A 144179-nucleotide genomic window follows, 5' to 3' on the forward strand; every position below is an offset into this window, starting at 1 on the left:
TCCCCACTGGGGATAGAAACATACCATAGAAACATTCCCACTTTGTGTTGACCACATACCTGATTGCTGAAGTTAGGTTATTCAAAACCCAACTTGTAAAATACATTCAAACCTGTGCTATCTCACTGTTATTGAATGCAGTGAAATTACCATAAATGCATCTTACTTTTTTGGTGTCATTTTGATTTTCCCACGAACAACTGCAAAATACTGCATTACTGCAGAAACCCATGCTTAAATTATAGTAAATATTGTCAAATCTTGAGACTAAATTAGTTATCAAAAGCTTGCAAAACAACTTTTTCCCATCAAATCATAATTGAGTTTAACCGTGATAGCACCACAACAACCATGAAAGAATGAATATGCTAATGTTTTATTTTTGGAGTAAGAGTTTCAGCTGTGACTCTGTCCATAATTTCGTCGTACACGTACAATAACAATAAAGGGCTGTTCTTCCGTTCTTCAGTACTATTCTACACATATAACTTATTTGTATTATATAGCATTCTACAAAAGAACTAAAAACCAAACAAAAACAAAAACAAACTGTTGATGCAGTTTCTGTCACCTGGGGCCCGTTCTTCGTACCTCGCTAAGTAAGTTAGCTGGATTAGATTGTTGACGATTTCGCGTGATCTTGGATCGTTCGGTTCCCCGAAACTCATCCGGGACTTGCTGTCATAGCAACAGAGCCGTAAGCGTAAACCTGCTCGGGAGCAGGTTTACTTTATGTAAACAGGATTAGATCGCGGCCACGCAGGTATGTCCGCTTCATTTATACGAAAGCAACAGCGATATTCCACCACTGTTTCACCATAAATAAATAACAGCAATGTAACTAAAGATAATGCAGCACTTGATCCTTTTATTGATGTCACACAGATACATACAGGTCATTTCCTAAAAAAGGGAAATGTACTATTAACATTCTATTACATGTATGTGATTATTACAGATGTAATTCATATTTCAGAGTAGTAATTGCAAATTACTTCGTGTAATCAAGATGAGAGACCACGGCTATAAAAGTGAAGGTGGATTTGGGAAGTCTGTCGCAGTCATATCCTGTCCGTTTACGCGAGCAGCCCATTGCGGAAGGTGCAAGATTGATAAGGAGAGTCCTCAGAATCCAGCGTATATTGCGGGACAGACAGGATCCTTTAGCTCAGCGCGACAGTGTGCTCATAGAGAGATATCGATTTTCCCGTGAGGGTATTATTCACTTAACCAACTTGTTGACGAGGGGGTGCAGGACCACCACCTGTCTTTTTTTGCTCTGCCCTTTTCTTGGTTGCTGTTATGAACAAACTAACAGATTATTTCAGGGTCTCTTTCCAAGAGACGAAAAGCAATATAAGTGATAAATATTACCATTCTGTAGAATATTCGTATATTTCACTTTTACTTGTTCCCATGTTCTAGTGGGTCCTGTTGTGGCTCTAATGTGAAAGGGGATATAATATAACAATATAATATAATGTAATATAATATTGGATAATATAGTGTAATATAATAAATCTATGAATAAATAATAAAGTGACTGAATAGTGGTATTGTCATGCGCTTTGGGTGCCTTGAAAAGCGCTATATAAATCCACTCCATTATTATTGTTATTATTGAATTACTTACGAGTTTAATTTGTCAGCAACTTCCTGCCAGCCCTCTCTCCTTGCTTTTGCAGCCTTTGCAGTGTTCCCTTGCGTTTTAATTAAACTCTGAAACTCCTGAAATCCCTCAATCAAGAGTTCTTGCTCTGCTGCCGGAAAATACCGAGCGCGCCCCTTCGACATTTTCGCCGACCAATCAGCGGGTTGCCGATCAATGTTTCTACTATCGATGCGTAGCCCCTTTTACGACACCCAGTGATGTCACATTACTGCGTCCAGCTGTACTAATCGTCAACAACAGGTGTGTTCGGGGAACCGGATTAGCGAGCTCACGGTTAGCGCGGTGGTTTGGTCTTGGATGTGTCATTTGATCTTGGATGTAGTGAGCGACGTACGAAGAACGGGCCCCTGGGCCCTATTTCAGGAAGCCGGTTTAGAAAACTCAGAGTGAAAAACGATACTCAGGGTTGAGTAACCCCGAACTGTCCAACTCGGAATATTCGGTTTCAGAAAGGCTGATAACAATTAGTTCAGTCAACGCGGAGTTGCTTTAACCCCAAGTTAAGCACACGCACGAGGACACATAAAGCCCTGATTAGTGGAGCACAGATTAAGCGAGTCACCATGGAGACGGAGGGAAAGAAGGCGCGGTCAATGTATTTTACAGCGCTTGACGCCGAAATTCTGATGGCAGCATATGCCGATAACATGCAAATTCCGCGGAAAAAAAGTAACACAGCCACAGCTGCAAAAGAAAGGGAGCATGCATGGCAAAACAAAGCCGACAGAGTCAGTGCGTGAGTGTTAGTTTAAACATTGATCTAGGGATTTCCACCCATTTAACACGTTATTTTATTATATTTTATTTTATTTTTTATTTCATACATTTTATTTTGTGACGTGATGTGAGCACAGGTGCAACCCAACAGGCCCCAAACGTTCCTGGCAGCAAGTAAAAATGAAATATAAAAATATAGTCCAAACAGGTAAGGTGTAATTGTATTATGAGCCATAGTGCTTGGTCTGTTTGTCCCATGTAAATCAATTGCAGTTAGAGGCTACATTAATTTTCTTTCTGTAAGCACTTATTGAAATTATCTGAGCACATTACAAGTACATATTTGCTTACTCTGTATGCTCAAATGTGACCCGTTATAGCCAACAGAAAAAAAGCGGAGGCCCGAAAATCAGGTGGGGGTCCTCCACCACCACCACTCACAGAGGCTGAGCAGTTGGCCCTCAGCCAAAACAGTGGGCGCCCTGTGGCCGAAGGCATCTCTGCGGGGACATCCTCTGAGTCAATAACCCCGCAAGACACAAGTGCCTACATAGGGGGTAACTTCAAAATAATACATGATGTGCATACATCCTTTCTTCACAGTCACCTTTGCAGTGCTGCTCATTCATTTGATAAACTCTTCACCATAATGAATTTGTTTGTAGTGAAGTTATTTTCCTACTGATTTTGCCTTGCCTCAGGCTTGGTTGTCTTTGAGAGCATAATGACAATGAAGTGTAAGGTGATTGGTATGTTTGTTAATTGCCATTTGGTCCCTTGTAAGTTATAAGTGACCTGTATAAACCTCATATTCTATCAGTTGATGGTGGTGGTGTACTGCATCTGGTGCAGCCTCCTGTTGAGCCAGACCAACATGCAATTGTGAGTAATACTCCACAGATTATATGAGTTTACAGTAGAACAGCAATGTTGTTTATTTCTTTACTACAGGAAAATAATGAAGAAACATTGACAGCTGTTACAGAGGAGGAAGCAACAGAGACACTTTATGAGGTTTACATCTTTTAATACTTTGTGTACAGGAAACACAGGCGACCAATAAAGCCAGTTGAACAGAAAATCTGTTTATTCTTCTTTCAACATGTTGAGGTGATGGGTCAAAGGAAATGATTGTGACATATGGTGTCTCTGACTGCACTTCCATCTTGTATGTCCGTGGGAGGGTCAGGATGTTCATGGTTTGGATCACTGCTGATGTTTGGTTCAGAAGGACAGTGTTCTCCTCTAATTGTGGCAATGTTGTGAAGAATCACACATGCCACAATAATGTCACATGCCCTTTCTGGGGTGACCCTGAGTCTTTGCAGGCACTGGAACCGGGCCTTAAGCATTCCGATAGTCATTTCAATTCTGGCTCTTGTCCTGCAATTAGCCAGATTATATCGCTGCTGTGGGCCCGGTTCAGGGTCAGGGTAAGGGGTAAGCAAATAGGGTAAACATGGATACCCCCTATCACCAAGCAAGTAGCCAGTGAACTCTCCTAAGACAGAAGGATACACTTCAGTTCAAATGTCCCTGAAGCAATTGGTCTTTATATATTTTAAAGTATTCTCAACTCACCATGTCCAAATTTTGTGCTCAGTGTACATTCACGGAATATTTGTGAGTCATGGACAGAGCCTGGCCACTTGGCTTCCACATTTGTGATAATGTTGGCAGCATCACATATGATCTTCACAGTGCAGAGAACACAAATTAGCATCCATTACTATAATGAAATAATTTGTTAGTTTGAAATGCTACAGGGAACTATGTACCTGCACATTAATGCTGTGGAAAGACTTCCTGTTCACATAGTCTCCTTCATTTACTGAAGGAGCAATGATTGGAATGTGAGTGCCATCTATACAGCCAATCACGCCTGGGAACCCTGAAAATAAATGTAAAATTTAAGTAGTAGTCCAAGTATCACCACATCATATATTAAGTTTTGGTCATCCTGATACCTGCAATTTTGTGGCATCTCTCTTTGATAAATCTTGTGGGTCTATGACCGGGGAACACCACAGACGAGTACAGGAGACGTTTCAGTGCAACTGTAACATTCCTGACTGCCCGACAGACGGTAGCCTTGGAAACGTGCTCAGCGTCACCAATATTATACAGAAAGCTCCCGTTTGCAAAGAAACGGAGTGCAATACAAATAATATGCAATGAACTGAGAGGATGTCCGCGATGTGTCACATGCGTAATATATGGCCTGAGGATGTTATCCAAATAACTTATTGATTGTGCTGAGAAACGGTAACGTTCACACAGAAAATCATCAGGAAATGATAAAATGTCCAAACGCGCTCTAATCACTCTCTCCCGGTGGAGAGCTCTGCGGAGGATTTGGGCTTCACGATCTACTGGCTCTTCAAGGACGGGGCAGGCCATGTCTGACACTTCCTACTGTCAGGTTTCCGACAAAGGGGCGGAGACAGTCAGGGTTAGTTGTAGTAAACCTGCTAGGGGGCAGGTTAGCTTCACGGCGTGTGTCGTCATAGTGACTCACTCAGGCTTCAGCTGAACTCGCTTTGTGAAACCAAAAACCCAGAGTTTTCGTTAACTCAGGGTATACTTACTCAGTTTTTCCACTAAACCGGCTTCCTGAAATAGGGCCCTGGTGACAGAGGTCAGTAGAAATGATCGATTACTGTTGCCATCCTCTGAGCTGTATTTTCAGAGACGTGGTTACTAGTATGCTCTTATTTTGAAGGCAGCCTATTTTCCTGTAATTGTGCGCCTTGGCGTTCTTAATTGCCGGGACAGCCTCTGTTGACCCTCCGGATTTATCAGTTTCCATGTGACCGGGCTTTCATCCACACACACACACACACACACACACACACACACACACACACACACACACACACACACACACACACACACAGGCCCTCCAAGGAGAAAGTACTGGACCTTGCCAAGAAGACAAAGGAGAGCGAGAGAGAGCGAGCGTGTGTTTTCAGCGACAGAAAGAGGGGAGCGCAGATACTGGGGAGCTTTCTCGGATCATAAACACTTCAGGAGTTGCTCATATAAACATGCACTTACGAGGATTTTCTCTTTTACTGGCATACCTTCTCAACACCACGCTCGGCAGCGCATTGAGTCTCAACGACTATTATGAATACTACGAGCAGGAGCAGCTGGATGAGCCGGTGAGTGTGAAGCTGTTTGAAAGGAGCGCACGTCTCTGCTTACAGTAAAGTTTCAGCTGATGCAGTCACTGAGGACGTCCAGTGACTCAGAGATGGCGTTCCCACTGAATCACAGTATATTATCAACTTTGTTCACGCTGTGGATATTTAGGGATTAACGTGATCAGCTGAATATCTCATTCATTTTGCGTTCATGAAGGGATCAGGAATGAGGTGCAGGGTTCCCTATGTGACTCTGGTTCCTGTTGCTTAAGAATGCAGACAGTTGTCTTCACTGACATTTTGTTAGTTTAGAATAGACAGAACTCTACACAAGTGTCACTCATGCATGAAGATGTGTATCCGAACAATACAGCAATATCTAAAAAGTAAAATCGAGAGTGAATATAGAAAGAAAACCTTGTTGTTGCATTCTTTAACTGTGTTTTAAGCTAGGGTGGGAGTGGACTTCTAAAGACTATGAAATAATCCCGCTGTTGTCCAACTGAAAGTTAGTATGGATGAAAGATGGACTGGTGATCTCTCTCTGTCTTCTCTTGCCCCTGTTTTCTTAAAGATTCTGGGACCAAAAATCAGGAGAAAAGCAAGTTTATGATTTGCAGCCATTCAGACTTTGACTAGTTTAGTATTAGTATTTAAGAGACCTAGAATAAAGTGAAAGCTTAGAGGAGTCTATAATGTAAGTCTCACATGTAACTTTATTTACTGGTCTCTTAAAGGAAATAACTGCTCATCATAAGAGTTAACACCAATACTAACTATCCCAGCTGTTCACGCTGGTACAGCTGTTTTTCTGTTGACAACTATCTATATCCAACATAAACTTCTGCCAAATCCCAAACTCAGGGAGCAACCCACTGTGGTGACCTCTTGTGAGCAGCCAGAAGTAGCTTCTTCTCTTCTACGGTATGTGGGATATTGTTTGTTAGCCTAAAAGTTCACTTTTATTTTTAAATCAAGTTGAAGTCTTTGCATATTGCAGAGAATTTATTTGCACAAGTAACTGAATGGACAAGAATATTCAAGTTTTTTTGAAACACAAATGATCTCTTCATCTATTTGTGGGTGGGCTATGTTAATAATAATAATGGATACTTTATTGATCCCCATGGGGAAATTACTTGTTTTTCTCTGCATTTGACCCATCACTCAGTGAAGCAGTGGGCAGCCCACTAAGCAGGCGCCCGGGGAGCAGTGTGTAGGGACGGTACCTTGCTCAGGGGTACCTCAGGGTAGCCGTTAAATGGATTCGAACCGCCGACCTTCCGATCATGGGGCGACCACTTTACCTACTGAGCTATTCCTGCCCCGGGACAGTGGCAAACAGTAGTGAACCAGCGACAGGGACAAGGCTCATTGATTTCATGTGGGGGTGAAGGCTGGCTTGCGTGGGCCAGTCCAATTGATTTGACAAACTTCATGCTGGTTCTGATAGAAAGGTGTCAGAATACCCAGTGCATTGTAGTTTGTTGCGCATGGGACCGCACAGTGGCAGACCGGTCCCATGCTGACCTCTGTCCACAACCGAAAGCAACAGTGGAGGCAGTGTGATGTTTTGGGCTACGTTCAGCTGAGAAATCTTGGGTTTTGTGGCTGTTACTTTGAAATGTACCACCTACCTAAACATTGTTCCACACCATGGACACCCTTTCATGTAAACAGTATTTTCCGATGGCTATGGCCTCTTTCATCAGGATAGCGTGTCCTGCCACAAACCAAAAATTCCCCAGATTCCACAGATATCGATTGGATCCCATAGACATTTAATTGAGCATCCGTGGGATGTGCTGGAGAAACAAGTCCGATCAATGGGGGCCCCACCTGGCAGGAGTTCAATGATCTGTTGCTAACATCTTGGTCCCAGGTACCGCAGCACACCTTCAGACGTCTTGTGGAGTCCATACCTTAATGGGTCAGAGAGATTTTGCCAGCAAAACGGGGACCAACACAGTATTAGGCAGGTGGTCATAATGTGCGTGATCAGTGTATATAGTTCATTTCATCTTGATTCAACACTTTTTCCCCGCATCTCAGGTCAAGGAACACAGAAACACTTGATTTCAAGCATTGGTTCATGAACCAGCATCTTTTTTTTTTTACATAGAGGATCTTAACTGGCTTGTGTTAAATTGCTATTATAATAATAATGGATTGCATTTACAATTCCACTATTCATTCACTCTCACATTCACACACTGGTGGAGGCAGCTACAGGTGTAGCCACAGCTGCCCTGGGGCAGACTGACAGAAGCGAGGCTGCCATATCGCGCCATCGGCCCCTCTGACCATCACCACTAGGCGGCAGGTGAAGTGTCTTGTCCAAGGACACAACGATCGAAACTGTCCAAGCCGGGGCTCGAACCGGCAACTTTCCGATTATAAGACGAACTGCCAACTCTTGAGCCACGATCGCCCTTGATCATGCATACATACCTGTTGAGTGTTACAGCAATAGTTGGACTAATACACCACCAAAAAGCTGCCAGCAACACAGATTGAACTGAATGAACAGAGGAACTGGAGGAGAGGAAGGGAACATTTTTCAGGGCAGCAGGGGTGGGTAGCAGTAGGGATTAGGAAGAGGTATTTTCAAATTAGCCACAGAAAAGAGCCAATGGAGGCAGGTGTCACAGGGGTCAAGGGTGTTTGTGTGTGTGGGTCTGGGTGGGGGGCCTTTCACTGTGTCTGATGAGGGTGAGGTGGCAGAGATAAATGCTGAGCAGTGGCATGAAGTCATGTGATCTCAGGGTATTGTAAGCTGCAATGATGAGTTTCTCTTGTAGCTCTGGCTGTAACTCTGAGAAGTTTCACCAAGTCATCCCTGCTGTCAACCTTTTCAAGACAGACTGGCTTCTTGCGTTTTCTTTCCCTTGCTAGTTGCTGCTAAGCACCAAATTTAACATAATCTGATTTTTGATTGCTCAGACTTTAACTGAGCAATGTTGTCCAAGTAAATTACCCCAAGCTCTTCCTTTCTTCTGTTTCCTTGAGGCTGACAATGCTGCTCGGGTGGCAGTCCTTAAAGTCATTCAGCTGTTGTCAGTGAGGCAAACTCCAACTCCACAGTGCTGGACTGCAGCTGGCACTGCTATTTCTTATTATTTTCTGGAAACTTGCCATGGGTTACTTTAAGTTGAACCTTCACCAGATGGAGAACTAGTTCATGTTCACGTGCAACTTTGCAGTGCCCACTGAGCCTATAGAAGAAGGACTGCTGTTGTTTCCTACAGTTTTACACATTGCTTTGGAGCTCATCCATGGGATTTATATATTAAGCTATGAAGCGTAATGAATATTGGAGCCTCTATTGGAGCGCTCCCTACTAGGTATCTTTTCTTCTAAGACAGGGGTGTCAAACTCATTGTACACTGTGGGCCACATACAGCCCGATTTGATCTTAAGCAGACCAGACAAGTGAAACTCCTCTTATGTGAGTGTAAACAAATGGCCTATTTAACTGTTTTTCTACATGTTAAAGAAAAAGCTCTTAAAATTCTGGTAGGTCATTGCTCAAACTTTCAATTTTTTTGTTGATATTGTTCTTTTTTAGCTGTAGTCATAAAACAAACAGATTTCTGTTGTAGAAAGTGAAAAACATAAACTTTCCTGAGAGGTAGAGCCGTGAAGGAAGTGCAATTTTATCGCAGCAAGACAGCCAAAGTAAGATCTTTTTGCAGAATCTGTTTACCTGCTCTTTAATTGTTTGCTGTTTTTGCTGTTTGGTGGTCGTTGAAATGGCTTTATGAGCTTTTAGCTGAGATTCTGATGTTTCTGTGGATACCATACACATCTGTATTTTAAAAATCAGATCTGGCGGTACATCACGTCAAACTAGAAGTTCTCCCTCTTGCCCCTGCTACCGGGGGCATTAGGGTTCAAACAATCCAAATGCATTTTGGGAGATGTAGTTTATAGTCAGTGTGCGCTTTTAAACACCATATAGTAAACTTATTTTAAGACAATCATGCACATGCTCTCATGGGCCACATAAAATAACATGACGGGCCACATTTTGCTGGTGGGCCTTAAGTTTGACACGTGTTCTAATATGTGATCTAGAAGAAAAAACATGTTTAACTCCTTGCAAGGAATGTGCGTGTGTGCGTGTGCATGTGTGTGTGTGTGAGACATTATAATGCACACTTGTGTATCATCCTTCCCTGATTCATTTGACTTACTACATTTGGCTTGGTCTTGAAGGAAGGATTCCCAGTCAGCCTCTCCAGTGAATCTTGTTGTCATTTATCTTTACCAGTTTCCTGTTAGCTCCTCTTTGTTTTTACCTCTCCTCCACGTTTTCATTGGCCCACAAGATTTTAACTTTATTTTTTTTTTGCTTGATAGCTTTATATGTATATTTTTAGTTAAACCCTATCAACCTACTGATCACAAAAACAATTTCAGAATATAAATAGTGTTGCAGGGTAATAATAACACATTACACAAACCCACTCCTGGAATAACAGATGAACGTTTGTTTTTCGTTTGTTTTTTTTTTAACCACAAATTGAAATACTGCATGTGCTAGGGACTTTTAACAAACACATTAAAGGCCAAATTTGTTGTTACTGGCAGCATACTGGGCATTAATTTACAGCGTGCTAAATGTTAGCACATTGAAATGAGTTTTTACTGAGACTTTCAGTGGAACTACTCTCACTGTGTGGTTCTGGCTAGAAGGCATTCAGTTGCTTTTATATTAAGTAAGGGTGCAATTAAAGTTTAACTTGGTAGTCAACTAATCTGTCAATTATTTTTCTGACTGGTCAGTGAGGCGGTGATTAGGTCCGGAACGTGTTGACTTTCATTTTTTGGAGGTCATCTCCTTCCGCCGAGGCATACTCGTGGGCCCGGTGTGAACTGCAGTGACGCCAGCGACCAGCCTAAGCAACCAGACTGTCCAACACCTTTGTTCAGGGCTCATACTCCTGCAGCTGTTCAAACTGGTGGCAAACCACTGCAGCCTGCTCCTGCTGCATGTCAGCTCGGCCACCATCTGGGCCTGCGCCTCAGCTGGCTGATTGCAGGTCCACCACACTGCAGCTTGGGTTTTGGCACCAATGTGTCAATAAATTACCCATGCACACATGGGTCCTTTATTACATGTGGAGGTTTTTTTTATTTTTTTTATTTTTGAACAGTTTCTGCAGCAGCTGAGAAGACAGCTGGAAACCTGTTGCAGATGCTCAAATGGGGAGATGTGATCAGATGATAAAGGTCAACTATGTGTATTAGCCTCCCCTGACACCACACCCTGAACCCACTGCTCCACCCCTGCCACAGTGGACTTCAAAGGCCCTCTGATAAGAGGAGGCAGGCCAGAGACTGTTACAACTTTAACCACTCAAGTAGACAGTGGCACATTCAAAGACTCAGTGGATCCTACCAGAGGAACTGGCAAAAGCTCTTCGATTGTCTTGAGGTTTAGGTATTGTTACCATAAATCAGACAGAGTTTCAGTCAGTTGCCACCTCTGTTCCAACATCTTAGAATAGTTGCTGCTCTGCCTGGTAGAGGCTAGAGCTGTACTATAGCATATTGTCCACGATAATACTGATAAACTATTTTAAGTGTCATTGTGATATCATTGTTATAGCAACAATACGGGACAACCCCAGACATGTGTGACAGTCAGAGCCACAGGTTAACTTCCAGTGAAGATTTAATAATACAGGTAAGCAAAAAATCAGAGCCAAACTAAGATGCGGAGATTTTTAAGATACAGTAAAATGCTTTGTATTCATATGTACAATTAATCACGTCGTTAGAAGTTGAGCTACATTTGTGAAGAGATTTGTAATTCAAATCATTCTAACTGAAAAGGCTTTGACATGTGGGCACACTCATGCTTGTTTGCCTTTTTTGAATTCACATTAAATCTAAATCTGGTGGGTGTCTGAAGATCCTCTCCTTTATTTCTGTGTTTTGAAAGAAGGTGAAAGACCGCTGGTTTGGCAGCATTGCTAAGGTATAAGTCAGTCATCATCGAAGAGCTGACTATTATGAGCAGGGCCACAGATTGTGCGTAACTCTTGAAGTTGGAAAGATCAGTGTTTTCATAGATGTTGTAGTAATGTAGTTGTAAGTTTACATGAATGGCTATTCATACTGCCACTATGAATGCTGACAAGTTTGGCTAATATATCAATAAATAAAAAGATTTTTTTGTTAAATATTGAAAAAGTAACCACAGGATGAGCCCAGACAATGGCATTGTGGGTGTCAAAGTCATATGTTTGTGTTAGAGATGGGCCGATCCGATATTACGTATTGGTATCTGTCCGATACTGACCTAAATTACTGGATCTGATATAGGAGAGAAATAAAAAAATTTATCCGATCCATTAAATATCACTAAAGCACCTTAGAAAACTTGCGACATGGTGTAACTCAGCTCATAACCTTAGCACGTCGGAGCAGTATGCGTTAGTGATAGAGCGGCTGTGGCGTGTGAGACGTGTCTAATTGAGCATTTTGGAGCCTCGCTACCAAACTGGCATTTCATCTCAGAGAAAGTTATCCCATTATCCCAGAGAGAAGTAAAGCAAGTGTGTAAGTTCATCTCTGAATGTTTGTAAAGCATTCCAGCGTTAAGCTTAACAACTGATATATGGAGCGACTGCCTCTCTCTCTCTCCCTCTCCTGTTGCTACTTCAATCATGAAACTGATCACTGATCAGCTGATCGGCTTTTCATGACTCCGTCTCTTTTGTTTGTTTATTGCCCACTTTGTGCCTGAAAGAGGAAGCCAGCGGCTAAACAACAGCAGCACGTTTAAGCTTGATACGCTGTTGTTAGAAAGTAATATTAAATAAATTCTACACCAGGATCCTTTTCTACGTAGCTGATAGCTGGTAACTGTGCAGGGGCGGATCTAGCAAAGTTTTGCCAGGGGGGCAAAAGGGGGGCACAAAGAAATACTTTTCTTTCTTATTCTCATTTAAAATGTCGAGCTTTTAATAAATAATTATCTGAATCTTACACCCAAAGTTTTAATCTGATGTAAAATGTGTGTCCGTTACTGTATATAGTAACTATTAAGTCTAATATACCCTAGTCAGCTATAGTACTTTTTCCTTTGGGAACCATCTGTGCAGTCTGCAATTCTGCTGAAGAAAGATGTTGAATCTATGTAATTATTGTAGAAAAATAATTGATTTCTGTGCATTTTTATTTATTTATTTATTTATTAAATTTTTTTTACACGTGCATTAAATTAAAGTTGACTACGTCGATTAAGCATCACGAGGCGGGGGGTGGTTCCCTATTTTTTTTTTTTGCTGGGAGTTGGCAACCCTATTAGTTAGGTTGTTTAATATTTCTTTACTCTTTAAAATACCAGAATAGGGTGGAAGGTGTAGGGTTTAAGTTTATTAGCTCCGTATTAGGGCTGGGCGATATGGCCCAAAATTCATATCTCAATATTCTTTAGCTGGATGGTGATATACGATATATATCTCGATTTTTTTTTTAGCCATAAAGTAAGAACAAAAAGAGAGTTCTTATCAAAGCTGTGTCCCAGATCTCACACATCTCTGTAGTAACATACAGTGTAGATGTACATGAAAGATTACTCAGAAATAAATTATCAGCATTTATTAAAATAATGATCCATAAATAAAAAAAAATGTTGTTTTTGTGCATAACAAAAAGCTCACAATTGTGCAGTCGAAATGTAAACTAAAGACGCTGAGCATAATAACAAAGACTACTGTGAAACTGACAGCCTCGAGTGACGCCATCCAGCCCCAGGCACGGGGCGATCCGTGGTAACTCGTTAACGGTGATTCGCCGCATTATGGCATTAACGTCATTTTAACAAGATTAATGCTAACAGCACTAAAATGGTAACCTCCAAATGTTTTCTTTTTACCGACCAGCTAATCTTTGATAGCTGCCGTGTCCATCTTGTCGTTGCCTGCAGGTGAAGCGATGGGGGAGGGGGAGTTGTGTTCAGTGCAAGAGAGAGGCGAGGTGGAGAGTAACGTTGCGTACAGACAAAAGTGGACGAAAGAGATGCAAACTAGCTTGCTTGCTGAACTATGAAATATTTTGGGTGCAGTGTATTTTTTGCATACAGGTTTAACAGAATAGCTTTAGTGTTTGTTTGCTTTTTTGTGTTTTTTTTAACTTGAGTATGAACTTATACAAAATGCAGCAAGATAAAAAAAAAAACACTTTTATTGATTAAAAAATACACTATATCGGATTCATGTCAGTATCGGCAGATATCCAAATTTATGATATCGGTATTGGTATCGGACATAAAAAAAGTGGCATCGTCCCATCTCTAGTTTGTGTTAAAAGTGAAAAGGAGTGAGCTGAAAGATGCTGAAACACTGTAGAGCTGAGCTGAAAAGGAGATTGAGAAAAAAACATATTTTAGCTACCACCCCGCATTTGGCCTTATATTTGCTACTGGCACATGTTTGCACATGTTTGCCAGAGCATTTTTGGCATATGCTGTCAAATTTTTCCATGCTGTTCTTATCTTTCCTCTTTGAACAACTTTATTTTTCCGTTTCTTGGCCTGTTTTTGCCTCTTTAGACCTCAGATGTTGGCATGGTGGAGCTTTGAAAAGTCCACATCACAATAACGCCTGTTTTTAAATCTGATGTCTTCAATTAATAATGTTTATCTTCTGTCTCCTCATGTGCTCAAGAAACATTTTCTTTAATTATGTATTTTTGACCTTCTGTGTGGACAGTTGACCAATTGTTTGATGTCTATACTAGAGGTAATAAGTGGTAACTTATCGGTTGCAGTAAGTGAAAAAGAATTATTAAAGTTGACACATGGTTTAAAAATTGGTTTGTATAATGAAACGTGAACATTTCTGTTAATTAGGTAGAAGTATAAAACTTGAAATGAACACTAATGCACATCCTGCTATTTTCATTAGTATTTTCTTCACCAATAGACTGATGAGTGGAGGTTTTGAAATTTAAATTTTCCAACCAAAGTCTAAAGCTGTGTTAACATGCCAGTTTTTTACATAACAAAGTGGTCTTACTCAGGAGTGTCTTTAGAGTATGTTTCCTGCAGAGGTCATTACACAACATCTCATGCTTGCTTATATTACTACACTTGTTCATGCTGAGCACTAGATTTTCCATCTGACTGAACAGAAACAGTGCAAGTTGTGTTTCTGGTATTAATTTTCACTCCAGGAAATCTTGACAAATTGAGAATAGAAGTAGGGATGAAAAAGCAAGTCAAATATTGCTGTTTCTGTTATCTTTTAAATGAGTTTATGGTTTACACTGATCTGTAACATAGAAACTGTAAATGACCCTAAATTCTGAAATAGATGTGGTGAATTAACAGTGTATTTCCCTCACTCTCTCACTGAATCTGTCTCAGTATCATCCTGTATGTGGGTTTATGTTGGTCCATCACTTACTTCATCTTATAGGACTAAGGATAGATTTTAAGCTTTTATCTTGAACCAGTTACCACAAAGTTTCTCTTTCATCTCTTAGTTTCTGTCTAGCCTCTACCAATCTCCCCCCTACTGCTGTCTGTCTGTATCTCTCACTCATATTTCACAAACCCCTGGAGTCTGCAGAAGAATGTAGTGTGTAATTAACAACCATTTTGAAGGAATGTTTTGTGATTTATCCAGCTTAGGCTTACTACTCTGCCTCAGTACAGAGATATGTACCCTTTGGTTCCACGTACTGCCTGCTGAAAATATACATAACCTTACCACTGTGAAAAAATAAAATGACTGTGGTCGATTTAAAAAAACACCCAGAAGACATTGTAGTCAGATGTAGTCATAAACAATACTTTGAGATACTTAAACTTCTCCAATTAGGGTAAACCTCCTTTCCAATTCTACACCTAGAAAAGATCTTGGGGACTGGGGCCTCTGCCAGGCATTCCTAGAGTAGTGTCACTATATACTTAGGTGTGCCAGGTCTGTCCAGCATCCTCCCACACCACCTGATCCAACTCACCATGTCCCAATCACTAGTTTTGGTAGTCAGGGATGTTCGCCAGGGCCTCTGCTCAACAAACATTGCACCTGACCCCCTGTGGGTGGTGGGCCTTCAGGATGGGACCCATGTCCCTTTAGGGCTGTGCCCACCAGCACCACACGCTTACCCTTTGGCACCCTCTCCTGTCCTGGCTCCAGGGCGAGGCCCTGATAACTCTATCCTGGCAGCGTGAACAGTTCCGTCAATGCATACTCATAGGGGTATTTTGAATTAGTCTTTGTCTGGTCCCTCACCCAGGATCAGTTTGCCATGGGTGACCCTACCAGGGTGCAAAAGCCCCCCGACAACATAGCTCCTGGGAACCCTGGGGCACACAAACCCCTCCACCAAGGTTTTGATTCATGGAGGGAATACATTTTTTAAAAATTTATATAGCACCATATCACAACAGCTGAAATGTCAGTCCTATGTCACATAGAACAATGGTGTAAAAGAAGTAGGCATTATGCTAAACCAAATACTCTTAAGACACCCATTCTGTCCCGCCATATCACATAGTGACTCTAGGCAGCATTCAGGGACGTCACACTATCACATGCTATGACACACTGGGTCCATCTTTCATTATACTACATAGTACACTGAGCTAGTTACTAGGGCTGGGCGATATGACCCAAAATTCATATCTCGATATTTTTTAGCTGGATGGCGATATAAGATATATATCTCGATTTTTTTTTTAAGCCATAAAGTAAGAACAAAAAGAGAGTTCTTAGTCAAAGCTGTGTCCCAGATGTCACACAGGCACTTTTATTAACATACAGCACAGATGTACATGAAAAATTACTCAAAATTAAATTATGAGCATTCATTAAATAATAATGCTCCATAAATAAAAGAAAACAAGGTTGTTTTTGTGCTAAACAAAGAGCTCACAATTGTGCAGTCAAAATGTAAACTAAAAGACGCTGAGCGTAATAACAAAGACAGACAGATTTCACAGCTGCTCTGTTCCCAAGTTTTACTGTGTGACTGATAGCCTGGAGTTTGAAATCCGCTTCATAACCACGTCTCTTACAGGTGCCATTTATGGTCCTTATACACAGACAATACGGTAATATTACTTTGATGGACAGTACGTATCACTCCGCGAAGCTCCTCGGTAGCCGTAATGCGCCGACAATCTATCAAGCGGTGCAGCTCCGTAGCTTACCAAAGTCGTACTCAAACATTTTTGACAGATTGCTGAGCGCCGTGTACCACATAAAATCAGTTCGCGGCCATCAAGCACAACCAGAATTCATACATAAGGCGCGCTATCAACTTTTGAGAGAATGAAAGGATTTTAGGGTTAGCGCTGTTAGCTCGTTAGCATGTTTAGCTCGTTAGCACGTTGACGCCGTCCAGCCCCACGCATGGGGCGATGCGCAGTAACTCGTTAACGGAGATTTGCCGTGTCCGTCTTGTCGCTGCCTGCATGTGAAGCGATGGGGGAGGAGGGGGAGTTGTCTTCAGTGAAGGCGAGGCAGAGTAACGTTGCGTAGAGACAAAAGTGGACGAAAGAGAGGCAAACTTGCGGCTCCACAACTATAATTATAACGTAACATAGACTATATCGATATAAAGGATATTGTCACATCTTATATCTCGTATAAAAATATATCGATATGTTTTAAAAACTCGATATATCGCCCAGCTCTACTAGTTACCCCAAGCACAGTTCGCCTCTGTCAGTGCGCCCCAGGGCAGCTGTGGCTACAATGTAGCTTGCTATCGCCAGTGTGTGAATGTGTGTGTGAATGGGTGGATGACTGAATGTAGTGTAAAGCGCTTTGGGGTCCTATGGACTAGAAAAGCGCTATACAAATGCAGGCCATTTACCATTTACCATTTCTTAACCCATGCCAGCTAAGATAGGCAGTGAAAAAAGAAAAAAAAAGGGGTCCTAGATAGCATGCAAATTCATATCAAGGTTGTGAGACTGCCTCATAATGTGGATCTCTGTAAGCCTATGTTGTTCATCATGTTAGAAATCAATGCTAAAAGGGGAAGGGTATGCCAGTGTGGCCAAGGAGTATCCTTGAGTTAAAACATGACAAGAGATTTCTGTCAACTCTTAACAAAGTTGCATCTGCTCTTATATAACTATCATTAGCTTACAATTTTAAGTGTTTAAGGTATGTGCTAACTAAAAATAAAGACAAGATGATAGTTTATTACATTTTAATAAAATTTGCAGATTGTTTTGGTGAAGTTTAATAAACTCCTTGCTATCTAAAATATAACAGGACACCGGAGTATATTCTCGAGCATCTCACACTTCTGATAATCAGCTGTCTGCTTGATGTTTATTCAGCTGTGTAAAAACTATAACTTTAATCTCAGCCAAGCAGATTTACTCAGGAACAAATAAAATACTACAAAAAGCCAAACAGTAACATTTTTAAGTTATCTACGTGACTTATATATCATGTTTAACCTGAGTAGCGAAAGACGGCGGTGGGTTTAAAAACGATTTGCCAGGAGTCCGGTGTTCTCACGGCTCTACTGAGCTAGCTATCGAGCTAGTGGGTAACAGACGTCTCCAAAAACATCGGAGCGCTTTTGAAAATATGTGGTGTCTTGATAAACTGAGCAGATATTTGAGGCTTACACAGCTACATTCTCGCTTGAAAATATGTTAAACATTTATTTTGTGACCCAGAAAGAATAATAAGAGTAATATTAAAACTAACTAGCTGCCGCCATTGTTGGAAACTAAGCAGGGCTGCGCTATGAATTCTGGGACAGAGCTACTTCTTCTTCGGGGTTTAACGGCAGCTGGCATCCTTGTATATGCGGTGCTGCCATCTTCTGTTTCAGTCCATTATTACACTCTTAAATCCTGCTACTTATTCCTGCGTCTTTTGGGATCTTACAAAGCTTCAAATGACGCGTCGACTATTAAATCAGTCATCGACGATTTTGATAGTCGACGTAATCGTGGCTAATATTTACAGTGTTGGGGAGTAACGGAATACATGTACCGCCGTTACGTATTTAAAATACAAAATATGAGTAACTGTATTCCGTTACAGTTACAGTTTAAAAAGGTGGTATTCAGAATACAGTTACTTTGTTGAAATAAATGGATTACACTGCGGTACTTTCCCGTTTCATTTTGTCGCGGGTCAGGACTGTTTGGGTTTTGTTTGACAGCTACGTTCTGTTGTTCCAGGCGGCAGCGTTATGGTTGCCATGGTTACAGGGCGACGCTCTCTCTCTCTCTGCGACTGTGTGTTTCCTGGGTGAGAGAGCGCTTTTTTGTTGTTGTTGTGCTAAGCTAACAGGCAGAATGCTACAAGCATAGCTCTAAAGAATGTAGCATCATGGGCAGTGTAGTCCGTGCTGCAGGGAGAATGGACTGCCATACACGTTATGGGTCTGTGAGCGCGAGGAGGGAGAAAAAGGGGAGTGGAAAGATATGAGCTGTCATCGAGGAAAAACGGGAGCTGGAAGCATGTAAATATAATAATAACCACTGCAGCCAAGAAGAGTGCCTGACGAGCCCAGTTGTAAGTAAGCTATTAAGACTCGACTGTACACCGTGTTCGTGTTTTCCTCCGAAAACAATAAGCTCTGTTGGAGCAGCCTTTCAACGCCTGCCTCTGTCTTTCGCAAGAAAAGTTGACCCACACAACAAAGTAAAGCTATTTTTCGGCTACGAGCTGACAGGCACCCCGCCATATTAGTCAGAGGTCCCTTTACTACAGTTCGGAGTCACGGACCTTCAGTAATAGTAATAAATCACACAGCAATAGTACATTCACGTTGTTGTAAAAACCACGATAATATATTAAGTAATCCAAAGTATTCAGAATACGTTACTGTCATTGAGTAACGTAACGGAATACGTCACAGAATAAATTTTGGGGCATGTATTCTGTAATCTGTAATGGAATACATTTTAAAAGTAACCTTCCCAACACTGAATATTTAGGTATACACACTTCTATCAAGCAAGCAAGTTTTGATTGTAACCCTTTTCTTTAGTATTTACTTTTAGCACATATTAATTAAACATCTGAAAAATCCCATTAACACAACATAAAAAACATAATGTCACTAGACAATCATTGTAGACATGAAGATAATTATTATCGAATTAAATTGCTCATATTCTTCATACCAACAAACTATCCAGAGTAAATGTGTGCTCATTAACAATGTTGATCCTTCAGATGAAAGTTAACAGGTGTTAGTTATACAAAATATTTGTTAGATACTGCTTTTGGTGTTTCAATGGGATTTGGTGACATTAAGAAAAAAAAAAAACAACCCAAAAAACAGCCTTATCTTAAAGAATGCAGTCAGGGCATTTTCTAGTACTATATAACATGCTGCGTGCAACTCTCTGTGGCTATTTGAGTTTCATAGTACAGAAAGTGTACGAGTGTATGACATCTGACACAACTTGAACAATATCAGAATTGTGTGCTGGACATGGTTTAGTGAATAACTGTGAATAACTGTCTGGAACAACAGAAGTCTTTACTAACCGAATACCAGAGTAACTTCTCTGTGATCTCTGCATTATAAATATTATTATTCTTAGGTGATTTTCCCTGAAAAGTATCTGGAACTTGTTCTGTCAGTAAAAGTTCCAGCTTCAAGGTTTCTTGAGACTGCAAATTAGTAATTAATAAAGCAATGGCAGATAGACATAAAGCAATGGCAGCAGACACAATGCTACTGGACTTCGAAGATTAGGCATCACAAGAGATCTTAACAAACTGGAGTCGGAGACATCCACCTCCCCTATGAACAGCGTCGTCAGTTCAAGTTGAATGAGGCAAAACACAGTTTGCAGCTGTCAAACGCTTTTGGAGGCAGAGTTGTTCCAATGAAAAACAAGTTGGTCAATGGTAAGGCAATTTTATAGAAAACACACCGGCAGCAGCTTTTTCCTCCAAGTACAGGTTGATAGGCTGGTGCTGCATAAGCCGCTTGTTGCATTCCTCTGACTCACTTCCTCTAAGGCCATGTTCTCTGGGGGCAACCCATTCAGTTCTTAAAATGGTTTGACCTGATGATCCATGGTAGTTACAGTCTCTTCGTCTTCTATGCTTCCGCACGTTGTCATCCATTCTGATACACATAAAAACTAAGACAGGCCTTTGTCTGCCTGTGAGTACAGCTTTCAGAAGCTCAGCATTACATGTGTCACACATTGTTGCTGCTGTTTCACAGCTACTACCCGCTAAGAAAGCACCACATAAACTGCCACTCACCTGCTTTATTTCTACAGTCACTGGAAGGTTCACATAAAGCCCACGCTCCCTACTTTAATGACATTCAAATGCAAATGTAGTTAAAAGTAACACTGATGAGCTCTTTTTGACTGCCTGTGATATATTCAGATTTAACCTATACTTTACTAAAACTGTGGCTGCTGTGTTGTATTCTCTCTTTTCTTTTTTCAGCTAGAAAATCTTGAGCAGAAAAGCAGCATACTCAATCTGTAGCCACTGTGTGGGTTGATGAGTTTTGGAAAGCAGATGTTATCTGATTTATCTTTTTTCTTTTTTCTTTTTTTTAAATAGTGTGACAGACTTTTAAATGTGACATATTTTTTACGTTTGGGAAGAGAAATTACATGATTGTTAAAGTGAGATGTACTTTATCCCAGATTAGGGAAACTGTTCTGTTACAGCTGTTCAAGATAAATTAAACAATTAAATAATTAAATTAAACACAAAGAATAAATTTGAGAATTAAGCACACTTAAGAATAAATAGACAAATAGTGTAAATAAAAGCTTAAATGTATAAAAACACAATTTAAAATGGCTTACTAAATTAAAGTGAACAAACTTAAGTGTGTAAATTTAAGTCTAACTTGAAGTGATCCCCTGCTGAATATCAAAAAAGTGCAATAACATGTCTTAGTGTGCAGGGTGGGGAAAAAACTATTAAGATTTCAGTGTTGTGTGTGGTCAGGATTGTCCATGTTGGACAGAAATTTGTTCTGTGGCCTCCTTCTGTGAGCCAGCTTTCCTACCCAATTTATTTAGTCTGTTGATGTTACCAGCTCCCAAGCTGCTCCCTGGCACACCACAGCAAAGTACTTTGTGCTCAGGATTAGTGACTGAGAAAAGATCTTCATCTTTTTGCTGCACAAATTGAAGGATACTGGCTTCCTAGAGAAATAAAGCCTGCTTATCCCCTGTGTTTGTCCTCCTGTTGTCATTGAGGATGCCAAGTTACTCGTATTCCCATACCACATGAGAATCCTTTCTCAGAATAGACGCAGGCTGAAGTCAATCACCATCTCTCTGGTCTTATTTATATTGAGAATTTTCCCTTCCCAATCCACTCAACAAAAATCATACACTCAATGCTCTGTACCCCTCCTCCTGTCTGTGACTGATGCATCCAAGCCCTACAGAATCAGAGCATTTTTGTAAGTGGCATGACCCAGAGTTATACTAAAAGTCTGTGGCTTATAAGGTGAACAGGAATGGAGACAGCACAGTCCACACACTGCACAAGAGCAAATCAGAGCACTGCCAAGTCTCACGTACTACCTGACTTACGTAGTCAGTAATCCATAAGACAGTAGGGGAAAGTGGGGTGCCACCCACTATTTCTAGGGAACCAAAGAAGAAATTGGTCATGTGACCGCTCATTTTTGAAGAGTCAGCCACTTTACTCATCCTGCAAAGAAGAGAGCCTCTTTGAGAATTAAGCACACTTAAGTTCAAAAACTGATTTTTGCCTTTCAGAGTAAGGCAAGTGTGGCAGTGGCACAACTCACCCCAACTTATGAATATTTTAAACACATTTTAATGTAATAATATGAAAAGAAAAATAATGAAACTAAAAATAGATCAGAGTTTTAATTGGGAGGACAGGCAGGGCTTCCACTCCTTTAGAGCACATGGAGAGCAGTGAATGAGGTGGAGAAGGGGAAGTCCATTCATCAGGTGGCAAGGAAAATGAACATATTCAGGATGACATTAAAACGATACATGGAGAAGAAAAAGCTAGTTGGAAAAGAAATAAGACTAAAAAGAATATAGCCTCATTTCTTTTCCAACTAGCAGAACTAAAAGAACTGGACTTGCCAATCAAGTCTTTGACAAAAATATGAAGAAAGCGCTGGCAGATCATTTAAAAGCACTAGCAGCTTTTATGTGTTCTTTACTTTGTGCATTCTCAAAAGCCAGTTCACAGTATTTGAGTATGCACAAAGAAATGATATTTTGATCCAGCTGGCAGAGATATCAGAGGCAAAATCAGGTTGGGTTAAGTGTGCATTTAAGAAAAAGTAGTAGAGAACATTAATAATTATTTACCCAGGAAATGCTCATTATCAGTTATCAAAATGCAGATAGTTCACAGAGAAGCAAAATTGGGTACTTGGAGCGTAGAGCTTCAACTTTTCTAAATCTGAAAGTAATTGTGATTATCATTGTGAACTTTGCAGGCAAAACCAAATCCTACAACCGCGTTGGATTAGTTGAGAAGGTTGATGGTGCCGACACTGGTGCAAAGTTTTTAAGGTGAAGTAGTAATAGGTTTGTGAATGGAAAGCCCATTTTCACTTTCAAAGAAAGTGATGGAGTCATCCCAAGAGAAGATGTGCATAAAAAAAACAAAACAAAAAATAAACAAACATAGGTGGCTGTGGCTCAGGTGGTAGAGCAGATCAGCTACTGATTGGAAGGTTGGTGGTTCAATCGTTGGCTTCCCCGTTCTGCATGTCAAATATCCTTGAGCAAGATACTAACCCCAAGTTGCCCTCCGATACGTTCATCGTAGTGTGAATGCAGATTAGTTTGCACTTGTGTTTAGAAGTGGGTGTGAATGGGTGAGTGTGGCATGTTGTATACAGCGCTTTGAGTACTCTGGGAGAGTGGAAAAGCGCTATATAAGAATCGGTCCATTTACCATTTACAAACAAAAAATAACCACACCACAAAAACTTTGCAGTACACCCAGAAGGGAGCAGTGGGTAGCATCAACAAGTGGGATGCTATGGAGCTGGCCAGATGTGTGAAGAGAATTCCAGTTAATTTTGTCTTCATTTGAATTTCATTTTGTTCTGAACATGTGTTCATGTGGTGCTAGGCCTTGTTTAAGAAAATTGACTTTTGATGTGCTCACGTGACACAGTTGGCCTTTGATGTTGTAAAATAACTTTAAATAAACCTTAAGTAATTTTGTGTTGATTTTGTCTAACTTTTATATAGCTAGACAGTTTCTGAGATCAAAATCTACAGTTTTACTTTCATAATCAATGGCACAATTTACCCAAAGGTATTCTCTTTGGGTAAATTGTGCATATGCAAATCACCGTGTGAAAGAAAGAAAGCAGTCCTACATATTTATTAAATAATCACATTTTAGGACATGTTCTCATCAAAAATGACTCAAAGTGTTACAGGAGGCCAAGAAAGGCCATAAAATGATGATATTTACCAGAGGATGAGAAAATATAAACTGACTTTCTTTATTTTAAGTGAACTTTGCACTTTTTTGTTTAAGTAAATCATCAATTAGTTTCCATAGCTTGCTGTCCTTTGTTTTACTACATGCACATGTACTCAAGTCTATTTGGGATTGTTGAGTTGGAATATTTGACACAACTAAATGCATATACAAAAAGAAATTTTGTTATTTCATTTGGGATTTCTAATTGTACAGTTTTCAATTCTCTGAATTCTCTAAGTCTCATAATTACAAATATTACCTCAGGTCTCTGACACGCATGCAGGCCTCTGGCTTCTCAACTGATTCTTCTGTGTTTCTATTCGTATCAAAACTCCTGCTTTCTTCTGTTTCTGTTCCACAGGGTTCGGTGCTAGGACCAATTCTGTTTACATTGTACATGCTTCCCTTAGGCAGTATCATCAGAAGACATAGTATTCATTTTCACTGCTATGCAGATGACACCCAGCTCTATCTATCCATGAAGCCAGATAACACACACCAATTAGTTAAACTGCAGGAATATCTTGAAGACATAAAGACCTGGATGGCCGCTAACTTTCTGCTTCTTAATTCAGATCAAACTGAGGTTATTGAACAAGGCCCTGAAAATCTTAGAAATATGGTATCTAAGCAGATTCTTACTCTGGATGGCATTACCTTAGAATACTCACAGAGACTAGCAAGGGCGTATTTCTCCTGTATTGGCTCCATTGACTCCTTGTTGAGAACCAAAATTGAATTTAAAATCATTCTCATCACAAACAAGTCTCGAATAGTTTGGATTCAGAAGACAGAGACACTCTCTACTAGTTATTATCAGTTATTATCGTTAGGTATTATTAGTCTTTGGCTCTCTTCTACATTGTCTCCTTGTTCTGCCTTGGGATGACTTTTGCCATAAATTGGATCTTGTGAATGAACTCTTGTTGTGAATAAACTACACTGAAATGCATTTCGAGGTCATTAATTTGAAAAACTACAGCTTATTCATAAGACATGTGCGTACTAAACACAGTCAATCACACAAGTTCTTTTACTTATTTTTCCCAGGGTAGTTGGTTTGCTTAAAATCTTGGAAACTGCATTGAACTCTTGGTTCAGCTTTAGGTCAACAAAGTGGAGTGTGATACTTCAAGGACATCTGGTGTAACAGAAATTTGGAACTTTTAGAAAATTTGAAAAAGCTTGCTGGTAAAAGCTAAAGAGCCCCTATCTGTAACAAAAATCCGTGCTGTGAGCTGTTCACTTTGCTGGATAATTAACCTCAAGGATCCAGTCAGATATGAATGATTGTGTTTTGATATCTGTCTAAGAATGTATTCCACACTCGGGAAAATTACAGCAGTTTACTACATGCACATTTAGAAGTTAATAGGCTAACACAAGTAAAATGATCAATAGGGTGCTTTAATATAATGCCAACCATATTAAAATGTTTGGCTGAATATGGCAGTGTCTGTGTTAATTTTCCAAAGTAGTTTCTAACCATCAAATGTTTAAATCTTCTAGAAAAAGTAAATAGCAGGAAAGGCCAAAATGGTGGCTGATTTGATGTCAGTTCTATTGAGTTCCCAGTCAGCTTTGTGATTCCTGCTCTGAAGTCAGAGCAGGAAACTGTGCCCTTTATCAGGTGACAAACAAGTCTTATTTAGGAGTATTTTGTTCTCAATTGTTTTGGCTTCCAGTCCTGCAACCCTGAACTGGGTAAAAGTAGGAAAATAGATGGATGGATGGAATTCATGCGACAGCTGGGAAAAGTTTTTCCCACGTAAAGGGTCAGAGTGTGTGTGTGTGTCTGTTTGTGTGTGTGGAGAGGGTGGGTGGTTTGGGGATTTAGACAAAAACAAAACAATAGTCAGACATATGGAGACATAAACATTAGGAGAAAGGAAAAAAAATCTGTACGGAGAAACTCCAGTAAGTATATAGAGACATGTAAGATAACATTACTACATTTTTCTAGTAGGAAAGTGTGTGCTCCACTTTCTGCTGTGTGTTCCTTCTAATTATTAAATGACAACATGTATAAATGCATGCATGTCTGTGTGTACAGTGTTGCTTGCACAAAACAGTTGTATTGTTACTGTCAGTCTGATTCTTTACATTGTGATCATTCATAAATATTATTCTAAACACACACACACACACACATCAGAAAAATACCCCTCTTGCTCCTGTGGGCAGTCTATCCTTTAAGCTCAGGTCCTCTACCTGAGACTCTATTATATCTGTATATTATAGGTGGGAATCACCAGACACCTACCGTGTCCCACCTGGAGCAACAGGGGAGCTACACGTTGTGGAAGAGAGCTGGAGATTCATAATAATTAATAATTAAATGTAGAGTGGTGTAGGGCTGTTCGATATAATGATATATATCGGCTGACAATATAAAAAAGTCTATCGTTTCATTTTATGCTATCGTTTGTTTTGTGGTGCCGCAAAATAAACTGTTTATGGCAATATTTTTTCATCGTTTTGATGGTCACTGTAGTGGCTATATTAATTTCTTAAAGTTCTCTCTTTCTCTTATATTTAATATAACCACACTACAGACGGACAAGCGCCTGCTTTTATGCGTTGTCGTTAGCAACAACGACGGTAACACCATCGCGTGTCCGCTTGTTTATGTTCCACATAAACCTTTCACAATAAAGCTCAAGATCCTGTTGAGACTTTTCAAAATAAACTGAATCACGTGAAAGAGCAGATTAAATAATAAATACTCACAAGTAGTGGTAGATACAAAGCCCTGTACTGCCCTATAGATTACATTAGATTAGATAAAACTTTATTTATCCCTCGGGTGGGTTCCTCCGGGAAATTCAGTTTCCAGTAGCACAGCACCGACAGAAGTTGCAGAATGTGAGCAGAAATATACCATATATACACAAATATAAATACAGAGAATACAAAAGGGATAAATAGAATAAATAGGAATAAGAATACAAGGGAATGGCACATTTCAAGTATTGAAACTGTTGGATATGAACAAAAACTATTGCACAGTGAAAAGGCACTACAGCTTACTTGTTCCCCCCTCCTTTGTCCCTGTTTCCCCTCCAGCGAGGAGTTAAACAGTTTGATGGCTGGCATGTGGGACAAAGGACTTTTTAAGTCTACTGGTCCTTGACTTTGGGAGAAGCAACCTTTCACTGAACAGACTCCTCTGGTTGTTTATGGCTGTGTGCAGAGGATGCAGAGGATGCCTAGCATGGTCCATAATGTCCATATTGCACCTTAATTTGTTTTTATATAAGTGCCTGGAATGAGTCTTCAGTTGAATGTTTTTTAATAGGCAAAAAATATTTAAATAAGGAAATGGCGAGTCGAATTTTTGTCTTTTTTTTCTATTTTTGCTGATCCGAAAATTGATCCAATCAGTGACTTAAAACCGTGATATGATCTGAACCGTGAGATTTTTGATCTGTTGCACAACTAATACATATGTATGCATATGTATACATATGTACTGCATATATATGCATACATATGTACTGTGATTGCATGATCTCTACCTTATAATATAAAGAGCTTGCTGTTGTAATTTAAAGCTATATAAATGAAATTGAATTGAATGAAATATGTATGCAGTACAATGTGTCTAAGACATTGTAGAGGTGAATTTGTGAACCCTCATGTTTTCTGATTCCTATGATTCCCGTCAAATATGAGCCTGATTTTACATATTTGTTGTCATCGCATCAGCAAACTATTAAAATTAGGAATAAAACTCCTGGAAGCCCTGATAAGTATGCCCAATAATAAGGCTCGAGGTCCAGATGGCTTTCCTGCAGAATTCTACAAAGAATTCTGGACGATTCTAGCCCCAATTTCTTACAGAACGTTGCTGGAAATCAAAGAAAAGGGCAGACTTCCATCAAATATGCTTTCTGCAAACATTAATCTACTGCTAAAACCAGGCAAAGACCCTCAAGCTATCGTCCAATATCCCTTATAAATGTAGACCTTAAAATAATCTGCAAAGCTCTCTCAAAGAGACTGGAGAAAATAACCCCCCTCTTAATTCATCCTGACCAAACTGGTTTCATAAAAGGTAGGCACTCATCAACAAATACACGTAGACTACTTAATTTGATAGACTACTCATACAGTAAAAACATCGAAACTACAATATTTTCTTTAGATGCAGAAAAAGCGTTTGACAGAGTTACTGGACATTTCTATTTGCAACTTTACACAAATTTGGTTTTGGATCCTCTTTCATAAACTGGTTAAAAATATTATATAATTCCCCAACAGCTTGTGTCAAAACAAATGACCAGACATCCTCCAGCTTCTGTCTCCTGAGGGGCACCAGGCAGGGATGCCCACTCTCCCCTTCACTGTTTGCAATTTTTATTGAGCCACTAGAAGCAGCAATTAGACAGAATACAGTAATTAAGGGCATAAAATGCAAGAATGTGGAACATAAAATCAGCCTCACAAACCAATATCTCTGGGGTAATTGCATTGATAAACTCTTTTGCAAGAATATCAGATTACTCAATTAACTGGTCAAAATCTACAGTCCTTCCGATTAATTGCTCCCTCCATAATTCCTCTTCTACACCACTGCAATCGGGAAATATAAAATATTTAGGTATTAATGTTTCTCCCAAGCTTGCAGATCTAACTAAATTAAACCATATCCCGCTTTTAAAGAAAGTAGAAGGTGATCTGGCTAGATGGAAATGTCTACCCATATCACTCATGTGAAGGGTTGCCACTATAAAAATGATGGTCTTACCAAAAATAAATTATTTATTCTCAATGATCCCAACTAAACCACCACAAGATTGGTTCAGATCTCTAGATTCATGTATGTCCAAATTTCTTTGGAAAGATAAACCCCCACGTATAAGCTTAAAAACACTACAAAAGACCAAGGATAAAGGAGGATTAGAACTACCTAACTTTCAGCACTACTTCTTAGCCAACAGGCTTCAATTTATCTCAGGATGGTTAAAACATACCTTCTTAGACGAACCTTGACTAGATGTAGAACAAGCACTTTAATCTAAGAGATTTCAGACCTACCATTTATCAGCTCAAACATCCAACGACATGAATGGTTCAAAGCGTCAACATCAGCTCTTCTCTGGCAGCATGGTGGGAGTTTCTGAAATTGACGGAGTCTTCATTAATCCCATGCAAATGTACACCTATCTGGAACAACCCTAACATATTCCAAAACAATAATATGATAAACTTTCCAGATTAGAGTGGTAAAGGAATCAAATACTTAGAACATATATTAGAAGGAACAGAATTTATTCCATTTGACAGACTAGTTACACAATATGGGATCAAAAAGGAAAGATTTTTAGAATATCAACAAATTAAATCCATAGTAAAAAAGAAATTTAAATCCGGTCAAGCTGAACTACAAACACCATCAAGTGTGGTACAATTTCTTACTCTTAAAACCCCCAAATTACTATCCAGAATATACAGAATATTTTCTAAAACAGATAAATCAATACAGGGAGTGCAGAATTTTTAGGCAAATGAGTATTTTGTCCACATCATCCTCTTCATGCATGTTGTCTTACTCCAAGCTGTATAGGCTCGAAGGCCTACTAACAATTAAGCATATTAGGTGATGTGCATCTCTGTAATGAGAAGGGGTGTGGTCTAATGACATCAACACCCTATATCAGGTGTGCATAATTATTAGGTAACGTCTTTTCCTTTGGCAAAATGGGTCAAAAGAAGGACTTGACAGGCTCAGAAAAGTCAAAAATAGTGAGATATCTTGCAGAGGGATGCAGCAGTCTCAAAATTGCAAAGCTTCTGAAGCATGATCATCGAACAATCAAGCGTTTCATTCAAAATAGTCAACAGGGTCGCAAGAAGCATGTGGAAAAACCAAGACGCAAAATAACTGCCCATGAACTGAGAAAAGTCAAGCGTGCAGCTGCCAAGATGCCACTTGCCACCAGTTTGGCCATATTTCAGAGCTGCAACATCACTGGAGTGCCCAAAAGCACAAGGTGTGCAATACTCAGAGACATGGCCAAGGTAAGAAAGGCTGAAAGACGACCACCACTGAACAAGACACACAAGCTGAAACGTCAAGACTGGGCCAAGAAATATCTCAAGACTGGTTTTTCTAAGGTTTCATGGACTGATGAAATGAGAGTGAGTCTTGATGGGCCAGATGGATGGGCCCATGGCTGGATTGGTAAAGGGCAGAGAGTTCCAGTCCGACTCAGACGCCAGCAAGGTGGAGGTGGAGTACTGGTTTGGGCTGGTATCATCAAAGATGAGCTTGTGGAGCCTTTTCGGGTTGAGGATGGAGTCAAGCTCAACTCCCAGTCCTACTGCCAGTTTCTGGAAGACACCTTCTTCAAGCAGTGGTACAGGAAGAAGTCTGCATCCTTCAAGAAAAACATGATTTTCATGCAGGACAATGTTCCATCACACGCGTCCAAGTACTCCACAGCGTGGCTGGCAAGAAAGGGTATAAAAGAAGAAAAACTAATGACATGGCCTCCTTGTTCACCTGATCTGAACCCCATTGAGAACCTGTGGTCCATCATCAACTGTGAGATTTACAAGGAGGGAAAACAGTACACCTCTCTGAACAGTGTCTGGGAGGCTGTGGTTGCTGCTGCACGCAATGTTGATGGTGAACAGATCAAAACACTGACAGAATCCATGGATGGCAGGCTTTTGAGTGTCCTTGCAAAGAAAGGTGGCTATATTGGTCGCTGATTTGTTTTTGTTTTGTTTTTGAATGTCAGAAATGTATATTTGTGAATGTGGAGATGTTATATTGGTTTCACTGGTAAAAATAAATAATTGAAATGGGTATATATTTGTTTTTTGTTAAGTTGCCTAATAATTATGCACAGTAATAGTCACCTGCACACACAGATATCCCCCTAAAATAGCTAAAACTAAAAACAAACTAAGAACTACTTCCAAAAACATTCAGCTTTGATATTAATGAGTTTTTTTGGGTTCATTGAGAACATGGTTGTTGTTCAATAATAAAATTATTCCTCAAAAATACAACTTGCCTAATAATTCTGCACTCCCTGTATCACTTCCTATTGCAAAATGGGAAGCGGATTTATCAGTTAACTTAGACCAAAACTTCTGGTCTCAGATACGCTTAAAAACCTTTCATTTATTTAGAAATCCCAGTCTTAAAATAATTCAATACAAAATACTACATAGAGTACACTATACAGGTCATCGGATGTTCAAGATGGGCTTTACGTCTACCAACAACTGCTCACACTGTCAAACCAATACACCGGACAATTATATCCACGCTCTTTGGTTCTGTCCACCAGTTCAGACGTTTTGGCGCGAGATATGTGAAGACTTATCAAAGTGTCTGAAGTGTAACGTTCCAACTTCCCCTTTAGTGTGTTTGTTGGGCAGCTTAGATTATGTCACTACAGAAAAAAATATAGCCCATATGGTTTTCAGTGCCCTATGCATAGCCAAGAAAACAGTCCTCGTGAACTGGAAAAATAAAAATAATCTTAATTCTAACCAATATAGAAATTATCTAATAGATTACATTAGTCTTGATACAGCCTCTACCACCACATCAGATCAATTGCTCTGGGCTCCTTTGATCAGCTCCATCACCTATTGGGGTAGGGGGTCATAGTTTGGTCCCACCTTCACTGTTGTGATTGGTGTGAGGGTGAGGACAGGCTTGGGGTGTCGGGGGATTCCCCAGAAGCGTCTTCCTTGGAGGGCTCAACCCGGGGTTGTGGTCATGGCCTGTTAAGGGCTCTGTTGGCTCTTAGGTGATGGTTTCCTCGTGGCTGCGTGCAGCGGGGCTAGGGGATGGTCTGTGCTGACGGACGTGGGTTACTGACCTGGGAGCCTGGCTGTCCCTGGGTGGGTCCGGGGCAGGTGGGGGGTTCTGGGGATGCTCCGTCTCCGGGCTGGGGCCCTGGCTGGGCCTCGGGGGCTTAGGAGCTTGGATCCTGGTTGGTGTGTCGCCGGGGTTGTGGGCGGGTGGGTGTATGGGGGCTCAGCCCTGGTGCAGGATGCCACCGGTGCATCGAGCCACCTGGTGGGCTCTTCAACTAGTGGGGGAGGCTGTTACATCTTGCAGGAGGTCTCCTCTCTCCAGGAACTGACTCTGCAGGTGGAGAGAGATATAGGAGAGGTGGAGGAAGAACTCAGCCTGGGTGTCTATGGTCTTGTGTAGTCTGGAAGATAAGTGGATGATGGGGTGGGTGCAGTTTTCTCTGTGGTGGGGTCGGGTGGGCTGTCCCGGGCCCTGTGGGGCCGGGCGGCGCTGCTGAACTGGGCCCCGGTCCGGATGGGCCTGGGCCCCCTTTCCCTACTGGGGACAGCGGGGGAGCTGGCCCCAGGGAGGGGTCACCTGCCTCCCTCTCCCGCTCCACCACAATCACCCACACATGCAGGACCTTAGGGCAAAGGTGTGTCACCAGGGTGCAGGGGGACATCTGGGGGGGATGTCCCCCTCTGTCCCCTTCTGGCTACCTGTGCCTTAATTTTATCCCACAACTTAGACATTCACATTACTCACACTCTCATAACACATACATATCGGACCTTGGGGGTGGGCATGCTACACGTCGTCCAGAAGACCATCAGGGTGTACAACCTCACCCCTGGCGTCGTTGCCCACCTCTCAATTTTAAATACATGTAGACATTGAGGGCTATCAGGAGGGGCTATGCGCTTACCTGCTGCTCTCTGGCAGGTAGCTCCATGCCCCCCTGGCTTTTAAATGCACCTTAGGACACACATGCATCAACACTACAGGGAGGTTTGGAGTCTTCACAGACCCCCGTTCTCTGTTGCCTGTTGGGGTGGGGGGGCTGGGAGGAGGAGTTGGCTGTCCGACTGGGGTCTGGAGTGTGGTGCCTCCCTGCTGCTGCGGAGTCGGGGCCGTCTGCTTCTCTCCACCCCAGGGAAGAGGGTAACACTACCTGGGTCTGGTGCAGTTTCCCCCTCCAGGGGCAAGGGTACCTAGACCTGGGGTATAGAGTACGCTTGGGGAGTGTGATTGAGTGTACAGTGTCTATTTATTTCTGTCTCCACGTTGGGTGAGTGCTGAGTAATTGCATATGAGAGCATGGTGGGAATCGATGTTTGTATCTGTGTGTGCCTGTATGCCTGTGTCTATATGTCAGGTTGGGTATCAGACGCCACCTCTCTGGGGACATCTCAGACCCTCAATGGTATGGAGGCCTATCTCCCCCCACCACTCCCCCTGCCAGTGGCGGACTCCCTCAGACATCGGTGCATTGGTGGTTCTTTGTGTCCGGGTACGGGCGTCCAGGTACCCACCGTCTCACTCCTGGTGGCTGCTTGTCGGGGCCTGGAGCCTGGGGCTCGCTCGGGCTCCTTCGGGCGTGGGGTACCCTCGGCCTCTCGGCCTGGGGCTCGGTCACTCTGGCACAGCTGGCTGCCGGCTCACTGCAACCCCCCCTGGCTTCTGCACCGCAGCTGCTGAGCAACCCCTCATCTGGGGCTCTCCTCAGCTCTTTCCGGGATAGTGGCGCGGTTGCCCCTCTGTTGGTCTTCCTTGGTCTCCTTTGCTCTTGGGGCCTCTGATGGCCTTGATCTCCTCCATAACTGCTTCATGCCCAGAAGGACGGGGCTATGGCTCCCCACACCCTCTAGCAGATCATTACATGAAGGAACCTTTTAAATACAAGCTCGCTCACGCTCACAGGTGTACAGACGGGTTCTCACAGACACAAAGTACACCCTTTTTGGCTTCTACCTCAATGCACACTGTGCGCTGTCGATCTTACGTGCTGCACAATAATGTTTAATATTTAGTATTTACTGTTATATTCACATAGATCATTGCGATGATGTTGTTTTTTATATTGCTCTCTTTTTTTGCTTGTTTTCTCTTTTTTCTTTCTCAACAGGTGATCCAGGTGATTGATATTTGTATTTTTTGTCTGTTTGTTTTGTTGGTTTTTGGTTTTTGCCCTTTATCACCGTCCCTCTTCCCCTCTCTTTTTCTTTCCCTCTTTCTTTCTCCCTTTTCTTTTCCCCAGTCAAGTCTGTCCCATGTTCAGCAAATGAAAATAAAATAAACAATAAAAGCAAAGGTGAATCAAATAGACCAATACGGCAAGGCTGGGATGGTCCATTTTGGTAAAGTAAATCCGTTGGGCATCTTTCTTTGCCTTTAGACAACAATTCTGATGGCAAAAGAACGAAACGGGACAGGCAAAAAAAAGAAAAAGAAAAAAAGACTAAAGACTGTTTCCAGTCTGTTTCCACCAATAGACTGGAAGTCTTTAGTACCCCACAGAGTAAATGAAAAATCAAAATATGTCATCCATAAACAGCATATTATCTGCAGTAGAAGATGGGATCTGCACAGACACCCAAGCTTGGAGAAGCAGCCAAAAGAATGAGTTAACCAAACACTTCTGAAAAGCTAAATGGAGTTTAGCCATTTAAAATGGGCTCACCTGTGGACTAATGCATTGATATGTCAAAGTCACCCAAAACGCACAAACTGACTGACGGAGTAATGGACTAGCAGCTCCAGTGTTATTTGAGGTAGAATTGATGTTCCAGTTCTCCGTTAATTATTATTATTATTTTTTTTGCATTTTGTTTTGTATTGTTTCTTTTTTCAGTGGGCTTTTTTAAGGTGTTTTAAATATGTTGTATGGCTGCCTACGTTCACAGCAGTAAATTGCTTTATCTATTCAATAACTCCATCAGACTGGAAACCTTATAAGTGATGCATACTGTAATTCTTCCCACCCTCCTGCCCTTTGGTTAAGATCCTCGTCATACTGACAGACATTTGGCAGTGAGTAACCACTAGCACGTGTTCTTCATTTGTGATATCCAAAGCAAGTGTTTGCTCATGGTAAACCAATAAGATGAACTGCCTCACTGATCTTGCACAAACTTTATTTGTTGTTGATGCAACAAAAATGTCTTGTTACTTCAGATACTTTTGTAGTAGAAAAGAAAAGTGTTTTTTCCCAGTGTTCCTGTGGTTTCACCCTCGAGTCTTCCAACTGGCAGCAGTAAGAAAGCTGCAGTGCTGAAGAATGCTGAAGAATCCTTTTCTATATTCATAAAAGTCATAAAGTCAAAGCCATTTAAAGTGCTCCCACAAAAACAGGTGATATACAAAATGAATAAAGGTCCCCAGTATACATAGGTTACATAGGAAAAGGCTTTGAGTCATTAGGCTGATAGTCTTGTCAGAGTCATATTTCTGAGACTCTGATTAAAGATTTTGTTGTGAAGAATTTAGGGGTATTTAACATTGACATTAAAAAGTAGGAAATTTTTATTTGCGTTTAAGAAAATAACCTTTAAGTTTTAGGGCATGCTTTGGACAATTTGAAATGAATTAGTTTGGGATGTTTGCCTTAACTCCAATATTGATTTGAATTGTGTTGATCCAAACTTGAAACCAGTCTTTGGCCTTGACTGTTACCTCATTGAAATTTCTAGCTTGCAAAAATACAATTTTACGATCATTCATTTAGGTAGAAAAGTGTTTCTAGCCCTCTTCATTTGACTATTATAAAATATGTAATAATTCTCAGTGAAAGCAGTGTTCTGAGTAAAGGTGTCTGTTTTCACTTTTAGGACACTTCACCAACGCCAGACTTGGAACAGAGTTTGCGTTCAGCCTCCAGTGTAGATGAGCTGATGAGTCTCATCTATCCTTCATACTGGGCTGCTGTGAAGTGTAAATCCAAACTTTCTGCTGCTGCATCTTCATCCTCCAAACTCTCCCAGCAGTCACAGGTCCGTCAGCTTAGGCCACTGGGTGATACAGAAGAGCCAACATTTGCTGCTGTCTACCTCAACTTGGATATCCTGAAAAGTATGTTTATGTTTTGTTTATTATGTTCTTTCTTCAAATTCTACTTCTTAATTCTTTCAGTTTCATAAAGAGGAGAGTGAGTCTTCTTTGATTTTGGATCATCTAGAATTACTATAATTAAGCTTTAGTGAATGTATCCAGTTCTAAATCTAATCCAAGGCCCATGCTCATTTGAGATTGAATGAGTCAACTAGGATTTGACATCTTGCACAGAAATCATAGCCACTGTAATAAAACAAAATGTATCTATTCAAATGATTGTTATTAGGTCTGCTTTTCTCTCCACAATATACATGATAAATACTACATTAGGAAGAACAACAAGTCACCGTAACAGTGGTCTGACTGTCTCTCTGTGTGCAGGTATAGAGTCAGAATGGAGGAAGACTCAGTGTTCTCCCAGAGAAGTGTGTATTGATGTGGGGAGAGAGTTTGGTGCTCCTACCAACGTCTTCTATAAGCCACCATGTGTGTCCGTCTACAGATGTGGAGGATGCTGCCACTCTGAGGACAAACAATGCAGGAATATCTCCACTGGTTACCTCAGCAAAAATGTAAGCACATTGTTTTATATCTTTTAAAATGTTTCCTTCTATTATTATTATTGATAAGCATTAGTAGTCCCCAGTCAGCACACCTTAAGACCACTTTGTCAGTCCGCCCCAGGGCAGCTGTGGCTACAATGTAGCTTGCCATCACCAGTGTGTGAATGTGTGTGTGAATGGGTGGATGACTGAATGTGTAAAGCGCTTTGGGGTCCTTATGGACCAAGTAAAGTGCTATACAAATACAGGCCATTTACCTACAATGTTTGGACACAATAGACAGATTCAGGACACTGATAGTAATTTAAAAGCTTTATTGAGCACTAAGTTAATGGCCTTGGGAACCGGTGGGCAGCATGGAAGTGCTATCCGTGAGAGAAAAGAGGCAAGATTACTCAAGGTCAACGTTGGAATGAAAATGTTGTCAGAGGACAAGGAATGGAGTTATCCTCGGGGGGGTCCAGGTTTGAGTCAATGGGGGAGTCTGGTTGGCTGGTGGATTACTCTGCCTCTCACCCTGTGATAGACTAGAGCACCCCCAAGGATAAGCAGAAGAGAATGGATGAATGGCAAAGCATGTAGTGCCAGAGAGTGGGCAGTCAGGTGAGGGAGGTTGATGATGGCTACTGAGCTCTTCCGACAAGCAGGTAAATCAGAACAGCAGATGAGCTTGATTTCAGGAAACGAGGAGCTGTGGAACAGACTGAAACAAGGAGTTAAGGAAAGCTGTGAAGTGATAACAGGTTTTCATTGGGATCCACATAGTGCCAAAGGAGGTTAAATGATCTGATGGAATTCTGCCATCTACCCAGTAAAGTACTGTACTCAGATTCAGCAGAAGTGCAAAAGTCATCAGTGCGGTCACAGGGCAGGCTGAGATGACAGCTTCAGCCATGACTCTGCCTGCAGAGAACAAAAAAGATATGGAAGTACAAGTGTGGAAATAGACAAAAACAAAACCCAAATCCTTTGAACTGCTTGTGTAATGACAGTTTTCTTTGATACAAAAATAACTGAAAGTTAAGGTTTTATTATACTAATTTTATAATAAATCACAGATTATCCCGTATTGTAGTTTGTCGCTGCATTTTTGGTTTTTTACTTTAAACCTGCTTTCATAATGAAGAAATAAAGCCTGGTGAATCCAATTTTAACTGGTTCATTATTTGGTGGCATTTCTGTGTTAACATCAGGTACATCTTAACCTGCTTCTATGTTCTATGTTTGTGTATTGTCAAGGGGTAACTAGGCAGGAGGCACTCAATCGAAAGGTTTACTGAGGACAGAGTGAAGATAAACCAATAATTCAAACACAATAATAATATAGAAAAAGTCCTGATTCCACAGGGCCTCATGGCGACACTCCAACCTTGTTGGGATGCCTACGGTGGAATTCCCTGACTATCTGTGACACCCAGGAGTGTTCTTTTGGACCATAACCTTCCCAGTCAACCACATATTGGAAGCCTCTCCCATAGTGTCTGGGATTCGTGTTACAGGGAAGGCTGGCTGGCTGTCATTGAACTGGGCTCGTGGGGGGCCTAGACATAACAGAGTGGTTTTTACTGAGAGGCATGGAAAAATGTATGAATCGTCAAGTTACAAGGCAGTTTCAGGTGAGCAGACACTGGGTTGGTCATGGATTTAATTTCAAAAGATCCAACGAAGTTGAGAGATCATTTCTTTGACTCAGTATGCAATGAAACATTTTTTGGTAGAAAACCAATTTCTGACCTGGAGGATATGAAGGTGCGACTGTGGTGAAGGTGGTGCTGCATGGAAGGGACAGAGAGCTCACCTTTTGTAGTGGGGAATAGTGGAAGATGATGCCCAAGTGATGATTCAAATGGGGACCGTCCAGTAGCCGAAGTGACACAGCAAAAGCTGGCTTCCAGCTCCTGATTTACTCACTCAGTTTGACACTTACTCTGAGGATGAAAGACTGACCTGGCTGCAATTGCTGAACAGTGTTGTTTCTATACCTGCGAGGTGAACCAGGGCCAACAGTCAAAGATTATGTCCAAGGGGATGTCGTATAGCCAGAGTACATGATCAGTGAGCAAGTGGGCAGTGTTTCTTTCACTTAACAAACATCTCTAAACTGCGACATATGGTCTCGTCAGCTGAACTGGAAAAACTCATTCATGCATTTGTGTCATCGCGTTTAGATTACTGTAATTCCCTGTTTACCAGCTTGGATAAATCATCTCTCTCTCTCTCCTCCAGGCAATACAAAACGCAGCAGCCAGACTACTAACTCGTTCTAGCAAGCGTTGTTTTATCATACAGAGCATTAAACGGCCCCAGATTATTTATCCAAGCTTCTTACAAAATACACTGCTGCTCGTCGTCCCCGCTCACAGACTCAGAGTCTGTTGGTTGTTCCCCGAACACGACTGAAGACAAAAGGGGATAGAACCTTTCAGTCTGTTGCACCAAGGCTGTGGAACAGTCTACCACCAGTTACGTTTGGTTGACTCTGTGGATTCTTTTAAAAAGCAGTTAAAAACTTTTCTATTCAAACAAGCCTTTTGTTGATCTACGTATTTTATATTCTTCACATTATTTAACTTATATTTGACCTTTTACATTGTGCATAATGTCTATTGATTGTACTTTTTGTTTTAATCTTTGTGTACAGCGCTTTGTGACTGCCTGTCTGTGAAAAGCACTTAATAAATAAACTTTACTTACTTATTTACAGTCTTGAAAGTAGAAAGAAGATTTGGAAGAGCAATAAAATGAGCAGCCTTCAAAAAGCAATCAGTTATGTAAGTACAACAGTATTAGGGTTGTTGAAAATGGAGGAACGCCGGTAACAAAGTCCAGGATAATGATGAGAGGTAAAATAATTTCTTTCTCATCACACAAAAAGAAAGAAGAAAACAAAAATATTCAGGAATTAGAAAAAAACACCAAATCACTAGAAGAAGCCTACGCGTGCGACCAAGATCAGGAAACATTGAACAAAATACGCAAGACAAAACTAGAATTAAATGAAACTATTAATAAAAAAAACACAATTCCTTATACAAAGACTTCGCTTGCAGAATTTTGAACACAGTAACAAATCAGGTCGATTTCTAGCTAACCAGTTAAAAATAAAGAAAGAAAAAACAACTATATGTGCTGCTAAAGATTTATCGGGGAACACAATATATAACCCTGGAAGAATAAACAACATTTTTAGGGATTTCTATGAAACTTTATACTCACCACAAATAAACCCATCTAAAAATGAAATTGATCTGTTTCTTGACAACGTAACTCTTCCAAAATTACTAGAGAGTCAAGCAATGGAACTGGATTCGCCACTGACGCCAAGTGAACTCCAGGAAGCCCTGATAAGTATGCCCAATAATAAGGCTCCAGGTCCAGACGGCTTCCCTGCAGAATTCTACAAAGAATTCTGGACAATTTTGGCACCAGTATTCCACGGCATGTTGCAGGAAATCGAGGAAAATGGCAGACTACCACCAAATATGAATTCTGCCAACATTAGTCTCCTGCTAAAACCAGGCAAAGACCCTTTATTTCCCTCAAGCTATCGTCCAATTTCTCTTTTAAATGTAGACCTTAAAATAATCTGCAAAGCTCTCTCAAAGAGATTAGAGAAAATAACCCCCCTCTTAATTCATCCTGACCAAACTGGTTTCATAAAAGGTCGGCACTCCTCAACAAACACTCGTAGATTACTTAATTTAATAGACTACTCATACAATAAAAACATCGAAACCATAATATTATATCTAGATGCAGAAAAAGCATTTGACAGAGTTAACTGGAAATTTTTGTTCGCAACTTTACACAAATTTGGTTTTGGAAACTCTTTCATAAACTGGATAAGAATATTATACAATTCCCCAACAGCTCGTATCAGAACAAATGACCAGACATCCTCCAGCTTGTCTCCTGAGGGGCACCAGACAGGGATGCCCACTCTCCCCTTCACTTTTTGCAATTTTTATCGAACCTCTAGCAGCAGCATTTAGACAGGCTACAACAATTAAGGGCATAAAATGTAAGAACATAGAACATAAAATTAGTCTCTATGCGGATGATGTGTTGCTTTTTCTGCAAAACACACAAACCAACCTCTCTGAGGTAATTACTCTAATAAACTGGTTTTCAAGAGTTTCAGATTATTCAATTAACTGGCCAAAATCTACAGTTCTCCCCATTAACTGCTCCTTCCATAATTCTTCCTCTGCCCCACTGCAATCCGGAAATATTAAATATTTAGGTATTAATGTTTCTCCTAAGCTTTCAGACTTAACTAAATTAAACCACATCCCACTTCTAAAGAAAGTAGAAGGCGATCTGACTAGATGGAAATCTTTACCCATATCACTCATGGGAAGGGTCGCCACTATAAAAATGATGATCTTGCCAAAAATAAATTACTTATTTTTGATTATCCCTAACAAACCATCACAAGATTGGTTCAGATCTCTGGATTCATATATTTCCAAATTCCTTTGGAAAGATAAACCCCCGCGTATCAGCTTAAAAATGCTACAAAGAACCAAGGATAGAGGAGGATTAGATCTGCTTAATTTTCACCAATACTTCTTAGCCAACAGGCTTCAGTTCATCTCAGAATGGTTAAAACATACCTTCTTAGATGAGCCCTAGCTAGATGTTGAACAGGCACTATGCAAGGATCTAGAGATTTCAGACCTACCATTTATTAGCTCAAACATCAAAAGACATGAATGCTTTAAAAGTATCAACATCAGCTTTTCTCTGACAGCATGGTGGGAGTTTCTAAAAATAACGGAGTCTTCATTAATCCCATGCAAACGTACACCTATCTGGAATAACCCTGACATATTACAAAACAATAATATGATTAATTTCCATACATAGAGTGCACTATACAGGTCATTGGATGTTCAAGATGGGCTTTACATCTTCCAACAACTGCTCACACTGTCAAGGCAATACACCAGACAATTACATTCACGCTCTTTGGTTCTGTCCACCAGTGCAGAAGTTTTGGCGCGAGATATGCCACACAATCACTGCTTGCACCTTCACGGCATCTACTTTTAACTGGCATTTTTCAACAATGAAACCCAAGGAATGACACTGATTCGACATGAATTTCACATTTCTCACCTTTTACATACAGGCGGCTCTCCAGAAGCTGCTGAAGGCAGACATCACATTCATGTTCTGTAACTGACTTAGAAAAAAATCAGAACGTTATTATGGTACACAAAGAAGTGATTGATGAAGTCACACAGGACATCACTGACTAGGGTCTGAAAGACAACTGGTATTGTCCCAAACGGCAATACCAGTTACTTAAATGGACTGATGACACCTGAGACTCCAACTGGAGATACCGTTTGTGTTCCATCAATGTTCAGGTTATGTGTGCTGAGCCAAGGGTGTCTGAGAACCAGGGCAGTGTTGCCTGCCTCAGTGTTGGGTGATTGCCAGACAGAGAGAGAGAGAAACAGGTTGAGTTTTACGGGTTATTTGTGGGAGCCACGTGCCATTTATTGCAGAAATTTGTAATCCTTTGGGAAGTGTGATCAGGGGAATGACTGAATCATTACCCAGAGTCTGATCAATAAAAGTCTGTTCGGTGTCTGAGTCAACTAATGCTTCAAGTGAGTGGGTCTGAGAGTTGACAGTTAGCTTTGTTTATTTTACCCACCAATATCCCTACAGTTACTGACAGGCTCTGCTTTTTTGGTGGCACAGGTCAGGCATCAATGAAATGTTACAGAATTCCTCTGACTCATTTCTTGTACGGCCAAGCTTTTGCAGGGCAACCCCTTCAGTTCCAGAAATGGCTCGGCCGATGATCCATGGCAGTTGCAGTGTCTTCTCCTATGCTCCCATATATGGTCATCCATTCTGATACATTTACACAGAAAGTAAGGCATCAAGTGAGTCATTAAGATCCTTTGTAGCTAATTTGCCTTTTACCACACTCCTCGACTCCTTGATCAGGGTTCAATCCTTTGTCAGAAATTTTATACTCTGCGATGAAGTGCTCAAAAAAGAGTTTTCGATTAGACTTGAGGACAGCTTGAGCCCATCTCAGGGCTTGTAAATGGTAAATAAACTGGTTCTTATATAGTGCATTTATACTCTGCCTGAGCTCTCAAAACACTTGCAGGCAATAGCTCAACCATGCAGGCAATTTTACACAGCCTGAGGAAAAAGTTCTACTGCGTTCCCAAAAAGCTAAAAAACACTGTGTGAGATATCCACCACTATTTTCTAGCTCGCCAGAAAAAGTGGCTTCTGTGGAAGCTCCAAATGCAGTACCTGTGTGGAACTCAAAGATGGAGTAGGGTTAACATTTGGTTAAAAATTTGGAGGTTTCATCATATCTTTTAATTTGGCAAGCTTTTGAACAATTGTGCCCTGCTCTCCAGAGCATTTTCATGTTTTCTGAGCTAAGCTTTGTGAATTGAGAGGATCCTACAAACTAACTCTGATTCCATGTTGCTCTTCCTCTCTGGAATACCTTTTTATTCACTGCAAACCGTTTTACTCTCCGCGCTAGTTTGCTTCATTCATCTTGGCCGCTGTTTACATCCCGCCAGATGCGGATGTGCAGGCAGCTCAGTGCGCACTCGCGGAGCAGATACTGCACATGGAGCGGACATTCCCGGACTCTCTCATTATTGCTCTTGGGGACTTTAACAAAGCCAATCTGAGCCATGAGCTTCCCAAATACAAGCAGTATATTAAATGCCCGACCAGAGAGGAGAGGACATTAGACCACTGTTACAGCACGATCAGCGGGGCCTATCGTGCGGTGCCCCGCGCTTCACTCGGACTTTCTGACCACGTCATGATCCACCTAATCCCCGCGTACAGACAGAGGCTGAAGCTCTCCAAACCTGTTGTGAGGACCAAAAAACTGTGGAGCAACGAGGCTGTGGAGGAGCTTCGCACGTGTTTGGAGTCTACAGACTGGGACACAATGAAGGCTGCTTCTAAACGCTTGGACGAGTTTACGGACACCGTCACCTCCTATATCCACTTCTGTGAGGACAGCATTGTGCCATCACGCACCAGGGTGAGTTATAATAATGACAAACCCTGGTTTACTCCTAAACTCAAAAAGCTGTGGCTGGAAAAGAGAAAGGCGTTCAGAAGCGGAGACAGGGACTGCTACAGAGAGGCCAAGTACAGGTTCACTAAAGAAGTGGACATTGCTAAACACCAGCACTCTGAGAAGATGCAGCAGCAGATCTCAGAGAATGACTCTGCCTCTGTGTGGAAAAGTTTTAGGAATATCACCAACTACAAGCCTAAAACCCCCCACTCCACTGATGACTTGCTCTTAGCCAACACCCTTAACGACTTTTACTGCCGTTTTGACGAGCCATCAGGCAGCCTTCACACCTCCAACGGCCCCAACAATAGAGACACTTTGGACACTCATTCCCCCACCTCTCCCCCCTCCATAGAGCCATCACCATCATCAAACACTTCACCTACAACATCCCCCTCCTCACCCCACACAAAAGAGGATTTCACACCACCTCCTCCCACCACAACTCTTCATATTCATGAAGCAGGTGTGAGGAAGCAGTTTAAGAGTCTGAATGCTCGAAAAGCTCCCGGCCCAGACGGTGTGTCTCCTGCCACCCTCAGACACTGTGCAAACGAGCTGGCCCCAGTGTTTTCTGGCATTTTCAACTCCTCACTGCAGGCATGTCATGTGCCTGCCTGCTTCAAGTCCTCTACCATAATCCCTGTCCCCAAGAAACCAAGGATCACTGGACTAAATGACTACAGACCCGTGGCTCTGACATCTGTGGTCATGAAGTCATTTGAGTGCCTGGTTCTCTCCTATCTCAAGACCCTCACGGCCCCCCTCCTGGACCCCCTGCAGTTTGCATACAGAGCCAACAGGTCTGTAGATGACGCCATCAACATGGCCCTACACTTCATCCTGCAGCATCTGGACTCCCCAGGAACCTACGCCAGGATCCTGTTTGTGGACTTCAGCTCTGCCTTCAACACCATCCTTCCAGACCAGCTCCGAGGCAAGCTTTCCCATATGAATGTGCCTGATCCCATCTGCCGGTGGATCACTGACTTCCTGACCGACAGGAAACAGCATGTGAGGCTGGGAAAGAATGTCTCGGACTCCCGGACCATCAGCACCGGCTCCCCTCAGGGCTGTGTTCTTTCTCCTCTGCTCTTCTCCCTGTACACCAAATGCTGCACCTCCACCCACCAGTCTGTCAAGCTAATCAAGTTTGCAGATGACACCACCGTTATTTGACTCATCTCGGACGGGGATGAGTCTGCCTACAGGAGGGAGGTTGAACGTCTGGTGTCCTGGTGCAGCCACAACAACCTGGTGCTGAATGCCCAGAAGACAGTGGAGATTATTGTGGACTTCAGGAAGCACACAGCCCCACTCCCCCCCATCATCCTGACTGACACCCCCATCACCTCTGTGGACTCATTCCGCTTCCTGGGTACCACCATCACCCAGGACCTGAAGTGGGAGCCCACCATCACCTCCGTCATTAAGAAAGCCCAGCAGAGGATGTACTTCCTGAGGCAGCTGAAGAAATTCAACCTGCCAACACGGACGATGATGCAATTCTACACTGCAATCATCGAGTCCATCCTCACCTCCTCCATCACCGTGTGGTACGCTGGAGCCACTATCAGGGACAAACAGACTGCAGCGTGTTGTGCGCTCTGCTGAGAAGGTGATTGGCTGCAGACTTCCATCTCTGCAGGACCTGTACACCTCCAGGACACTGGGGCGTGCAGCTCGGATCTCAGCTGACCCTTCTCACCCTGGACACAGTCTGTTTGACCTGCTCCCCTCAGGCAGGAGGCTCCGGTCCATTCGCACCAGAACCTCTCGCCATAAGAACAGTTTCTTCCCCTCTGCTGTTGGACACATGAACAATAACCATATGACTGTTCCCACCACTAACACATGACCCTACGCTGTGTTCACTGCATCATTCCATGTTTGGCACTGATCACCACCTGCACTCATGTATATATCATGTATATATCTATCTATCTACGTAGCACTTTTAATTCTTATTCTTATTTTTATTTTCATGTCTATTTAAGCGTAATTTATGACAGTATGTTTGCACTGAAGCACCGCAGCAATTTCCTAATGTTGTAAACCTGCTCAACATTTGGCAATAAAACCCTTTCTGATTCAGATTCTGATGTTAATTGCTGATTTGTTCTATCAACAGACCACTAGGTCAACAGGACTCAATTGCAGAATGTTTATTTACAAGGTGAAGGTAAAGCACAATCCAAAACACAAGAACAATATCAGGGATGGTCCTGATTCCACAGGGCAAGGTTCTCCAAGGGTCCAGTCTCTCCACAGAATCTCTCTCACAAAAACAGATCCACTCACCACTCTCACTAACAGTTTTTGCCACAGGAATCTGTGCACAGGTAGACAGGGGTATTTATTCTAGAGAAAAAGACGACCAGAGTGATCACAGATGACAGAACGGGGGCCTCACTAACTGTTAGTTCTCCAATGATTCTCCAAAGATGGTGGAATCCCTTAAGTAGTGGCAGCCAGGCAAGGTTATCAGGAACAGGTGTGTGATCACTCCAAGCTGTGTGTAGATCGAGGGGGGGAACCTGGTATGAGTCCCTCCACTGTCTCTTCTTGCCATTTTACTCCAAAGGTGGCAAATGTCAAACTCCAACAGTCTCCTCAGTTCTCCTCAAATGTTCTTGTCACATGCACAGTGAAGGTGCAGCTTGTTGGAAACACAGTGCCATTCATCCAGTCAGGCAGGATGGTGGGTTTGCCCTTCTTCTCTGATGCTGTTTGTCCACACTGCTGCTGCTTGCTGGGTCTCTTTGCTCAGGACTTTGCTGCTGTCTCTTTATCTGCCATGTTATTGCTCTTTGGAGCTGCATTCCTTGTCTTCAGGGAGGAGTGAGAGCTCGCATGTGAGGTTGAGGGACACATGGAGCTGTAAATAATAAACTTGGCCTGAACGTTTCCAGTGATGTTAAACTATAACTTTCTTCCGACCGCTGCATGTGGAAAATTGATTCAGGTCTGCTTTTCATCTGAAAGTGACAAACTAAGACATCACCGCTCTCACAATCGGAGGCAATTACTTTTACACAGTGCACAAAGACACTGTGACGTCAGACACATTCACAATTTTTTCATCTATCACTTCACCTCATATGTCATTGTACTGAATTTGAGCAACCCTAAGCTTAATGCAGATTACTTTTAACAACTGACACAGACGTACACAAACAACACAAATAGGCCTATAACTTTCCCCAGCCTGCGTGAATCCGCACGACCGTTGAGCTCCTGGACTCGCGTGTACCCGCGCAGTCACTGAGCTGCACCTGCCTGCGTGAAACCGCACAGCATAGGCGTTGCTCTCTTTTGTTTATAAGCCTGCGATTAACCGCACGGCTCAGGTCCGCGTGAACCCGCGCAGCTACAGCGCTCTTCTTTGAACAGTACTTACTTGGTGCTGTTCTTGCATTAATCTCGAATCCCGTCAATCACCATCCAGCGAGGAGAAAAAACAGACAGCTAATCCACCGGCCCGATGACAAATTCTCATGTCTCGGGACTTTACTACAGGAACTTCTATACGTCTTGGCTGACGTCTTTCGGCATGTCTCCTTTTTCCCTCGGTGAATGTCAATTCTAGGGATCCGGCTTTGAAGGACCAATTAATGTTGGGTCTGTCTAGCACAGGCCCACCGCTGGAACGAGACAATTTAAAAACGCAGCAAAAGCATTGAACACCAAGTTGGCAAAGTTCTTCGTGTTACTCGTGCATGAGGGAGACCTGCCTGGAGCCAAGTGTCGTTCCACCACTTGACCTCCGTCAGACTCTCAGCCAGGTTCCCCATAGCGCTCCTTTTATTGTGGTTACATGAATATGCATAGGGTCATTAACATATAACATCTTACATAGGTATACATGTGAACAATACTAGTGTGTGTGTGTGTGTGTGTGTGTGTGTGTGGTCAGAGTGTGACCCCATAAAGACTTCCCTAAACCTGCTGGTCTGGAAGTCCAGCAGTTCATCTAAAGAAAAGCACTTAGACTAAAACAGATATAGCTACGTTTATCCTACCATAAAACAATAAGAGAAGGTACGACCTCTCCCATGCTCCCAGAGTGCTCTCTAATGCACACAAAGTTTGCAGACTATCAAGGATCAAACCTCTACCAATCTACAACTAATTATAAAACTCTAAGCATGTATAAGTAGATATTTATAAGCATAAATGACAATCAACAATACAAAACCTAACAGGCCTCTCACTAAAACACATTTGTTCCCATTTCTTTAATTGAATCTAGGAAAAATGCAAAACATAACACAGCTTGATAGGCATAAAATAGTCATATTCAAAGCGCTGTTACCCCAAACCTTGCCAGCATGGTATAAGGTGTGAATTTAAAAATAGTGAGGAAATTGAAAAAAATGCAAAAACGTGGTAGGCCTAAAAAATATCTAAAGTAGATGAATAGTATCTGAAAGTCATGGTCTTAGTAAAAAGGAAAAATTCCAGCAAAAACCTTACATAGGAACGGAGAAATCTGGGAATCTGAAACCGAGAATCTCATATTTACAGGAAAACAACAGGGAGAAGAAACTGAGGTATGCCAAAGAAGAACTGGACTTAAAATCAGTGGCAGCAAGTTGTATGGAGTAATGACTGAAAAATATTCCAGCCACTCACTTGTGGTTTAGGGCTGCCTTTCCGCCAGCAGTGTTGGGGATCTTGTCAAAATTGAGTATTGTCATATTTGGATCCACTTCCATCTGGAAAGTGTGTGATTTGTTTTTTTTGTTCTTTTGTAACGTGACAGTGATCCCAAACATACTGCCAATACATTAAAAGCATATTGATGGACCTTAACGTTATTTAAGCAGTGCAGGATCATCCTGACAGGGATCGAAACCAAAAGTCAGCCAACATCCAAAGAAGAGCTTTCAAATGTCCCTCAAAAACACTGGAGAACTGTTTTCATTGCATATGCCAGGAGCGCGTAGGAAACAAGCTTTCATAGCCAGCTGTTGCATCTCTCTCTCTATCTCTTGTGCGTAGCAGACAAATGTTTTCTATTCTGCATTTCCCCATCGAGGGCACTAAACCTGTGGATCTCATTTCTTCCATCTTCTTAGAATGACATCCAGAGTGGCTTGGGTCAGCATAAGATATTTTCTCAGATTAACCTGTTCTTATTGATTATTATAGAAATCGATTATGCATTGATTATGGTAGGGTAGGTGGAAGATGTCAACCAGCCTTTTGGGACATTTACAAAGTGACTTGCTTAATTATTCAGTACCACTGTTAAATTCCGGAAGTTCCAGTTCAGAGGAAGGTCGCGCGCTGGACGGATCAATCGGTGGCCGCGTTACAGGACACACTCGATGACGCAGACTGGACATGTTCAGAAACAGCTCCGATGATGATGTCAACGTGTTTACAGAAGCGGTTGTGGGATTCATCGGGAAACTAGCGGATGATACCGTGGAGACAAAGACTATCACAACGTTTCCCAACCAGAAGCCGTGGGTGGATAAAACCATCCGCAACGCTCTGAGATCCCGCACCGCTGCCTACAACACGGGACTCATGACGGGGGACATGGACCCGTACAAAGCCACGTCATATAACGTGCGGAGGGCGGTGAAAGAGGCGAAGCAGCGCTACGGGAGGAAACTAGAGTCACAACTCCAACAGCGTGACTCTAGGAGCCTGTGGCGGGGACTAAGGACAATAACGGACTATAAAGCACCAACAACCGGTATGACGAACGCGGCCGTGACTCTGGCAGACGAGCTGAACACTTTCTATGCTCGCTTCGAGGCTGCAGCTAAGGACTCCAACAATGCTAGTGCTAGCGGCGCTAACGGCTGCAGACAGGAAGATACTGCCAGCACTGGAAACGTGCTCGTCATCTCCGAGCATGAAGTAAGGAGAGCCTTCAAGAGAGTGAACACCAGGAAAGCAGCAGGACCAGACGGCATCCCAGGTCGTATCCTAAGAGACTGCGCATACCAGCTAGCTCCTGTGTTCACTGAGATATTCAACATCTCTTTATCTCAGTCGGTGATCCCCACATGCTTCAAAGAGTCCATCATTGTTCCTGTCCCGAAGAAACCCCACCCTGCTTCTCTCAATGACTATCGCCCTGTAGCCCTCACCTCAGTAGTGATGAAGTGCTTTGAACGCCTGGTCAGAGACTTCATCATTTCTTCACTACCAGACACACTGGACCCACTACAGTTCGCTTACCGTCCAAATCGTTCCACAGACGATGCCATCTCTCATCTCCTCCACACATCACTCACTCACTTGGACACTAGAAGGGGGAATTATGTTAAAATGCTCTTCATAGACTACAGCTCTGCATTTAACACCATAATTCCCTCCACACTCACCACCAAGCTGGAGCATCTGGGACTCAGCTCATCTATGTGTCAGTGGATCTCCAACTTCCTAACTGGCAGACCACAGGCAGTAAGGATGGGCGGACATGTCTCAGCCTCCACCACTCTCAGCACTGGAGCCCCCCAGGGGTGTGTCCTGAGCCCCCTGCTGTACTCTTTGTACACATATGACTGTGTGGCCACTACCAGCTCCACCACCATCATCAGGTTTGCTGACGACACCGTCGTGGTGGGCCTGATCTCTGATAACAACGAGACGGCCTACCTGAAGGAGATTAGGAATCTGGAGAACTGGTGCCAGAGGAACAACCTCCTTCTAAACATCAGTAAGACAAAGGAGCTGATAGTGGACTTCAGCACTAAGCAGGAGAGGAACTACCAGACCCCCGTCATCAACGAGTGCCCAGTGGAGAGAGTGGACATGCTTCAAATACCTCGGAGTTCACATCACGCAGGACCTGTCATGGTCCTGTCACATCAACACCGTGGTGAAAAAGGCCCGACAGCGTCTCTACCACCTCAGACGCTTGAGAGACTTCCAACTGCCCTCCAAGGTGCTCAGGAACTTTTACTCGTGCACCATAGAGAGCATCCTGACGGGAAACATCTTAACCTGGTTCGGGAACAGCACCATGCAGGACAGACGAGCTCTACAGAGGGTTGTGCGGTCAGCTGAGCGCACCATCCGCTCCGAGCTCCCTGACCTGCACTCGATCTACAGCAGGCGGTGCTGGACCAAGGCCAGGAAGATGGTGAAGGACCTCAGCCATCCCAACAACAGACTGTTCTCTCTGTTGAGGTCAGGAAAGCGATTCCGCTCCCTGAAGACCAACACAGAGAGACTGAGGAGGAGCTTCTTCCCGCAGGCGATACGGTCTCTCAATCACACCACCACACAGTCCTGACCCACACATATAGTTCTTACACACACACTGGACATTCTGGACATTGTTTTCACTTCATTACTTAAATCACGCTGCTGTTATTGTGTATATATTTATTTATATTTCTTCATACATTCTTATATAGTTCTATATTGTGTATTTTGTTGTACAGTTTTTTTATTTTCAACTTTAATTTATATATTTTATCTTATTCTCCCAGTTAAATTTACCCTTCATTCTAATTTGTGTTGTACAGTTATTTCATTTTTAACCTTAATTTATATTTTATTCCTTCCTAGTTAAATTTACCCTTTTTAATCTTTCATATTTATTTCCTATCTTATTCATAGCCTTTTCCTTTTTTGTTTTCTTTAGGTCACGAGCAGTTGTCCAAGCATTTCACTACATATCGTACTGTGTATGACTGTGTATGTGACAAATAAAATTTGAATTTGAAATTTGAAATTTGAAATTTGAATTTGAATTTGAATTTGAAATTAAAAGACACTCAGGACCAGATATGGGCAGCAACGGGTTACTGAGTTTTAGTCTGTAAAAAGTGACAAAACATTAGTGTCTGCTGTACACTCTGCGTGGGAATAAAACTTGTTTCCAAAGTGAAAAATTAAACTTCAAATCTGAGCGAGCACCCTGCACGCTGCCACGGGAATGTGACGTTCACAGAGAAACCCCCGGATCCCCCACTGACATGACCGCAAAGGGCAAACCTCCACCCACCGGCCCCACTCCTGCTAAACAGGTGACAATAGATTTAAGAGTGACAGGACTCAGTGCCGCTGAGTCTTTGATTTTATTTATTTTTTTGCTGTGTTTTACTTGCATCTATTTGAAAGAGTGAGTGTAAACAAAAAAACATTATTTTATTTTATATGCTGGAATATGCAGAACATAGGTTTAAATGTTAAACACATTTCTTCAAGTCAGAGACTGTTGCATATGAATTATTTTTTGCTTGATGCAATGTGCATAAAGTTAAAAGATTCAAATTAACATTTTTTTTTTAAAGAGGCTTTTTCATTTGATTCAGTTTTATATACTCAAATATGTAGAAAAAATAGAACTGGGTTGAAAGGTCTATTACTTTATTACCTATTCAGGTTTTGCATCATGCTTTTTAAAACTAACTAAGTAACTAGTTACTTTTGAAAATAAGAAATCAGCAATTAGTAACTAGTACTATTTTCAAGTAACTTGACCGACACTGCTCAGAACACAGACAGCTGTGACAGATAACAATGATGTTTCGCATGGAGAATGCACACAAGGAGCCGAGGCATGCAAGCAGTCGTTCGAGGCTGATGTCTCATATAACATGATAATGTTTCATTTGGAGTAAAGTAAATGTTACTGCTTGCTGCTGATCCAGGCCAGTGTTTCAAAAATGTGGAAGTTGTACAGATTAGATTATGTTGTCTTTAAACATTTCCTGAAGAGGCAGATCATGCAGTATGTAGTTCTCTAGCAGCTCGACAAGGAGCAGAGTGCAAAACATTAGAACACCATGAGGACATGCACAGCTAAGTACATGATGAGACTGTACAGGGTGGGCCATTTATATGGATACACCGTAATAACATGGGAATGGTTGGTGATATTAAAGTCCTGTTTGTGGCACATTAGTATATGTGAGTGGCAAACTCCTCAAGATGGGTGGTGACCATGGTGGCCATTTAGAAGTCGGCCATCTTGGATACAACTTTTGTTTTTTCAATAGGAAGAGGGCCATGTGACACATCACACTTATTGGTAATGTCACAAGAAAAACAATGGTACTTATGGTATTTATCATTCGAACTGATGTATTCAATCAACTTATTTAGGACTTCTGTTGTTCCTCCGTTGGGACTGAATTAATCACAACAAAAATTGGACTTTTGTATGATACTTAAATGTCCATTGATTAATTGCACTTTGCAAACTGAAAAAAGCATAGCATAAATATGTTTCTGATGTTGTAATTTTGAGGCGTTCCTTCCTTCAGATTCTAAGATTCTGAAAAGTCAAGAAGAGTTTTATATTTAAAAAATGTGCCAGAATTGCAAAAGTTTACCTGAACTTGTTTCTCCTTAACCATAGCAAAGTGGGTGCAGTGGGTTTGTATGCAGACATGGAAGGGCAAAAAACCCCAAATAAAACAGAGGGCTTGCAGCTGATCAAAAGTCACACAGTTTGTGTTAAAGCAGAGGCACCAAGTGGTTCATTGGATTTTCACTTACCTTGAAACAAAGAGTATATTCCCTCACCTTCTAATTGTCACATAGCTGTTTTTATGGACTCAGTTATGAATTGTAGGATGGCTTATTGTTTTAAGTTTTAAGTTTTAAGTCAGCTGTGTTATTCATTTCCTATTCATTACTGCTTGAATGAACGGGGGGTAGCATTCTGAGTCAGATGAACTGTTTTAGTGGATTCACTCAGCACAGGAAGTTAACTATTTAAGTTAACTATGTTAACTAAGTTAACTATGCCACAGAAGAATGTGAATGTAACTGTTGCTCACTGTATTTGGGTGTATATTGTATGCCATTTTTTTCATGCAACTTTTCATTAGTTTATTTTAAGCCCAGATGAATGAATAGTTGTCATAAATATGAAAGTAAATTGCTTCTCTGTTATCACTGCAAGTATGATAAATTTCATGTTGACATAAATCATTTATTCATTCTCTTCCGCTTTTACTTATCAGGGTCTGAGAGGTGGAGTGGGGTGGAGCCTATCCCAGCTGTCATAGGGCGAGAGGGAGGGGGGTACACCCTGAACAGGTCTAGCACATAGAAACAAATAACAGTTTGCACTCACATTCACATCTATGGGCAATTTAGAATCATCATTTAACCTAACCCCATTTTTTTTAAAAAATTGGGGTTAGGTTATATTGAAATAGATTTTTGGTTAAATTGATTAAACCAAAATTAATTTTATGTATATTATGGCTTTAACTATGGACATAAGGTCTGTTAATAAAGACTGATTGATGGATTGAATTGCATGTCTTTGGACTGTGGGAGAAAGCTAGAGTACCCAAAGAGAACCCACAAAAACACGAGGAAAACATGCAAACTCCACGCAGAAAGGCCACAGCCAGATGGTGGAGTCAAAGTCAGGACCTTGTTGCTCTGAGGCAACGGTGCTAACCACCGTGCCACGGTGCTGCCAGTGTGCTAAATTTAATGCTGTCATAAATCACTAGAAGATATTTCAAAGAATCCCTATGCTTCAAATAAGACTTGTTTTTCAGAACCTGTAAACATAATTTGATTTAAAATGTGACACAGAATCTACACTGGCAGGTTTTTAAAACTCATTCAAGACATTACCACTAACCATATAGAGAAACTGTGTTGTAGTTTCTGATGCATCAGATATGAGCACACATACTTTAAAACACTTAACCCTAGATTATACTCAGACATGGACACGGACACCTGGGGATTCAGTGACCGAGTAGTCGTTCCTGTTAAACGTCTTTGATATCTGCTTGAGCTCCAGCACCTGCGAGCATGTGCAGCTGATGCATGGTACTGTAAATTGGCCATGAATGAGTCTGGGCAGTCAGAAAGAAACAGGCAAGGTCTTCAGGTCCACTGGACCCGTGGCTAGTGGAAGTGTGGAAATCATAGGTCCTGTGTACCCTCATTTCTCCTTCCTCCTCTCTGGGCTTGTGTGTGTGTGTGTGTGTGTGTGTGTGTGTGTGTGTGTGTGTGTGTGTGTGTGTGTGTGTGTGTGTGTGTGTGTGTGTGAGGAAGAGAGAGAGAGAAGGAGAAAGTAAAGCATTGTGAATTGACCCAGGTGTGACCCAGCAGTGCTGTTCCCGCACAAGGTTGCAAAATTGGAGCACCCAACACTGTCTGCACACACATTCCCACACGTTTCACCCTTTGTCTTGCAGGAATGAATATTGGGGACCTGACACTATAAATATCTCATTGTGGTTCCACACCTGATCAAGATGGCAAAGCGATTCTCTGTTCAGACTGCCTTACAGTTGCTATTGGAAGAGACAGAGGGTTTTGATGGCGATGCAGAGGAAAAAGTTTAAGAATGTGAGGATTGAAGAGGACAATGAGCATCGGCCAGCTCTAAAGTTTAGCAAGCTTCAAACCTCAGGACCAGCCTGCAAGCAGCCAGCCCCAAGACCAGCAGGGAGCAGCCAGCCCCAAGACCAGTGAGCAGACTGTCAGCAGCTTGCAAATAACACCGTATGGATGGTAAAAGATGGCAAAATTGAATGGTCTTCCTGCTTACGAAATGAACCAATGTGAACCAATGTGATTCGAATAATACCAGAACCTACACGCTGGGCAGTCATGCAAAAAACATCAAGTCTTCTTTTGACCTTTGCATGCAATACCCTATCAAGAAAATCATCCTGGATTGCACCAATTTAAAGGAAGCAGAGTTTTTGGAAAGACATGGAAAGTCTTGGACAAAACCGATTTGGATGCTCACTTTGGGGTTCTTATCCTTGCTGGTGTTTTCAGGTCCAAATGGGAGACCACAGAATCCCTGCAGGATGAAGAAACTGGCAGAGATCTTTTTTGGACCAGGATGTCTCTGAAAACTTTCAAAATAATTTCCAGGACCATCCGTTTTGATGACCATGATCATAGACCAGCTTGACGGCAGAGAGACAAGCTAGCTGCCATCAGGATGGTGTGGGGCAAATGAGCGGCCGGTCTCAACTGTTTTACAACCCTGGCCCCAATGTCATCATTGATGAGCAGCTGATGCCATTTCAGGGCTGCTGCCCAGTATATACCATCTAAGCCTGCCAAGCATGGTATAAAGATTTGGGCGCCTGTGATGCAGGTTCATCTTATGCATGTAACTTGCAGGTCTACACAGGGAAACGCAATGGAGGAGCCCCTGAAAAAAATCACCTTCTGACGCTGCCGGGTGCTGGGTGGTCCTTTCCAACTCGTACCAGGGTGGCTAGGCTCTAGCAGGGTTGACTGCCCATTGCCCCTGACTCTCTGGGATTCTCGCCCTTTGGCAGTGGGAAGCCCATCGGGGCCTCCCTCCTTCTTCTGCTGGAACGGGTGTGCGGTTGTCACCAGTGTTGGTCAAGTTACTTGAAAAAAGTAATCAGTAACTAATTACTGATTACTCCCCCAAAAAAGTAATCCCGTTACTTTACTGATTACTTATTTTCAAAAGTAATTAATTACTTCGTTACTTAGTTACTTAGTTACTTTTTAAAAACACGATTTACAACCTGAAGAGGTGATAAAGTGATAGATCTTTCAGCCCAATTCTACTTTTTCTACATAATCCATCATACAAAATGTAATCAAATGGAAAAGTCTCTTTTTTTAACTTGTTTTATCAGTTTTAATCTTTTAACTTTATGCATCAAGCAAAACATTTAATTATATGCAACATTCTCTGACTTGAATAAATTAGTTTAACATTTAAACCTATTTTCTACACATTCCAGCACATAAAATAAAATATTTTTTGTGTTTTCACTCACTCTTTCAAACAGATGCAAGTAAAACACAGCAGAAAATAAATAAAGTCAAAGACTCAGCGGTCCTTTTGCTCTATTTTCACCTGTAAAGCAGGAGCAGGGTAGGCGGAGGGTTACCCTGGTGCAGGTGTGCTGCGGTCAGTTGAAGAATCCGCGCGAGTTTCTCTGTGAGTTTCCCATCACGTCGTAGCTACTCGGTGCTTGCTCGGAAGTTTAGGGGTTTTTTTCGCTGTAAAAAGAAGTTTTCTTCCCACGCACGATGGACGCTAATGTTTTTGTCACTTTTTATGGAATCAAACTCAAAGTAAGGTCAATACTTCCACACTTTAAACGCTGCACGCTCATACTCTCTCCCGCACTCGATATATTATCCATTGTTGATCTGCACACAGCTGCTGTCACCAACGTCGCACTTGCTTACGTCACTGTCATGAGACATTCTCGCAAAAAAAATCACGGTTTTAGTAACGCAGTAACGCAGCGTTCCTACGGGAAAGTAACGGTAATCTAATTACTGATTTTGCAATAGTAATCCCTTACTTTACTCGTTACTTGAAAAAAGTAATCAGATTACAGTAACGCGTTACAAGTAACGCGTTACTGCCCATCTCTGGTTGTCACCAAGATGTGTGGCCTTGAGTCTTCAGTACTCTTGGAGGCTGCGGATGGTGCAGTTGTCCTGGTTCCATGTCTGTCTGCCTCTGGCTTCCGGGGGGCATTGTTGAGGCTTCCCACCCTTGTTATTAAGTACATTTGTGACAAAGACAGGCATTCTAACACAAACTCTCTCCCACTCACACTACAACAAGACTCTTGATTTATGTATCTGTGTATTTTCTAATTTCTGTGGTCCTGGTGCTCTATCTTTCTTTGCTTTCTTTTCTTACAGGACCAGTTGGCAATATATTGTGTATTTCTATTTGCACTCTATCATTTTATTGTACCCCTACCCCTCTTTTCCCCTCCTTCTCCTGCCTTAGACATCATCAGATATATATATATATATATACATTATACTATATATAATGTAATAACTGAAATAACACAAATTCAGATTCCTTGCTTACATTGTCAGAGTCTGCAATCAAAAATACTTTTTTGTGATTAAAGATGTATAAAAAATTCTATAATAATGCAAATGCTTTGTTAAACCTTTGAACTAAAGCTGAAATTCTGCACTTGTTTGCAGAATCTGCACATCTTTGATTGGATTAAAATCCACTGTTTTGATACAAAAGGCACAATTTAATAAAAAATGTCATTGTTCAAAAGCTGAGAGAACAAAATGCTTCCTTTACAGAAAACATTTTTTTGCTCTTTTTTGCTCTCTTGTAAAAAATTAAGAAGCCATTCCCGCTGTACAAATTGTGGCTGTGGAATTGGTATCTTAAAATTGTCCACTACGCCCTTCTCCACACATTGAGCTTTCATACTGCATAATCAGAGCAAATCTTATTTTAAAATGCCAGTATAATTTGCACTTGGCCCCTCTTTCAGCCAGTGAAAACTAACATCTTATTGCTGTTGTCTTCTCTCGGTCAAATTGCAACTTTGTGCATTGACCAGGCAAAAGATGTTATACAGATACTTCACTGTATTCACTGAATCATATTTTTTTTAAATTTTTTTTTACAACACTACAACTGGCAGTGTAGAAAAGTACTTACTGGTAACTGGGTATGCTGTACCAGAATGCTCACCAGATTGACTGTTTAGCAAAGTAAAGCTGGCTAAACTGCCTCACTCAGAATCACACAATGCCACAATGAAAGGAAGTTTAGAGGAGATTGGGGATAAGGTGATGCAAATGCAGTACCAGTCAAAGTTTGGACAGTTCTACTCATTTGTACTCTGTGATTTGATACATGATATATATGATATACTACTATATACTGAGAAAAAAGTGATCCAAACCAAAGTACTGGTAATGAATTGAAGCCAAATTTTTTTTGGTGATCTTTGTAGAAGCAGTAGAAGCACTGCTATAGGGAAATCCAAAGTGGCCAACCGCAGGTGTTACAGTCTAAATGTAATGTTCTTGATCTCTCTTGGCTGACTGAAATGTGTTTGTCTTACAGTGCCCAATGTGCTCAGCATTAATGCACTTGAAATCTGAGGTGTATGAAAAAAGAATTCAGTTAACTGTTATCTGCAACCTACTAGGATCTAGCTGTGATATTTTACACACTGAACCTTTGATGTGCAAGTTTAAGTGTGATGGAGCAGCTGAACAGACTATATTTGGGAGTGAAGGATGACACTGATTGACATTTGACTGGGTGGTAAATCCATTTGAGGGTTACCTACGCCACTGGAGCCTTGAATGTTCACTAGCTACCAAGTGATGTCTGGCAAGCAAATTATTTTATAAGTGTATGGGGCTTTAGACTTTTTCTCTTTCTTTTAATTCATTTTCAAAACACATAAACCATATGTAACACGGGCTAGTTATTCTCTAGTTATATTGTGATCCCCAAACTAGTAAAAGAAAAATAAAGCTAATAGGTTTTAGGCCTTAGACTATGTTTCCATTCCTGAATAGTTGTTTAGAGAAGGCCCTTATCTTCTCAGTGAGTATAGACCATTACCATAGTAGCTATTTCACATTGTAATGTACCATTGTATTGACTTTTTTGAGATACTCTCCTTGACAAATTGACAGGATGTGCATTGCTATTTTTACAGTGCATATCAATATACATTCTTTTAATTCACGTTGCTTCTTTACAACTCTTTGCAGCTGTTTGAGATCAGAGTGCCAATCACCCAAGGGACGAAACCAGTGACCATCAGTGTAGCCAACCACACCCAGTGCAGCTGTCTGTCCAAACTGGATATCTACAAGCAAGTTCACAGCATCATCAGAAGAGCATTGCCTGAGTAAGTCTCTGTCAATGTACATACACAGATTAGCTGTATGTGCTAATTATCACAAGATCTGACTTAATAACCCGGCGCACGCGCATATGTGTGTGTGTGTGTTTGTGTGTGAAAAGGAATAAAACAGCCTTTGCTTTTCCAGTGGTGGTTTCATTCTATTATGACGATGGTTGGTTCCTGGACTGTGTGTATCTACAGCAGGTGTTGCAATTCAACACATTGCAAATTTTTCAATTCAATTCAATTCAACTTTATTTATATAGCGCCAAATCACAACAAAAGGCGCCTCAAGGAGCTTCATAGGTACAGAGAAAAACTCAACAATCATATGACCCCTTATGAGCAAGCACTTTGGCGACAGTGGGAAGGAAAAACTCCTATATAACAGGAAGAAACCTCCGGCAGAACCAGGCTCAGGGAGGGGCGGGGCCATCTGCTGCGACCGGTTGGGGTGAGAGAAGGAAAACAGGATGAAAGACATGCTGTGGAAGAGAAACAGAGGTTAATAACAGATATGATTCAATGCAGAGAGGTCTGTTAACACATACTGAATGAGAAAGGTGACGGGAAAGGAAAAACTCAATGCATCATGGGAATCTCCGGCAGCCTACGTCTATTGCAGCATAACTAAGGGAGGATTCAGGGTCACCTGGTCCAGCCCTAACTATATAGAATAGAATTAGAATAGAATTCAACTTTATTGTCATTGCACAGGTACAGGGCAACGAAATGCAGTTTGAATCCATCCAGAAGTGCTTTAGTGATATAGATATATTACAATATATATTAGCAATAGTATAGATATGTAAGTATATTACAGAATGGGTCTATTATGGTATGTTATAATGTACACGGTATGAAGTATGTTGTGAATATTCTATAACTATAGGTATGTACAGGCTGTAGTGAGTACAAGCTATGAACAGGATATAAATATGAAAAACTATACAGAATATGAAATAAATAACTTTACAGAAATCTGAGATATACAGTTATACAGAAATGGGAACTGTGCAAGTTGTAAACAGTTGTAGGGTTAAAAATTATCGTATGTACAGAATGATTATTTACACAGAGCTATACAGTAGTGCAGTTAAGATAAGTGAGATATGTGGATAATTTCTACAGAGGCTATATAAAGTGCTATATGCTTTAGCAAAAAGGAAAGTTTTAAGCCTAATCTTGAAAGTAGAGATAGTGTCTGTCTCCCGAATCCAAACTGGAAGCTGGTTCCACAGAAGAGGGGCCTGAAAACTGAAGGCTCTGCCTCCCATTCTACTTTTAAATACTCTAGGAACAACAAGTAGGCCTGCAGAGCGAGAGCGAAGTGCTCTAATAGGGTGATATGGTACTACAAGGTCATTAAGATAAGATGGGGCCTGATTATTTAAGACCTTTAACCTTTTCTAGGTTAACTATGGCATTTGTATGTTCCTGTGCTTATACCTGCATGATACATGCTGGGATTTATGACCAGCTGACCCTTGGAATTCTCTTAGCAAGTTCTTCTTGCCAGTTTGTGTCCTCTGAAAACACTGCTGTTATAGAATGGAATAAAATGGCAAATAATTTAACACAAATCCGCATATTTACAGTGACAAATGTTTTTTACTTTGTTCAGCCAAGTGTGATCTACTTAGGTGCAGACAAAGTGGCTTACGCTGTGGAGCATTACCTGAAACAGAGGTGTACTTTTCATATTGGAAACGATTGACGGTGAGAACTAAGATTTCTTCCATCAATCCATCCATCTATTTTCTGCTGCTTATCCAGGGCTGGGTCGTGGGGGCAGCAGCCTAAGCAAGGACCTCCCTCTCCCCAGACACCTCCAGGCATTCCCAGGCCAGCTGAGAAAGGTAATCTCTTCAGCGTGTCGTGGGTCTGTCCCATGGCCTCCTTTGGTGGGGCATGCCCGAAGCACCTCATCCAGGAGGGATTCTAGTCAGATCCCTGAACCACCTTGACTGGCACCTTTCCATGTGTAGGAGTTGTGAATTTGCTCTAAACCACTCTTGGATGGCTGAATTCCTCACCTTCTTTAAGGGAGAGCCACCCTTCGGAGATAGCTTATTTACCACCGCTTGTATCCAGGATCTCATTTATTGTGTTCACCAGATCTCAGTACTCAGATCTTGTGATAATAAGCTAGGCTAGGGTAGGGTTTGCTTTTTTACACTCATCTCTTCCCTTAATTACAATAACCTGATGCAATGTCCTCATCACTGCAGCCGTAGCCCCAATCCACCTGTCAATCTCCTCTTCCTTTCTCCAGCCACCAGCTGATGAACCCAGCAGAACCACATTATCTGCAAAATTAAAGACAATATTCTGAAGCCACTTGGCCATCTACCTGGATATGCCTAGAAATTCTCTATGAACAGAACTGGTGTCAAAGCGCAGCCCTCACTCGGTCCAACACCCACCAGAAATGAGTTATTGCTGACAATGTGGACCAAGCTCCTGCAACAATTACAGAGCTCAAATGGCTAATAGCAACAGGCCAGACACCCCATGCTTCCCATGCTCCTCCCACAGGATACTCCATGGGACCAAATTGAGTGCCTTCTCCAAATCAACAAAACACATGTAGAGTGGTTGGGCAAATTCACACACAGTCTTATATATCCTTGAGAGGATAAAGAACTAATCAAATGTTCAGCAACCAGAGAACAAAAATCGCATTGTTCCCCCTTTATTTGAGGTTCGAAAGATGGATTAACATTCCTCTACAGTACCCTGCCATAGACCGTCCCAGGGAGGCTGAAGAGTATAATTTCCCTGTAGTTAACCCTCCGATACCCCATCCTAAAGATGGTGACCACCACAGCAGTCTGATAATCCAGAGGAACCACTCCAGAGTGCCACATGATGGAGTAGAGTTGCGTCAACCAAGACAACCCTGCAGCATTCTGGGCCTTCAGAAACTGTATTGACAGAAACCTCATTCACCCCAGAAACCCAAACACCAATGAGTTGTTTAACTGCCTCAATGATTTTGCCCTAGTGATGGGCAAGTCTTCCCCCTCATCCCCATACTCCCTTCCACCGCCCGACTGTCTTGTCAGTTGAAGTCAGCAACATCCCACCTACACTATACACCATGTGAGTAGAACACTTCTTTCCCATCCTGAGTCTCCTGATGGTTTGCCCAAAATTGTTTTGAGGCAGGCTGAAAGTCTTTTTCCTTGTCTCACCAAACTCCTCCCTCACCTGGGGTTTGGTTAAACTATTACTTTAGCTGCATTCCGCTTGGCCTGCTGGTCCACATCTCATTTAGGAATTACCACCACGACAGGCACCAACCACCTTGTAGCCCCAACTCCTTCGCAGCAGCCTCAAACAGAGGTGCAGAACATAGTTCATTTGGACTCAATGTCCCCAGCCTCCCTCAAAATCATTTTAAAGTTCTCCTAGAGAACATTATATCAGAATTTTTTATTTAATGTTCATTACATGTTGTTATTTGTTTACATATTATATTATATAATAAATTGGCTAAATGCACACATATAAGCCAAAATTATGACCACTAAAAGGTGGGGTAAGTTACTTGTGCAGTCTGCATATGTCCAGTCACATGCAAACTATCATTGTTCACTGAACAAACTGCTCTCCCTCATGGACAATTCATCTCAACCACTCCATTCAACACTACTGAGCCATCAGAAATCCTTCCCACTTGTGATTTAACCCTGCTACTAAAAAGAACACCTCAGGAAATCATTCCCACCATTCTCTGTAAAGCTGTAACATAATTCTTCTTTCTGTGACAGGCATGCCACAGAAACGTATGCCCGACAGAACACACCTGTTAGGCAAATGTTTTCACACATACTTTTTCATACATGTAATAATAATAATAATAATGTATACTTTATTAATCCCCATGGGGAAATTACTTGTTTTTCTCTGCATTTGACCCATTCACTCAGTGAAGCAGTGGGCAGCCACTAAGCAGGAACCCAGGGTGCAGTATGTAGGGACGGTACCTTGCTCAGGGGTCCCTCAGGGTAGCCGTTCAGTGGATTCGAACCCCTGACTTTCCAATCATGGGGCGACCACTCTACCTACTGAGGTATCCCTGCCCCCATGTATTTCTGCATTATACCCTTTTGCAGTTGTTTCTTCTTTATGGTATACATATTATGTGTTAATGCAATTTGCACTGCTCGGTTGCACTCCTACCTTTTACTCATCACTCAGGAAAAAATTGTCATAGTATAAGGCCTATAGCACTTGGAATGTGGCGTTTATTTATTGTACACTGTACCATTTTTATTCTTTACCATGCTACGGTAACAGAAAAATGTATCTATGATTGTCATGTGTATGCTTTTTAAAAGACAGTCACTTCTAGTCATAGAAGTGACTAGATGACAGAAACCAGCATGACAATTTACCTGCTAGGAAGCCTTTGGACAAAAGTTTGCCCCACTGACTACCTCCTGCCTCAAAATATGAACTCTAGCCTCTTGAATTCCATATCCTGCAACCACATTTCCTGTGCTAAAACAATACTTACAAATTTGTTTATTTAGAAGGAATAAATAGTAATTGTGTTAATGCCAGAATCTAAGACAATGAACCACCACAACAGAGGCTCTAATGTGCTACATGTAATGTGCAAAAATCTCAGTGTATTTGCACCCATTCAAACAGCCCAAACAGTGGAGATTGGTGGACTGTTTCTTTTACAACCCCATAAAAACAAGATCACTCTCATAATCAGGAGAATCAGAATCAGAATACTTTATTAATCCTGAAGGAAATTAGGGGTATATTTTCAGACAAAACCTAAGCCATTGTTTATCTCTATCTAAAGACCAAAAGATAGTGTAGGATCAGTTTTTGGTACATTCCATGGTCATTTCACCTGTGTCTTTCTTCATCCGTTTGAATCTGTATTTTTACTTTGTCACATAACAAAGCCGAAAGAGAGATTGGCTCAAGACAGCCAACCGGAAAGCTTGGCTTATAAAAAATATTGCTAAGCTCCATGATCCACCATTGCTGTAAAAACAATGGTCCATTGGCGTAAAAAAATTTGATGAACTTTCAGCAGCTCTGGCTTAGAAATAAAGAAATGCCATTTCCTTAAATCCATTTGATTCCAAATTACAATGCAGAAATGAAAGAAAATCACCCAATTGCATTAACATAGCCTTACGAGGCTTTTTAAAATATGAGCTGGTAAATGACTATCTTGACTGTTTCTTTGTCTTGCCTGATTCTTGTTATAATGTGCTTATTTTTGTTGAAAAAAAAATAAGAAAAGACACTCAGTAAAGCCGCTACTCCTCAATGTCAAACAGGAGCCAGTAGAGGTGGTTTAGGCATTTGAGACCTCCTGGAGACCTCCTGAGTAGTGATGATAAATTCGATTCTTTTTACTGAAACAAGTTTGAATAAGTCACTCACCAAAATGAATCGTGTTTTTTGAGTCACTTGAGTCACTGAGTCAGTTGCCCAGAGAATGCAAAAAATTTACATTTTCACTCAAACTTAATTTGGTTCTCTTTTCATGTATATCCTACTGCTAAGATGATTGAAAAAGAAAAACAACTATTTTTATAGAGCAAAAAAGAGCAAAAAAATTTAGATTTCTACAAGGAAAATGTATTTTATTTATTTTTATTTTTATTTTATTAGTATTTTCCTCAAATGTGTCAAATATATATTTTCTCATCTAAATGTCCACTGAGCTGTGAGACAGGGGGTGGTAATGCACCTTAACAACCAAGAAGAAGAAGCTGTGAGGAAAGGAGGGGGTGGGGGGGGAGTGAGTGAGAGATTTGCTTATGCTACGATTCAGCACAGGAAAGGAGGGGTGAGTGAGTGAGTGATTGATTCGTTCATGCTACGATTCAGCACAGCAAGGGAAGGGGGTGAGTGAGTGAGGGATTCGCTTATGCTACGATTCAGCACAGGAAAGGAGGGGGTGAGTAACTCAAATGTGCTGTTAGCAGAGCGATGCTACTGTGAACTGAGGAGCTAATTCAAATTCAAATTCAAATTTTATTTGTCACACACACACAACCATACACAGTATGACATGGGGGTGAAATGCTTGTAGCTGTACAATGCCCGACCATTAAATGACAGAAGAAAAGTTTTACAATATTTTCAATTTACAGTTTACTACAAAAATTTACAAATTAACTTAGGAATTTACAGTAAAGAATGTGCAAATAGCAGAAGAGATTATAAAGATAAGGATTATAAATTATAGGAATTATAGGATTATAGGAAATGTGTGGTGGTGCGTGTGGTGACGTGTGTGAGAGTCCAGTCTTATAGTGACGTGTTTGGGAGAGTCCAGTCCTACACCTGGTTCAGGCCCCGAATAGCCTGGGGGAAGAAGCTCCTCTTCATTCTCTCTGTTTTGGCCTTAAGGGAGCGGAAGCGCTTCCCAGACCTCAACAGTGAGAAGAGTCCATTGTTGGGATGGGAGAGGTCCATCATAATCTTCCTAGCTTTGGACTTGCACCGCTTGGTGTAGATGGACAGCAGGTCAGGGAGCTCTGATTGAATGATGCGTTCTGCCGAGCGCACCACCCTTTGCAGATCTCGTCTATCCTGCTATTGTCTTGATGTGAACTTTCTACTCAGGGTTTTTTCTTCCAGTTCAGAGCAGAAATGTTTCTGTTAAGAAACTGGCTGTTGTTTTTTTCCGCACAATTTTAATTACAAGCTAGATATATTTCTACTATTGAAATTAGTTTGCTAACAGCAACAGGGATGAGTCAGTGAATGAGTCATTTGGGCTTGTGAATCATGATTCACGAGTCAGTAAAGTGATTCTCGAGTATTGAATGATATGATTCGCATATCACTACTCCTGAGCACCTAGTAGGTGAAGTGTTTCAGATATGCTCTGGAGGAGGAGGAGACCCAGGAAAGAGGGATTAAATCTCTTGGCTGGCTTGGGAGTGCCTCAGTATCCCTCCAGAACAACTGCAGGCGTGGCAAAGGTCTAGGTACCTCTATCCCAACCCAAGCCTGGATTGGGTGGATGGATAGATGAATGGAGGGCACAGTTTTTCTAATATTTGCTCTAATGGTCTGAAAACTTGTTCTTCTTTCACTTTAACTTTAATGTTTCTTTTTCTTTCTTTTTTCCTTCAATTTTTTGAATTAGAATGATTATTGTTCACTTATATTTATGAGGTCATAGGAACAGAACTGGCTTGCGTACACATTTTGTGATGGCCAACAGTTTTCCTGGGACTTGTGAGAATTAAATCGAAATAGGAAATGGAAGAAGCCCTCTTCAGGTGTGTGTCTGCTTGAAATACACTAATACACTACAAATTGGAGAGTAATGACTTGCTCAGATATGGAAGGCGAAGTTATATGTCTCCTATACCTCAAGACTAGATTTAAATTCGGGAAAGTAAGACAGTTAAGATTATGTTTGTAGGTAAAAAGTAGTAAGTGTATAATATGATGATCTGCCCAAAGATCTACTAACAAAATATAAATCACGTATATTTAGACTTCAAACCCATTAACCAACTTTTTACATTTAGTCCATAAATATTTGAACAGTAGATGGTGAATTTGTTTTCATGTCTGGAGGTTGTTGTAACTCTTCTGTACAAATATGGAGACACATATATGTGCACAAACGCAGACAGTGAAGTTAAACAGGTTATAGCTGCAAAAACTCATGCATCAACATGAAGCACACAGATATGTTTCACATTAGGTGAAGTCCCCTCTGCTCACGCCAGAAAGCTATCTCTCTCTTTCTATCACTCTCTTAAACTTTTCCTTTCCCTTTCCACTTCATCCTCTAATACTTTGTATGTGTGCTTGTGCATCCAAACCACTGCAGCTCTAATTGAAACCATGTTGGGTCTTTTTTCACTGCCAGACGCTTTCACGACTTCAAACAATTTCCCTGTCTGCAAACACACTGTTGTCCATCTCTGTGTCTAAGTCAATGGTTCCCCTAAATATGGCATTTCAGATCAACAATTTTTACATTCAGGTGGTTTATAATTGATCATGTGTGTTTCTATGTACAATGTTTTCAAGGGTAATATATTTTTTTGTTGGCATTTTCTAAAAATCCAAACTAGGTATCTGATTTCCAGAGTAATTCACAGTTCAGTTTATTTTCAGTTACATAAATATTAAAAGATTAATAACAATATTTAGTTACTTATAACATAATGGCTTACAAGTGTTCTACATTATATGTAGGAGTAGCATCATTATAAATTGATACCTTCCCTTACAGCCAGAAAAGGGTTTTGCCACCAGTCTTAACGCCTCTGCATCTGTTTGCCATTTAGTCTCTTATTATACAATAATTTACAACCCCAATCCCAAAGAAATTGGGATGCTGTGTTAAAATGTAAATAAAAACAGAATGCATAGAGTTCTGAATGTCACGAACAAATGTTTTATTCACAATAGAACACAGAAAACATATCCAACAGTCAAACTGAGAAGAAGTACAATTTATTTTAATTATTATTTTGAATTTGATGAAATACTGTGATACAGGGTAATGTTTATTACTGTGGTATTGCAAACAAATGCAGAACCCAGGCAAAAAAATTAGGCACATGAATCAGTTAAAGACTTTATTCAATCATGATATGTTTACAAACAATGATACAAATGTTTACAGAGATGAACAAACAAACAAAAACTCATGAATGAGCCTTTACTTAGGCAAGAGTCAGAGATTGACTTAACACAAGGATTACATTAACTAGAACGAGAGAAAATGGAAACTGGCAGTGAGAAGCTGGGCAATATCTGGGAGGGAGGAGAGGGAGGTGAGTTTAGCAACATTTTCCACAGGCTTCCTGTGAGAGCAGGAAGGCTGTGTGGAGTGGCTCCTAACTAAACATACAGTTTAGTTGGGATGCCAGGCAACAGGAGATAAATGGCATCCAGCAGAGGTTGGTGAATGCACATGGAAATAGTTTCTGAGGCTGGCAGGGTTAACACTGGAGACAAAAAAAGGTATGGTATCACACAGGAACAAGTAGCAAGGAAAGAGCAAACAAACTGGCCTGTTTACCACACAAGGTGAGCTGATAATCTGGTGGAGTCTGGATTGGCAGGGGAATAATGTGAGATCAGTCCTAGCAAGACTGGAGACAGAGCAATACTGGAAGAGCATATGGGACAAGGATGCAATCCATAACAACAGTGTTCAGTGGCTAGTGGTTCTGAGAGCTGACTACAGCAACCTCCCTGAACAGGATTCAGTAACCATCACAGTGGCAGACTGTGCCAAATGGAACAGCTGCTAGTAGATGAGACACACCTGGAATAGCTAACTGAAGGCCAGACAGTCCTAATACCCAAGGATCCCATCCCACTAGCAGCCAATAACCTGCCTCAGTACCACATGATCAGGCATCATAGCAGCTAAGATGAACAGGGACATGGCTCAATACATGAGCAGGCCACAGAAAGGAACTGGCAGGAACACCAGAAGGGGCCACCAGCTCCCGGTAGACAGAGCAGTCGCCTAAGACTGCAAGACCAGGCTCACCAACCTGTGCATCACCTGCATTGACTAGAAGAAGGCCTATGGCTCAATGCCCCACCCATGGATCCTGGAATGCCTAGAACTACACAAGATCAACAGGACGTTAAGAACCTTACTCAAGAACTCAATAGGGATATGGCGAACAACACTCAAGGCCAACTTCAAGCCAACTGCACAAGTCACCATCAAGTGCTGGATTTACCAAGGAGGTGTTCTGTCCGTACTGCTGTTCTGCATAGGGATGAACCCCCTTAAGTGAGATCATTGACAAGACTGGCTACAGATACCGACTATGGAATTGAGCATGCGTCAGCCACCTCCTGTACATGGATGACCTCAAACTTTATGCCAGTCGTGGATGAGACATTGATTCACTGATTCAAACCACTAGGATCTATAGCAATGACATTGGAATGTCATTCAGACTGTTGAAGTGTAGTCGACTGGTAACAAAGAGAGGGAAAGTAGAACTTAGGGGATTGTACGACTTCGGGGACAGCTACAAGTACCTGGGAATCCCACAGGAAAATGAGAACCATGGCAAGGCTGATAGGAAAGCTGCAACCACCAAATACTTGCAAAGAGTAAGGCAAGTCCTGAAGAGTCAGATGAACGGGAAGAACGAGATCTGGGCAATCAACACCTACGCCCTCCCAGTGATCAGATGGGATAATAAGATGAAGGTGCAGATTGTGTAAAGATGCCTCTGAGACAATCCAGCAGATAACAGTAAGGTGCAAGCAACCAGGGCATACATGGAATGCCATAATCAAGTGGCCGCCATAGTATACAGGAACATTTATGTCAAGTATGGCCTGGAAGTCCCAAGGCCAAGGTGGGACATGCCCCCCAGAGTGGTGTAGAATGACTGAGCTAAGATCCTGTGGGACTTCCAGATACACATGGGCAAAGTGGTGATGGCTAACCTAGTGTTGGATAAGCAGAAGAAGATAGCCACAGTAATAGATGTAGCTATACCAAGTGAAAGCAACATGAGAAAAAAGGAAAGTAAGAAGCTCGAGAAGTACCAAGGGCTGAAAGAAGAGCTTTATAAAATGTTATCTCAGATTGTATTTTGACAAGTCTTTGAGCTTGATGGTTTGGGTTATGCTCTGACATCCACTGTCAACTATGGGACCTTTTAAAGACAGGTGTGTGCCTTTCCAAATCATGTGTAATTAACTGAATTTAGCACAGGTAGACTGAAATCAAGTTGTAGATGATCTGCGGAAACATAATGCTCAATTTTGAGAGTCATGGCAAAGACTGTTACCTATTTAAATCAAATCAAATCACTTTTATTGTCACATCACATGTGCAGGTACATTGGTACAGTACATGTGAGTGAAATTCTTGTGTGCGAGCTTCACAAGCAACAGAGTTGTGCAAAATACAATAACGTAAACAAGCAAAATACAAGAATGGCTACATCTGAAACTAATAAATATATGTACAATATATAATAGTATATGCATTTCTGGATGTGTATACTAAATATGTTTCTACGTGTGTGTGTGTGTGTGTGTACACATATTTTACTAATTAAATAGAGTAAACAATAAAATAAAATAAAATAAAATGGGGATCTAAGATGGCGCCGAGTATGGCAGCCTCGTCACGAGTTCCCCCAAGCAACAGCTTTTTTCTGTGTTTAATTTTACTTTTCCTTCATTTTTTCGCGAGTAGCACATGTCTCCTTGTGTACGACCGACAAACCTTACTGGACATAAAAGACGGTCTTTCTTATAACTTTCCGGAGTTCAAGGTTTGCAACACGGATGCTCCATTTTCAGACCCCCCATTCATCTCACCTGAGACGCCTTTGTTCTCTGTCCCTGGAGGCCGCAAACGCCGACGCAGAGGGAGAAGATCTGGCGTTCTGGTTCGACTGAGACGGCGCACTAACAGACCACCGTTACCCAGTTTATTACTGGCTAATGTGCAGTCTCTGGAGAACAAGCTGTGCGAGCTTCGGGCACGGATCTCATTCCAGTGAGAGATGCGGGACTGCTGCGTGATCTGCCTCACAGAAACCTGGCTATCGGACAAGGTATCGGACTCCGCAATACAACTACCGGGGTTCTCTGTGCACCGCGCGGACAGGTCACAGGATCTTACTGGGAAAAGCAGAGGCGGTGGTGTATGTTTCATGATCAAGAACAGCTGGTGTGATTATGCGAACGTGCACCCGGTCAAATCCTTCTGCTCACCGGACCTGGAGTACCTGATGATTAAGTGCCGGCCATTCTGGCTACCGAGGGAATTTACAGCAGTGATTATTACGGCTGTTTACATTCCCCCACAAGCCGACACTGACCGAGCACTCAGGGAACTGTACAGCGCGATCAGCAGTGAGGAAACCGCACACCCAGAGGCGGCGTTTATCACAGCCGGGGACTTTAATAAGGGAAACCTGAAGAAAGTCTCACCAAAACTCCACCAACACATCCTTTTCAACACACGTGGAAACCGGCTACTCGACCACTGCTACACCTCTTTCCGGGATGCGTACAAAGCCCTCCCCCGCGCCCCATTCGGCCAATCAGATCACCGCTCCATCCTGCTCCTGCCCGCCTATAGGCAGAAGCTGAAACGGGAAGCTCCAACCCGTAGGGCGGTGCACCGTTGGACGGACCAATCAGAGTCTGCGCTGCGGGACTGTTTTGATCACGCGGACTGGGAAATGTTTCACGTGGCTGCTAGGGACATTGATGAGTACACAGACTGAGTCTGCGGATTTATCAGGAAATGCGTGGAAGATGTCGTCCCATCCAGAACAGTTAAATCCTTCCCAAATCAAAAACCCTGGATTAACGGAGATGTTCGCGCGGCACAGAGCACCGCCTTTGCCTCCGCGAACACATCGGACTACAAACACGCACATTACCAACTCCGGAAGACGATCAAAGCAGCCAAACGTGAGTACAGGGACAGGGTGGAGCAACAGTTTGACAACCCTCGGAGGATGTGGCAGGGACTAAACACGATCGCAGACTTTAGAGGGGAAACCAGCACACCGCAGACCACGGCCTCTCTGTGTGAGGATCTAAACGTATTCTACGCTAGATTCGACACAGCGAACACCATGAGACCGGACAGTGTGCGCACCGCGGATGACGTCAGTGCGCACACTGTGTCTGAGGAGGATGTGCGGAAGTGCTTCAGGAAGGTGAACGCGCGCAAAGCTACTGGTCCGGACGGGATTCCCGGCCGCGTCCTCAAGTCATGCGCGGCTCAGCTGGCTGGAGTGTTCACGCACATCTTCAACCTTTCCCTCTCTCTGTCTGTAGTCCCAGCCTGCTTCAAAATAGCCACCGTCCTCCCTGTACCCAAATCCTCCACCATCTCCTCATTGAACGACTGGCGACCTGTAGCCCTGACCCCCATCGTAAGCAAATGCTTCGAGAAGCTGGTCAGGGACTTCATCTGCTCTGCACTACCCGACTCACTGGACCCTCTACAGTTTGCATACCGCCACAACAGGTCCACTGATGATGCCATAGCCCTGACACTACATACTGCCCTGTCACACCTGGAGAAGAGAGACACGTATGTGAGAATGCTGTTCGTAGATTACAGCTCAGCATTCAATACCATCGTTCCCTCGAAGCTGGACAGGAAACTGCAGGATCTAGGACTGAGCAGCTCCCTCTGCAGCTGGATCCTTAACTTCCTGTCTGACAGACGCCAAGTGGTCAGACTGGGCAGCATCACCTCATCCCCCGTCACACTGAACACTGGTGCTCCACAGGGGTGTGTACTGAGCCCTCTCCTATACTCACTCTACACCTACGACTGCACAGCCACTAACAACTCCAACATCATTGTGAAGTTTGCGGACGACACTACAGTGGTGGGTCTTATCACCAATGGTGATGAGACGGCCTACAGGGAGGAGGTCAGCGCCCTGACCCACTGGTGTCAAGACAACCATCTCACCCTCAATGTCGCAAAGACAAAGGAGTTGATAGTGGACTTCCGGAGGTGCAGAGAAGTACACACCCCCATCACCATCAACGGCGCTGCTGTGGAGAGAGTGAGCAGCTTCCGGTTCCTTGGTGTACATCTGGCTGAGGATCTTACGTGGTCAGTACACATAAACAAAACAGTGAAGAAGGCGCAGTAGCGCCTCTTCTTTCTCAGGAGACTGAAAAGATTCGGCATGAGCCCCGCATCCTCAGGACCTTCTATCACTGTGCCATTGAGAGCATCCTCACTGGATGCATCACCACCTGGTATGGCAACAGCACCACCTACAACTGCAAAGCTCTCCAGCGAGTAGTGCGGTGCTCTGAACGGATAATTGGAGGTGAGCTTCCCTCCCTCCAAGACATCTACAGGAAGTGCTGCCTGAGGAAAGCGGGGAGGATCATCAAGGACTCCAGTCACCCCAGCCATAAACTGTTCAGACTGCTTCCATCAGGAAGGAGGTTCTGCAGCATCCGGTCCCGAACCAGCAGACTGAGAGACAGCTTCTTCCACCAGGCCATCAGACTGCTGAACACGTCATAGACACCTCACCTTCACTACTGGAACTTCAACATTATGCACTACATACTGTACAGTAATGCCACTGTTTTGCACATGTCCCAACTCAACTATCCCTAATATTTATGATATATTTTGTTTTTATTTGTAATAACTTTGAAAGAAATTCAAGCAAGCTTTTTCCACATTGTCATTATGGAGTATTCTGTGTAGAATATTGAAATAAAAAATAGAAAAATTGGCATTTCCTGTGAAAATGCTGTGTAGATGCTGTAAAGCTGAAGCTGTTTGCTAAAACTAGCTGAAAAAGCTGAAAAGTTGCAAAAAGTGTAAAAACTTTGCAGAAGCATAAGAACTTTGCAAAAAATGTAATTACTTAGCAGAACTGCAATAACTTAAAAGAAACATGATTCTTGGCAGATATTCAATAAAAGAGCAGAAGTTATATTGTAAATATTGTAACTTAGCAGGAACATGGTAACTTCTCAGAAATACAAGAATTTAGGAGAAATACTATAAGATAACAGAAATACTATATTTAGCAAAAATACTTAAACATTACAGAAATACTATGATTTAGGAAAATACTACAATATAGCTGAAATACTCTGATTCAGCAGAAATACTGTGATTTAGCCGAAATGCTGCAATTTGGCAGACAAACTATGATTTGGCACAAATATTATAACATACCATGATTTAGCAGAAATACTATATTTAGTAAAAAAAAAAAACAACAACTATAATTTAGTAGAAACACTATGATTTGGCAGAAATACTATGATATAGCTGAATTAATATGATTTAGAACAAATACTATGATTTAGCAGAAAGTAATAACTCACTTGGAAATACTGGAAAAGCAAAATGACCAGCTGAAAAAAGCTGAACATGGTTAAGTTCCCTCAAAACTAATTGTTGTTCACCTGTGACAAATGAGCAGAAATAAAAAAAAAAAAAACAAAAAAACAAAAACAAGAAAGAACAGCCAACAAATACACACAATTACAAATATGGACACATATGGAAAAGCAAGTGCACAGAGACACACACACACACACACACACACACACACACACACACACACACACACACACACACACACACACACACACAGGATCTCTGCCAGTCACCCAGTCTGAATATATTCAATTTGAATCCTACAATGAGATTTTGCCAAGAAAGGGTCTCTCTCTCTCTCTCTCTCTCTCTCTCTCTCTCTCTCTCTCTCTCTCTCACTCACTCACTCACTCACTCACACACACACACACACACACACACACACACACACACACACACACACACACACACACATTAACTTTGTGTTACACTATCTCATACCGTACATTACCAAATCTCCATTTGCACTATTTGCCTATTTGCACTACTCTGCCTGGTTTGCACTCAATGTCATTTACCCTTATATTGTATATTGTATAGCTTTCTTGTTATATGTAAAATTGTATTATATTATTTAATTTTTTTTACTTTAAAAATTTTTACTTGCATTTTTAATCACTCTTATATTTAAATGTTCATTTTCTATTTTATCTAGGGATTGAGAGTAACGAAGTTTCTATTCTCTGTATGTCCTGTACATGTGGCAGAATTGACAATAAAGTTGACTTTGACTTTGACACACACACACAAACACAGTGCTTCTGTGAAGTTATTACAAGTTCAAAACCTTTTTCAAATACTGACATCAGCTTTTTTCAGCTTTATATTTTCAACTGTATCTATGACAGCTTGGATCTGCCCAATTTGAATCCACCAATCAGAGATGCTGCTTCTGTCTGCTTTGTCAGGCTGTGTAGTTGTTCCTGTCAATACAGCTGCACCCCTTCCTAACATAGACAGCGAGATGGGCTTTCTGCAAAATATTTCTGACATGGAGCATTAACATAACATCTTAGTTCTTTTGCCCTTCTCCCCCGTCCCTCTTCTCAGCTGTTTCTCTTTCCCTCTTTCTTTCTCCCCTTCTTTCCCCCAGTCAAGTCTGTCCCGTATTCAGTAAGTGAAAATAAAATAAACAATAAAAGGTGAATCAAATGGACAATTACAGTAAGGCTGGGATGGTCAATTTGGTAAAGTAAATCTGTTGGGCATCTTTCTTTGCCTTTAGACAATAATTCTGATGGCAAAAGAGCCAAACGGGACAGGCAAGAAAAAAAGCAAAAAAAAAACCCCCCAAAAAAACCCCAAACATAACATCTTAGCAAAAATATTGTGACTTAAGAAAGACATGATATTTTAACAGAAAAACTATAATTTGGCAGAAATACTATGATTTGGCAGAAATACTATATTTATTAGAAATACTATATTTAGCAGAAATACTATGATTTAGAAAAAACACTATGATTTACCATAAATACTAAAAAATACCCGAAATACTATGTGATAGCAGAAATACTATGAGTTAGCAGAATATTAATAACTTAAATAGAAATATTGGAAAACAAATATTACCAGCTTAACAAGGTGGATTTTCCTCAAAACTACTTATTGTTTAACTAAAACAAATTTTCACAAACTTTAGAAAAACAGCCAGCAGATACGCAAAATTAGAGCTATGGGCACATATGGAAATACATGTACAGAGAGACACACACACATACAGGATCTATGCCAGTCAACCAGTCTGAATATATTTAATTTGAATCCACTAATGAGATGCGGCCTAAAAACGGTCTCTCTCTCTCTCACTCTCATACTCACACACACACACGCAAACACAGAGAGATAGAGAGGATGTGAATAGGGGTTGTTAATAGTGTTTCTTCTAATGTCGTGTCCAAATTCATGGGCTGCATCCTCCTGAGGCCGCATTTGTAAACCAACGTCACAGCGACGCGCCAAAGGCTGTCCAAATTCGTAGACTCCTCCGAATGCAGCCGACAAATGCGTCCTCCTTTTCCCCGAATTTGAAGGATGGTCGGGTGTGTCCTTTGTGGCCCACCATATCCCAGAATTCATAGCGCAGCCGAGCCAAACTCCAGTTTCCAACAATGGTGGTCACTACTAAGTTTTAAAATTACTCATACTACTATTTCTGGGTCACAAAATAAACTTTTAACATATTTTCAGGGTAGAAAGTAGCTGTGTAAACATCAAATATCTGCTCGGTTTATCAAGATATTGCATATTAGCAAAAGTGCTTCGACGTTTTCGGAGATGTCTGCTACCCACCAGCTCGATAGCTAGCCGGGAGCCCGAGAGTCACTGAAGCCGCCGAGAACGGCACAACTCCCAGCACATCATTTTCAGATCACTGCAGACTTTCGCTACTCGGGTTAAACGTAATATATAAGTCACTTAGACAACCTAAAAAATTTATTGTTGGGCTTTTTTCAGTGTTTTGTTTGTTTGTGAGTAAATCGGTTTGGCTGCGATTAAAGTTATTAGATTAGATTAGATAAAATAAAACTTTAGGTGGGTTCCTCCTTGGTTTTTACACAGCTGACTAAACGTCAAACAGAAAACTGATTAAACAGAAGTATGAGACGGCCGAGAATTTACGCCAGTGTCCTGTTATATTTTAGATAGCAAGGAGCAGACGACCGAGTTTATTAAACTCGCCGAGACAGCGGTGACGCTAATCAGAAGGCTAGACCGTCCAATTTCACCAGCCATTTACTTCCGGCCTACCCGACCTTCTGAGGACCCGGCCCACATAGACCGCGAAGGCCGGGTCCTCGGGAGGATGCAGCCCATGAATTTGGACACAACCTACGTTTCCAGGTCAGTCAAACAGCCTGGAGCTGCTCAATTTGAATCCACTGATCAGAGAGGCTGCCTGTTACCCCCCTAAACAGCTGCACCTGGTGCAGCCCTTTACACGCACACAGGCACAGAGAGAGTTCATGGCCAAATGATAAAAGGTTAATGAAAAATTCTTGAATTGTGAGTGTCTTCAGGAGTGTCTGAAGATATATTGGCACAAGACAAGCTTCATGTCTTAACTTTGCTTCGTTAAGGAGATATGACGATTTGAAAATGCGTCTCATTAGAGAATTCCAGCGCTGATTTTGAACAAGCTCTCCATTGACCGTCTATGGAGAGTATTCAGACTTTGTGTTGCTCTGAGGAGATTTGCAAAAACCTGTAACTCCCACAACAATGATAGTGACATTTTCTGAAAGCCAGCAAAAATACCTACGTTTTGATGTATAATTTGTGGGGTTTGAGTAGAAATTGAGCGAGTAGCAAGAAGTTGTTCGGACATGAAGAGAAAATTCAAAAAGCTCAAGTGTCCACTCTAAGTTAATTGCATAGCAACCATAACGACGCATGTATTTTCTGAAAAATCACAAAGCTGCAACTGAAAACTTGAAGAGGCATTAAATTAAAACGGTAACAGATATGAAAAAGCTGAATCGTACATGGATAGCCCAATAATTTGAGAACGTTTTAAAGTTTGAATGGCGTTTCTACGTGAAAGTATGAGGATGTAGTTAAGTTTCAAAATCAAGCAAGTTTTAGCAGAATTTTGGAAGTTAAAAAGTTAAAAAAGTATAATAGTAATAAGTACCAAAAGTCATAGCAAGCATTAGCAGAAAGAGCAGAACAGTTGAGAGTTTGAACGGTGAAAAACGGCTGAAAACTGAGGGAGTAGTTAAGCGGCAAAGAAAGCAGCAACTTGAACAATAAAGGATAAAGAATAAAGAGAAACAGGAACTCAATAGTGTGGATGCCTTAAAGCATCCACACAACAACGACAACAACAACAACAACAACAACAACAACAACAACAACAACAACAATAATAATAATAATAATAATAATAATAATAATAATAATACATTTTATTTAAAAATAGCACCTTTCAAAGCACCCAAGGACACTGTACAACAAATAAAAACACAAAAACTGGAAATATACACAATAATAAGAATAACAGATAAAAGTTAAGAGCATACAGAGGTTTAAACATAAGCAATTTAAAACAGATGAGTTTTGAGGGTGGACTTAAAAAGAGGGAATGAACTAATATTTCTGAGGTCAGGGGGTAAGGAATTCCAAAGTCGAGGGGCAGAGCAACTAAAAGCCCTGCTCCCCATTGTAATCAGATGAGCGGAAGGAACAGATAGAGAAAGAGAAGATGAAGATGTGAGGCCGGTGCCTCACATCTTCATCTTCTCTTCTTTAGTACAGATGAACTTCACAGATGTGAAGTTCATCTGTACTAAATCAGAGAGGTATGGTGGAGAGAGAGAATGAATAGCCTTAAATGTATAAAGGATTATTTTAAAATGGATGCGAAACTTAGAGAGGTAAATCTGGGTGTCATCGGCATAGCAGTGGAACTGAATGTTATACTTATGAAAAATGTGTCCGAGTGGAAGAAGGTAAAGGATGAAAAGGAGGGGCCCGAGGACAGATCCCTGGGGCACCCTAGTAAATAGAGGAGAAGGCTGAGAAGTGAAGGATTTTAATTGAATGAACTGAGTGCGGTCAGACAAGTATGATTTAAAGCAGGCTAATGAAGTATGACAGAGACCAATAGAAGCTAATCTGCTAAGAAGAATGGGATGACAGATGGTGTCAAAGGCTTCACTCAGATCAAGGAGAATAAGGATGGAGAGGAGACCAGAATCAGCTGCCATAAGAAGATCATTTGTTATTTTTATAAGAGCAGTTTCGGTGCTATGCAGAGGACGGAAACCAGACTGGAACTGTTTGTAAAGGTTATTATCAGTTAGGTGTAGATGGACTTGTGAAGCAACTATTTTTTCAAGAATTTTGAGAGGAATGGTAGATTGGAGATAGGACAAAAATTGTTAAAGTTGTTGGGATCTAGACCTGTTTTTTTCAGGATTGGGGTAATGGCGGCAACTTTGAAAGAAGCAGGAACAGTTCCAGTGGTGAGTGAAGAGTGAATAATAGCAGATATGAGGGGAAGGAGAGAGGGTAAACTGGCTTTGACAAGGACAGTGGGGATAGGATCAAACTGGCAGGTAGAAGGCTTTGATTTGTGGATGAGATCAGCATATCAATTAAAGACAGAAGTTGAAAAACAGAGAGGAAGTGAGAAGGGGGTGGAATTACGACAGAGGAGCTACATTGAGCATTAGGGACCAAGTCAAGGTGTATTTCATCATTTACAAACTGTATTTCATATTTACTTGGGTTATCTCAATCTAATAGTAAGATGTTTTTGGTGATCTTACACATTTATTAGAGTGATAAATATACAAATACTTTTCCCCAGCACTGAAAAAGCATAAACCATCTATTAGGAGGAATGTATTTGTTATAATAATTAAATCCATGACGTTTCCATCATAATCTGTCTCTTCTCTGTCCATATATACACATAATGCGTGTCCAAATTATTATTTTCCTCTTGACCAATTACCCAGACTTGGGAGAACAAATAAACAAAGGCACTCTCATTAAAAATGTTTTAGGACTGCTCATCACTGATGATCATATAAAATACATAAGGTTGAATTAAGTCATTTAATATATTCAAGAAAATTAAATTCAGGATTTTCTTGCATATTGCTAGCACAAAGGTGCAGAAAGACCTTGCACAATGGTTTGTGTGATGGGCTTTTCTTTTGATGCTGCATTTTGCTGCATTCTGAGTGAACCAGTGAGCACATCTATATTGCCTAACACAGAAAAAAGGAAACAAAATGTCAGAACATGTGGATTAACTAAGTACTATCAATCTTTTTTGTCTCCGTCTATTGAAGGTGTCCATTAGCCAACAGGACGTGTCCTCTTGGTCAAACCTGGAGCAACAGGCAATGTAGGTGCATCAGTATCACTGCCAGTATGCATGTCAATCCTCTTCCTCCACTAGTGTTCCCTACAAAGCCCTCCCAGCAGCACACTGGTGAGTGTATCTTTTTTTTTCATTTTTTAAGAAAATACTGCAAAGTTACAGTTGGTTATTTTACCCAAGCAATTTTGAAAAAAAAAAAAGAGAGAGTAAGAAAAACAACAATTATAGCTGGTGACAGGCATGCAGTAGGCATAAGATTATCATCTGCTTCCACAAAGTTAAATCTGCAGTACTAAGCAGTGTTAATGGTACTGTGGGGTTCTTAATTTTGCATGTAGTTGCACTACTTAAAATCAAACCTCATCACCGAATTCATGTGAAATTAAAGTACTCTAATTAAATCAGCTACTGTTCAACAGTCCAGCCTAGAAGTAATAAATGCATAAACTAGTTTTTCATTATGGCTCTGAAGAAAATGTTTCTAATTTTAGAGATATGCATATTTGTTGTGTACATTGAAGGACATATGCTGGTCAAAAAAGACCGTAATGCCATCCAGAGTAAGAATCTAGTTAGATACCATGTTTTTAAAATGTTTAGTACCAAGTACAATAACCTAATTTTTATCTGAATTTAGAATTTATGTGTTAGGTTTTGTATTGTTGATTGTCATTTATGCTTAGAAATATTTAACCATATATGCTTAGAGGTGTATAATCAATTGTGTAGTGATAGTCTGCAAACTTTGTGTGTATTAGAGAGCACTCTGGGAGCACGAGAGAGGTCGTACCTTGTCTTATTGTTTTATGGTAGGATTAACGTAGCTACGTCTGTTCTAGTCTAAGTGCTTTAACTGCTGGACTTCCTCACCGTGTTATCTAGGGTGAGACTACCCTCTTTTGATGTGTAATTATATTGCCTTCAACGTTCCAGTGAATAGGTTCAAGCTACAAACCTATCATTATGTCTTTAACATGTACCTACAGTAAAACTAATTGTTGTGAGTCATCTGGCATCATGGATAGATAAAGCCTTGTTAGCCTTGATGTAGCCTTTTTCAAAAGGCTACAAGAGCTACATGCCCACAGTGGCTTAAGGGTATTTTCAAAAGTACAGCATGAACTGTTTAGGAATTACAGTTATTTACACATTGTTCCCATTTTAAAGGTTTTTAATAATAATGGATTTATATAGCGCTTTTCAAGGCACCCAAAGCACTTTACAATGCCACTATTCATTCACTCTCGCATTCATACACTGGTGGAGGAAGCTACAGTTGTAGCCACAGCTGCCCTGGGACAGACTGACAGAGGCGAGGCTGCCATATTGCGCCATCGGCCCCTCTGGCCAACACCAGTAGAGTAAAGTGTCTTGCCCAAGGACACAACGACCAGGACAGAAAGCCCAGGGATCGAACCGGCGACCTTCCGGTTACAGATACGCTTCCCAACCCCCTGAGCCACGATTCTTGGATGAAAATCTTTTTCATTCATTGTTTGACTGAAGTCTACAACCCTGTGCTATCATAAATGCGTATCTCCCCCGTTGAGATACTCTGCCAGGACTTTAAGATGAGATAGAAAATAATTCATTTATCAAATATTTGGGAAATTCTTTCGTCACAATAACAAAAGTGTTATATGATATATAACATATATATATGATATATGTACGATATATATATGATGAAGATATGATAAATATATTGTAAAAAACTATTGAACATGATCTAAAATAATCTGTCCTTGAGGAAACAGAGCCAGAACCTTTGGAAACATCTCCAAAGGTTTCCAGTTTGCAGCCAACAATAAAGTCTTCCTGATCAGTTTGCTTACTTTGTGGTATCACCAGCTCTGGTGTTGCTCCCACAGGACACCTCAGCCAAGTCGTCTGTGTAGCCTAGTGTAATTTCTGTGTCTCTCTGCCCAACATCCTCTGTGCCATTTCTGCTCTTCATCCCGTGTTTGTATGATTTTAGGTTTGTTCTTTAGCTGTTCCCAGTTTAGGTTATGTTTTAGTTTTGCCCTTGCTTTTGTTGTGTTCACCTTCTGCAATAAAGCTTACTCGCATCACAGCCAGTGCCAGCAGTTTGGGTCCTTCCTTCACTACACCACACGACTGCTGCCACAGCCGTGACAATAGTTGTTTCTGTGTGGCATGTACTTAAGTTACGGAGTGAATTTGTATCTGAACGGCAGTCTTGGAACTTTTTCTGAAAGCCAGGTCTCAGTGAAAATTAGAGCTCTCTTATTTCTCATTGTGTTGTAATCCTGGCTCTCAGCTTGTCCAGTTTATTTTGCGGAGACCTAGAAAAGGGTTTGGACCCCACTGGGTAGTACTTGACACTATGGCAGACTGCAAAGGCCTGGCAGTGTCTCAATGGAGGAGATACTGCATTTGTGATGGCACAGGGTTGTAGACTTCAGCCAAACAATAAGTGAAATAGATTTTCATCCAAGCATCAATAACAATCCTTACAATATGTTGTGCAGTGACTGTTGAACCTTTAAAAATGGGAACAATATGTAAATACAGCTGTAATATCTAAACAGTTCATGCAGTACTTTTGAAAATACCTATTGAAAGCATGTATTTTAATCACATAATAATTGGACACAGGGTACGGAGCAAAATTACAAAAGTGGTGTCACTGACAAAACACTACATGTACAACAACACAAGCAAATTCAACTGAGACCAAAAAATTCAACAAAGTCAATAAACTGAAAAAAGGACAAATTAGCAGTTTCTATGAGACCAGTTGCAAAGTTCTAGAATCGAAAAGACAAGTTTCATTTTCATCTGCAGCCAGGTTCATGGCAGAAAGCTAGGCTTTATAGTGCAGGTAAACTACAACACCAAAATTCCTATACAACCTCTTTCATGTCATGTAAGTTATTGTGAGTTGACTGTATTGTAGCCTTGTTTAGAAATCTAATGACTATAATGAAGCCTTTGGGCTGTGAAATATTATTGTTGGTATTTAAGGTTAGAGTAGAGAGATTCAATTAGATTAGATAAAACTATTAGAGGAAATTCAGAGTAACCTTACATGATAACACTATTCACTCATAATAATGAGGATGTCTTTTTTTATGTATGTGTGCAGAGTGGTTTGCCCTGGTGCAGGTGTGCGCAGCGGTCAGTTGAAGAATCCGCAAGTTTCTCTGTGAATTTCCCATTACGTCGTTGCGCACTTTGTTCTTGTTTAGGGCTTTTTTTCGCTGTAAAAAGAAGTTTTCTTCCCACGCACAGCAGACGCTAATATTTTTTGTCACTTTTTATGGAATCAAACTCAAAGTAAGGTCAGTACTTCCGCGCTTTAAACGCTGCACGCTCATACTCTCTCCCACAATCGATATGTGATCCATTGTTGAGCTGCACACAGCTGTTGTCACCAACGTCGCACTCGCTTACGTCACTGTCATGAGACATTCTCGCAAAAAAATCACGGTTTTAGTAACGCAGTAACGCAGCGTTCCTACGGGAAAGTAACGGTAATCTAATTACCGTTTTTGCAATAGTAATCCCTTACTTTACGCGTTACTTGAAAAAAGTAATCAGATTACAGTAACGCATTACTGCCCATCTCTGGTGCTAAATCACAACAACAGTCATCTCAAGGTGCTTTATACTGTATAGTAAAGTGCTCTAATAGGATGGTATGGTACAAGGTTAAGGGCCTGATTGTTTTAAGACCTTGTATGTGAGGAGCAGAATGTTAAATTTGTTAAATAATTAACTTCAGTCTGTGAGGAGGACTCACCATTTACATGAACAAATTGGAGTCTATTAGGATAGATGTGATTCAAACCACTGCAGCTCAGTACCTTTAATTCCTAGTGTATGCTCTAATCTTTGTAATAAAATATTATGGTCAGCAGTATAGAACACTGCACTGAGGTCAGGTGAAGCACAGAGATGAGTTCATAGAGGCCATAAACAGATCATTTGTAACTTTCACTAACGCTGTCTCTGTACTGTGATGAGTACTGAAACCTTACTGAAACTGCAAATTAACCACTTTTCTGCAGATAATGAGTTAGCTGTTTTAGAGTCTATATGTTGACCTATAATTAGCTTAGATGGTTTTTAAGCAATGGTTTAATTACTGCAGCTTTTTTTCTTGTGGAGTAGCAAACTCATTTTCCAGGTTAAATGAAGATTTTCTAAATTAGTGAGACACCCTTTCCTCTCTAGCTTATAGTTCATCTGCTTTAAGGGGCATGTTTGAGAGTTATACTAGAGAGTCAAGTACTTTTGATTTTTTTAAGAGGTGTCACAGTATTCAGAGTCATACGCAATGACATGTAATACTATTAACAAAATAATCGACCTCGATGGGAGCACAGTTCAGGTAGTTGCTCTTCACTGTGTTGTCCCATGTGATGTAAAAGCTTCTGTCCCATTTCTGATTTGATAGTTTTTGTCTTCTTTCTTCTTTTTTTTTTTTTTGCATATATATCACATTTAAGTCATCATTAAACACAATTTATTATTTGATGCATGCTCAATCATCCAGGTAAGTAAATCTCCAAAAGTTGATTCTGTTCATCTGAACGTAGCGTTTTCAGTGGGAGAAACGTTTCGTCACTCATCCAAGTGACTTCTTCAGTCTCAGCTGACTGCAGGTTTCATCCAACCTTGTAAACAGTGCATTTGCATTATGACTGAAACCAGCCCACTGAAGGAACAATGGGCTGGGAAGTCAGTTCCTTCATCATTATGCAAATTCTCATGACCATTGATCAAAGACCACTGATCAATGGCCATGAGTACCATTCACAGAGAGTTGGAGAATGGCTGCAATCACAGCATTGTAAGATGGCGAAAGATGTAGTGATGTGTTGGTCGCGAACGGAATGGCTCTTAGAGCGGGACCTTTGACGTGAACGACGCAAGCCAGCTCCTCATCGCGAGCCGTGGGTTGTTGTTTTTTTTTCTTTCTTTCTCTCACCCTCCCTCTCGCACTTTTTTTCCGCTTCACTCTGCATGCGAGCCTTGTGCTTTGCGCTGGGAAGAGGGGGGAGGGGCGGTAGTTAAACTCGCAGTAGCACAGGAACAGAGCGGGAGGGAGAGAGAGAAAGAGAGCCAGGGACAACAACGTCACATTAGAAAGGTATAATAATCCACGTACTCATATGTGTGGGTTACATAGAGAGCAAACAGAAGCATTCTAGCTTTTTAAATGGAAACCTACAACACATACATTAAACCTAACAACTACCACACCCAGACTCATCCATTGGATAACCAGACAAGGAAGCGTGATCCATCACTACACTGCTCTAGAGTACGGTGTCGCCATGCTTCATGCCATGCAGCCGATGCTTTGCATTGCATTGGGTAAGAGTTAGATGCAGCTTCATGGCCATGGAAACCCATTCCATGAAGTTTTCAGTGCACTGTTCTATAACTAATTTGAAGGCCATATGAAGTTTGGAGGTCTGTTATGATTTGGTGTAAGAAAATTGGCCAGCCCCTTGGCATCCCGCTCTGTGATTTTAACGAACCTATCACATCATGGCTGAGTTGCTGTTGTTCGCAGTTGCTTCCACTTTGCTATAATACCACTAACAATTGACTGAAATGTTTTGTAGCAAAGAAGTTTTACGACTGGACTTATGTTGCTGGTGGCATCTTATCACGAAACAACTCATGAATTCACTGAGCTCCTGAGAGCGATCCATTCTTTCAAAGATGTTTGTAGAAGCAGTCTACATGCCTAGGTGCTTGATTTTATGCACCTGTGGCCATGTAAGTGATTAGAACATCTGAATTCAATGATTTGTATGGGTGAGGAATAGTGATGTGTCGGTGGGAAAAGGGGGGAGGGGCAGTAGTTACACTGGCAGTAGCACAGGAACAGAGCGGGAGGGAGAGAGAGAGAGAAAGAGAGCCAGGGACAACAACGTCACATTATAAAGGTATAGTAATCATCCACAACTATTTTCAGTTGTAGATGATAAAGGATTCAGAAAGTTTATTCATGCAGGCCCATATGACAGAGAATGTGCATCTTCTTTTTGTTTTCATATTGTAATTTCTATTTAATTGTGTTGTGGTTTGCAGTGTTTTGTGTTGTTTCACTTTAAATTTGTAAAAGGAAAAAGCTGAAAATTTAAATATTTAAAAGCTGAAATGTGAATAGTTGGTTTTTGTATTATATGATTTCTTTATTACATTTTATGTGGAGTGAATAAATAAAAGTATATTTACGGTACCCTAGAGTCAAAACACGTAAAAACTCCAAAACATGTACAAAAGACAACAGAAGTGCTCCAGGATGCTAGAGCGCAGTGTTGAGCTTTTGTTACCTAGTGGCTACACAAGCCAGCAAGTACCAACGACCGGATTTGGTGTGTGGTAGTAACAGGTAAATTAACTTTTTTTTTTAAAATCATTTGAATATATATATGAGTGCTTGTGTATAAATACACAAACAATATACATATGCTTTCAATTGTATAGTAGCTCTGTTTTGGAAGTTCAGTTAACGCTAGAAATGTGTTTTGGAGTTTGTACGTGCTTTGTCTCTACGGGCCACTGCATATATTTATATTTAAGCATATATAAATAAAACCACTTTTTTTTACATCAGTAATTCCTTTTCCATATTTTTATATTATTGTTAATAATAAATTAATTAAAGCAACAAAACAACCTCAAGAGCCGGTTCGGAGCCGAAAGAGCTGGTTCTCTAAAAAGAGCCGGAAATCCCATCACTAGAAAGATGTACCCTTAAGCCCCCTCCTCGATTCAGAGATGGCTTTTCCCTTTTCTTGTAAAAATGGACAACCGTTGCCTAAGAGAAAATCTGTAGTGATCCCGTATGTGTCAGGAGTATCGGAACAGTTGAGACGCATTTTTTCTAAACACCAGGTCTCTGTGGCTTTTAAACCCCAAAGCACGCTGCGCCAAAAATTGGTCCACCCCAAGGATCGGGTCCCCCGACACAAACAGAGTAATATAGTGTACACTGTTAATTGCCAGGAGGATTGCCAGGATTTATACAGCGGGGAAACCAAACAACCTCTGGCGAAGCGGATGGCACAACACAGAAGAGCTACCTCGTCAGGCCAGGACCCTGCAGTGTATTTAATGGAAATCTATTAATGGAAAAAAAATTCTATTCAATCTATTCTATTCTACCTGGATCTGTGTGAGAAAGTAATTCTGCTCTGTACCAGAAAATCCTGAAGTAGAATGTTTGGCCATCAGTTTGTGCTGATCTATGTAGTTCATGCTAAGTTTAAGTAACCAACTTCATCAGTGTCTCTCTTTCTTCCAACTCTACAGACATATTCTCAGCAGATTTATGTGGCCCCAATAAGAAACTGGACGTGGAAAGTTGTCAGTGTGTGTGCCACCAAACTCAAGACTGTGGTCCTAACCATCACTTGAATCGCAATACCTGCCAGTGTGTTTGCAACTTGCCACCTAGCCTATCCTGCCATGTATTCAACAAGGAGACCTGTCAGTGCACATGCAGCAAGACATGCCCAAGACATCAGCCTCTCAACAAGACAAAGTGCTCCTGTGAATGCAATGAGTCGCCAAATAAGTGCTTCCTGAAAGGAAGGAGGTTCCACCAAGCCACATGCAGGTAAGGAAAGATGTCAGAAGTTCACTACCTTCCATCTGCCGTTTACTCATTTAAAATAACATTGTTGGCAAGAATAATGGGATTGGAATAGATAGAACCTTGTCTTCAATCAACAGCGTGAATATTAAATCTAAGCTTATACATAACCGATTAGATACACCAAAGACTGTTATCAGCCACGTTAAATCAACGTCTTTTAAAGTTTTAGACGCATAGATTTTGTCACAGTTTGCCGAGGCAAACTGCGTGGAGTGTGAAGAGTGGACCCAGGTACAGACATTCTAAAACTCAAACTTAACTGATGATTAGCTGTTTATTAAGGCAGACAGAAAAGTACAAAATAAAAGGGCAAAAACAATGCAAACTAAGCAATAACCTAAACTGGGTAAACTAGAAAGGAAGCACGAACTATGAAAAACCCTGGCAAACAGAAAAACAAACAAAACTCTAAACATGGCAATGATGATGAGCATATATATATGAAAACCTGAACGCAGGACTTGGCATGGGAACAACACAGACGACCCGACAAAGACTGAATGAGAACGCACAGACTAAAGTCCAAACAAAGTCCAAAACAAAATGTCCACCAGAAGCACAGGGGACAGTCCAAAGCTCAGTTCAGTGGGCCAACCCGGAGGACAGCAGCACCAGAGTCTAAACAGTTCTGGCAGCCGACCGTGCGGATGGCAGCGGTGTGGAAACAGTTCTGGCAGCCGACCGTGCGGACGGCAGCGACGTCCAGCTGGTGGCCCGGAAAGTGGTTGGCGATTCCGAGGTGCAGAAGCTGGACCAGGCGGTGCAGAAGCTGGACCAGGCGACGGAGCCGCAGGTGGCGTGGCAGGTAGCTGGACGGGCTCCTCGGGCCTTGCAGGTGGCTAGACAGGCTCCTCGGGCCCTCCAGCTGACGCAGATGCAGGACCAGTAGGGGCAGAGACCACTGGCTGAACAGAAGGCTGAGCGGGTGGTGGAACAAATGACGGAGCTGAACACTGGGGAGATGGCTGAGCTAACGGAAACACAGGAAAATGAACTATGGACTGGGCTGCTAACAGAACTAATGACTGAGCTATAGACTGAAATGCATGCAGTAGTAATGGTGGAGATGATGGTTGTGGACTGAACTCTCCTGAGCCTCTGGAACACAGGGAGGACTGCTGGGCGGGCATATATATATATGAAAACCTGAACGCAGGACTTGGCATGGGAACAACACAGACGATCCGACAAAGACTGAATGAGAACGCACAGACTAAATACACACAGGAGGCTAATGAGAGAAGTGGGAACACATGGCTGACACACATGAACATAACGACGTCACAGTGGAACACAGGAACACCAGACCTCTTCAAAATAAAACAGGAAACATAAGACGCTGACATGACAACCTGAACTAGACAACGTAAGACACAGACATGAAACACATGAAGGGCAAGGGAGACTTAACATGGGTGGAAGACACAAGGGGAATCTAATAACAAAGAACTATAACAACCTAGGCATGATGAAAAATTAACTTAGAAAACCTGAAGGGCTTAAACATAAACTAAAACTCAAAATGCTGGGTCAAAAGACCCAGGATCATGACAGATTTGACTAAAAGAGATCACCAGATGCAAAATATTCAAAAATAGATAGAAAATAGATCATTTTGGAAAGGTTTGTAAAGTTAATATAAGCCTACAGGTTTTCCTAGATCAACATTCAGAGACTTTATATACATTTGGACAAGATTTATGTTCAGACAACCTAACAGTATGACAGAAAGCTCTTTTACATGAGGCATAAACCAAACACAGATGTCCAAAAATAGGATATTGTACCTATGGTCGAGGCTTGAGGTAGCAGTATAAGTTGGAATGATTTATTGCTTCAGGGACGGGTGATGCACACTGAAGAAGAAACCAACAGGGACCAAAATAACTTCAAAGAAAACATCAGTTTATTAGTTTTGATTCATGGTCAATAAACTAGGGAAGGGTTTCCTAGAAAGTTGTTTTTGTTGTTCTGGATGCAGTGTTTTCAGTTCAATTTGATTCAGTTTTATTTATATAGTGCCAAATCACAAAAAATCATTTGCATTTTCAGTAGGAAAAATGCCTGGATTTATACATGGTCCAGATGCACAATGACTAAAACTAGGATCAGATCACTAGCTAACAATGAGTTTCAAGCTCACTTTCATTATTATTAATATGACCATTGATCAATGACCATGAGTACTATTCACAGAGAGTTAGATAATGGCTACAATAAATTTATTTTCCATAAATGATCAAAAGTAAAAGTACTTATTTTCTATCTTTATTATTTTGCAGCAAGGTGTTACCATCAGTGTTATATGGATTAATATTACTGTTGCAGATGTTTAGATTGAGTTTATTTTAAGCACTTAATACTTGATTTAATCGACAGCATTGCATCATATTTTATAAAATCACAAGTTTTATAGTGGCTGTGTCATGGTCCTGAGTCTGGGGACCCAGTGTTTATGACAGTTTCTGATTTTGAATTATCTTTGATTTGGTATCATTTTTGGTACGGTCATTTGTATTTCGAGGTTCCTTAGTTATGCCCCGGTTATATTTGTTAGTTTTGTTACTGTGCCTCCCCTGTGTTCCATGTGTCATGTCAAGTTAGTTGTGTTCTCATGTCTGTTCTTCACTGATCACAGTGTAAAGTTTGCGTCTTACCCTCTGTCTCATGTTTCCTGTTTTATTTTGATAGAGCTGTATCCTGTGTTAGTGTATTGCTTCTTCCCTGTCTTGTTATGTCAGATTAGGCCCAGCTGTGTTACCCTGTTGTCTGAGGAGCTTGGAAAGAAAACCGTCTGGACTTCTTTAAGTTGCTTGAAGACGTTTCACCTCTCATCCGAGAAGCTTCTTCAGTTCTAGGGTCAAATGATGGGGAGTCCCAGATTTAAGCCCTGTGGGATAATCCCCCTGAGAGGGACAAAAGGACCCCCTAATGATCCTCTACCTAATCACATGAGCCAAGGTGTGAAAACGGGTGTAGGTCACAGTCAGCCAAGGTTTCAGGTGAGCTCATTGTGAAACCTAGCCCCACCCTATCATGTGATTTCCTGAGGTCAGATGGCCCAGGATGTGAGTGGGCGTTAAGGCATTTGGGAAGGATCTCAAAACTGGATAGATGGCAGAAAGCTGGTGTTGTAAACCACCAAAGGTCAAGGTCAAGGTTCTTTATTTGTCACATGCATAGTTATTGTCACGGTCCTGGGTCTCCTGACCCAGCGTTTTTAGTTCTTTGTGATTTTCGTATTATTGTACTTGTGTGTGATTTATTCTATGGCTTCTAGTTTTGATCCCTTGCCCTTCATGTCTCCCTGTGTGCCCCTCTGTGTATCTGTGAGCCCTCGTCTCTCCTTATGTTTTATTCCATGCTTCCCCTGCCCATTATGTCTAAGTTCTCCCCGTGCTCTCTCTTCCCCCTGTGTGCCCTCTATGTATTTATGAGCCCTCGTCCCCTTTCGTGTTTATTCCGTGTCTCCCCTGCCCGTTACGTTGGTGTTCTACTCGTGCTCTCTCTCCTCTGTACTTCCTGTTTCACCTCTCCCGTCAGTGTTCAGTTCACCCCGCCCTGTCTCGTTATGATTATCAGTGTCACCTGTGTTCCCCGTGTGTTCCCACTCCCCTCGTTAACCCTCTGTGTATTTCTGTCTGCGTCTCCCTCTGTTCAGCGTGACGTCGTCCCTCATGCCGTGTGTGGATCTCCCTGTGTCTCTCTGTGAGTTCTTAGTTTGTGGTTTCCCAGTTTAGTTTAGTTTGTATATTTGTTCTGCCAGCGAATAAAGCTGAGTTTTGAGTTCATTCCCTCGTGCCTGTGAGTCCTGCATTTTGGGTCCTACTCCTGCCTGCCGCACGGCGATTCATGACAGTACGACGTCACCAGTAATGGATCCGGCGGACTCACCGTGGAAGCGCAGCTCCCGTTTTGACGGGACTCGGCTAGCGCTTGGAGGGCCTCCGTGCTGCCGCTCCTCACTAGCTGCTTACCCTTCGGTCCACTCACCTGCTTCCTCTCCGCGGACGCCCAGGTCTCGCAGAAAACGCTCCAGCCGGTCCCGGGAGGATTACTACGAGCCTGCAAGCAATCAGCTCACGCCTGCACAAGCCTTCTACAAGATGTTAGGGATTATTATCGTGCCGCCCGACTCACCCAGCGTTTCCACTTCACAGCAGGAGCCTGGGACTCTTCTCGACCAACCGCCTAGGGTGAGTGACAAAGTCCCCCTACATTCGCCTTCTGTGTCGAGGGATAAACGTACCGTTTCCCCCAAGGCCGCTAACGTCGGCTTCATGAACTCTAGATCTTCTGTTCCTCCTGTTCCAGAAAATGACAGTATTTATTTTGAGAGCGATCGTTTCCACTTTGGTTCAAAAGACTGTGCTTCTGATGCTCCTTCGGACCCAGGAGTTAAGACTGTCTCATCTGGAACTGTTTATTCTGGAGCTATGTTTATTCAGTCAGCTGCCCGTCCGCTTTCAGCTCAGTCCCCTGCTCAGCAGCCGTCTGTAGCTCAGTCTCCAGTGTCACCTGCTCAGCAGCCACCTGTAGCTCAGTGTCCTGTGTTTCCTGCCCTGTTAGCCCCCCGGCCCGAAGCTCTGTTAGCCGCCCGGCCCGATGCTCTGTTAGCCGCCCGGCCCGAAGCTCAGTCGCCACCTCCACCACATTCAGCCTCGCTTCCCATAGCACAGTCACATCCACAGCCTGACTTACTACAAACCTTATTTCAATCCTTAGCCCAGTCAATAGCTCAGTTGGTAGAGGAATCATCAGCCTTATCGACAGCTCAGTTAGCTCCCTCGCAGCCCTTCACAGCTCAGTTAGCTCCCTCGCAGCCACCCCCAGTGCAGTCTCCAGTGTCCCCAGTGCAGTCTCCAGTGTCCCCAGTGCAGTCTCCAGTGTCCCCAGTGCAGCCTCCTGCAGCCCTGCTTTCCCCAGTGCAGCCTCCAGTGTCCCCAGTGCAGCCTCCTGCAGCCCTGCTTTCCCCAGTGCAGCCTCCTTTAGCACAGTCACCCACTCAACCACCAGCACCACAACCGTCACTACCTCTAGTTCATTCCCCTATGAAGTCATTAACTCCACCACCTACTCCACTCTCACCACCACCGTTACTACAGACATCAGTTCAGTCCCCTGTGCAGTCATTTACTTCTCCACCGTTAGCAGCTCAGGTCCCCGTGTGTCCAGCAGCTCAGGTCCCCGTGTGTCCAGCAGCTCAGGTCCCCGTGTGTCCAGCAGCTCAGGTCCCCGTGTGTCCAGCAGCTCAGCTCGCACCTGAACCTTTGGCCCAGTTCCCCGTAGCAGTGCAGTTTTCTAGCCAGCTTAACATTGAGCCCGGGGTCCCAATCCTCTCTGGCTCTACATCGGCTCCTGCTGGAAGCTCGGATGAGCTCATCCAGGACTCCGCGGCTCCCACGCCGCCATCTACCTCGTCCGCTGGGGGTTCCAGTGAGCCCGGCCAGCACCTCCCTGTCTCCGCTGGAGGGTCCGAGGGGCCCGTTCAGCCTCCCGTCTCCGCTGGAGGGTCCGAGGGGCCCGTTCAGCCTCCCGTCTCCGCTGGAGGGTCCGAGGGGCCCGTTCAGCCTCCCGTCTCCGCTGGAGGGTCCGAGGGGCCCGTTCAGCCTCCCGTCTCCGCTGGAGGGTCCGAGGGGCCCGTTCAGCCTCCCGTCTCCGCTGGAGGGTCCGAGGGGCCCGTTCAGCCTCCCGTCTCCGCTGGAGGGTCCGAGGGGCCCGTTCAGCCTCCTGTCTCCGCTGGAGGGTCCGAGGGGCCCGTTCAGCCTCCTGTCTCCGCTGGAGGGTCCGAGGGGCCCGTTCAGCCTCCTGTCTCCGCTGGAGGGTCCGAGGGGCCCGTTCAGCCTCACGCCGCATCAGCTGGAGGGCCCGAGGAGCCTGTCCAGCCGCCATCTGCGACCGCCTCGTCATCGCCTGGCCCGGCTACATCCGCCTGTGCTGCAGCTCCGCCTGGCCCGGCCTCAGCCTCTGCAGCTCCGCCTGGCCCGGCATCAGCCTCTGCAGCTCCGCCTGGCCCGGCCTCAGCCTCTGCAGCTCCGCCTGGTCCGGCCTCCGAGCCTTCGTCTGCCGCAGCCTCCTCAGAGCCTTCGTCTGCCGCAGCGGCCTCAGAGCCTTCGTCTGCCGCAGCCTCCTCAGAGCCTTCGTCTGCCGCAGCGGCCTCAGAGCCTTCGTCTGCCGCAGCGGCCTCAGAGCCTTCGTCTGCCGCAGCGGCCTCCTCAGCCTGTGCTTCGCCTGGTCCCGCCTTGACTGGTCCCGTCTCGACTGGTCCTGTGCCCACCGGGCCTCGGCCAGTACGCCTGACACTGGAGAGCCGCCGCCGCTGCCTTCCGCGCGGCCAGCCCCCTGAACTGCGCCGTCATCGCCTGAGTGGCCGCCGTCGCCTTCCGCACGGCCGGCCCCCGGACCGCCTTCGCCTGAGTGGCCGCCGTCGCCTTCCGCACGGTCGGCCCCCGGACCAGCGCTGTCATCGTCGCCGCCGCCTCCCGCGCGGTCGGCCTCCTGAACTGCTCCGTCGTCTCCTTCACCGCCGCCGTTGCCTTGCGCACGGCCGGCCTCCTGAACTGTTTCCACGTCTCCGCCGTTGCCTTGCGCACGGCCGGCCTCCTGAACTGTTTCCACGTCTCCGCCGTTGCCTTGCGCATGGTCGGCCCCCTGAACTGCTCTGTGTTTGAGTTATTTTCTTGGGCTCCGGTGTTTGCTGTGCTCTTCTTTTGTTTTCTGTTCCGAGCCCTCCGTCCTGGGCCCCCGCCGCCCGCCCTGGGTTGTTTTCTGTTTGGTTTTGTTTTTCTGTGTTTGGGCTGTCTGGAGCCAGCCCTTGAGGGGGGGGTACTGTCACGGTCCTGGGTCTCCTGACCCAGCGTTTTTAGTTCTTTGTGATTTTCGTATTATTGTACTTGTGTGTGATTTATTCTATGGCTTCTAGTTTTGATCCCTTGCCCTTCATGTCTCCCTGTGTGCCCCTCTGTGTATCTGTGAGCCCTCGTCTCTCCTTATGTTTTATTCCATGCTTCCCCTGCCCATTATGTCTAAGTTCTCCCCGTGCTCTCTCTTCCCCCTGTGTGCCCTCTATGTATTTATGAGCCCTCGTCCCCTTTCGTGTTTATTCCGTGTCTCCCCTGCCCGTTACGTTGGTGTTCTACTCGTGCTCTCTCTCCTCTGTACTTCCTGTTTCACCTCTCCCGTCAGTGTTCAGTTCACCCCGCCCTGTCTCGTTATGATTATCAGTGTCACCTGTGTTCCCCGTGTGTTCCCACTCCCCTCGTTAACCCTCTGTGTATTTCTGTCTGCGTCTCCCTCTGTTCAGCGTGACGTCGTCCCTCATGCCGTGTGTGGATCTCCCTGTGTCTCTCTGTGAGTTCTTAGTTTGTGGTTTCCCAGTTTAGTTTAGTTTGTATATTTGTTCTGCCAGCGAATAAAGCTGAGTTTTGAGTTCATTCCCTCGTGCCTGTGAGTCCTGCATTTTGGGTCCTACTCCTGCCTGCCGCACGGCGATTCATGACAGTTATACAAGTATAACACACAGTGAAATGTAGCCTGACACGCTCCTCGACATGTGCAAAAAAATTGGGGGGGGGGGGGGGTGTAGAGGAAAAACATTATATATATATATATATATATATATATATATATATATATATATATATATATATATATATATATATATATAAACAAAAAACAAACACCCAGCACGCCCCTGCGGGTGGTTTATCCTTCAAGCTCGGGTCCTCTACCAGAGGCCTGGGAGCTTGAGGGTCCTGCGCAGTATCTTAGCTGTTCCCAGGACTGCGCTCTTCTGGACAGAGATCTCCGATGTTATTCCCGGGATCTGCTGGAGCCACTCGCCTAGCTTGGGAGTCACCGCACCTAGTGCTCCGATTACCACGGGGACCACCGTTACCTTCACCCTCCACATCCTCTCGAGCTCTTCTCTGAGCCCTTGGTATTTCTCCAGCTTCTCGTGTTCCTTCTTCCTGATGTTGCTGTCATTCGGAACCGCTACATCGATCACTACGGCCGTCTTCTTCTGTTTGTCTACCACCACTATGTCCGGTTGGTTAGCCACCACCATTTTGTCCGTCTGTATCTGGAAGTCCCACAGGATCTTAGCTCGGTCATTCTCCACCACCCTTGGGGGCATCTCCCATTTTGACCTCGGGACTTCCAGGTTATACTCGGCACAGATGTTCCTGTACACTATGCCGGCCACTTGGTTATGGCGTTCCATGTATGCCTTGCCTGCTAGCATCTTGCACCCTGCTGTTATGTGCTGGATTGTCTCTGGGGCATCTTTACACAGCCTGCACCTGGGGTCTTGCCTGGTGTGATAGACCCCAGCCTCTATGGATCTTGTGCTCAGAGCTTGTTCTTGTGCTGCCATGATTAGTGCCTCTGTGCTGTCTTTCAGTCCAGCTTTGTCCAGCCACTGGTAGGATTTCTGGATATCAGCCACCTCCTCTATCTGCCGGTGGTACATACCGTGCAGGGGCCTGTCCTTCCATGATGGTTCCTCGTCTCCCTCCTCTTTCTTGGGTTTCTGCTGCCTGAGGTATTCACTGAGCACTCGGTCAGTTGGGGCCATCTTCCCAATGTATTCTTGGATGTTCGTTGTCTCATCCTGGACTGTGGTGCTGACACTCACCAGTCCCCGGCCCCCTTCCTTCCGCTTAGCGTACAGCCTCAGGGTGCTGGACTTGGGGTGAAACCCTCCATGCATGGTAAGGAGCTTTCTTGTCTTTATGTCAGTGGCTTCTATCTCCTCCTTTGGCCAGCCTATTACCCCAGCAGGGTACCTGATCACGGGTAGGGCGTACGTGTTGATGGCCTGGATCTTGTTCTTACCATTCAGCTGACTCCTCAGGACTTGCCTGACCCTCTGCAGGTACTTGGTGGTTGCAGCTTTTCTAGCGGCCTCTTCATGGTTCCCATTCGCCTGCAGGATCCCCAAGTACTTGTAACTGTCCTCTATGTCTGCAATGTTGCCTTCTGGTAGTTCAATCCCCTCAGTTCTGACTACCTTCCCTCTCTTTGATCTCACTGAGGGGGATCAGGCCTATGCAGAACAGCAGTGGGGACAGAGCATCTCCTTGGTAGATCCCGCACTTGATGGTGACTTGTGCTATGGGCTTGGAGTTGGCCTCTAGTGTTGTACGCCACATCCCCATTGAGTTCCTGATGAAGGCTCTTAGGGTCCCATTGATCTTGTACAATTCTAGGCATTCCAGTATCCAGCTGTGGGGCATTGAGTCATAGGCCTTCTTGTAATCAATCCAGGCAGTGCACAGGTTGGTCAGTCTGGTCTTGCAGTCTCGGCTGATTGTTCTGTCTACCAGTAGCTGGTGTTTTGCGCCTCTGGTATTCTTGCCAATTCCTTTCTGTGTCCCGCTCATGTATTGACCCATGTGCCTGTTCATCTTAGCTGATATGATGCCTGACAGGAGCTTCCATGTAGTACTGAGGCAGGTTATTGGTCGGTAGTTGGAGGGGACCGGTCCCTTCTTGGGGTCCTTGGGGATCAGGACCGTCCGGCCTTCAGTTAGCCATTCCGGGTGTCTCTCGTTAACTAGCAGCTGGTTCATTTGTGCTGCCAGACGCTCGTGGAGTGCAGTCAGCTTCTTCAGCCAGTAGGTGTGAACCATGTCGGGCCCTGGTGCTGTCCAACTCTTCATACTGGAGACCCTTTCTTGGATATCTGCCACTGTGATGGTTACTGGACCCTGTTCGGGGAGGTCGCTGTGGTCTGCCCTCAGATCCTCTAGCCACTGAGCATTGCCGTTATGGGTTGCATCCTTCTCCCATATGCTCTTCCAGTATTGCTCCGTCTCCAGCCTTGGTGGTGCTGTTCTCTTATTGTTCCCTTGCCACTGAGAGTACACCTTTGCTGGTTCTGTGGAGAACAGCTGGTTTATTCTCCTGCCTTCTATCTCTCTAGCGGCTGGCCAAGGCTGTGAGTCTTTGCTTGGCAGTTTCCAAGGCCTCAGGTATGGACAGCTTGCTGTATTTCTTAGGCACCTTATTTGTCTTACCTTTCTGCAACTCCGTTAGTTGGCTAACCTCCCTCCGTGCTACTTTGATCTTGCCCTCTAGCCTCCTTCTCCATGGAGGGTACTGCCCCTTGTCGCTGTTCAACTTGTAGCCAAGCATCTCACTGATCACTGCTGCCGTATTGTAGATCAGCTTGTTAGTGTCGGTAATCGTGGTTGTAGGTATTGCCCGTAGTGCTGCATTAACATCATCTAGCAGACCTTCTGAGGGTACTTCACGTAATCTTGGTAACCGGCTACGGGGGATCCAGGTTTCAAGCTTGGCCATGATCCTATTTTTCAGGTCAGTTCCTCTCGCACTCAACGATCCTTCTCCTATCGCACTTGGGGCTATGTACCCAATCTCGGGTGGGGGTGATGATATCGCCCCCCTGACCTGGCGTCCTGACTCCTCCTTGCCGTAGCATTTGTGTTGTACCTCGTCAATCTCTAGCTGTGAGAGCAGTCCCTTCTTTCGAATGTTGGAACACTGAGCTACTAGTTGTTTCGCCGTCATTGTGGATGTTGGGTATCGAAGAATCCATAGGTCCCTCATCCTATTCATGTAGCCCCTTCCGCCGGGGTTACTTGCGTAGTAGCATTCCAACAACGCCCTGTTTTCGTCTCTTGCCCACCGATGCCTTCTTGTTCCAGTAGCCCACTTTTCGTCAGGGTGCCCTGGTTCCTCAACACCTGACGCGGACCTTGTTGATCCGGGCGACGTCCGAGCCGGCATGCCTTCATTGGGAAGATGGCCCCAACTGACCGAGTGCTCAGTGAATACCTCAGGCAGCAGAAACCCAAGAAAGAGGAGGGAGACGAGGAACCATCATGGAAGGACAGGCCCCTGCACGGTATGTACCACCGGCAGATAGAGGAGGTGGCTGATATCCAGAAATCCTACCAGTGGCTGGACAAAGCTGGACTGAAAGACAGCACAGAGGCACTAATCATGGCAGCACAAGAACAAGCTCTGAGTACAAGATCCATAGAGGCTGGGGTCTATCACACCAGGCAAGACCCCAGGTGCAGGCTGTGTAAAGATGCCCCAGAGACAATCCAGCACATAACAGCAGGGTGCAAGATGCTAGCAGGCAAGGCATACATGGAACGCCATAACCAAGTGGCCGGCATAGTGTACAGGAACATCTGTGCCGAGTATAACCTGGAAGTCCCGAGGTCAAAATGGGAGATGCCCCCAAGGGTGGTGGAGAATGACCGAGCTAAGATCCTGTGGGACTTCCAGATACAGACGGACAAAATGGTGGTGGCTAACCAACCGGACATAGTGGTGGTAGACAAACAGAAGAAGACGGCCGTAGTGATCGATGTAGCGGTTCCGAATGACAGCAACATCAGGAAGAAGGAACATGAGAAGCTGGAGAAATACCAAGGGCTCAGAGAAGAGCTCGAGAGGATGTGGAGGGTGAAGGTAACGGTGGTCCCCGTGGTAATCGGAGCACTAGGTGCAGTGACTCCCAAGCTAGGCGAGTGGCTCCAGCAGATCCCGGGAATAACATCGGAGATCTCTGTCCAGAAGAGCGCAGTCCTGGGAACAGCTAAGATACTGCGCAGAACCCTCAAGCTCCCAGGCCTCTGGTAGAGGACCCGAGCTTGAAGGATAAACCACCCGCAGGGGCGTGCTGGGTGTTTTTTTTTTTTGTAATATATATATATATATATATGTAGTATATATATATATATGTAGTATATATATATATGTAGTATATATATATATATATATATATATATAGATATGTAGTATATACATTGGGTGAATGTGCAGTAGTAGCAGCAAGCAGGTGAATTCTGTACATTAATATGAATAGACATCTGACTATTTTACAGGATAGACAATATAAACATATTTAAAATTAAAGGAATTGAAATGTACATTGTGCCTTGGTTTAGTGTCTGGAAGAGTCCTGACTCAGTCAATTATAGATGATGTGAGAGGGCGGGTGTGTGTGTTTAGGGAACGGATGGCTTGGGGATAGGAGTCTCTCTGTCCTTGCCCGGAAGATGCGGAGCCTTCTACCAGATTGCAGAAGATGGAACAGTTTGTTGCCAGGATGGGACGGGTCCTTCAGTATCTGCGCTGCTCTAGTCCGGCATCTCCTGGTGTAGGTGTCCTGAAACGGGGGGAGAGCAATCCTGCAGCAGCGTTCTGCTGTACGGATCACTCTCTGGAGAGCTTTTTGGTCCTTCACACAGCTGTTCCCAAACCACGATGTCATGTTCTGTGTGAGGATGCTCTCCACAGCGCCTGTATAGAAAATCCTGAGGATCTTTGGAGAGACCCTGAACTTCCTCAGTTGTCGTAGGTGATACAGGCGCTGCCTAGCCTTTTTGGTCTGGACCTGAATGTGGGCAGCCCATGTCAGGTCTGAGGAGATGTGGACACCAAGATACTTGAAGGACTGCACCCTCTCCACTGGAGCTCCATTGATGATAATGGGCTTGTAGTCTCTGTGCTGACCCCTTCTGAAGTCCACCACCAGCTCCTTGGTCTTGCTGACGTTCAGCTGGAGGTGGTTGTCCTGGCACCACGATGCCAGATTCTTCACTTCATCCATGTAGGCTGTCTCATCGTTGTTGGAGATGGCACCCAACACCACTGTGTCGTCAGCAAACTTCACAATGGTGTTGGAGCCATGGGTGGCCACACAGTCTGAAGTGTAGAGGGAGTAGAGCAGTGGCGAGAGGACACATCCCTGAGGTGCTCCTGTGTTGATGGTGATGCTGTTGGAGAAGCACCTGCCCACCCTCACCACCTGAGTTCTGCCAGTGAGGAAGTCCAACACCCATGCACACAGACGGCTGTTAAGTCCCAGATCCCTGAGCTTTGTGAACAGTCTGCAGGGCACTATTGTGTTAAACGCTGAACTGTAGTCAACAAACAGCATTCGCACATAGTTACCCTGTTTCTTGTCCACATGGCTGAGAGTGGTGTGTAGGACGTGGGCGATGGCATCCTCTGTGGATCTGTTGGATCTGTAGGCGAACTGCAGCGGATCTGTGGTGTCTGGGATGGAGGAGGAGATGATGTTCTTCAGCAGCCTCTCAAACACCTTCATTACTACCGAGGTCAGTGCAACTGGCCGGTAATCGTTCAGGGATGAGGGTTTGCTGTTCTTGGGCACAGGAATGATGGTGGATCTCTTGAAGCATGTGGGGACCACAGACTTCGCCAGGGACTCGTTGAAGATGTAAGTGAACACACCTGCTAGCTGGTCAGCACAGCAGCGCAGCAGACGGCCGGTGATGCCGTCTGGCCCCGCCGCTTTCCTTGTGTTCACTCTCCTCAGTGCCGCTCGGACGTCATGCTCCGCGATGCTGGTCACCGGTCTCTCGCTGATGACGTCACTGTCCTCGGTAGTCAGGCGGTAGATAGCATTAGCTGCCTGGCTAACCTCGAAACGGGCGTAGAACTGATTCAGCTCGTTGGTGAATGCAGAGTCCGCGTTGATCAGCGCAGTGTCCCTGGCTTTGTAGTCCGTAATGGTGCGTAGTCCATGCCACATACTCCGTGTGTCGCCCTGGTGGAAGTGGGACTCCACACGTTCCCGGTACCGGCGTTTGGCATCTCTCACCGCGCGCCGCGCGCCGTATGAGGCCGCTTTGTAGGCGCTCATATCGCCAGTGGCGAGACCCGCGTTGTAGGAGGCGGTCCTGGCGTTTACTGCAGTGCGGATCGATCTGTCCATCCACGGTTTCTGGTTTGGGAATGTGGTGAGAAGATGGTCGTTCACAGTGGACGTAAATGGCTTCTTTCACTCCTCTTTCAAACTCATCTGTCCTCTCTGTCCAAAATGTGAATATTGGCATCCTCGAAAGAGTGACCTTTGTCCTTTAGATGAAGATGGACTGAGTCTTGTCCTGTGGAGGTGGCTCTTCTATGTCTACATTGTTAAGTTTGTGTTTAGAAACTTAACAATGTAGTGTATGCTGTACAGTGTATGGCCAGCCCTCTACATGCAATAATAAAAGCTTTCTTTTCTATTTTCTGGTCAGTGTTTTGTGACTCCTCACTCCTTACCTTACTGACTTGGTAGGTGAAGCATGCTAGTATAAACATTTTAGCAAATTTACTGTATGTACCAAGTATTTTTTAACTAATGATGTACTTTGCAATTCATTTTTTTCACTTTCATGGAAAAGATCTCTACAGCTACACATAAATGCACACACTCAAACCTTCAGGATGTTAGTGGCACTGTGTAAGGCACTGATCCCACACCAGTATGTAGGGGTTTGTTGCAGTACAACGGTGTGTAACACAAGACCCTAGTGTGCTAATGACTTCTCCTAGCTGTCAGTTAACCATTTCCTCTATGGCACAGGAGGAAACGTGCACACATACACACACATCCTTCCATCTGGTCCACTTTCAACCCACTGTGACCCTGTCTGAGTGTGATTTATGAGTAGAACATAACAGTAGGAATCTAGTGTCTGGGATCTGATCATTATGCATATGTAACTATGAACATGCGTCTAAAAGAAATTATGCTTGTCCATTTGAACTCATCTGTGGATTTTCCAAGGGGCTTTATTGGTCGTATTAAGTAACAGCAACTAAATATTCTGTCATTCACCACGTGAGACCCTGTGCAGCTGAAAAAGCATGGGCGATTGCAGAATTTATAATGATAAAGTATGTATAATAAAGGATTAAATCATTGTTTGTTCCTTAAACTTCCTTTGCTACAAGGCTTGTCTGTCTGTTTGGACAATGAGGCCTACGTTTTAGGTTATAGTCAACCAAACATGAGCTAGGACATATCATTTTAAGATATGTAAGCTCTTTTTCTGTTGCCAATTATGACTGAGAAATGAACATTTTTTTTATTTCCAAAATAGCTAAGTAGTCAATTATTTGACTTTTTTCTTATTAGGCTAAAAAAAACTCCAGATAATTTCAAAGAAGATTAATTGCATCAAGATGGAAAGTAAGAAATTTAAACATTCACATTGTTCTGTTGTGTTGAAAGCTCTGGTAAATCTGGCATTGGCTATAAATCATTTGGTAACTCTAAAGGGAGTAGTTTGGGCTACTATTTGTAACCTTTGACCTTTTTAACATACAGGAAAGTGTTTGTCTTAAAGCCGTGTTGGCTGAAGTGAGAACTTGCAGGCTTCTGGGACACAGAACACAGAACATTTATTACACATATGTACAGGGATATATACAGTCCCAATCAAAAGTTTAAGACCACTTGAAAAAAGGCAAAAAAAAAAAATCGTATGGTTGGATCTTAACCTGCAACAAGAAGAAATGGGAGTGCGACAAAACATTTTTTTGAGCATACAATTTATTGAAAACAACGCTTAAACTGAAACAGGCTGATTAACAGCTGATCAAAAGTTTAGGACCACATACCTTTAAAATGTCGAATCTGTGCAAAAATGTGCCACTGAACTGACCGTTTGGACTTTGCAAGAGAGCACCAAAGATGGGACACTGAAAGGTGAAAGAAAGTTTTATTCTCTGATGAGAAAAAAATGTAACCTTGATGGTACTGATGGTTTCCAGTGTTACTGGCATGACATGCAGATCCCACCTGAGATGTTTTCCACACACCACAGTGGAGGTGTTTTCTCTTTCAGTGGAACAATAGAGCTTCAGGAGGTGCAGGAGCATCAAACAGCTGCTGATGTTGCAGATGTTGCAGAGAGCAATGCCTGCAGGACAAGGGACTTCTTCCAGGAGAATAATCACTCCTTTGGACCATTCTGCATGTTCCCCTGATGTAAATCCAATTGAGAACCTTAGGGGATGGATGACAATGGAAGTTTGCAAAAATAGACAACAGTTCCAGACAGTAAATGCCCTTCATGCGACTGTCTTCACCACTTGGAGAAATGTCCCCACTCACCTCATGGAAACGCTTGCATCAAGCATGCTGCAACAAATTTTTGAAGAGATCAACAATAACGGTGGAGCTACTCATTACTGAGGTCATGTTTGGAACTTTGATTTCTGTTTTGGGGGGGTTGTTAAAAATGTTTTGTCTCACTCCCATTTCTTCTTGTTGCATGTAGAAGCTCTACTTAAAACACTGTTAAGATGCAACCATGCAAAATATGATATTTTTTTTTGCCATTTTTCAAGTGGTCTTAAACTTTTGATTGGGACTGTATGAGCCCAAGTATATTTGTAGATATGCAGTATATTGTGAACTCCAAACATGGTGAGTATTATGGCATCCAAAGAGTTTAGCTTTGGTCACATCCTACCAGACTGTATTCTCCCAGTATTTCACAGGCCTATCTAAATGTTGTTCAGCTAAATTTAAACCCCCTTCCACATCCCTTTTGTTCTTTAGCAATGGAGCCTTGCATAGTGAGCGTGCATACAGGCCATAGCAACTAGCATATTACTTATTGTTTTCTTTGAAACAATTGTACCTGCTGATTCCAGGATTTTATGTTGCTCACCACAAGTGATCCTTAGTTCTTGGACAACTCTTCTGATAATTCCTTTTAAACCCTTTGTCTGAAATCTTGCAGTGAGTACCTGGTTGTTGCCGGTTTATAGTAAAATGATGTTCTTACCACTTCTGAATTATGGCTCTTTTAATAGTTTTATGGAAAGAGAAATTCTTGTGTAAACATTGCCATCAGTATGCTTTGCAAAACTAAGGTTGAAAAGGTCTTGAGAGATGGCCTTGATTTTACCCATCATGAGCTGTTTCTTGTGTCTTGGTAAAGAGGCAATTTTTATAGGCCATTATTTGGAGGCCATTAGACAGAACCAGCTGATTTTAGTTCTGATAATAAATTTCAGCCGGTGCCATGATTTTCTGTGCTTTTTTGCACCTCCCTTTCTTTGTGTGTTCAGTACCTTTTCCCTATGTCATTTCTAATTATTACACATAATTTATGGGCATCTGAATTTATGGACATCTATGGTTTGATTTTGTTATGTGCGGATTGGATGGGTTGTTATTGACATTAGGAAAAAATGTCATGTCAATAGAAAAAAGTTGACATGCTCATTTAGTTACTTTGAGTATGCCATACAGTTATTTAATTTTACCCACTATGTGTGTCACATATCTCCCCATCTGATTGGTTAACCATCACCATTTTGTCCATCTGTATCTGGAAATCCCATAGGATCTTAGCACGGTCATTCTCAACCACCCGTTGGGGTGTCTCCCATTTTGACCTCGGGACTTTCAGGCCGTATTCGGCACAGATGTTATGCCAGCCACTTGGTTATGGCATTCCATGTATTTCCTGCCTGCAAGCATCTTGCGCCCTGCTGGGTGGATCCCAGTGTCGATGGATCTTGTGCTCAGAGCTTGTTCCTGTTCTACCATAGTTAGTCCCTACGCGCTATCTTTCAGTCCAGCTTTGTTCAGCCACTGGTAGGATTTCTGGATGTCAGTTATTTCCTATATCAGCTGGTGGTACATACCGTGCAAGGGCCTGTCCTTCTATGATGGTTCTTCTCCTTGCTTCTCTTATTTCTCAGGTTTCTGCTGCCTGAGGTATTTACTAAGCACACAGCCGATTGTGGTGATCTTCATGGATGTTTGTTGTCTCATCCTGAACAGTGGTTCTGAGACTCACTAGTCCTTCCATTTCTTATGGGGTGACACTCTCCATGGGTGGTAAGGAACTTCCTTCTCTTGATGTCAGTGGCTTCTATCTCCTCCTTCGGCCAGGCTATCATCCCAGCAGGGTACCTGATCACCAGCAGGACGCAGGTGTTGATTGCCCAGATCTTTTTCTTCCCATTCAACTGACTCCTCAGGACTTGCCTAACCCTCTGCAGGTACTTGGTGGTTGTGGCTTTCTTAGTAGCCTCTTTGTGGTTCCCATTTGCCTGTGGTATTCCCAGGTACTTGTAGCTGTCCTCGATGTTTCCAATCCTTCAGTCTGGTAGTGCAATCCCCTCAGACTATGTTCCCTCTCTTCGTTACCATCTGACTACAATTCTTCAGTCCGACATTCCAATTTTATTGCTGTAGATCCTAGTAGGTTATATCACTGAATCGATGTTCACTCTTGGTATACAGCTCGATGTCATTCATGTAGAGGAGCTGGCTGACAACTGCTCCATTCTGTAGTCAGTATCCGTAGTCAGTAGGGCTGGGCTATATCATACAGTTCACGGTAATACCGGTATAATTTTGTGCAACGATAAGAAAATGAAATATCGAGAAATCGAGGGAAAACCAACAACACACTCGGCAGAACATTATGTTATTTACACGGGTGCACATAAGTGGTCCGCGTGTGCGCATTTGCTGTCAAAATAAAAGACGCGCACCAGATAAGAAGTTGCAACGCGAGTTTGCGTCCATATAAAAAGCACTGTTTTTGTCCGCTAGAGTGGGATTTTCAGGGCACATTCTGCACCAAATCTCTGTGCGTTCATCATTTGTTTGAAGCCAGCTCACCTCCTGCAACCACTTTTCCGAGAATACGCGCTTCTTTTGTGGTTCGGACTCCTGACATTTCTTTGGAGGTGGAGGAACATCACAGTAATTGCTTAAAGGAGCTTCTTCGACATCTTTAAGAGTTCTAAACAAATGTCTGTCCTCCTCCAGAAAATCCTATGTATACAAACACGCGTTGCAACTTCTTATCTTGTGCGCGTTTTTTATTTTGACAGCGAATGCGCACCTGTGGACCACTTATGTGCAGCCCTGGTTATTTAGCTTGTCATATCGCAGCCACAGAAATTCTTTTGTCCATGAAACCATAAAGCTGCACTTTCTTTTTGCCTTATAGTCTGATTTGTCATAACTTCTCCGTTTTGTGGTAAGCTTTTCTTTGGCTGTCACTTCTTCACCCTGACCTGTCTTATTTGGCTCAGCAGAACTAAAATATATATGCTGCTGCTTTTACACACACGCACTCACATAATGCTCAGCGATTCTCTGCGCAATCAACCTCTCACATGTTTAAGCTGCGGGAGATTTCACTTGTCATGTTTGCATAGTAAGCTAACGATTGATAAGACGATGTCAGAGGAATTGGTGCACAAATTATCATCACTCACAGATCAGTGCTGTCGCTCTCTATACACAGTTCGCGCGATTGCAAAGTGAAAGCAAAAAACAAGCGCAAATTCAAACGCGATTTCAATATGTCACATATTGACAGTGGCTCACCGATGCCAATGACATAATTACCCAGCTACATTTCCGAAAGAATGCAAAAGCATTGACATATATTTTTCCTTCCTATGATAGGCCGACGGGCAGGGCAGAGATAGATTTTGGTAGCCTGACTGGAAAAATCGCTAGCCCCGGGACGTCGGGCTAGCGATTTTGCGAGCCCTGTTGTATATATGTGTATATATACATATATCTATATATATATCTATATATATATGTATCTGTATATATAGGCATGATATATGCCTATGAGTGTATGTAAACAGCTAACTAAAACTGTACAATACATATCCTGACCTACACTGGACTGTTAGTGGTTTTGAAGCTAATCCTGTCCTGTCTTTTTTTTTTTTTCATTGCAGTTGCGTCAGGCCTTCCTGTGAAGTAAGAAGGCGAAGGTGTGAACCAGATTTCTTCTTCAGCGATGAAATATGTCGCTGCGTTCCATCCCACTGGAGAAGGATAGACTAACCTCCATGCTATGGGACATTAACAAGATTATATTAAACTTAAAAAACAAAAAAACTATTTATCACCCATTCTCCTCAGATCTACTGGTCATAAGTATCCCTATTAGATGTGGGGGCAGCTACGTGTGTGGGCCCTAAAAAATGTGGCGAAACCTTAGTGATTAGGATGAAGATATGGGAAACTGATGAGTTGAAGGTGATAAATGCACTGATTTTGATATAAAGATATTTTTATGGGAGACTGATCTGAGATGAACATTGGAAGGAAAGACACTTTTTCTAAGATACTGTCTAAGTAATTTCTCTTAAAATATTTGAGGGGTTTTTGTATCAATTATGTCGCAGTATTCTTATGTCAGATATTGATTATATAATTTATTAAAGGTTATTTTTCAACTTTCTTGCAATTTCTGTATTTTTCATAAAAATACACCGATCAGTATTTTTGTATCATATAAAATATATATGTGAAATAAAGTATACTGAATGTTATATATTGTTAATTTAGGTTGTTATCCAGTCTGTTATCTCAGCTTTCACAGCAGAACAGATCACCAGTTTATTGCTGGGCTAACACAAACAGACAGACAGCCTTAAATGTTCATAGTAACTGGTAATTTTAAATTACATAGCATGAATGTCCTATGGGAGGATACCCGGAAGAAGTCCACACTGTTCCAGTGAGAACACTCAAACTCCACAAATAAGCTCTCTGGCAAACCATAGTGGCAGCGCTGTGTTATTGTTACAATGTCTAAACACAGACATTATGATCAAGAACCATGTTTTTCCAATTACAATAGCTGCAGCTAGTGACTCTGAGGATGCAAGGCATGTTTGATAGATATTATGTAGATATTTTACAGAGCAGTTGTTTGAGCCGTTTACACAGAAATGAAATGTAAACTGTATACTCTGGCAATGGCATTTATTCTGCCCGTATCTAATCAACGTACTCTGAGTAGATCTTGTGAGGAGGATCACACTTATCTCTGTCTTTTCTGTTATTTAGAAATCCAAATCCTCTTGATTCTATAAAAAATGAGCAGAGAAAAAGCCAATTTGCAGGTTCACAGTTTGGGCAGGGATTGCCTCTGGGGCTCGGCTTTCATTTCAAACTGTCAACATATTAGGTCCAATCGTCTGAAATGCTCATTTTACAGAAAATGAAGGGAAGAACCACTTATCTCTTCTGCACAAAGTTTTATACCTGGTCATCTTTTCTCCCTGCTTTCTAACTGGATGTCACATCCTCTGAGTTGACACCTCACCTATGATGATATCCAATCACATCTAATCACCTGATTTCCAGCCACACCTTATAATCTGACTATCTGACTTTTCCGCATGCATAATTTAAAACAAAGTTTACATTTTAAAATCACATAATCACATTTTCTTCTTTTCTATGTTTTTCTTAACATAGAAAATTCCGTTATCCGAACATTTAGTCACATAATATTATATTTTACTTCATGTTTCATTAAGCTCATACAATTTATCTTCAATTAGATCTATCCTCAGTTCATTCTCACATGAAAATCGATTTCTACATAATCTCCTTTTAATCTAGTTATATAACAATACTTTCTTTTACTTGTCTTTGAAACTGAGTTTGTTGATCACAATATGCTCAATACAATTTCTTTTATTAAAATACATACATTTAAAAAGTCATACATTGTTTTAGATTAGTGGCTCTTTGGTGTCGCTCAATCACCCCGCCCATCCTTCCAAGGCCGTCTTCACACAGACTCAGTGTGAGGCCTATCCTAGAGTCATTACTGTATTTCTCTTTTTTGTTATATCTGTTAAATCTATACCTGGTTATTCTCTGATCTAGATTAAGCAACTAAGCATCAATTAACTATGAGCAAAATCACATTTGAAGTATTGTTCTATGTTCAACAATTGCGACACTTAATACCATTTCTCTTGTCTTATCTTTCATATTCTTGCAGCATTACACATACACTAATCTACCTAGGTCAAAGCTGGATCATGTCTATGCACACGAAATCCAGAAAGAATACTTTTCATTACTCAGTTCATTTTTCATTTAACTTTTATTTTATCTTTGATTAAAAATAAAGTATAAATTATTTACTATTAGCAAAGGAACTTCCAAAAACCCAAGAGTTACATTAAAAAAAAAACGCAGACCTCAGTTAGCATATTAAATGTTGAAGTCAATTCAATTTTATTTATCCATCCATCCATCCATCCATCTTCTTCCCCTTATCCGGGGCTAGGTTCCGGGAGCACCCTAAGCAGAGAAGCCCAGACCTCCCTCTCCCCGGCCACGCAAACGAAGCCTACACATCATTGACGACGAATACCATTGGGTATACTGAATACTCTGCATCTTGGAGAAGATAATAACGCAATGCTGGCCTCTTCTAAGTTGCCAGACTAAGTATTGACTGGACCGGAGTTGAGTGTAAAGAAGCGAATTTGAACTTGAGAGAACAGACTTAAAGAACTTGTGTTATTACGTTTTTATTTGTATAAATCCTACCCATACCTACTTTGTAGTGGCATTTAAAAATTTTTTTACATTTGATTTGGTTTGGAATCACCGTTCATTTTTACCCAGTAAATGTAGTCTTCTAAGTTGTTTATTGTGCTCCTGCATTGCAAAATATAGTGAGTGTTACAAACACTGTCAAAGCCTCCAGTTATTTCCTTGTAATCTCACACCTTTAATGCCTACCTCTCGAACCTAAACACTGATCCATTCTTTTGTAGCAACACTGTACAACACTGTAGAAGAAAGTTTGAATAAAGTTAAAAAAGCAAAGCAACAAAGGATTTTTGAGTTCACTCCAGTAAGGGCTATAATGTTGTGTCGACTTAAGTTTAAAAAATAAAAAATGTGGCATAACATTATGACTGAACTATATATATATAGTATATATATATATATATATATATATATATATATATATATATATATATAGTATAGAAATTGACAACATGCGACAACAGCACTGCATATTTTTAGTTAAGAGAACATTACTTTTAACTTAAAGTATTTTGTTAGTTTAGCTTCACTGCTCGATAGTTAAGTATATTCAAAAATCTTTTGCTGTGTTGCCCTTATTTTTTAGTTAGAAACTGTACAGTTTTGCTGTGGACAAGCTGAAACAAAAGGACCATGAAAAGTTTTCCACAATGGGCTTTTAAATATCAAAATTTGCAAACTTTTCTGTAAACCAAAAATACCATTTCTATTAGGTCTACATACATCCTTAAAATGAGTTTTTCTAGCAATACAAAGTCCTGTGTCACCCCTAAAGTTCTGCCATGTAAAGTGAATAAAAAAAAACCCAACAACCTAAGAACACCTATTTGATAGTACATGAAAGCAAAACAACAACAAAAAACCCAACATTAAATTCTAATACATCCTGAACGCAGAACCAGACATATCGGCTAGCATGTTACAATAAGCAAATACACATCTACTAAAGAAGGGGTATGAATTAGGAGCCTCCTCCTAGTTGTTGGATCTTTCATAAGTACTTCAATAATAACTTCAAAGTCAACAGTTACTTTTCTGTATTTTTCTGTGTTGGAATTACATTTAAGAAGAAAGAGACAATTATGAACAACTTATTACATAATAATTCAGGCCCAGTAACTATTTTGGACTTCCTGATTTATTTCACACTCGTTCTCTAGTAACTACATTCCATTGAAATGGTATCGTATGTCGTATATATTATCGCATCTAACTGTATCCTAACCCTGGATGATCTGACAACAAAACGAAGTTGCTCAAAGACCACAGGTAGCGTGACTGACCATTCCTGAATAAAACTTTAATATTTTACCCTTCAGTGTAGTGCACATGAAAAGCTCTGCAACAAAGTTAAAAAGATATTACCTCAACAAGAACTGCTAAGATACCAAATAAAAATGCCATTACCAATATGTTTTATCTTTACAATATCAAAATGGGACATTTCTGAAATATTAGTCAGATATTGCTTTTTTTCCATTCTAGAATGAACATAGAATAAATAACTGCAGTGTATGCACTAAGATTTCATCATTACTTTATTGACCAAGTCACAGTCAAATCATATCACTTGGTCAGTAAAACAAAAAGAAAAGAAAAAAATCCAGCATGAGAACAGGCTTTGTTATCTTTAACGTCTTAACCCAGGCAGAGCAATGGGTACCAAGACCAATGAACACCCTTTGAATTACTTCAAAAGTCCTCTGGATAGTCCACATTAAGTGCATAGATGAGTCCAAACAAAAGGGCAAATACAGTTTGAAAGTCACAGACATCATCCAGGACAATCTGCTTTTCAATAACCAGGGCAATGCTTCATATTGTCCCATCATCTTGTCAGTATCCCGATTTCAGCTCTCTTGGCACACATATTTTGGTTCTGTATGGATGTATGCAGCTGCACAGCACTCTTAACTAATGCTCTGTGGGTTATTGTCGGGAACAGCAAGCAGCGCAGATGGTGCAGGAAGAGGAAACAAAAGTGAGGATGCAGAGCTGGCTATTGCATCCAGCTGCAAAAATAACAGCACAAATCCCTGCCTCCATCTTCCTCACCGACGCCAGAACCCTCGCAAACAAAACGAGGAGCTACAATTAGAGATTTAGTACAACCGCTTTGTGCTTTGTCTCGAAGTCTACTGATTGTAACTAAATTCAAAATCCATCCAAACATCCGCAGGCCATTAATGGAGTTACTGGGCTGGACATTACACTGCCAGGACTGCAACAAAGAAACCAGTAAGGGAAGGGGTGGTAGGCTCTGTGCTTATGTGCTTCAGGACTGGTGCCATAATAGAAGAAATATAGACAGTCACTGCTCACCTGACTTAAGCTCACCTGACTCAATCACCTCCAACTTATCATCAGCAAACAGCAAAGAGAGCACCCAGAGGGCATCCATATTGTTCCAGGGGATATATTAAGGTATGGTTAAAACCTGTACTCCCCAAACTCCACCAACATGTTAAGTGACATGTTGGTCGCTTCAGAGAGACACTCCTCCCCAACCTGGGACAATCTGACCACCTCTCACTGCTCCTCATCCCTGCCTACATCTCCCTCAGGAAACAAAATCCTCCAAGAAACAGGGTCATTAAAAGATGGCCAGATGATGCTCTCCTCCAACTACAGGACTGTTTCGATCTGACAGAATGGTCCGTCTGTGAACAGCAGGACCTGCAGACATTCACTCAGTCTGTCCTTTTCTACATTAAGTGTTGTGTAGAAAATGTAACACTGACAAAAACCATCTGGGTTTTTCCTAACCGAAAACCTTGGATGACGAGTGAAGTCCAGACAGTGATCAGAACTCGCAACTCAGCCTTCAGGCTGAGGAAAAGTTCTCTGCACAACATTTTGCCAAAGCCAATCTGAGTAAGAGCATCAAACAGGCCAAGGAGGCCAGAGGGACTCCTCACTGACAACAACCCCCCGCCAGGTGTGGAGAGGTATCCAAACTTTCACTAACTACAAAGGACAGAACCCCCCAAACCCCAACAGCAGCCTCAAACTCGCAACCAACTGGCAGGGAAGAAGACGGTCTCCACCTCTCTGAAGGCCTTCACCATCATTCCCAAAAAGACTGGCATAGACAGCCTTGATGACTACAGACCTATAGCCCTCATGTCTTTAGTCATGAAGTACCTTGAGCAGATAGTGTGTCAGCACCATCAGAGACTGTCTACCCTCCTCCCCTAACCCACAACAGTTTGCTTACAGAGCAAATCGGTGGAGGATGCCATTACCATCAGATAGCTATCTGATGGTAATGGCGAGAGAGAGAATTTCGACCCGCATGTATAGACTATGCGCACGTTAGCATATGCTACTTCCGGTGCGGAAACTCCTGTGGGGAGCTTTGTTTCCGGTGTCCTATTCGCGCCCTGTTTACGGTCCAAAACAAATTAAGCAAATGAATGAATCAAGCAGTGATTTACATTTCTATAGATGTCTCGGGCATTTATCCAATATCTCTGTAAATGATGTTCATCGACTTGTCGATATTTTTTCCCCCGCGCCTCAGAGCAAAAGAGAAAAGGGATTCAAATGTTATATTTCTCAGCTGTCCCTCGTGTATCGCGGGTGTTATGTCCTAAAAACAACCAGTGATAGGTGAAATCAAGTAGCCAATTTTATTTTTTGACGGTGCAAAACGTTTCATGGACATCGTGGACATACAGTACTGCACTTCAGAGTCACACTGCCAGAGATCGATGCAGCGATTCTGTACTGTACAGGAGAGACGTCACGGAGGAGATCGTCTGCAGCGATCAGGACGCAGGACGCAATGTGATGTAAAAAAAAATAAGCATGCAAACTTGCACTAAAAAATCTGCGAAACAGCGAGGTGAAAGGTGAACCGCTGTAATTTTGAAGGTAAGTCACAACATAGCCTTCGTAAATACTAATGTATAGAAACCGTTACCAGCAATCATTCATTTTTGTGTGGCTTTTTTTCAGGGTTTGTTAACATGCTGTGTAGGTGTGTACTTGACGAGCTGATCTCGACATAACGGGGGAAACATCTGGTTTGACTATTCTTCACCTGTAGTTTGAACGCTGAACATTTGCCTGTTTAAATCATGAGACCAGTCACTACACAGAGATGTGCTTCTGAATGTGGACGATGTGTCTTCTGCTGCAGTGATGCAGTTCTGCTTGTGTTGAGTGATGTAAACAACTGATCGATCTAAACGCTTTAAACGTCAAAACTGATCATTAGATTTTTTGACACAACAGTGGTGAGTGTTCCCACCTTCTGCTCTTTGCAACTTAACGCGATCTTTCCGTTTTCGAGTTTTGGACATGATTTTGGAGGATATCTTCGCAGTAGTGATTGACCGCAAAGTAAAGCTACCGAAAATGTACAACCCCACATCCGGTCTCAAACCAGGAAGTTAGCATTTTCTCGTGCACAGGGTCTATTTGCATACATTATAGGGCTTTGGAGCGTGATGTCACGGGGGTGGGCGTGGAAAGGATTTTGGCCCGATCCGCCATTTTGGGGGTCTAAACAAAGCGCAAGCGAAAAAGGAGTGAAGACACGCAACAGCCATGGTTTGTATTTGCTGTGTGGTCGGCTGCAATGTTCGATCGCACGACCAGCAAGAGAATAAGCTTGAAAAGGGTTTGTCTTTTCATTCTTTCCCAACCTGGAAGCAACATGACGCAGCTCGTGTATCGATGTTACCAAACGAAGGCGTCTAGCCTGGATAGCAGCTGTGAGACGAGCTGACGTGCAGTTCTCTTCCATCTCCAAATATCTGTTGGTGCTCCAGACATTTTCATTCCGGTAAGTTCTAAATATGTTCATATCACTTTTTATAGCCTATTAGTTTTATTTGTGATGCGCTCTGAGCTCATAGCAAATTAGAACAAACTGAGTGATTTTGCAGAACTACCTCCTATTTATAGAGTTGCTAATTATTTGGCATTATTGCAGCAAACCAGCCAATGAAATGTTAGTAGTGGGTGATATCATGTAAACACTGTCATGATTTTGTGTAAACATTTTGTCATTTGTAAACTATAAATGACATGGATTCTACACTGTAACTGATGTGATGTTCTATAAAATTGTTTTAATAAAAAAAAAAAAAAAAAAAAGAGGCACACATTTGTTTGTTTCTTTATTCAACTTTTGAACAGTGGGACTCAGTCAGTACATATTCAGTAAATGCAAATTATTTACACGGCTTCTACATTAAACAGAAGAGCAGTGACATGGATGCAGGTCTCCGCGACTCCGGCCTTACAGGTGCAGTGGGCGGCTTCGACCTTCCCTGTGATGCTCACCATGACCCAAGGCTGCAATGCTGGTTCATTCAGTCTTTGAGAGTGCAGGACCTGAAACACACACAGACAAAGTTAATTTACAGACAAGAACTATGAGCCAAGGCCGACATAAATGTGTTTAATCTACTTTATCATAAATGTAACAAAGTGTTTAGAAAGTTAGCACATACATGTAATTTTTCATTTCTTTATGTGTCCATCTATAGAACGCTGCATGTTATAGTGTAAATCTGCCTGTTCTCTGTCAGAAACCTGCCTGCAGAAAATGAACCTAAAGTATGTAATGCAAGGATGTCATCACTTTAGAGATGGAGAAAGCATAAAATGACAATTATGAATCACTTAATATGATGAGATTCTGCAGGTCATTAATCAATGTATAAAATCTAAATAAAATGTATATCAAACTGCACACAGTTTGTGTGTTTGCTGATGTTTGTTGACCTGATAAAAACCTTAAATTTGAAATCATCTGCCACCTTTATGCTTGCTCATCTTCTATATGGCTGGCTAGAGGCTGAAGTACCGCAACTGCAACTTTAACCTGGAGTCCAGTGCCGGTGTTGTGCCAAAGAAAAAAACAAAAACAAAACAAAAATACCGGCCCACTTTAACCCCTGACTATGGCACACACTGTTTAAAAATGTAGGGAGTAAAAGTAAAAAGTTGTCAGACAAAAAAAGACTAAAGGAAAGTACAGATACCTGAAAGTTCTATTTAAGTACAATAGTGAAGTATTTGTACTAATGATGTATTTCTTGCACAAACAAGAATTGTTGTATGCAACTAAAACATTAGATAAATTAAAAAAAAAAAAAAAACTCTTTACAGCCAAATCTTAGTCAAAAAACAGACATAAACAGAGAACCCAAATATTATTAGGAGTTTATGTATATTATACTTACTTCCATCATCACAAGTTAGAAAAGATTTAAATAAAATACATTTTGAAAATATCTCTTAATGACTACTATTGTTCTGGTCTCACTGCTATTTTTTTCATTGATAGACCCTGTTTTTCAGATAATTTGTGAAATCAAAAGGTAAATGGACTGCTTCTTATATAGCACTTTTCTACTTGAGTACCCAAAGTGCTTTATACAACGTACCTTATCCACACCCATTCATATAAGCACTTTTTTCTACACCTAAGGTTTTTCTAACATTCACACGCATTTATACTCTAATGAAAGCATCAGAGAGCAACTTGGAAGTCACTATCACTTAGACACTTAGGCATCCAGACTGGACACTGGAGCATCCAGGGATTAAACCACCAACCTTCCGATTAGTAAATGACCTGCCCTTAGCTAAAGTGATCACAAATCAAACAGCAAATAAAGCAGTAACCAGTGCTCAAAACACCTGCACAGATTCACTAATTTTGGTGTGAAAAAGGTGTGTGCGTTTGTCCCACCAAACTATGAACAGGTCTCAAAGTGCCTTCTGAGCAATGAATAAATTAAATAATAAATGAAAACGTGAAAAGTGGTCTATATGTTATGTTTTTCTTTTGGATATCTTAGGGATTAGATTCTGGTATTTTTGTTTTATAAATTTGCTTTTGTTGTAGTTTCCAGGAAGTAAAGGTGGGACAATTGTAGAGGCTCCAGCAAACAGCGCAGTGCACACAACTCATACACAAACGTAAACATGACTCTCCATAATAGCATAATAGGGAAGGAAGCTAATGGAACTACCCAGGTCTGCTGATGAAGCGATAAGATGTTGGCACACAGCATTTGTGATTGTGTATGTCTGTGTGTGTGCTTGTGTGCGCGCATTTGTGATTGTGTGTGTGTGTAGAGGGGAGTTAGACTTTCTGTACTTGGTGGAAGAGAAAGTTGTTCACACCATATATTACTGTAAAGTCCAGTATTAACAATCCCACTCCCTTCCTGCCATTGAAAATCCTCTTTGACTTATGACATTTGTGTGTTTGTCAGTGTGTGTTAATGACAGGGAGAGAGAGTGCTACCATGTAAGAGGGAAATGGGGGTACTGGGTGTGTCAGTTGCTTAGATAAACAATAGAATGAAACACTTCAAGTATGTATGTCCATGATATACATGCGCTTTTAAAAGTGAATGACCTCTTATAGTTTATGCTTACATAACATATATACCAAAAATTTCAATGGAGCCTGGACTCTTTGCTGTTGTTCCATTTCAAAAAGCAGATCAAACATAAAATAAAACCACAAGATTATACTATTGATCTTTTACAACATTCACTTAAATGGATTTATAAGTTCATGGAAACAAATACATATTTGACATTACAAAATACCAACTAGATTCAAACACATTTAAACAGAAATTTAATCCAAAATTAAACTGCAAAAGTAACTTTAAATCATAAAGTAGAGACAGATGTGGCAAGTAATAAAAAAGTCACACACTTTGTCCAGCTACAACACTAAAACCACCCATTTATTGTTATTGACCCTTGTGAACAGCTTTAACTCATTCTGTTCTCAGAAAGAGGAACAAAGGTCACTCTTCTCCTCTTGGTCCAGGAGGCTGGACAGTGGACTCTGTAACCAGATGGCAGCTGCTCAAATGAAGGAAAAGGAGCATGGGAGGAGTCCTTGAGAATTGGGACAGCCAGGCCGCAAACCTGCTGCTCTTAAATAGATGCCAGGAATCGGGGAGGAAGTCCAGTAATCTTAGAACACAGCTTTACATTCTTGTGTAAGTTTTTTTTTTTTTTATCCACCAGTAGACAGTAGAAAATGTGATAACACTGTCAATGAAAGTGTAGTGGAAGGTCAGTAGAATTTTATTACTGACAGAGAAAGCAGTTTTCTAAGGAGGTACAACCCCTGGGTGCACTTTCTCAGGATCACCTCAGCGTTGGAGGAGAACCCCAGGTGGGTGTTGAAGATGGTCTCCATGTACTTGAACTCCTTTAAGTAGAGTCTATTTTTTGACCCAGACTCTCTTTATGATGCCTGTAAGAAAGTCAAGGCTCCAGAGAATGAGCTAGTCATCCAGGGTAAAGGTGTCGATGATGAAGGCTTTGACATAATTGATACCTCTACCTGTCCGACATGCAAATTGGAGCCAGCTGAGCTGTGAGTTGGCAAAAGAGAAGATGTGTTCTTTCATGATTCTCTCTATGGCTTTCATCACAAGGGAAGTGAGGACCACAGGGTGAAGTTTTTTTTCAGGGTCTTGGGTCAGTGCAGTGTCTGAGGACCTGGCCACTAATGTTGTCTGCACCAGGTGCACTATTAGCTTTGGTCCTCTTGAGGGCCCTCACCACGACGTTGGTTTGGAATCTGATTGGAGAATAGCCAAGCTTGATTGGCTATTTAAGTAAATATGTTGGTCTCAAACCTGGTGAAGAAATGCTGGAGTGATGCATGTAATGAGGTCAAGCTGATTGGTGGTTCCACTGGGTGTTTCTGTAGTTAAGCTTGGCGAGCTTAATGGCTCTCTTGGAATCTCTGTTGACCTCCTTTTAAAGCTCAGAGTCAGAGAAGAAGATGCTTCTTATTATTATTTATTTTCCCCTTTAACTCCTTTGTTACCCAGGGTTTGTTATTAGGGAAGATGGTGACAGTTTTAGAGGGGATCATGTTTTCCTCAAAGAAGGTGATGTAGGAGGAGACCCTGTCCACTTGCAGTTAATGCTAACTTTGACATGATCACATCTGTTGTGATTGAGTGATTTAGTGACAAATTCATTTAACAAAAATAATTTTCTCCTTATTAGCTATGTATCACATGAGTAGTAAGCTCTCAAACTCAACTGAAGTGCACAAGTCTTTAATTAAATCATGATTGCTGTAGGTAATCATGAGAATGTACTTAAAGGGGCCATGAAATGCTACACATACAAAGGCTAATTTAAACCACTGAGCCCTGCTCTCAAAAAAATGACACAGATGCAATCCCTGGTTGGGTCCTGAGAGCCTGCGCTGACCAGATAGCACCAGTGTTCATGGAGATCTTCAACCTCTCCCTGGCCCAAGCAGCAGTTCCCACATGCTTCAAACAGTCCATCATTGTTCTTGTTCCTAAGAAACAACAACCCGCTTGCGACAGTGATTACCGCCCAGTAGCACTGACTTCAACAGTGATGAAGTGTTTTGAGAGACCGGTGAGAGACCACATCACTTCTTCACTTCCTGCCACCATTGACCCACTTCAGTTTGCATACCGGACTAATCGTTCCACAGACGATGGTTCACCTGGACACTGGCAATTATGTTAGGATGCTGTTCATGGACTACAGTTCAGTATTCAACACAATAATTCCTTCAAAGCTTTTCACCAAGTTGTAGGATCTAGGACTCAGCTCATCACTATGCCAGTGGATCCTCAACTTCCTCACAGACAGACTACAATCAGTGAGGGTGGGAAAACGTGTCTCTCCCTCCATCTCACTCAGTACCTCCATCTCACTTAAGCCCCCTGCTGTACTCACACTTATGACTGTGTAGCCACAACAGACACCACCTCCATTGTCAAGTTTGCCGATGACACTGTTGTTCTGGGCCCAATCGCCGACAATATCGAGAAGGCCTCCCTGGAGAACTGGTGCCAGAAGAACAACCTCTTCCTAAACGTCAGCAAGACGAAGGAGCTGGTCGTGGACTTAAGTACAAAGCATCAGCGATGCACCAGTGGAGAGTGGACAGCTTCCAGTACCTGGGTGTCCACATCACTCAGGACCTGTCATGGTCTTGTCACATCAACACCCTGGTCAAGAAAGCCCGCCAGCGTCTCTTCTTCCTCAGAAGACTTAGAGACTTCCATCTGCCACTGAAGGTGCTCAAGAACTTCTACTCCTGCACCCTCAAGAGCTTCCTAATGGGAGACATCTGCACCTGGTTTGGGAACAACACCAAGCAGGACAGACGAGCTCTTCAAAGAGTGGTGCACTCCACCGAACGCGTCATTCACTCTGAGCTTCCTGACCTGCTGTTGAATCATCACTAAACAGTGCAAGACCGAAGCCAGGAAGATCATGATAGACTTCTCCCATTCCAGCAATGGACTCTTCTCACTGTTGAGGTCTGGGAAGTGCTTCCGCTCCCTTAAGGCAAAAACAGAGAGAATGAGGAGGAGCTTCTTCCCCCAGGCTATTCGGGCCCTGAACCAGGGGCAGTCTGGACTCTTATACATCACTTCACCGCATGCACACTGTTTATTTGCACACTTCTTACGATTTCTTTCTTAAATTTTCTATTTGCACATTCTACTTTCTTATCTTATAATTTACCTGTAACTCTTAGTTTAGTCTTTACTTGTTAGGTTAAATTCTTTATTTATTCTTTACATCTGTTAGACTTTTTTTTTTTCTATTAAGCAACTCTTATTAATGGTAAATGGCCTGCATTTGTATAGCGCGTTACTCAGTCCCTAAGGACCCCAAAGCGGTCCCCCAAACACTACATTCAGTCATTCACCCATTCACACACAGGCAATGGCAAGCTACATTGTAGCCACAGCTGCCCTGGGGTGCACTGACAGAGGCGAGGCTGCCGGACACTGGCGCCACCGGGCCCTCTGACCACCACCAGTAGGCAACATGGGGTTAGTATCTTGCCCAAGGATATTTAGCATGCAGCCTGGGATCGAACCACAGACCTTCTGATTAGTGGCTGACCTGCTCTGCCACCTGAGCTACAGCCACCCACTATTACCTCTTTCTCTTTAATTTTTCGAACTGTAATTTATTTTTTATTGTAAACTTCTAAAATTAAAAATTTGTAAAGTCTGTAAATTTCTTTACTGTAGTATAATGTTTGGACATTGCACAGCAATAAGCATTTTACTACATGTTGTACTGTGTATGATTGTGTGTGTGACAAATAAAATTTGAATTTGAATTTGAGATGTAACTGACTGTGAGGCCGGATTTAAGAAATTAGTGCTTAAAATTAAAGCTTTAAAAACATGTTTAGCGCCATCTTCTGTCAGTACAGAATGTGGCATCATTTGCTTGGTTGGTTGTGGCTAACAAACTTACATTAGTTTATGTCAGCTAACTAGTGACATAATGGATAACTCAGAGGAAAATAACGACACTTAAAATCAGTTTAATGGGATCACTTTAGTGCTGCAACAATGACCTTTATGTTAAGGAACCGAGGATATACTGCCCACTTTCACTGTCTGTCCCTTTAGCAGTAAGTGGCTCGTCACTGTTTAGCTAGCTGCACTCAAAGTCCAGTCGTTAGCCAAAATGTTCATGTTTGCAAGGCACTTTATAAATGAGGAATGTGTGGAGGAGAGCCTGTTTGAACTAGGTGACAGGTGGTTCATTGGACCGACAGAAACAGATTCTCCTCCTCTGGCTGAGTGCACTGAGCGGCGAAATGAGTTGATGCAATCAGTGCTATTTTATTCAATGATTATTCTCAAGCAAATCCAAACAGTTTACAACATAACAAACCACTAGATGCACATCACACAACAAATATAACTATGTTTCTTACCAAAGCACAAACGGGAACCCCATCAGTACATCTGCAGGGAAAGTAGGTCAATGTGTGCGAAGGCTCTTTTCTTTTGTTTTTTCCTCACATCATCTCACTGACTGGATTACTTCATGTTAGAAGTGAGGAAAAGCAAATGTAAAGTAAAGGAGACTGTAACAAGATTTTTTTTTTGTTTCCTACTGACATGCTGATGGATGTTAGGATTTCCAGTCATCGTCAGTAAGAAACTGTTATGTTTTTGGTGTGATGCGCATGGAGTAACTGTAATGTTCTTATTCATCAAACGATAAAACATCAAGAATTGCTCCTTGTGCTAGCTATTTGTTTTCTTGACCTCCTGTCTTCTTCCATATTCTTATTCATTCCTGAGCACCCCCTGTGGGTAGCTTATTTACTATTAACTATCATAAGCTGTGTCCCAAAACGTAGGCTTCATCCTCCGGAGGCCACATTTGGTAAATGGCCTGGTAAATGGCCTGTATTTATATAGCGCTTTACTAGTCCCTAAGGACCCCAAAGCGCTTTACATATCCAGTCATCCACCCATGCACATTTGAAGGCCAATTATGTCACAGCCAGGCGACGAAGGCTGTCCCAATTCATCGACTCCTTCAAATGCAGCCGACAAATGCGTCCTTCATTTCCCCGAATTTGAAGGATGGGTCGGGTGTTTCCTTCGTGGCCCACCATATCCCAGGGTTCATAGCGCGGCCCAGCCAATTCCAGTTTCCAACAATGGCGGCTGCTACTAAGTTTTAATATTACTCTTATTAAACTTTCTGGGTCACAAAATAAACTTTTAACATATTTTCAGGCGAGAAAGTAGCCGTGAAAACTTTAAATATCTCCTTAGTTTATTAAGACATCACATATTTGCAAAAGTGCTACGACGTTTTCGGAGACGTCTGTTACCCACCAGCTTGATAGCTAGCTGGGGGTTTCAATGGTCACTCGACCCACCGAGAGCAGCGGACTCCCGGCTTCATTGTTTTCAGAATCCTGCTGTCTTTCGCTACTCAGGTTAAACATGATATATAAGTCACTCAGATAACTTAAAAATGTAATTGTTTGGCTTTTTCGGTGTTTTATTTGTTCCGGAGTAAATCGGTTTGGCTGAGATCAAAGTTATTAGTTTAGATTAGATTAAATAAAGCTTTATTAATCCATTGGGTGGGTTCCTCCAGGATTTTTACACAGCTGAATAAACGTAAAAAAAAAAAAAACCCAAAAAAACCCTGATTAAACAGAAGTGTGAGACGGTCGAGAATTTACGCCAGTGTCCTGTTATATTTTAGATAGCAAGGAGCAGACGGCTGAGTTTTTTAACTCCACGAGACAGCGGTGACGCAAATCTGAAGACTAGACCGTCCCATTTCACAGCCTCGCACTTCCCGCCTTCTCGGTCTTCGAAGGACCCGGCCCACGTAGACCACGAAGGCCTGGTCCTCCGAAGGATGCAGCCTACGTTGTGGGACACAGCTCTTATGTCCCCCTTCCCAACCGGTCAGTGTTGCATTACCCACAATTACCACAAGTACTGTCACTCTGTAAAATCTTTACATTCGTGTCTAACATTCAACATGTCACAAATAGTGAAACAAACTACATTCTTTAGCAATTTTCTGCATGACCAAATGTCATAGCACAATCCAAATAAAATAAATTCAGTTTATATCCCTTATATTTCCCCGACTGAACCAAATGAGTACCATACACCCCTCAATCATATTATAGCGCTTCACATTTTACAACTTAAACAGTCAATAACACATTATAACTCAGCAGATTTGAAGTAAGTGTGAACAATTACTATTCTAAATGAATTACTATCATTTGATCCGGACCTAGGTAGCTGGAAAAGGAAAATATAGTTACTGTTGTGGAGTTTCCATCTATATGACTGTTGTCATATTTAAACATTTTGCTTGCTTGCAAAAAAACCTCCTGATGATTGCTTTGGTTGCTAGCAGATTGCTGCAGTTGCCCATAGTTGGAATAAATGTCCACAAACACTTGTTAACTAACCACTGAGTGTTAGTGATCTTCAAAAAGTAGAGCACAAACTGCTGACGGAGAATCGGTGAAATGGAGAATTTAACTCACAAATACAGAAGCAGAAACTTCTTAAATGGTCTGCACCATACAACAAGCCATGACATTACTTACACTAAATATGCAGGAAATAAGATAAGATAAGATAAGATAAGAAATGTAATGTTTCTACAGTGAAGAGGTTTAGTCCGGTAACTGCAAGTAGCTGATGTGGCCTAACAGATCCTACAATAACACAGAGAAAACGCCCAACAACTAGATTTTCCCTTTCACCAAGCACTTGGTGACAGTGGGGAGTAAAAACACCCTCTCAACAAGATCCAGCCTGATCTAGTCATAACTAGGGCTGCCACGATTTGTCGACTAGTCACGATTACGTCGACTATCAAAATCGTCGACGACTGATTTAATAGTCGACGCGTCGTTTGAAACTTTGTAAGATCACAAAAGACGCAGGAATAAGTAGCAGGATTTAAGAGTGTAATAACGGACTGAAACAGAAGATGGCAGCATTGCATGTACAAGGATGTCAGCTACCGTTAAACCCCGAAGAAGAAGAAGAAGAAGCAGCTGTGTCCCAGAATTCATAGCGCGGCCCAGCGCAGTTTCCAACAATGGCGGCAGCTAGTTAGTTTTAATGTTACTCTTATTCTTCTTTCTGGGTCACAAAATAAACGTTTAACATATTTTCAGGCAAGAATGTAGCTGTGTAAACCTCAAATATCTGCTCAGTTTATCAGGACACCACATATTTTCAAAAGCGCTCCGACATTTTCGGAGACATCTGTTACCCACTAGCTCGTTAGCGAGCCGGGGGCTAGGCTCACTAGCGCCGTGAGAACACCGGACTCCCCACAAATCGTTTTCAAACCCACCGCTGTCTTTCGCTACTCAGGTTAAATATATATGAGTCACTTAGATAACTTAAAATGTTATTGTTTGGCTTTTTTTTTTTTTAGTATTTTATTTGTTCCTGAGTAAATCAGTCTGAGATTAAAGTTATAGTTTTTACACAGCTGAATAAACGTCAAGCAGACAGCTGATTATCAGAAGTGTGAGATGCTCCAGAATTTACTCCGGTGTCCTGTTATATTTTAGATAGCAAGGAGTTTATTAAACTTCACCGAAACAATCTGCAAATTTCATAAAAATTTAACAAACTATCATCTTGTCTTTACTTTTAGTGAGCACATACCTTAAACACTTAAAGCTGTAAGCTAATGATAGTTATATAAGAGTAGATGCTGCTGGTGCAATAAGCTGTAGTTTTACGTCTAATGGATGATGATCTGATTTGTCGACTAATCGCAAAAATAATCGGTGACTAGTCGACTATCAAAATAATCGTTTGTGGCAGCCCTAGTCATAACCACAGTATATTTAAAAGGAACGTTTCAAGTCAATTTTTTGTACAAAGTTAAAGGGAGGTGAGGTATGGTATGTGCTTGGTCAGTTGGAGTTTCAGTAAAAATTCAGTATAAAGTGTATCTAAATCTGTTACACCGCTGAAACCTCTGCACCACCTGGCCTTCCACTAACCCTGAACATGCTTTTATCACATGGGGTGCCTATCAGCCAAAATGTTTTTTATGTAACACATTTGAAGCCCTCCTGGGTATAGTGAGTGTATATGACAGAGAGACAAAAACAAAGAGGCAGCACTGCTAGTCCAATCTTCTGGTTATAAAAACACAGTAACCGCCAGCACTGGCAGATCCTTGGCCCAGCTAATATTAAATCCTTAAAAAAAACCCAAAAAAAACCACACTATTCTATATAAGGTCATTTAATCTGACTTCCAAACATGGAAATGAAACAGTCAATCACATGGAGCATGAAATATTTAATAAAAACTGGTCTTTATTTATGGCAGATCACCTCTCACATCATTGAATGTTTTCAGATGGGTCTATTGGAGCCCAGGAGAATGTCTCGGTTCAGAAAGGTCTTCATATCAAATATCTGACATCTTGATTCACTTTATTAAAGTACTGTGTGTGTAATAGAGTGATATAGCTTTCAGCACCATTTCCAAATGTATGCTAAACATCATAATGAAGAGATGCATGGTGCACCTATTTATTCTGATATTCTGAAAGATTAAATAAAAGGTCTGAAAAGGTGTAAGGGACACAGCAAAGACAAAAAAAGAAGGCTAACTCCCTAGATGTTTGTCATTTTCCAAATAAGGCAATATAAAGAAATATGCCGTCTTTGTCTGCCCATTAGAAAGCTGTAATAGTAGTCATCTACAAATAGCACTGATGAAAGTGATTTGATACAACAATTAAAACTGAGTGAGCAAAAAATGCACTACACCCAATTTTGATGTGAAAGAGCTTACTGCTTTGGACCAGTAGGTTTGACTACGTACAGGAGAGGCAAACTGAATGAGACTCAGGCAACTGTGACTTTTGAAAATGCCGGCTTTTGTATTTTACTCACCCAGAAAGCAAAAGAAAGAAAATGACAAACATACAAAAACTTTACAAATAATAATGGATTGGATTTATATAGCGCTTTTCAAGGCACCCAAAGTGCTTTACAATGCCACTATTCATTCACTCTCACATTCACACACTGGTGGAGGCAGATACAGTTGTAGCCACAGCTGCCCTGGGGCAGACTGACAGAAGCGAGGTTGCCATATCGCGCCATCGGCCCCTCTGGCCAACACCAGTAGGCAGTAGGGTAAAGTGTCTTGCCCAAGGACACAACGACCAGGACAGAGAGCCTGGGGATCGAACCGGCGACGTTCCGGTTACAGATATGCTTCCCAACCCCCTGAGCCATGGTCGCCCCGATAAAATAAAAGTATCTCTTTTTGGTACCAGTATTTTCCTCAGTGACAACTCTGTGGTTCAATCACAGTAATCACTTTAAAAAAAACCTTACCTGGGTGCACCCTTCTAAATGTACAAAGTTCACGTTCAAAATGAACCACAATCTCAATTACCAAAATCCAAATGGCAACATTCATTTGCAACTTTATAGACTTTGTTAACAAATTGCAACAACCATTGAGCTGGAAAAATAGATTCAACCGCTCACACCCACTTCCCTTCCTGTTTGTGGGATGTGTAGAGTCCATAAAAAGTCCTTAAAATAAACTGTCTGCAAGTCCAGGGGGGTGTGTGTGAAGAAGGGGAACAGCAAGTTTGTTTTTTTTGTTGCAGCTGGCCTACCACACTCTGCTGTGCAGCACAGAACAAAGTCAATTGGTCCGTCAACGGGGTTGGCTCGCCATTGATTACAGGATTTGTTGCAATGCATCAAAAGGAAGACACAAAGGGAAACAAAAAAAACCTGACCTGTCAACGACAGTGTCATAGGACATATTAAGTTCTCATATAATTACAGTTCACTATCACCTAAAATGTATTATTTGCAACGTTACCCATGTTACAAATTGAAAATTAACAGTAAAACACACAATAATCTGTGCATCAGCTTCAAATGCTTTTTCCCCCAATAGATTGAATAAAGTTTTCCACAAAGTGTTTGTAAACAATTTCCCAATAAACACTAGAACACTTTGCCTACAATGGACTCATGAAAAGTGCAGATAAACAATGAACAATTAAAACACTACTCACCAATCTCAAAAGAGAATGTGCTGGATACAGACTGGATACAGGCCATCCAACAGTAGAGGAGTCAATGAGTTGATTTTTTTATTTTCAAAAGATTTGGCACTGCAGTTAATTCTCACCTCTCACCTGTAGTCAGGTGAGAGGACAAAGGACAAAGGAGGGAACAACTAAGCTGTAGTGCCTCTTCACCTCACTGTGCAATACCTTTTGTGCAATACTTTTGTAAATAGTCAACGGTGCAATAGACTCAATACTTGAAATGTGCAATTCACTTGTATTTTTATTTTTATTCCTATTTATTCTATTTATCCCCTTCGTATATTTTATTTATATTGTCTCTGTATTTATATATATGTGTGTGTGTATAACTCTGTAACTTCTGTCGGTGCTGTGCTTTTTTGGAAATCGAATTTCCCAGAGGAACCCACCCGAGGGATTAATAAAGTTCTATCTTATCTTATCTTATCTTTAGTCAGCCTGCTCTCCCTCTGTCTCCACATTGCACCTATGAAAGTCCTAACATCCTTCCCCCACCTACCACTCTCAGTCATGACCAGGTTCAGAGACAAACTAGAAGACTCCACTCAGGCAAGTCTGCTTAAAAAGTCATGCTTGACTATCTCCGAGCTATTGCAAGGCCACATCAGGATCCCCTTCAGTTAGGTTACCAGCCCCACCTTGGAGCTGAGGACACCATCATCTACCTACCCATGCATCCTGGGGCAGCAGGTTGAGGGTTGCAGATGCCAACAGACTCAATTAACTGATCCGCAAGGCCAGTAATGTTATGGGGATGGAGCTGCACTCTCTCAAGGTGGTGCCAGAGAGGTGGTGTTGGAGAGATGTTGTCCAAGATAAGGCCAATGTTGGACAATATCTCCCACCCACTCCATGACGTGCTGGCCAGTCACAGGAGCACATTCAGATTTATACATCCTTTTTCACATCTTCTTACCATAAATAAAGCTTTACAGTTCACAAGTTCACAGTTTAGAGTAAAAAGCCATATATATATATATATATGTTTCCTCATAATATTCTGGATATTTATAATTTATAATAAGCTATAGTGAACTCTGTGAAGTTATGCTCAATGTGTGCCAGCAGGGGGAGACATACACCGCAGTGCAAGGGGTACAAGGAAAAGAACAGACAGGGGAAAGGCCAAGTGGAAACCCAAAAGGAAAGAAAGAGAAGAGCATGGAGATTCAAAATGTGGAGGATGTGAAAAAATACAGCACAAAGGCACAGAAAAGTGCCCCACTAAGAATTCAAAATGCAACAAGTGTTAAAAGGTGGGTAATTGAGAACGGAAACGTCACAGCAAAATATTTACAGAAGTGACAAGTGAGACTGCTGCACAGACACCTTATTTCCTGGGTGCAGCCACAAAAAGAAATAGGGCTTGATGAACAATGGGCAATACAGTTTACAATTGGAGCAATACAAGTGAAATTCAAAATAGACACAGGTGTCGATGCAAACATAATGGGACAAGAGACACTTAATAAATTAACTCCCAAGATGGAAATAAAGCCTAATGTTACAATGTGCAGCCCGGGTGGTCATTTGGTCTATTTAGGTAAGTTTCAGGCTTTCTTTATATTTATAAAATATAAAGAAAAGTTGTTATTTCTAGTATATGTCAGAAGTGGCCAAAATACAAACAATGTGCTCAGAAGAAACACAACAATGACAGGGCTGGTGAACACTTAAAACAGAACCTGTTAAACCTGTTAAAATCTAGTAAAAAAAAAAATGCTCAGCCATGCAGAGTGCACACTGCTCATGTGTTCCCCTTGCCTCTTTTGCAAAAAGTAAAAGAGGAATTAAAGCTAATGGAAGAGAATTGTATTATTGAATTTGTGATTGATCCTTCAGACTGGTGCGCACTAATGGTGCCGGTTCCTCGGAAAAATTATTTGCATCTGTGTGGATTTGAAGAATTTAAACAAAGCAGTAAAGAAAGAGAGATACATTCTCCTGACTGCAGAGGAAATTACTGCAAAACTGAGTGGGCCATAATGTTTTCATTACTAGACGCAACCTCCAGATTTTGGCAGATTTCTCTTCACCCTGTAAGGGCGACAAGTAGGGCTGGGCCATATCATACCATTCACAGTAATACTGGTATAATGTTGGGCAACGATAAGAAAATGAAATATCGTGATAGAATATGGGTAAAACGCACATGCGCAGTGCCTTTGTTTTCATACGCGCATGGCGGAAAAAGCAGGAGAACGAGAAGGGCGAAAGTGGATCGTTGAATGAAACGATGAACCAGAATTGGTTTGTAAAAATGCTGCGACTTCAGTGGTGTGGAACTGGTTTAGCTTTTCGTCCATCAGATACACAACAAAGCACTAATCAATCCTTTGATTTTTCTGAAAGTCGACAGAGCCCCTTATAATCCCGTGTGCCTTATGTATGAATTCTGGTTGTGTTTACTGACCTCGAAACGATTTTATGTACACGGCGCTCGAAAATCTGTCAGATGTTTCAGTACGCCTACGAAGCCGCACCGCTTGATGGATTGTTGGAGCATTACGGCTATCGTAGGTGGAGCCTCGCGGAGTGATACTGTCAATGGAAAATTGTATTTAGTAGTCAGTATAATCTTTTAGTGATATAAGTTTGCATATGGTAGAATACTGCATGTAGTTATTTGTATTAGGAAATATTCAACCATGTATACTTAGAGGCATATAATTAATTGTGTGTGATCACTAACAGGCTGCAGGCTTGGGGTGCACCCCAGGAATGCACCCCCACGTCCTGGGAGCACGAGAGAGCTTGTACCTGGTTTTATTGTTTTATGGCAGGATTAACGTAGTTACGTTTGTTTTAGTCTAAGTGCTCTTTGTTTAGATGAACTGCAGGACTTCCTCACCGTGTTATCTAGGGTGAACCATCTAGGGTGAGGGGGAGGCTACCCTCTTCCTGACCAAGGATGTTTGACCCTTTGATCAGCAGTAACACACACACACACACACACACACACACACACTGAAGTATAAATAAAGACCGGGGCAGTTTCTTAGTGCGAGTCTCTCAGTAGGGAGCTGCCCTTGCTAGCAAGAACTCTGTGTGTTTCTCTTCTCTGAGTCTTTACTGAAGAAGTGTTTTAGAATATTTTCCCTAACAGATACGTACTGTGGTTCAACATAATATTACCGTATTGTGTGTGTATAACCTCTTTTTAAGTTTTGTGGATATTCTACATGGCTACGCTGAGGATACAGTGGGGCAAAAAAGTATTTAGTCAGCCACCGATTGTGCAAGTTCCCCCACCTAAAATGATGACAGAGGTCAGTAATTTTCACCAGAGGTACACTTCAACTGTGAGAGACAGAATGTGAAAAAAAAAATCCATGAATCCACATGGTAGGATTTGTAAAGAATTTATTCGTAAATCAGGGTGGAAAATAAGTATTTGGTCAATAACAAAAATACAACTCAATACTTTGTAACATAACCTTTGTTGGCAATAACAGAGGTCAAACGTTTACTATAGGTCTTTACCAGGTTTGCACACACAATAGCTGGTATTTTGGCCCATTCCTCCATGCAGATCTTCTCGAGAGCAGTGATGTTTTGGGGCTGTCACCGAGCAACACGGACTTTCAACTCCCGCCACAGATTTTCTATGGGGTTGAGGTCTGGAGACTGGCTAGGCCACTCCAGGACTTTCAAATGCTTCTTACGGAGCCACTCCTTTGTTGCCCGGGCGGTGTGTTTTGGATCATTGTCATGTTGGAAGACCCAGCCTCGTTTCATCTTCAAAGTTCTCACTGATGGAAGGAGGTTTTGGCTCAAAATCTCACGATACATGGCCCCATTCATTCTGTCCTTAACACGGATCAGTCGTCCTGTCCCCTTGGCAGAAAAACAGCCCCATAGCATGATGTTTCCACCCCCATGCTTCACAGTAGGTATGGTGTTCTTGGGATGCAACTCAGTATTCTTCTTCCTCCAAACACGACGAGTTGAGTTTATACCAAAAAGTTCTACTTTGGTTTCATCTGACCACATGACATTCTCCCAATCCTCTGCTGTATCATCCATGTGCTCTCTGGCAAACTTCAGACGGGCCTGGACATGCACTGGCTTCAGCAGCGGAACACGTCTGGCACTGCGGGATTTGATTCCCTGCCGTTGTAGTGTGTTACTGATGGTGACCTTTGTTACTTTGGTCCCAGCTCTCTGCAGGTCATTCACCAGGTCCCCCCGTGTGGTTCTGGGATCTTTGCTCACCGTTCTCATGATCATTTTGACCCCACGGGATGAGATCTTGCGTGGAGCCCCAGATCGAGGGAGATTATCAGTGGTCTTGTATGTCTTCCATTTTCTGATGATTGCTCCCACAGTTGATTTTTTCACACCAAGCTGCTTGCCTATTGTATATTCACTCTTCCCAGTCTGGTGCAGGTCTACAATACTTTTCCTGGTGTCCTTCGAAAGCTCTTTGGTCTTGGCCATGGCGGAGTTTGGAGTCTGACTGTTTGAGGCTGTGGACAGGTGTCTTTTATACAGATGATGAGTTCAAACAGGTGCCATTCATACAGGTAACGAGTGGGGGACAGAAAAGCTTCTTACAGAAGACGTTACAGGTCTGTGAGAGCCAGAGATTTTCCTTGTTTGAGGTGACCAAATACTTATTTTCCACCCTGATTTACGAATAAATTCTTTACAAATCCTACCATGTGAATTCATGGATTTTTTTTTCACATTCTGTCTCTCACAGTTGAAGTGTACCTCTGGTGCAAATTACTGACCTCTGTCATCATTTTAAGTGGGGGAACTTGCACAATCGGTGGCTGACTAAATACTTTTTTGCCCCACTGTATGTCGGCCAATTTCCACTGGAAATGCCTTTTGTGTCATGGGCTGGGTCTGTGACCCAGTGTTTGAGTTCATATATATTTTGGTATTCATTTGTGCCCTAGTTTAGTTCATCTAGTTAATTTCGAGGTTGCTGTTTAGTCCTTTGTTTCTTAGTTGTTTATGTCATCTCCTCCTGTATTCAGTCTCCCTGGTCCGTGCGTCTTCCTGTCATGCGTCATCAGTGTTGGGAAGGTTACTTTTAAAATGTATTCCACTACAGAATACAGAATACATGCCCCAAAATGTATTTTGTAACGTATTCCGTTACGTTACTCAATGAGAGTAACGTATTCTTTTTTTTTTTCTTTTTTTTTTTGGCTGTCCCATTTGGTTCTTTAGCCATCAGAATTGTTGTCTGAAGACCAACAAGGATACCCAATGGATTTACTTTGCCAAATGGATCATCGTGGCATTGCCGTATTGGTCCATTTGATCGACCTTTGTTTTTATTATTTATTATATTTTATTTTCAGATGTTACAGACGGGACAGACATGAGTGAGGGATAGGAAAGGGAGAAAGAAAGAGGAAGGAAAAGAAAAACAGAAGGGGAGAGGGACAGTGAGAAAGGGGGGGAGGAAAAAAAATCTCCTGAATCACCTGTTGAGAGAAGAAGAATAGAAAACAAGCAAAAAAAACCCCCAAAGCAACATACTAAACACAACACCATCGCATTAATCTAGCTAAGTGTAAGCAGCAGTAAATACTAAATATTCAATGTTGTTGTGCAGCACGCAGGACAGACAGCGCACAATGTGCTTTGAAGTAGCAGCCAAGAAAGGTGTAATTTAAGTCTACGAGCAGTGAACACCCGTGTGCATACCTGTGTGGATCAGCGCGCTTGTATTCAAATGGTTTCCACATGTGGCAAGAGGATGTAGCGAGCCATAGCCCCGTCCCCCAGGGCATGGAGCAGGCATGGAGGAGATCCAGGCCCCAGACATCCAGAGGCCTCAGAGTGCGAGAGCCCAAGGAGGATCACCGGAGGGGCATCCGTGCCACCCTCATGGGAAGGGCTGAGGATCCCCAGACGAGGTGTCACCCAGTAGCCACCGAGCAGAAGCTAGAGGGGGCTGCACCGGCGCGCCCGCCGGCTCTGCCGGCAGCCAGCTGTGCCAGAGTGAACCGAGCTGCAGGCCCAGAGGCCGGAGGCCCGAGGGCCCCCCGCACCCCGGAGGAGGCCTGACCGAGCAACAGGCGCCAGGCCCCGCCAGGTAGCCACCGGGAGTGAGCCGGTACATACCTGAGTGCCCAGTCCCGGACACCAAGAACCACCAATGCACCGACCCCTGAGGGCATCAGTCACCGGCAGGGAGTGTGGTGAGGGGAGATAGGCCTTGGAGGGCCTGGGAGTTCCCAGAGAGGTGGAGTCTAAGACCCGACCTGACATATAGACACAGACAAACAGGCACACACAGACACAAGCATGCATTCCCACCCTCATGCACACATATACAATCACTCAGCACTAACCCAATGTAAGGATTGACATAAATGGACATGTACACACAATCACACTCCCCAAACATACTCTATACCCCGGGTCCAGGTACCCTCGCCCCCAGAGGGGGAAACAGAACCCAGACCCAAGAGATGTTACCCTTCTTCCCCGGGGTGGAGGCAAGCAGACTGTCCCAGGCTCCGCAGCAGCAGGGAGGCCAATCGGACAGCTAACATCTCCTCCCAGCCCCCCCGCCCCAATGGCTAGCAGAGAACGGGGGTGTGTGAAGACCCCATACCTCCCTCCTCCCGCTCATGTGTAGTGTTGCTGCGTGTTGTTCTAAAGTGCATTTAAAACAAGGGAGAGCATGGTGCTGCTGCCAGAGAGCAGCAGGTGTTAGCACGGCCCCTCCCGAGAACCCTCAATGTCTACATGGATTTAAAATTGAGAGGTGGGCACCAGCACCAGAGGTAGGTTTGAGTACACAGACCGTCCACTGGACGCCGTTAACGTGCCCACCCTCAAGGCCCTATATATATGTGTGTGTTATGAGAGTGTAAGTAATGTGGATGTCTAAGTTGTGAGATAAAATTTAGGCACAGGTGGCCAGAAGGGGACAGAGGGGGGGGGGGGGGAATGTCTCCCCTGCACCCTTGTGACACACCCGCACCCCAAGGTCCTACCTGTGTGGGTGAGTGTGGTGGAGCGGGAAGAGGGAGGTAGCCGGGGATGGGGAGGAAAAGGAGGGAGGGGAGGATGCCCCTCCCTAGGGCCAGCTCCCCCGCTGACCCCAGTAGGCACCCCCGTCCTCTGGTACCCACCAAGGCAAGGGAGCCCAGGTCCATCCAGACCGGGGCCTACGGTAGCACTGCCAAGCACCACAGGACCCGGGGCAGCCCACCCTACCCCACCGCAGAGGTAACTGTACCCACCCCAACATTCAATTGTCTCCCAGACTACACAAGACAACAGACACCCAGGTTAAGTTTATTCTCCACCTCTCTTATGTCTCTCCCCCACCTGCAGAGTGGACTCCTGCAAGGATGGAACAACCTCCCCACCAGTTGAAGAGCCCCCCAGTTAGGCCGATGCACAAGAGGCCCCCTGCGCCAGGGCTGAGCCCCCGTGCACCCACCCGCTCACAACCTCGGTGACACACCGACGAGGACCGAAGCCCCCAAGGCCCAGCCAGAGCCCCAGCACGGAGGCGAAGCACCCCCGAACCCCAAACCCCCATGCCTGCCCCGGATCCACTCAGGGGCAGCCAGGCCACCAGGCCAGTAACCTACGTCCACCAGTACAGACCATCCTCCAGCCCCGATGCACGCAGCCACGAGGAGAACAACCTCTAAGCGCGACCAGAGCCACTAACCAGGTTATGAACACAACCCCCGGGTTAAGCCCTCCAGGGATAACGTCTCTAGGGGTCCTCCAGGCGCCCTGAGCCCGTCCCAACTCCATATCAACCACAGTAGCTAAGGCGGGACCAAACCACGATCCCCTACCCCCGCTAGGGGATCTTGCCGATCAAAGGAGCCCGGAGGGATTGATTTAATGTGGTGGCAGAGGCTATATCGAGACTAATGTGATCTATTAGAAGGTTTCTATATTGGCTAGAATTAAGATTATTTTTATTTTTCCAGTTCATGAGGACCGTTTTCTTGGCGATGCATAGGGCAGTAAAAACCATGTGGACTGTAGTAGTTTCTGTAGTGACCTCATCGAATTTTCCCAACAAGCATACTAAAGGGGAGGTTGGAATTTCACATTTCAGACACTTTGATAAGTCTTCACATATCTCGTGCCAAAACTTCTGCACTGGTGGACAGAACCAAAGAGCGTGAATGTAATTGTCTGTTTTATTGCCTTGACAGTGTGAGCAGTTGTTGGAAGATGTAAAGCCCATCTTGAACATCCAATGACCTGTATAGTGCACTCTATGTATGGAAATTAATCATATTATTGTTTTGTAATATGTCAGGGTTATTCCAGATAGGTGTACGTTTGCATGGGATTAATGAAGACTCCGTTATTTTTAGAAACTCCCACCATGCTGTCAGAGAAAAGCTGATGTTGATACTTTTAAAGCATTCATGTCTTTTGATGTTTGAGCTAATAAATGGTAGGTCTGAAATCTCTAGATCCTTGCATAGTGCCTGTTCAATATCTAGCCAGGGCTCATCTAAGAAGGTATGTTTTAACCATTCTGAGATGAACTGAAGCCTGTTGGCTTAGAAGTATTGGTGAAAATTAAGCAGATCTAATCCTCCTCTATCCTTGGTTCTTTGTAGCGTTTTTAAGCTGATACGCGGGGGTTTATCTTTCCAAAGGAATTTGGAAATATATGAATCCAGAGATCTGAACCAATCTTGTGATGGTTTGTTAGGGATCATCAAAAATAAGTAATTCATTTTTGGCAAGATCATCATTTTTATAGTGGCGACCCTTCCCATGAGTGATATGGGTAAAGATTTCCATCTAGTCAGATTGCCTTCTACTTTCTTTAGAAGTGGGATGTGGTTTAATTTAGTTAAGTCTGAAAGCTTAGGAGAAACATTAATACCTAAATATTTAATATTTCCAGATTGTAGTGGGGCAGAGGAAGAATTATGGAAGGAGCAGTTAATGGGAAGAACTGTAGATTTTGGCCAGTTGATTGAATAATCTGAAACTCTTGAAAACCAGTTTATTAGAGTAATTACCTCAGAGAGGTTGGTTTGTGTGTTTTGCAGAAAAAGTAACACATCATCCGCATAGAGACTGATTTTATGTTCTATGTTCTTACATTTTATGCCCTTAATTGTTGTAGCCTGTCTAAATGCTGCTGCTAGAGGTTCGATAAAAATTGCAAAAAGTGAAGGGGAGAGTGGGCATCCCTGTCTTGTGCCCCTCAGGAGACAGAAGCTGGAGGATGTCTGGTCATTTGTTCTGATACGAGCTGTTGGGGAATTGTATAATATTCTTATCCAGTTTATGAAAAAGTTTCCAAAACCAAATTTGTGTAAAGTTGCGAATAAACATTTCCAGTTAACTCTGTCAAATGCTTTTTCTGCATCTAGAGATAATATTAGCTGTCATGTGTGACATGGAGCGCATGTTTCACCAGTTTCATGTTGCCCCAAAAGATCAAGATTACCTCTGATTCCTATGGTGGGAGGATGGTAACATGGAAAGGTACACATCAGTGTTTCGCATGAGAGTCCACTTGTTTGGTGCAGCATCTTCACCAGGATGCGCAAACTTTGGATTCAAGCATGTCGCTGCGCAAGGTGAAAATAAGTTCAGTGAAGCCACGGTGAAGTTCATGCAACGCAACTTCTACGTGGACGACGGTTTGGTGAGTGTGGATTCAGTGCAAGAAGCTATTCAACTTGTAAAGGAAGCTAGAGAACTGTGTGCCATGGGTAAGCTGCACCTGCACAAGTTCATTAGCAATAGCAAGGAAGTGATTGCTGCTATCCCAAAGGAAGACTGTGTAGCAGGAGCAACTGATCTGGATCTGGCACTAGGAGAGCCAAAGATAGAAAGAGCCTTAGGGGTCCAATGGTGTGTAAGCTCAGACACCTTTCAATTCAGAGTGATTGTAAAGAATAACCCCTTCACTAGAAGAGGAGTGCTCTTGACAGTGGCCTCAATATTCGACCCACTTGGATTCGTCGCTCCGTTCATTTTAGTTGGTAAGAAACTCCTCCAAAGAATGTGTCAGGAAAAGCTGGACTGGGACGAGCTGCTTCCAGAAGATCTCAAGCCTCAATGGGAAGCTTGGCTCAGAGACTTCCAGAACATGTCCTCCATAAAGATATCACGTTGTTATGTCCCATCAACATCTGACCAAGTGAAGCAGTATGAGTTACACAGCTTTTCTGATGCCAGTGTAACCGGTTATGGTGTGTACTCATACTTGAGAACAGTGACCAAGTTTGGAGAAGTACAGTGCACTCTTGTGATGGGTAAAGCAAGAGTCGCTCCTACTAAAGTGACAACCATCCCAAGATTGGAGCGTTCTGCGGCTGTAGTAGCTACGAGAGCAGCTGACTTTCTAAAGAGAGAATTGGAGATCCAAAATATTCAGCAGTACTACTGGACTGATTACAAAGTTGTCCTTGGTTATATTAACAACGACGCAAGGCACTTTCATGTATTCGTTGCTAAAAGAATACAGAGAATCAGATCAAGTACAGAACCAAGTCAATGGCGATATGTTGCCTCTGAACAAAATCCTGCAGATCACGCGTCACGTGGAGTCATGACAAAAGAACTAGTACAGTCCAACTGGTTCACAGGACCAAGTTTTTTATGGCAAAAGGAACTACCACAAGAAGATGCTAAAGTGAAAGAGATCAGTATCGAAGATCCAGAACTCAAAGTCACAACAGTATTCGCAGTTAAGGCAAAAGAAGAGAAATCCATTTTAGAACGACTGGAAAAATTCTCAGATTGGACGAGAGTTGTGAAAGCAATTGCAAGATTAAGACGACGTGTAAAGTATGCAAAGAACTCAAAGGAAATGTCCAATGAAAGTACTACATTGGAAGAAAGGAAAGAAGCCGAGGAGTTCATCATACGGACAGTTCAACAAGAAGCATTTGGAAAGGAAATTAAGATCATAAAGGATAAGGAGGAAGTCAGACCATCTCACTCAAAGCTACTTCAGTTAAGTCCATTCCTTGATCAACACAATATCTTGAGGGTAGGAGGAAGACTTACAAAAGTGTCAATCCATCCAGTACTGAAGTATCGTCACTTATATACAAATGTGTCAAATGTAGAAAGTACAGGAAAGGCAATCAAGAACAAAGGATGGGCGACCTGCCACCAGAAAGACTGGAAGCTACCCCTCCATTTGTATACAGCGGTATGGACTGCTTTGGACCATTCTGTGTAAAAGAAGGGAGGAAAGACTTGAAGAGATATGGACTCTTGTTTACATGTATGTGCTCGAGAGCTATACATATAGAAGTTCTACAGTGGGGCAAAAAAGTATTTAGTCAGCCACCGATTGTGCAAGTTCCCCCACCTAAAATGATGACAGAGGTCAGTAATTTGCACCAGAGGTACACTTCAACTGTGAGAGACAGAATGTGAAAAAAAAATCCATGAATTCACATGGTAGGATTTGTAAAGAATTTATTCGTAAATTAGGGTGGAAAATAAGTATTTGGTCACCTCAAACAAGGAAAATCTCTGGCTCTCACAGACCTGTAACGTCGTCTGTAAGAAACTTTTCTGTCCCCCACTCGTTACCTGTATGAATGGCACCTGTTTGAACTCATCATCTGTATAAAAGACACCTGTCCACAGCCTCAAACAGTCAGACTCCAGACTCCAAAAAAAAAAAAAGAAACGAAACGGAAACATTCCAATTAAAGTAATGACGGAGGGTGACGGTTATATCTGCTATGACATCATATTGATATTACCAGGTTAAACCCATGTTAAAGGAGAAAGTGTGAATGAATAAGAAAAGAGTGTAGCGAGTTCTTATCTGGAGTGCAGTCAATATAACCACGGTGTGGTGCCGGGGTTGCGGTAGAGCTGTCCGTCCACGTAGAGCCGGTCCACGGCGATGACAGCACGGGAGCCTTTCTGGATGAAGCTACGTCGAACTGGGAACAGGACCTTGCGTCGTTCCAGGGTCTCTTTGGGGAACTGGTCGTTCACGCTGAAGTCCGTTCTCTGCCGCGACTCTTCACCTGTTCCTTCTGTTTGAATTGACCGAATTTGGCCACAACAGGCCGTGGTCTCCCGGTCCGCGACCTCACGCCCCCCAAGCGATGCACTCTATCGAAGTCAATGTTCTCTACGGTGTCCTCCGGCAGCTTCAGGTGGATTTTAATGAAGCTTTTCACCGTTGCCTCCGCGTCCTCTCCGGCAGATTCTGGAATACCAGAAAACACAAGATTATCTCTCATGCTACGGGCTTGTGGATCGATAACGGACTCTTTTTTATTTTTTATTTTCAATGTTTAGCTGGGTCACGTTATCGGTGAGAGATTTGACCGACTCCCGTAGCGTGGTATTTTCAGCGGCAAGCGTTTCCACCTGCTGCTGGCTGAATTCCAGGGATTCTCTCAGAGATTTAAATTCCCGGTGTAAAATCTCCACCAGGGACAGCCTCGCATCGAAACTGGACAATCGCTTGTCGATTGACTCCAGGATGTCTGCGATGTCTTTGCCGGCAGGCGATGTTGTACCGGGGGAGTCTGCCGGGCGACATCTCTTCGATGTCGACGTCTCAATTTTGGCCGGGGAAGATGCACTCTGGGCCTTCTTCATTACTAAAACAGCGGTCGATGTAATCTTGGAGAGCGTCTAAACTCTCCCCGTTGTCCTCCAGGGTGTTAGAGATGATAGGACAGATGTTGTTAGTTATATGACAATTGATTAGTATATTTGGTAATACTGAAGCTTGAAAAAACTTTGTTAAACTCTATGCTACCATTCACTTTTTTTCCGCCAAATCTCCGGCGTCTGACGTCACCTACAACATGGGTCGCTTACCTTACCCGTCACGTCCATCACTTACCGTCTCCTCCTGCATCGAGAGTAACGTATTCTGAATACTTTGGATTACTTAATATATTATCATGCTTTTTACAACTACATGAATGTACTATTTCTGTATGATTTATTACTATTACTGAAGGTCAGCGGCTCCGAACCATAGTAAAGGGACCTCTGGCTAATACGTCGGGTTCCGTGTTGGGCTCGTAGTCGAAAACTAGCTTTACTTTGTTGTCTGGGTCAACTTTGCTAGCGAGAGACGGAGAGAGGCATTGAAAGGCTGCTGCAACGAAACTTATTGTTTCGAAGGAAAACACGAACACAGTGTACAGTCGAGTCTTAATAGCGTACTTACAACTGGGCTCGTCAGGCACTCTTCTTGGCTGCAGTGGTTATTATTATATTTACATGCTTCCAGCTCCCGTTTCTGCTTGGTGACAACTCGTACTTTTCCACTCTCATTTTTCTCCCTCCTTGCACTCACAGACACATAGCGGGGCAGTCCATTCTCCCTGCAGCACGGACTACACTGCCCATGAGGCTACATTCTTTAGGGCTATGCCTGTAGCATTCAGCTTAGCACAACAACAACAACAACAAAAAGGCGCTCTCTCACCCAGGAAACACACAGTCGCAGAGAGAGCGCGTCACCATGGCAACCGTAACGCTGCTGCCTGGAACAACAGAACATAACTATCAAACAAAACCCAAACAGTCCTTACCCGCCATATGAAACAGGAAAATACTGCCGTGTAATCCATTTATTTCAACAAAGTAACTGTATTCTAAATACCACCTTTTTAAATGGTAACTGTAACGGAATACAGTTACTCATATTTTGTATTTTAAATATGTAACGGCGGTACATGTATTCCGTTACTCCCCAACACTGTGCAGTGTGTAGTTATGTTCTATGTAGTTATGTTCAGTTCAGGTCACGTCTAATCCCCATGTTTCCTGTTTTACTTTGAAAGTCTGTGTCTAATGTCAGTGTATGTAGGTTCACTTTCCCTGTCCTGTCATTAGGTTCATGTGTATTAGCTGTTCCCCTCATGTGTTTCCACTTCCCTTGATCATCCCTTATGTGTATTTAGTCGTTGGCTGTGTCCCAATTCAGGGTCTGCACGCTTGAAGTACGCACACTACGCGTACTACATACGGTGCGTACTATAAGTACGAGAAGCGCGGAAGTGAGATGCTTGTGAAATGGGACGGTCTAGCCTTCGTCGTGCTGTTCAGGTTGATTAGCAACCATGATACTAACCGCGAGAAACGTTACATGCAGCTTTGTGTGATAGAAATGAAGGAGAAAATTTTTTTGTCATGACATCACTTTGATTAGTTGAGTATCTGAGGCTGAGACCACGGAACTGTAAAACATGATTGTTGGGCTTCACTTCTGTGCTGAACAGTCATTTCAAGAGTAGTTAGTAAATAACAATTAGCTAATGTTGTTCATGAGACTAAAATCATCTCACTGTGGTAATGTAAATATAATACACACAATACAATATTATAGTATTGTCAGATTATCATGATATATATATATATATATATATATATATATATATATATATATATATATATATATATATATATTACAGCAGTGAGCTTGAACTCTGGGTCAAAGATTCAAGTTGCAGTTATTTATTATTCCTATCACCTTAAATCTTCACTCAAAAGTGTATATATATGTATTATACAGAAGAGACAAATTTTGTTCGTTTAATATGTTGGCATTATTACATTTGGCTCAATGCTTACATATGTGTGTAAAAACAAAATGTACGACCTGTGAAAACTGTTTCTGATAGAATGAAGAGTAGATTGATATATGAAATATTTCTTTATTGGGTGTGAAAATCAGACCATGTCATAACTGCTTTAAGTCATACAGAATAGATATCAGAGCCTTAAACAGGCTGACTTCTGCTAAATGGGTCAAACTGGGCAGAAAGTATACAAACACATAACATCCTTATAGAATATGATGTAACACTATAGATCAACTTAGCTCAGAATATATAAAGCATATAAACAATTACAGCAATATGATGCAACAAACACAGCAGTGCTACTAATCCAAAATACTCAAAGCTTCATAGAACTGGAACAAACATTTATTTTTAGCTCCATTCTGCTGCTGATACATACTTTAGGTTTCTGAATATTAATCTTGTTGCTGCCTTTCATAGTGTGTAACTTGCAGAGGTGTGGACTCGAGTCACATGACTTGGACTCGAGTCAGACTCGAGTCATTAATTTTATGACTTTAGACTTGACTTGAAAAAATGTTCTAAGACTTGTGACTTGACTTGGACTTTTACACCAATGACTTGGGACTTGAATTGGACTTGAACCGGTTTACTTGAAAAGACTTGATATTTTACCCCAAATATAAAATTTAACATGCATATTATATAGAGATTGAAAATGTGACGTCATTCACGGGTAGAACCGCAAATGATTCTGGGAACTCGTGGCAAGCGGTACTAGCGCACGCAGGCTTTCAATTAAAATCAGTTATACAGCGATAAAAAGAAACACAAAAATGTCAAGAAGCTGTTGTATTATTAACTGCAATAGCCGGTCGCATGACAGCCACGGGAAGCCGACGGGTAAAGAGATCGGTTGTTATCGGATTACGTCATTGAAGAGAAATTGTTCATGTTTCCGAAGTAACAAAGACGCGACGGATGGCCTGGATTGCAGCCATTCAAAGATCAAATATAACGTCCCAGAACACTCCAGCTCACAGGTTAGTCTGCTCCAAGCATTTACACGAAGGTCAGTGTTTTTTAGTAGTTAATACGTCATTTTCATAACATAATTGGTGATATAGGTTACAAGCAAGAACAGAAATTGTCGCACTATGCTCCTTTATTTATTGTGCATAAATAGTGAATTGTCCTGACACAATATTGCGTTTCGCTTCTGTTATTATGGTACACTGACAAAAACACATACTTTTATTCACAGGATAAAAAAGGTTTTTTGTATCACTAATTGCCCAGTACGATTACAGCATACAATATTATTGTCACTGCTACATTTCTGTGATGGGTACCAGAAATTATTTCCACTACTAATTAATTACCGTTGACCTCAAAGGTCCTATTAATAAACGGTTAAGGAATGTGTATTTATGACGACAATTTGTGAGACTGGTAAACTTATGATACGTACGATGGTCTTTCGTTCTACACGGTACATTTCAAGGTCCTGTACCCATCCGTCGGTAAACTGTACCTGGGCTTGTTGCAGTGACCTGAAGTTACTAAACTTCATGAGTGTATGCACTCACTCCAAGAACCGTATAATTATAAATATGCATATAAATATGCTAAGATGAGATAGCTGACTTCATCTAACTAGCAAATGTTGTCCAGGCTACGTTGGTGATACAGTTTTTTTTAATGTGTATGATATTTTTGTCATGCGATTTTAAAGCTGGTCCTACAACCGCATCCAAGAATAACATGCAGCTTATCTCAGAACTGTCGGTGAAAATTATTCTTGGAGCTAGGTTTAATTGAGCTGCATTTTAAAGAGGTGCAATTTCACAATTTGTGTATATTTTCTAAGTTCACTATTTTGTCATGTGTTGAGAAAAACACAGATTTAAAAATTACATGGCCTAATATTTACATTTAGCATATAACTGCAACATTATTTTTTCGTTTGTTTTTTTTAAAGACTCGAAAGGACTTGAAATTCAAAGTTTCAGACTTGTGACTTGACTCGGACTTTTACACCAGTGACTTGAGACTCGACTCTGACTTGCCTGACATTACTTGAGACTTGACTTGAGACTTGAGGATAAAGACTTGAGACTTACTTGAGACTTGCAAAACAATGACTTGGTCCCACCTCTGGTAACTTGAAGGCCCAGAGTACTTTCTCCCACACTGAAAATACTGGAATGATCAAATTATTTGAACATTACCTAATAAGACTGATTCAGGACAAACAATTAGTTATGTTAAACTTTTCTAGCAGTCCTTCACAAACAGGGAACAGTCTGTCTATTCTCTCCATCTGTCAGCTGCTGCTGGCTCTTCCTCCTCCTCTTCCTCACACACTGCTGTGTTTGTCCTGGTGGATCATCAGGGGTGCAAAGCCTCACAGATGATGTGCAGCAGTGGGTCCCTCAGTCTGTCCTCACTCTGGACACTTGCAGTTGTCACACATGGAAATCAAATGTGTGATCAGCTGCAGGATTCAAACACAAGTGTAACTTATAAATACATGTTCATACTTTTATTCCACAATCAGAGAGAAAGAAACAGAGAGAGAGTGCAGGACAGCTCGACACCACCGAACAGAGGCAGCAATATAACATAGCTAACATTAACAGTGCAGTGAATCCTGCT

The 144179-nt window shown here is 42.4% G+C and overlaps 1 protein-coding gene across 1 annotated transcript; it reads left to right on the forward strand.

Annotated features, from left to right (window-relative positions):
* Nucleotides 1–4958: 4958 nt before the first annotated feature.
* On the forward strand, nt 4959–107460 carry vegfc (vascular endothelial growth factor c). Its single transcript, XM_085458323.1, has 7 exons — nt 4959–5553; nt 35565–35805; nt 36169–36359; nt 58909–59048; nt 79758–79900; nt 87089–87395; nt 106953–107460. The coding sequence occupies exons 1-7, from the start codon at nt 5437–5439 to the stop codon at nt 107059–107061; spliced, it is 1248 nt and encodes a 415-aa protein (XP_085314449.1). The 5' UTR covers nt 4959–5436; the 3' UTR covers nt 107062–107460.
* Nucleotides 107461–144179: the final 36719 nt, after the last annotated feature.

This window comes from Copadichromis virginalis, linkage group LG6 (genome assembly GCF_057382275.1).
Source record: "Copadichromis virginalis isolate Kocher_CV1m ecotype Utaka linkage group LG6, C_Virginalis_male_GT1.1, whole genome shotgun sequence".
Classification (NCBI taxonomy): domain Eukaryota; kingdom Metazoa; phylum Chordata; class Actinopteri; order Cichliformes; family Cichlidae; genus Copadichromis; species Copadichromis virginalis.

Bases quoted from the DNA above. Each gene is read 5' to 3' on its own strand.
- vegfc (XM_085458323.1), top strand. From the start codon at position 5,437: ATGCACTTACGAGGATTTTCTCTTTTACTGGCATACCTTCTCAACACC. The intron at 35,806-36,168 runs GTATGTTTATGT...CTCTGTGTGCAG, and splicing joins CAACTTGGATATCCTGAAAA to GTATAGAGTCAGAATGGAGG. The intron at 87,396-106,952 runs GTAAGGAAAGAT...TTTTCATTGCAG, and splicing joins TTCCACCAAGCCACATGCAG to TTGCGTCAGGCCTTCCTGTG.